The sequence below is a fragment of the Solea senegalensis genome, linkage group LG14, assembly GCF_019176455.1.
Source record: "Solea senegalensis isolate Sse05_10M linkage group LG14, IFAPA_SoseM_1, whole genome shotgun sequence".
Classification (NCBI taxonomy): domain Eukaryota; kingdom Metazoa; phylum Chordata; class Actinopteri; order Pleuronectiformes; family Soleidae; genus Solea; species Solea senegalensis.
In genome coordinates, this window is record NC_058034.1 from 2,331,088 (window position 1) to 2,455,845 (window position 124,758).

Here is a 124,758-nt window from a genome sequence, read left to right on the forward strand (position 1 = left end):
GGAGTGAGCCTCAGCTGTGCTCACAGATCATATTGCCTCGTCTATGTTACAGAAGACGGCCGAGTATGGATCCTTCCATATTTCTTTTTTTCTTTCTTCATGTTTTCACTGAACTTGCTTTCATTTTACTCCTTTAGCTTTAGGCTGAAGTCGACTGTCACATGAACACTGCACTTCTTCACCATGTCGTAATGGAAAGTTATGCAAAATCTAATTTGCGCCGAGTCCTTCCAGCCGGGTCTGCTGCAGAACGTCGGAGGGGAAAATTCACCTTAAAAAGATTAACTCAGGTTTACGTTTTTGCTGCTTTGTGTTTATAGTGGCGCAATGTTCTCGGTCTCCTGGGAGAACTAGTTAAAGAAAGTAGGAGGGGGACAGGTCGAGATGTTGAGATGTTTCCACACAGGTACTGCAGCGTTTGAAGATGACGTCGGCTCCGCACAGTCGTGCAACTTCTTCATCGACAGCAGTTGCAATAGACCGTAATGCAGCACAGCCACAGGACGTTGTGTCACAATATCATCTGAAGCTTTAGTCGTTTATCTGAACAGGTCTGCAAAGCACAAACCCGAGCGTCACTGCTCTCTGGGTTACATTCTGAGCGTAACTGTGTAAACCTGCAGTCAGGAACAGGCTGCTGCGGTTCCTTCTCCTTGTTGTACTTATAAAAATAGATGTATTTTTTCCTTCGGGGCTTCCAGCCTGGATTGATCTCGGCGTGACTCATCTTTGCATGTGCCTTTGGTATTGTTGTTCCGTTTCCTCGTCGTTTTAAGTACATTTTCATCTGTGGGTTTTTGTTTTTTGTCTCTTACTTCACATGTTTAGTGACCACTTCTTGTTCTCCTCATTGGCTGCATCACAAGTGTCAATATTATGCTGCCAAAGGTCGACCCTGATATCTGTGTTGCTTAGAGACTCGTTTATTTGACTAATGAGCGACTCATACATGGAATTCAACTGATAACTTCAGTGTTTAAAGCTGCTCCTGTTTGGTCACGATCATAAAGATGCAGGTAAGAGCTCAGGGACCATCTCTGCACACGGTTTACATTCTGGTGAATGAGGTCCCGCCCCCCTACAAGTGGTCTAAAACGTGCGGACCAAGTGTCACTGGTGGTCACATAACAAAAAAAGTGATGTTGGGAAGCACAATTTTTCAAAAATACATCCCATATTCTAATAATACAAAGCTAAATGCAAGTCAGTGAAGTATTCCTGTAACATTTAGGAAGTTTTAATGGCAGAAATGCAATATTCTACTCATGCACGCACAAATACACAAATGAACTTTGTGCATGTCTATGTCCCATCGCGATGAACTGCAACGATCGCTTTAACAACTTTTTTTTGTTGTTGTTATTACTGGGTTAAATTGGTCTTTGACGACTCTGCAATGAGACTTAACTCTCCGTCGTCTAGACCAGGTGTGTCTGCATTCCAACCCGTGGTCAGGTTTTATGTACCGGGTTCATTCCAAAAGTGTTTTCACGCTCAAACAGCGTGAATAAATCATACAAGTCGTGTGTCATTTACCTGATTTGGCAACAGATTTCTGCCATCGCTAAGGAAACACTCGGCGTTTAGAGTGAAAACCTCAACAAAGCAAAGTTCACTCACTCACTCACTCAACAACTCAGAGCTTTTGCTGAGGGTGAGTCCAGCGAGGACTGTGTGATTAACACGGTGGATAACATTTGCCTGAATGGCTTTGATTTAATGTTATGTGATAAAATGCGACTTCATTGTGGTTTAAAGCTGCAAGTGTCTGCAACTCAAAATGACCTGAGGGCCACTTGTCAGGTGAAGAAAACTGTGTTTAAAATTACATCACAACATTACGTTGAATCTGTGCTGATATTTTACATCATTTCAAAGAAAAAGTGTTTGTTGTGCTATGTAACGATTATTGTTCACAATCAACAAAAGAAAAAAGTATGATGCTAAAAGTGGCCGGGCTGCATGGGGTCTCAAACACGTGGCCCCTTGTTTAAAGTATTACAGGAGGAGCTTTTATTTGGCCTTCGGGTATTTTTACATTATTGAATTTGGCCCTTCGATAAAAAAAAAAAAAGAAGAAGATGAAGTCTCTAAGTCCGTTAACATGTATAAATTTTTAAATATTTACTTTCTCTACACACATATTTCGTTGTGTTTGTTTTTGTTTATTTTTTCATGGTATAATGAGTTCATTAATTCAGTGAAGCCGCAGCAGCTTCAGTCGTCTTAGAGACTCCCAGGTTTTGGTTGCTAAGTAACAACAGACTCGACTTTTTAAATTTTTTGATGTTCACTACGACTTATATATCTACTTTAGGCAAGGACCTTCCTCTATGGAGTCCGCCATGTTTCTACGGCAGCTCGAATGGACAAACCAGCCAGAGTGAACGTTTTGAGTTTTAAAGCGTCTCAACATGAAAACCTGAGGTTTTTGTGACGCCGTCCTCTGTTTTCACCACACATGTACAACTCATGGACATTCAAACGAGGGCAGAGACCCTCGACTCAGTGGTGGCGTGCGCACATGTGGAGCTGTGAAGTGTCTCTCCGTGGATGTGGAAAGTGACACAGGGACAAGCCGTTCCACTCATATCTGTGTATCTTGGAAAAAGCCACGGCGACAGGCACCAATAACCCCTCAACAAGTATCGCGGTGTCACATGACAGCAGATAAAGGCACAGTAAGTTATTGCCGTAACAGATAAGAGGAATTGCATTTGTTTCGCTTTACAGAGTTTAATATGACGTGTGCTCATGACTTCAGCCTGCGCTGATATTGTTCAGATATACTGAGGGCCTTTGTCCAAACCTTTCAAGCCCGTGTCAGAGGCTCAGAGTGGAAACAGCAGCGGCTCCTCGCATGAACCGAGAGGGAGAAACGCTGGTTTCCATCAGACCAGATCAGACCAGATCAGACCAGATTGACAGAGTCGACACAATCTCTGACCATCTCGCACATGACATCAGACAATAACGAGAAGCATGAGACGATGTGAGTGAAGTTAACGGAGTCCCCGCTCCGCGTATATACTTTTTGTTAAGTCTTGACATTTGATGTCATGTACATGTTTGGTTTTTAATTCCCCTGTGAGCCACAGAACGTCTAAACATCCTAAATGTGAGGCAGACGACGAGCTGTCACACATCATCTTTCCTTTATGAGGGTTTTCATATCCTATACATGGACCCACGGCTCCTTGAAATCCTTGGATTTTTCTTCCAGGCCCTCGGAGGTTTTTGAAAATTGACACGGGTCATTGGAAGTGGTTGAATTTGAAAGTGAAGTTGAGGTAAGAAAGTAAGAAGCAACAGAATAGTTGAGACATATTCTCTAATCCAATCCTCTCTTTACAGCCTGGTTTCATTACAAAATTTGTAATAGTTGCTCTCCCATCTGAAGCACATTCGGTCCTTGAATTTTAAGGCAATTGGTCCTGGAAAGTCTTTAAAATTGATGTCAAACAAGGTGTGTTTTATCTGAGAAGATTATAGATAAAAAAAACATGATATAATTGCTATTTAACTACAGGACGATGACTATGATTTATGGAAAATATTACGAATGATAAGATAGTACTTGATTGCTGTATAAATCTCTGTGTCTCGTAGTTTGCTTCAAAGTTTTTCCTCCTGGCGTAAAAGCGCGGCCTCCTCGAGATTTAAGCCTCGACTGTGTTACAGACAGACGGGCCCCACCGTGAGGATGTGAGGCTCCTACTGGGCTGTCAACATTTCCCTGCTCCGTAGCTCGGGGGCAAAAAACTCATACCAGCTTTAAAAAGTAGCGATGAGTCGAATCTTCCAAATCATCACTAAAAGGCAGACGAGAGCAGGAGAAGAAGAAGACTGGCGCTGATGTCATGTCGTCCGTGAAAAACCCAACGAGAAGCAGAAGATTTGTGTTTGTGTTTCACAGTAAAAGCAGCAGCAGCTTCTCAGTTTCCACAGTGTCTGAGCTGCTGCTGCTCACACACACACACACACAGATTTATTTTACCTAGATAATTAACCACAGGTATGTTTTCACTAATTATAGCTGAGCTCTCAGTCTGGTTTTTTTTATGGGGGATGATTTTGTACTAGTTTTGTATTTATTTAATTGAACTTAAACTACTACAGAAATATTTCAAAAGTTTTAAGATCCTTCATGTATTCATTTTGAACTGCAGGCGTGTTTAACACAGCATTTCTGTATTACAAGTGTGTTTGTGACATCTGTGGAACATTATTAACACCAGAAATGATGAGAGGAAGAAAAGGAAAGGATTTTTTTTGTTGTTGTTGTTTAAATAATAATAATAAAAAAAATAGCATTTGAAGTGTACATAATACATTTCAGGATTAAACCTGGACTTTTAGATTATATCAAGTCACTATCACTACTGAAATACACAAGTTCAGTTTTCCCCTCTGACATTTTAACTTTATTTAATGCACAACTTCAATCAGTATTTTGTATTTTAACTACATATTTAAACACAGTTTTTAATGTATTTTAACATCATCTGTATTTATATATCTCTTTTATATCCTCTTAGACACAACCTGTAAAAAAGTGCTGTTGCACCTCATTATTTTTATTTTATTTTATTAACATTTCAACATATAAACATTATTTATATTTAAATATAAATAATCACATATTTTATAGATCGATAAATAGATGCATTTCCTTTTATAAATATAAAAAACTATTTGTTTTATATGTTCTTTCTTTCTTTCTATATCTATATTTCTTGTCATTGTATTCAGGTTTCATTTCTGTATTAATGATTTGCTTCATTAACATTTATTGTTCATAAACATGTTTCTCTCCTTGTATATGAATAATATTCTCTTCTTGTTTTCTCTGTCAAAGTCATTTGTAAACGTCTGTTTTTAACGCTGTTGTATAAACATGTTTTTATTATGATTCATAGTTAATTATTGTTATGATAAACTGCCGTAAATCAAATGTGTCCACAGTGTGTGTGTGCGTGCGTGCGTGCGTGTGTGTGTGTTTATTTCACCACGAGCTCGCTGGTCTCGCGCTCGTAGGTGAAGAAAGTGTTGCGCAGGTTCGCGCGTGACTCAGCCAATCAGCGCGAGACTCTGTGTCCCCAATTCACAACTTTTCGAAAACATTCACGCATGTACGAAGTGTGGGCTGAGTGAGACCCACTTACATCACCACGCCGGCTGTGATAAAACAGCGCAGCAGCTCACCGTGGGGGGGGGAAACACACACACACACACACACACACACATTCTCACACACCCTCGAGAGGCTGCATTTTTCCTCATCCACGAGCCCTGCGAGGACACGAGGAGGACACGAGCTGTGGACATACATTGACGCCAGGAGCGATGAAGGAAGCAAGGAGCGTGCGCTGCAGCATTAAGGTAAGAAGAAAAGCATCATGTTTACTTTATTAACCTGCTGCACCTTCTTTAAAACTCTCTGTTTCACTACTTTCATCATTCTATTCTATTCTATATCTATTTATTATTATTATTATTATTATTATTATTATTAACACAAGCTATGAATAGGAATGTTTTCTAATAATCAATTATTTTCACATCTGTACATTTTTAATATTTTTATATAAACTCTTAAAGTGTGATTGTAGAGGTCGAGATGAGATTTAAACAAAAAAAAAAAGTTTCTCCACATAGAAAAGTATAAGAATATAGAAGCTGAAAAGCAGCAGCAACTATCTTTATCACATCTCTGCTTCACATGGAGTTTGAAATCTTTCAGTCCGTCAGTCAAATGTGTTTTTGCTTTGCTTTGGCGTCCGCTGTGAGTTTTTCAGTGTTGGTGCTGTGATATTGTAACTGTCAGTGAGTTAAAACATGGGCAAATCAAAGCTCAGTGCAACAATGGAAGAGGAGAGAGAGAGAGACAGTCTGTTCCAGTGCTGTGAGTAACAGTGAGACCAAGCTCATGCATGTTGCAAGTGTGAAATGACGCGTCCTTCTTTCTTAGAATGAACTGTGACTAATGTTGATTCTGTCAGTTTGGAGGAGACGGTGAAAGGACCTGACGTAACTTTGTCATTTCCAGAAGATTTACAGTGTTTACGCTCTGTGTTCTCACACATGGTGGTAGGTCCAGCTTCTTCATACCTTTATTTTCACACACACACACACACACACACACACACACACCAGCACCAGCATGGTGAAACCAAGATGTACAAATATAGAGCGCGAGGGTGGAGGACAGTCCATCTTATAGCGCTCGTGAACATTTCGTTTAAGAGCTCAGCAGGAACTTAAGCCCCCCCCCCTTCACAGTATGATGAAGGGAGTAGTTTGGAATAAGCAGCAGCAGCAGCAGGTAGTGTGTGTGTGTGTGTGTGTGTGTCAGTGTGGTATTTCTGCTCTAAGTCTTTACTACTGTACTCAGGAGCCATAGCAGAGGATTTACACCGCGTCAAACAGTAAAGCCAGCGCTCCTGCCCTCACGTCTCGCAACTGCAAATAAAGAGTTCGAAAACTGGCCGAGATCCCTTTCCCATAAAACCCAAATCACTGTGTGCTCAGCAGAGCCAGCTGCTCAACAAAGGTTTACTGGAAGAAACGCTGTGCATCCATCTTTTCTTGACAGTGGTACACACTGTACAAGGCCTAATTCTCACATGTGCTCAGATTCATCGGGACGCACTGTTTGTTTTTTCACAACTTTGAACTTATCTACCGTGGACTCCGCCTCGCCTGGCCTGCACCTGGTTTACGCCATTTAAATCTCTTTAGGGATATCTGTCAAAATCCGAGCCAAGTTTCTGCTCAAGGGCACGAACTATCCATTTCCCGCCCAGTGGACTGATGTTGTCGGGAAAGCCCGCATTTCCCCGACAAGCTCCCGCTTCTCCCCGAGCCTCGTTGCACCTGAGCGCACGGTTCGCGATTGTCCAGGGAAATAAATATTTTCACTTTATTGTTGACAGACTGTTGAGAAGATTGAAGATGGCCTTTTTCATATTTGTTGAATGTGAATATGGTTATTTTAGCACCAAACTTGCAAAGCTGGAAGGAAACTAAATTCCCAACACTTGCAGATCAGTGTTACACGCCCAGTGTGTCGTAACCAGGAGAGCCAATCTGTATGTTTGTATAGGTGTGTAATAGTTTTAAATAAAACTGGTTTCTGTAGTTCTAAAATAAAAATGTATTTTACTTGGACTTAAGGCAAAGGCCTTGCTTTAGAGAGGCCGCCATCTTGTGGCGCCATGTTTCTAGAGCATTTTTCATTTTGAAGCATATTCTTAACCTTTAAAACATGATGAAAACATGATACTTCTTTGTTTAATCTGAGTAAACGTAAATGATGTTTCACTCAATGTTGATGTCCATTCGAAGGCCCCTCCATGTAACTCAGAGTAAGAAATGCTCACACAAAGCTGCCATTAGAAGTGGTGGAGGTAACTTTAAAACTTTTAAAGTTAATTTTAATATTAAATATTAAATACGTTGGTTAAAAAAGTTAATATTATCTTTTCTCTCTGCTTCGTATTGACTTTGTATTACTAATTCTAATTATTTTATAGAAATGGGACAGCTTATGACCTGGTGGAAAGGGAACTTGGCTTGTGACCAAAGGGGTGACGGTTTGAATAATGAAAGGTCAAGGGTTGGGTTACCTCTGAGCAAGGCCCCCAATCCCCATTGCTCCCCATTAATGGGATTAATTGGAGACTCTAAATTGACCTCAGCGTCGAGGGCCCACATCCATTGTACTCCCACTGCCAGTCTCAAGCCAAAAGATAAAAGGGAGGGTTTTGTCACGGCGTTCAAATCTCTGCCAAATCAACCACTTGGATGACTGAGTCGGTGATCCACTGTGGCGACCCCGAGAGACGGACAACTATTTATTTTCCTCAGTAGAAGCACATTTAAAATCTTTTATGTTTCACTTTAACTTTGACAAAACCCACCAATTATCCAAATTAAGAAAAAGTAGCTCAAATGTAGATCGAGAATATACACAAAACATTTATTAAAAGTGTTGTGATTTTGCTTTTGTTTGAAGAACAAAAAAGTGGCAGCAATCTCAATGAAGACTTTAGCTAACCTGTAGGCTAGCATGCTATAGTATTAGCCTGTGTTGTGTTCATGTCGCTCCCGCGAAATATAGACACCTATGACAACGTTTTTTTTCAAATTGTTCATATTATTTATGGATTAAATGTACAATCATAGTGTTTCTTTGAGGTGCAGTAAGCTAAGCTAACCATGTCCTAGCTGTAGCCTTAAATTTAACAGTGAAAACCTACTTACTTCCTCAGGTTAGTGAACAATATTGAGCTAATTAAATAAGTCTAATTCATATTTAGCTTAACCAAAACAGTTGGGTGACACATGAGGCTGAAAGAAAGTAGGTGTAATTCTTATTATATTATATTATATTATAAAATATGATAAGTTAGCTTCATAACAGGTGATAACTTCAGCAGTGACAGACGACGTAGTGCCGTAGCTATGAGGTTTGTGTATGTTTATGTTTTGTTGTTAATGTCTCACCGCAGAGCCGACCCAAGGCACAAGAAAATGAAGCAGCTGCTTAGATCTATTTATAAATCTAAATCGTGTTTATCTTTTTCTAAGACATTGAACTGATTAAGGTTTAATTCAAGTTCAGTATCACCACACTTAGTGCGTCACTTTGAATACAAAAAGAAAACTTAATACTTTTGTTTGCCCTCTACTAGTTGGTGTAAATAGCAAAACTTTAATTAATGCAATTTATAGTGTTAGATTGTTAGCAATAATAGTCAAGCACCGGCTACTTTGAGGTGCTGTGGCCCCCCAAATCAAATCTCAGTGAATACGTGACAAAGCACATTAACAAAAAAATTCTATTCTATTGTCCAGCAAAACTGTTTGTTTGTGTCTCAATGCCTTTTTTAGCTTTTGTTTTTTTTAAACAGGTGTGTCAGACAATGTTTTTATCAAATATATATATATATATGTAAAAAAAAAAGGAAGAGGCCATTTCCTCATGGAAAATCATCCATGAAAATCTAGCGCCATTACTGAAGTAAAAGTATTTGACATTCATGCGTGAACTTCCCGTGATTCTTCCCCTCACAGCAGGACAGAAGGCTGGGACAATAATGTCCAGACAGAAGCAGCTGACAGTATTCAAAAAGGATACATTTGAAGAAAATCCATGGAGAATCCAACTCAGGGGAACCACTTCCCTGCTCTCTAACATCAAATACGCTTAAATCTCTTGTATTAACAGTGTGGATAAATAATAAATCCCTTTGTTTCAGTGTGAAACATACTGTTGGCACATTGCAGCACTCGGTCCCAATTATATCTGCTGCTCGACAGCTTGTAATACTGCATGAATAATGACCCGGTGTGAAAGACTCCCTTTCCCCCCCTGCGTCTGAGGTTAAAGGTGACTTTGTGCACTATAATGGATTATGTGTTGTAAAAAATGACTTTTCAGTGTTGAAGCCAAATTGTCAGAAAGCCAAAGATTTGTCTTCGAAACAAGGTCTTGTCAGAATTATGAACTCCGACTTTGTTAAAGCCTAAGTGGCTTTTAAGTTGACCTTAATGATCATATAATAACTTTATTGATATAAATCTCAAGTGAAATAAAGTCTTTGTTTGTCCAAGCAACAGGGTCCTCAATCGTGTAGATACTTTTAGCTTATTGGAATAAAAAAAGGAGGAGATAAAATATTAACAACAGTATAAAAGCATCTTTTGTGCGTGCTCAAAAACTGAAAAGCCAAGCTTTAATAAGAGCATTAGTTGTTCGGACTTGAACCCACAGTTTATTCTCCCTCAGCGAAGCTGGCAGGCCGTAAACAAACTGAAAGCTTAAATTTATAACTGTTTTCATAGCAATTTACTCCTAATCTCCACACATCTCTTGAGCGTCATTGGTGCGTTCATGGACCCCCAAGCGAATAAAGCAATGTACAAGGAGTCACATGGGTGTCCCCGAAAGCCTCCTGACACACAAGCGGGCGAGTGGCTCCGAGTTCATCCAGCGGCTGACTCTGATCTTTCCACATCCTGATGTGTGAAGAGAAATGAGTTGACGACACATTATCGGTGGTGAAGATATATCGTCCCATAAACATCAACGAGTCACACTTTCATCTTCAGGAGTTTTAAGCTTCTATAACATTTTATTGCTATACCCTCAGGGTACTGCCATCACTGTGAACCAGCCTGAGACACAGATGTTTGAAACAAAGAGGTCACCCACTATTTTGTACACCTGCACATGTTTGCCACTCTTTTCCCTGACGTTTAAAAGTCACTTAAACCATTCACTCCCTGCACAGAGTCTGAGGGACATTAACTAACCGGATGAGGGAGCAGCAGACCAGCGGCCCTCTGTGTTTCTGATGCTTAAATAGTCCATTTTCTCTATGGACTTTGGTGTGGGAGAGTGAGAATGGGCTGTCTGATGGTGAGGAGAGGAGGATGTTATTTCTTAGATAGCATCGACTTAAGCAGGAGTAGATTTTATTTGTTGTGTGAGCCTTTTGTTAAAAGGCCATGTTTTGTGTGAGAGTGAGCATTTGTGCCTCAGGGACTGACACATTTTCTTTAAAAAACCTGAACTATCTCTTTAATATGTCATCATTAAAATGTACGTTAACTATTAAAAGTGTCAAAAAACATACATCAACTTAAGATTGTACCTTCAATGGATGAGATAGATCTTTTTTTTTTTTTATCAAATGCAAATAAAAAAGTATTTTATTTCCCTCCATTATTGGATTGATTGTTTAGTTTGTAAAATAGTACACAGTGAGAAAAGCCTTGACAACACACACACACAGTGTTGTCTTTACTGCAGCCAGTGTCACGAGCAGCAAGGGTTTTCGGGAACGTTGCGTACGTCAGAGAATCTTTGTCCGTCACAATAAAATGATGCATTGGTCTGCAGCTGCTGAGTTGTAGATAGTATATTTACAAATCAGACAGATGTCTTTGTTGACTGCCGGGGACTCCCCGGTTATTTAAAGCGCGAGGTCTTGTGCTGTTGTCAAAGTCTCATGAATCAATGTGTAAATGTGTGTGAAATCACTCGGGGAGGGTTTGTCAGAATGTTAATGCTTGTGGTGATCGTTCAGAGCATCTACGGAGAATAACTCCTCCATGATTCATGACTGATAATGGACGAGTGTGGTCCACACTCTTGGGTGATGGTGTGTTTGTGGAGCAGCTGTTTGCTTTCTCCTTGTTGAGGCACATGTAGGTATATTCAGTCTATTTGGCTTTGCGCCGTGTTTGAAAACTAATGGCCACATATGGGATGTAGGTATGGCTTCTCTGAATTAAAACGTGTTCCTTGAAGCAATTTAGTACTCTCGGGAGGAATCTGTTTTATGGTTACCTCCAAGTGAGTCCAGCCAAATGTCTCTCGCAGCTGATTGTACAAAATACCCCGTTGACATTTATGACTATAAGCTATTGTAGGTCCCATTTCATCACAGTTAAAAAAATAAAAATGATGTGGAGCAGGCTGGATGGTCTTTGTGGTTCAGCACTTTTTTAATAGGGCTCTAAATCATTAGACTTATTTTCCGTGTGTGCAGCTACATGATGCCACTATCCCATTTCTCTGCTGTCCGTCTTTCTTAGCTGTTCGTCCTGTGCCACGGCCTCCTGCAGTTGTCTCAGCTGCTGTACAGCTCTTACTTCAAGAGCACCATCACCACCATCGAGAGGCGCTACGGCCTGAGCAGCTACTCCTCTGGAACCATTTCCTCTCTCCACGAGGTAGGAGCCAACAATAACATGACCTCAGATCACGATAGCTTTATTTCAAGGATACCAATGACAAAGGAGGAATTGCAGAATAAGCAACATGTCAGGACTATACTTCCTCAGAATTCAAGCAGGACACAAGTGTTTTTGGAACAATTTTATTACAGATATGGGGATCGGGAGCAATGAAGGAATGTTCTGTACATGCTCGTCATAAATCATGTTGGATTTTTTATGCTCAAGTGGGATTTAAATGCATCCCATGAATAACATGTTTTCCACTTTATTAGGTTTCAGGTATCCGTGGCCACAGGTCACTATAGACACAAATAAATCATTGTGTTTACATTTAGTTCCTTAGCAGTAGAGCCCAGGCAGGAATTGTCACAAAACAATTTATAATATCAAAATAATCAAGCTTTAATGATATATATACTAATGTTAATTCAATGTGCAACCACACTTTAATGTATAACACATCATTTAAATGTTTTACCTCACATTTGTTAAATGTTTAAATGTGTGTAAAATTCTACCTTAAAGGTATTTTTTGTACATTATTATTGTGGTAACCTTTATGGACATAGAGCCGAGCCACACTTGACAGTTCAGAAGATACCTGGACATGATCAAAATTGCACATTGCAACCAACTAAATTCCTTTCGCCTGACTCTCCCCATCCAAATATGAGAAAGTCCTGTGGAATTCAAGTAGCATACAATCCTGAAAGGCCCTCCTTATACCCAGTGTTTCTTTTATCCACTCTGTACAAACATGGCAGTACAAAATGATGCATTAATTCTGAAGTAATTAAAACAAAGCAGTTCTTAATTTCAGGTGATAATTGATTCATTGAAGATCCCAGTAGGTCCCCTTAAATATTACACACTCCACCTTTAAGCTACTATAGAGACAGATAATAATTTCAAGAAGTGGTAGAGATGAAAATAGAGCAAAAAAGACCAGTGAATATTGTCCTTACATTACTGCAAATGTATATACTGAGTGTGAATGGAATGGTTTGAAAAGTGTGATGATAACAAATCTCTGGATCCTGTTTGAAACCTGTGTTTGTCTCTTAGATCAGTAACAGCATCCTGATCGTGTTTGTGAGCTACTTTGGAAATCGGGTCCATCGTCCCCGCGTCATCGGAATTGGCGGAATATTGATGGCCATCAGTGCCATGATCCTGACCTTGCCTCACTTCGTATCCCAGCCCTACGAATACGACTCCGTTTTACACAGTAAGACACTCGGCCACAAGGCCTCTCTATTTCCACTGGCTCTGCTGTGACAGCTAATGTGACTCAGGCCAGAGCAGGGGACTCATAAACGTAGAAATATGTCAGGGCAGTTTATGAGACTTTACCTAAGGGTTTGTCTGCAGCGGTTTTGAGCAAAGACTCCACAGCAGTCAGCAGGGGTCAAACTAGTATCTGGTGTTTGGCTCGCTTGTGTATTAAGGAATCATGCTGGAGCTCTCCATCTGAACTTCTGCATAAATCTCAAGGAAATTCATAATCTCTGTGCACTCACTAAAAGCTAAGGAGATTAGAAATACCCCCTGGGCTTTTCATTTGAAATAACAAACTCCCTCTTCCTTTAAGTACTTTACTTTGCCCCAGTTCCTTGGCGTCACACTGTTTTTACAGTGAAAAACTTTCAGGAAATGAAACGAGTCGGCTATTGATTCACTGCCTCATCATCTACTCTGCCTTTGTTGTCTTTTTCTCCCTGTCTCTCCCCGTCCTTGACCACCGACTGTGATCCAGATCGCCAAGATATCTGCAACCTGCATCAGAACTCGAGCAACACTGAGTCATGTGGACGCGACGAGACCCGGCGTCTGACCGACTCCAACAACCTGTGGCTGCTCATGGCCACTGCTCAGCTGCTGTTTGGCGTGGGCTCGGTGCCTATTCAGCCCTTTGGGATTTCCTACATTGATGATTTTGCAGGACCTGGCAACTCCGCTGTTTACATAGGTGAATGTCTGTTCAGACGCTGAACTGTTGGTGTTCACACATATGTGCCGCGCTTTATCGTCTCTCTTCCTCCGAATGGGAACATGATTTACAAAATTGACGCCATGTTCTTTTGAGAAAGACACAACACTACCAATTGAGACTGTTTAACTAAATGTAGTCATAACAGTGGCGTTTTTTTTGTCCATCGTCCTCTGCTTCACTTCACCTTTAATTTTCTCTGCATGGTTATACGAGGTGATTCTGCAAGTGTACGTGTTTAAAAGCTCTTAAACCGTCAAGTGTAAATGTTCTTAACACTTCACCTCATTTGTAAAGTTGACAGGTTTTCATAAGCGGTGGTTAAACGTTTTCACACAAAAGTCAGTTATTTGACTAGAACTCTGTGTGCTAATAGATAACTTCACACCTAAGCACACTTTAAAAAGTGTTTCTAGTTCTGAGCCCTCTTTTTCTATATGCTGTTAAAGAAAGCAGCTTCCCACCACTCTAATAACAATGTGCAATAAAAGAAGACTAATAAATTAGTGCACACTTTTATTAGTTTTATTTGGAATGTTAACATAAAATCGCTTAACTTGATTATTTTTTTTCACAGTTGGGGAGCAGTAAGGGAAAAACAATAAAGTTGATTGGTTTTTTTTCTGTGTACATTCAGAACACTGTGTACTCTGTGCTTAGCTCATGTTCAAAGAAAGGAGAAGAAGAAGAAGAAGAAGGAGAAAGAAAGTCGAATTCCACGTAATCTTAAATAAACCCACTCAGATGGTGGAAGTGAAGTGTAAATAACTACTTTTTGTGGAATTGGTGCTCAATATCACATCGCTTGAGAAACTCAAGGCCTTCTTATCATTCACAGCCATCCTGTTTGCCATATCTGTCTTTGGACCTGCCATTGGCTTCCTGATGGGCTCGGTCATTCTGCGGATCTATGTGGATGTGGATAAATTTGGTTTTGGTAAAGGATGACTTGTTGATGAGAAATGACAAACTTCTACGCAGCATGGATGCTTCACTGTTGTGTTTAGTGATTCAGTGTTCACACGGCTTTTTTTTGGTCTGCAGGGGTCGAACAGGAGCTGAGGCCTGGTGATCCTCGCTGGGTCGGGGCCTGGTGGATGGGTCTGCTCATCACCGCCGGCTGTCTTGCCCTCACCTCCATCCCCTACTTCTTTTTCCCTCGCAGAATGCCAAGGGAAAACAATGTAAGTCAAGCGCACAGGGATCTTAAGTATAACCCATGTTTAATGACTTTGATTAGAGGAATTATCCTTTTCAACTGTGATAATACTCGTAGTAGTAGTTTTGCAAGTCCACTTTATAGATACAAAGATAGATAAGATGAGATTAGATGGATAAGATCTCTTTCCCTTGCCTCTTCGTCTTCCATTCCTCCTCTCTTAAAACACAGTTTACAGACTTTGATTAATCCTCCTATTCATTCATTCATTCATTTCACTCCTCAATTCACTCCTTTTATCCATATGAGGCATGTATGTTTGTATTACTAAACCGTAAACACAAAATTCTGAAAACCTTTGGTAAATAAAACATACCAGAAGATGTGAGTGATGTTCACAACATCTATTTATTTAAATATTGTGTCCATATTTTGAAAAACATTTTGCCACATTTTTAGATAGTATATTTTATTTGGTGTGTCCTCCAGGACACAGATGTGGCAAGAATCCTAACCAACCCTAACCCTAACCTTAACAGTAAAAACTGTGCCAGTACTCAAAATAGTAAAATGAAGAGAAACTATACTGTTCTAGAGTATATACACTCTAGCTCAAGACTATTGCTCTACAAGGAGTTCATCCACCATATGTTTGTTGAACCACATTCCAGCTTTGTCCTGTAGTTGACCTGCAAAAAATATGTATGTGATAAGAGACCATATAACTTCCTCCGTTTTAAGTCAAATAACATCATTATCAACAAGCGAGTGATTGTGAAAACAAAGTCGGCCTCACAGGCACAGACATGACCCAGTGAGCATAAAGGCACACTTTTCCAAAGACCTCAGTTGTTGGAAAATTGTAACCCTTTACTTAAGAGAATTTTCCAGTCAATGTCAGAAAAGAAGCAAAGCATTATCCTGACAAATCTGAAAGTACATGATGCAAGTGATGGTGGGTTTGTAGCTATATTCCAAAACAAACAGGAGACAATCTAAACCAGACTGAAACCATGAATAAACAATATATCAATTTTACTCCACTACGTTCACCACTGATTCCCAATTGGGGATAATTTAATGGAAGTTTGAAGTGAGTTCTTTTTGTTAGTTTGTTTGCTTTGTGGTTGAGACTGTCTGTCAGCTACATATTACATTGAGGCTAACAGTGTTAAAATAATTAGCTACAAGTCCATCATATTAAGCTGTATTTAGTTTAAAGTAATTAATAAATGGTTGAGATATAAATATGAGCATGACTTTCAGGTTGAGGAAGCCACAAAAAAACTCTTGCGAGAGTTCATGTAAACTCCATGCTACTTAGCTAGCATTGAAGCTAACATACGTAAAATAGCTTAAAGTAACCAACATGTTATATTAAACTAAGTAATTATAAATGGTTGAAATAGCAACTTTTGGGGAAGTTTCAAACTCTCAGGAGAATTCATGTAAACTCCATGCTACTTAGCTAGCATTGAAGCTAAAAAAGCTAAGCACTTATATCTAACTAAAAGTGATTGCTAAATAGTTGAATTAGCCACAGGTTGACAAGTCTTTTAAATTGTTGCTGAATTTACAATGCTAAGGTAGGCAAACATTGAAATATATATATAAAAATATATATATATATATATATATATTTATTATATGTAAAATACAAATATTGTAATTAATAGATTGTGTTTTTATTGTAACACATAGAGTGTATGACTACTTCACCAATTCAATTATTAACACACGTACAGCTGAAATAATGAGCTTTATGTAATAGCTTATGGCTTTCACAGCTAAACATAATTAAAAACAATTGGCTTTAAAATTTAATTGAATAATATGAATGCAAATGTGAACAAACATTTCACTAAATTATAAATGTAATAAACATTCCTTTTATTATATCCACCCTAAATCAACTTGACTTACTTAGAATAGAACCAGGGCTGTTGATAAAAAGCATCAATCATGTACATTCATATTTTTTGTTTTGGGAAAATATTAAATTTCCTTATATCATGTGGACATGCATTAATAACATGTGGGAATGAGGTACAAAACTCGTGACCGTGCATTAATAACGCGTGAGAACAAGGTACATAACTCATGACCACGCATCGATAATGCGTTATTATTTTTTCCCACAGATGTCACCTCCCAGGCTCCGCACAAATCTAAATTAGGAGCATGAATTTAAGTATTAAGAAGCCACCGACAAACTCTAGAGAGACTCAATGTACACATAAATGTGTCAGTGTGGTGTTTGTTATCTTTGGATGGTTTTGAAAGACATGAACAATGTAAAGTCCACACAGAACTGCCAGATAGGTGGAGACTTAAACAAGAATGAATGTGGAATGAGGTGGAAAAAGCCCCCATGTTAATTACATGCCTAACTAGAGAAAGCACTCAGAGAGCCTCCTCCAAGGCCGCTTAGTTTCTCACAGTATCAATATACTCACCTATTTTGGAAGGTTAACAATTGTGTTACAAAAATACAGATCATATCTGGATGAACACCAAAATCTAATAACTTCTTCCTTGAGTCGTAACCTACTTTCCCAGAAAATATCGTCTATATCCATTACTTTTGAGCTACGCCGCTCGCAGACAAATGGATAGACAAACAGCAGCCAAAAACATGACTTCCTTGGTGGACGTATTAACTTTAAACTTCTCACAGCAAAGTGGATGTAGATTTATACATGTCCCGCGCTGCTTGTAACAGTGTATGTGGGATTTCATTTTCCAGGTGATTGGAAGTGAAAGTGACATGAGCGTGGACTTCAAGAAGCCAGATACCTCTTTACTGGATTTCCTAAAAAGTAAGTTTTCAGATTAGATACATATGATAACATGGTTTTACATTGTTACTCTGATCTGTAACAAATAAATGGACAGAGAGTCTCTCCGCTGGCGCACACATCAGTAAGTCTGTATGTGATTATGTCCCATCAGTGTTTCCCAGGATGTTTGTCCATCTCCTGTTGAGCCCTCTCTTCCTGATGCTGATCCTGGCCCAGTGCTGCTTCTCCTCCGTGATTGCTGGTCTCTCGACGTTCCTGAGCAAGTATTTGGAGCGGCAGTACAGCGCTTCCCCTGCCTACAGCAGCTTGCTCTTTGGTAAGTGCTGAAAGAAAGCAAATATGAAGATGGGGCTTCAGGAGAAGATCCCACCACAAATCACATTAAACCTTGGCTCAATGTCAACTTGTTGCTAAATAATTCAAGTCAGAATGTACAGAATGGTATATATTAAACCGTTGTTAGAAACTCTCTTGAGGTGAAATGAAACAGTCTGTAAAAACAATTTAATGGGTGCTCTGGTATCAGCCCAGTTGCACGACGGCTTCTTTCCAAAGAGTAAATTAGGTTTGTGCTGTCATCTTTACTTACATTAAGAGTTTATTTGGGTTTAAGTTTGCCCTTTTGCAACAATCAATTTATTTTCAGGCTACTTTCTGTCATGGATCAACTTACCAATAAAATGAAATAGCACATTAGATTTATGAAAGCCCCCTTTGGACATCCTTAGTAGACAATAAAGGCTGTTTTTTTTTACTCGGAGATAACTCATCTGTTTATGGTTCCCAGGTGCTTTGATTCTGCCAGCAGTAGCAGTGGGGATGCTGGTTGGCGGGGTCATCATGAAGAAGGCGGGTCTTTCTTTAAAGACCATCCCACGTTTCTCTGTGGTCATGCTCACCATATCCACTCTCCTCTGTATCCCGCTCTTCTTCATGGGCTGTCCCACCCATTCGGTCTCGGAGGTCAATCACAACCAAATTGTACAGGATGGGTGAGTGTGAACAGCTTGGTGTTCGCTTAGTTTGAGTCTCACAAACTTGTGCATTTACAATATATTAACTAACTTACTATTATTTTCACAACAGATTAATCTGTCAGTTATTTTCTCTCCACAAATGTCTCGTTTTGTCCACAAAGCTATTCAGTTGAGAAATCAGGAAATCTCGTTTCCAATGAAGTCATGGAGAAGAAATAATAGTTCAAATATGTTTTAAATATTGGATTATTTATTCAGATTATTAAGAATTAACCCCATTTAAATAGAGCACAGGCATACATGTACACTGCTCTGCTCTTAATTGTTGCAGCACTAACTTTTGTTCATTAAAACAAATACTAATTTTTGCCATTTCTGAAACTCTATTTCTAGAGTCTCACAAACTTCATACATTTTGTGCATATACAATATATTAAGGCTGCAACTAACTATTATTTTTTATTTTTAATGTGTAAATTAATTTTATTTTCACAAATGTCTCGTTTTTATCCACAAACCAAAGATCTACAGTTTAGTGACATTGAGGAGCAAAGAAATCTGAAAATAGTCATTTTTAAGAAGCAGAAACCAATGAAGCCTTGGAGAATAAATAATAGTTCAATTCATTTTTAAATGCCGTTACAGATGATTATGAATGAACCCCATTAAAATACGGCACACACACACACACACACACGCACACACACACACACTGCTCTGCCACAACATTACAAACCAGATCCCAGGTTTGTAAAAATTAATGATCAATTAATTGTTGCGACCCTAAAACCAGGGCAACCTTTGTTTTCAAAAATCTTAATAATTGCCATTTCTGAATTAGGGTTAGAAATGCCTTGTTGAACATCATCTATTTCATGGGCCACAGCACGCCTGATACCGTAGTCTATAATCTCATTACTGTGTCAGTGTGTGATTGAATTTATATGTAAATTACCAGTTTAAAGGTAACCAAGAATCAGGCTAAACTAAGCCAGGTTTCTGTACATTTCCTCTTTTTTTTAAACCTGCAAAAACATCAAAAGGCCTTCATGCTTGTGTTGCTTGTGTTTGTAGAAAACCAATTATAAACCTGATTATGTTCACTGATGGTAATAAATAGGCACGGAATTCTGCCTGTTAACTGTAGCGATCTTTGACGTTGTATTGTATACATTGATTATATAGAGATTTCTTTACGTAGTAACATTTATGTTCCATGAGGCCTCACAAACACACTGATAAAATCCAGAGAAATACAAGTATGTCACTTGGATGTTGGTGCTCAACTATAAAAAGAACAAAAAGAAAAAAAATTTCTCCACCACCAAACTGTCTGGAATGAGTTTAAATGTATGTGTATATAAGACGAATTGCATTTACAATGGATTAAAAACCGCAGTATTTCATTACTTTGTGATTTTTATCAGAACATGTCAGACAAAAGGCTTTTGTTAGGCTCTTCAAACACAAATATCCTCGTCTTCTCTCTCTGCCCCCTGCAGGTCACTACCCAAGTGTTACTCCAACTGCTCCTGTCCTTCCAGCGCCTTCAACCCCGTGTGTGGTTCTGACAACATTGAGTACATTTCTCCTTGTCATGCGGGCTGTACCAACTTCACCAAAGACCCTGACAAAGGTCACCGGGTTCAGGTCAGTGTCAGCTTTAATCTGGGACAGCAAACAAGTGACAAGTGTCAGTGTGAGCTCCTGTTCTGAAGCCTTGACATGGGTTATTTGACCGTCACCATGTCGAGGTTTTATAACTAGAAATATGTTACCTCCACCAAGAATCTTTTGGATAATATCAGCTGTCAATCACATTGGTGTTTATCATAAATGTACACATAATTGTCATAACATAACAACATAATTAACGAAATTAACGCAATGTTCCAAGCGGAGTCGCCCCCTGCTGGTTATCCAATATATTTGTTACTTCCGGTCCAACTGCAGGACTTCTTCCACTTTTTGACATACAACCTAAGACTGCAAATAACAATTATTCTCATAACTGATCAATCTTTAGATTATATCGGCGTGTTCGCTGTAAATCAATTTGTTGCTTTGTGTATACAATGCAGAGACGGGTATGAAACGGTGGTCAGCAACTGGCCCACTTGCATTAATATCCGACCTGGGATATGAATTCAAATTTAGATTTTTTTTTAAATAAACATTTATTTAATTTATTTGCTTATATTTACAAAAAAGACTTCAGAATTCTGTGCCTTTTATTCTGAAAAAGGATGAATCAGGTCAAAATCGGTTAAGACATGAGTATCAGTGTGTGGTAAAATGTTTTTTAAAATCAACCATGCTACTTTGTTAGGCACCTCTTAAATTTGCCATTTTTGTACAAGATTGAATAGTTTAGATTAGCAGAAAAAAGGTTAGTAGAAAAAAGATAAAGTTAAAGTTTTGCCAGACAAAGTTCTGATATTTTTGTCCCGTATTCAATTGCATTGCAAATGTTACCCCTGGTATATAATATCGATCAGTTTCACAGACAACAATATTTGTTTTATTTGTCAAAGATATTAAAAAAAAACAGGGAAACATATTCACGATTAAGAAGTTGAAATCACAGAACTTGTTTTTACTGTTAAATTCCAACTAAAACCAATTTAATAGATTGTTGCCGCTCTACTGCAAACCACGTCCCCTCATAAAATATGTATAAAATAAGATATGACCGCATCTTTGTAAGCTGTACAAACTGCACTCTCAGTTGCCCTTTTTTTTAGCTTGGGTCATTTATGTAGCACTAGAATGAGATCATACGACAGGCCAAGCCATCTGTGAAATCTACATCTGATGCACAGTAATCATGTAAGATAGGAATGCTAGATATTGTGTGTTTATTCAAAAGAAAAGCTGAATCTATAAGATTCAAGATCCAAGATCCAAGATGAGAGCATTTGTTTTCACAGCAGCTGATTGAAAACCGCGTCTAATCGTCTGGTATAATCTTGTATAATTTTCTCAGCGTGTGATGGTGAAGTTTCATGCATTTGATTGCACACGATCAGAAAATTAGCCTGTAAGGTTGTAATTAACCTTTAATTGTGCAGTTCGGGCAAAGAGAGCAGAGCCAGGAATAAATACTGCAAAAAAAGTCTGTGTGGGGCTACAACGACTTATTTATTCACTGATTATTATTATTATTATTATTATTATTATTATTGTTGTTGTTATTTATTTTTATTTTTTTAACGAATGAAACAAGTTCTCTGATTTTTCAGGTTCTTAAATGTGAACTTTGTTTAATTTAACCAAACATAAATACAGGATTAAAACTGGATAATTTGGGTTTTTGGACGAAACAGTGGATCAAGTCTGGGAAACGCAAATCAACATTTTCTGACATTATGTGGACCACACAAATAATTGATTTGTCAAGAAAATGATCGACAGATTAATCACCTATATAACTAATTCATTTTTAATAATTAAAAATGTTTCACAGGACAAAACAAGGCCAGGCATCACCCATCCATACAAACACATTCAAAATTTGAATTATCAATGGCAAATGTAGTAAAAGAAGCAAATCTGAAGACATGAGGAAGTGAGGAAACGTTATCTTAGATGAGGAATCACCAGAGTCTAAAATACCAACAAATTACCTAAACTTTGTGGTAACAAATAAATAGTAGTAATATAGTGAACAAAGTTAAGTTCATAATGCTGATAAAAAGGTGGTATTTTTATTTAATGACTGCCTCACTTGAGAAGACCTGGTTTATGATTTTTTTTTTAAACTCTAATAAAAATGAGTGAAAAGGACAAAGTGTAGATTTTCATGTCCTCCATTAACAAAATAAAAACCATGCATCATGTATCATGAATTTTCTTAATTGATTATTTATCAATCTCAACTCAAGATTCACCAACATTAAACTTATGACACATAACCAACCAACTCAGTTTAATGATTATTATACTGTAGCTCCAACAAGGTTCACATTTTCACATCCTTCAAATTCAGCAGAGACACTTTATTGATCTCTAGTGGTGAAACAAAGAATTACAGCAGCTTCACAGTCCATTTGTGATGTTGCACTCGTAAATCAAGACTGAAAAATGCAACAAATAACGTTGCAGTCAGTTGTATGTTTGTGATTAACTGGCTTTTTCACCTTCAGTGGGAGCAGAATTGATGAATTCCAGGCATAAATGATAAAGGATTTACTCACGAGGGCCTCACCTGTGACTCTGTTATTTCTTTTTTAACAATAATCATTATAAATGTGTGTTTTATGTGTTTCTCACAGCTGTACACCAACTGTAGGTGTGTATCTGGAAGCCAAAACCACGCCCGCCCGTCTCCCTGCCCAAACAGCTGCCCTCACTTACTTCTCCCCGTCATCATTGTCATCGCTCTGGCATCACTGATCGCCTGCTTCACCCATAACCCCATGTACATGATGGTGCTCAGGTAAGATTTTAAATATATAAAAATGTGTATATATATATCTATATATATATAGATATATCTATATATATATAATATTTGATAGTAGCAAAAGTGCCTTTGGAGGTTATGTCACAATCTGCCTGGATCTCCAGACACGATGGAGATGGTATGTGAATGTAGATGGCTGTTATATATCTGCTGGCCTTAATCATATAAATAATCTAAAATGTTATATAAGTTATGATAGTTATTTTGGTTGTTTTAAACGTGAGGATTTTTTTAAATATGAGAACAAAAACACGTTGATACATTAAACCAACATGATAATACAAATACTGACCTTTTACCTTTTTTACCCTCTTCATGTCAGATCTGTTCCCGCTGAAGAGAAGTCGTTTGCTATAGGAATCCAGTTCTTACTCATGAGAATATTAGGTAAGTTGTGTTATTGATAGACGTTACTGTTATCATAGAGCTACAATGAAAATTTTATAATACATTTTGTATTCACTGAAGAATTCTTAAAGATCAGTTCATTGTTCTCTTGTTTTTGTTTCTTTTGGTATTTGTATTTATTTACACAGACATAGCAAGTAAACAACATTTCACAATAATCAGTTTAGCTGATTTCTTAAATCATTTGATATAAGTGCTCACAAAAAGGTTGTGAGTGAATTCTCCTGCTGAAAAATTCCAGTCAAGAATAATTAAATATATCTTTGAATTGCATTTGTTAATACAACGACATTTAAACAATATTTCATTAATCAGTGAATATTGGATAAAGCCTGACCACACTCTCTGTTTTCCCGCCTCTCAGCCTGGTTGCCTGCACCCGCTCTGTTCGGGATGGCCATTGATACGTCGTGTATCTGGTGGAAGCACGTGTGTGGAAAGAAGTATAGCTGTGGTTACTACGACAACGACATCTTGAGGAACCGGTAATGAAACGTGTCACTTATTTTTGGGCTTGGCAATAATTCAATACCAACATATCGGGATGGAACAATGAATTTAAATTTTATCGAAATTGCAATTTTCAATGTTTGTTAAAGCCAGAATGTGTATATGAATATCATTTTTATATTAATTATTGTCTCGACCTATACATAATACATCTTATTCTGCAGACTGAAGAGGACATCTTTGTTACTCACAAATATCACACAGTAATCATTTTAAATGTAAAAAGTACAGTTCCCTCTGATATCACGAATCATATCACAATCGCAATTCCTGTCAAAAATAATTAGATATTTATTCAAAATTGTTCAACAAATATGACATAATAACATAACAAGTCTTTCACATACACACTCTTCAAACATTATTTTAGAAAGAGCACATAATCACTATCAATAAAGTATCTTCTCTACATGAAGAAGCTTAAAACCACAATCTCAACCAGTAGCAAAATATCAGTCTTCATTTATTTGACATTTATTGCAATAATTATCACCATGGCCATGTCACCCAGCCCTACATATCATATTTAATCATGAGCAAAGTACCACATCACTGCTGACAGCCTCTCTTTGATTCCTGCAGGTACTTTGGCTTACAGGTGGGTTACAAGGTCATGGGCATCTTTCTGCTGATGATGCTGGGGTGGAAAGTGCAGCGGACCCAGGAGTACAGTCTGGAGAAGAGGCCTGAGGGACTGCTGTGATGCTGCTGAACACGTCTCTCTTGACGGAAGCCTTGCTGGTTTCTGAAAGCTTTGCTGTGGCGTTAAACATTTTCTGGAGAACAGAGTGCGAGAGAGTGAGAGAGAGTCCTGTAACAGTGGGAGGAAGCCACAAGCCAAGACAGGCCTACACTGACCTCAACTTCTGTCGGCCCACTTCTCTATGTGGTGCTTCACTGGTTGGAGAAAAACATACATTTTCCATATGAGAACATTTTGGTTGTTTTAAAGCTAATGAACCCCTCATTTGTAGTTAAGAGAGGAGAGCTGCAACGCCTCTCTTGAATGGTACCTCACTATGTTTAATGTGGATTTAAAGACCGGGACAACAGTCTCACCAATGACAAAACAACATATTATCTTGATGTATCGGTGTTCCTATGAGGTAGGAACCTCTTTAGGTCTATCTTACATACACTGTAACTAAATATCTGTATAGCGTAATATTTAAGTTTATTTTATATATATAAAAAAAGTTTGTCTCATACACGGAGACATCTGTGATAACCTCTACACTTGTTTCATATAAAATCACATTTAACACTTGATTTCAACCCAATGCAAATGAAATTTCAAATATAAAGTATATACACTGTTATTCGTAATTTTAATTAACCATATGTATAATATCTTCTGGTGCAGTTATATAGTTGTTATTAGACTGGAGTGCGTAGACGTGTAAACATTAATGGCTGATGAATGAATAAACAAAAAGTACAATTAATCAGGTTAGCGTGATTTCTTTTAATTATTAATATATGTATACATTTTGTATTATTTACTTATTTTACTGGATGTCTTTGAGGCCAAATAACCAACCTGGCAAAGTGAGCAACCCCAAATAACCTAACACCAGGCCAGTTCTAATTCATTAACTTTTAATTTGTCATGGAATTTGCTCCACTAATGAGTTACATTAGCTAAATCAGTTCATGTATTTTTATTCTGTCTTGTGACCCTGTCTTGTAAAGGGACCTTGTATCAGAACTGTTTTTGCCCAATGCCTCTGGCCTCTTCAGTCTGTGCCTGGTACCCTTAGACGGATTAAGATTTTCTACTGCTAATTTGCACCTCACATCAATGACATAGTTGGACATTGGTAGCATGTCCAACTTAAAGCTTAAAGCTGTAGTATGTAGTTTTGGATAAAAACAAATGTCTATTACAGTCATGACTGAAACAGGGAAGGCGGAAGCATAACAGCTTTAGGTTAAGGAAGCAAACCCGGTCCTCTGAAACATGACTGAGGTAGCGAGATACCTAAATCGCTATCTTTCAGGAGGTCTGGGTGAGTGGCGACAATAGCAGTGGACACTGGAGCTTTAATTTTAATTTGTGAGCAAAGTGAAATACTGCACTGGGGTAAAGTTGTAAAGATATTCACAGATTCCCTGAGCTACAACCTCATTTTCATTTTTAATAGAAGGTCTTTATGCACGGACCTGCAATGACACACAGAAACAAAAATATCGAATCATCTTCATCTTCATACTATATTTACACCAAATGAATTTTGTTCATCTGCATTCTTCATAAACAGAAATGATTTAACATTAATGGCATACTGCATCGTTCGTGAATGGGGGCTCTGTCTGGGGGAGCGTTTAATCGTATACAGTGGCAATGCAAACCGTTTATCCTGTCAAACTGCTGAAGGAGTAGGACTTTCCAGCAGTAGAATTCACTTCTAAATCTGTCTGTGAGCATTCTTGCTTAACTAGCACAATGTTGCTGTCGCGCCATGAGATTTGTTGTTTAATTTCTCAATCACTTTATTGGAACACATCCAGAAAATACAGGAAAAAAGCAGCTTTTATTATTATTATTATATATTTTAGTGAGCCAAACCAAGTGAGCCAAACCAGTACAATGACAGCATCATAACCTACAAACAAGAACTCCAAATGTTTCCCTTTATTTTACATTTAATTAAGTCTTTTTTTCTTTTTTTTTTTACAAAACATATTATGAGAGAAATAATTGCAATTCCAACATTTACTCGTGCATTACAACTTAAAGGCACAAACCATTTAGTCACAGGCATCTGGAACTGAAAAATAATGTATTTCATAAATTTATCCTGTGGGATCCTGATTAGACCCTCTGGTGGGCCAGTTCTGACCCGGGGGCGTATGTTTGACACCCCTGGGCTAAAGTGTTCAGTGTGACCTATGCTTACACATGAGCAATAGCGTGTCCCTGGCTCTCTTGAACCTGGAATGGAACCCTAATTAATGTTACTGCTAAAACCTGTGTTTGTGTAGAAATACCTGCTGTGCCAGGTTTATGTTGGAGAAAGACATGCTTATACATAATAGATTAGAATAGAAATACTTTATTCATCCCCCAAGGGGTAATTGTTTTAACATAGCAGCAATACAATACAAACAAAAAGTATTATAAACATAAAATGTAAAATGTAAACATTACACAGTTAAACTAATTGGTACTTGTATATATCAAACACTTTTGTGTTGAACAAAAAAAAAGAAGTTAACAGACCGATGAAGAACACTTGCCTGTCTGCCTCCTCCCTGTCTCCTCCAACACATATGACGTCATTTTGTATCGCGGCTGTCAGTACGGCGGGGAAACGAGGAGAGGCCGCGCATGCGCAGAAACCATCGGGTTAAAAAAGAAAAAAAGGAAAAGAGATTCACTCCAAGCGTCACGGACCGGTGCAGCAGCCGTGCGTTCACATCACACACACACACACACAGGCACCACACAGACAGACAGAGAGCGAGACACACACACACACACACACACACACAGAGAGAGGGGGAGAGACTGGTACTGAAAAAGTGGAGCAGCATAACCACCCTTTTCCATCCTGCAGCCGAAGCAGCATCATCGTCCACCACCGACCAACAGCCAACTCAAGGGGGAACATCAGAAACAAGTGTGAGCTTAGACCAGACTGTCCTCCGGTGTCCACAGTCCCCCCTTCCTCCTCCTCCTCCTCCTCCTCGTCCTGCTCCTCCTCAACAAAATGTCCGTGGGCAGTGACTTTGGGAATCCTTTAAGAAAATTCAAACTCGTCTTTCTGGGGGAACAGAGCGGTAAGAAGACACAGTTTATTTAAACTACTCTTGAAAACAACAACAACAACAAGAAAAAGTTGGTGTCTCGGGAAGTTGAACCCGTTGCACCTGCTGCTGCTGCCCAGTCAGCAAGTTCATCTGGTTGGAGACGTTAAGCTAGCTCGTGTCGGGGTTGTTGCTTCTTGTCTGAGTTACATGTTTTAAAGTGTCTTCTTCTTCTTGAGTGACATGGTTGATTTTATACTGAGGAAGAAGAGGAGCAGGAGGAGGTAGGAGGAGGAGTGGTGTAATTCAATCAAATGACCAGCTTAAATGGCTTAGCACAATAGACTTCAGCGCAGCCCCTATTAAGTTTAATAGTACAATGCTAATAATGCTAATCCCCCACTTATTTTATGTGAATTTTAATATGAAGGATTATCTTCATCAGTTTCTCGTGAATCATGTTGTGACGGTCATGAAGGGAGGCAGTGCAGCTCTGATTCAGCTCTGATGCTGGGTGATGATGATGATGATGATGATGAAGTTGGTAAATATTCCTGTGTACTGACTTGAGAGACACACCCAGGCTGTCAGTGTGTGTGTGTGTGTGTGTGTGTGCTGTCCTGGTATTGTTCCATTCTGCCAGTTTGTGTGTTAGCATTGGAGAAAGAAAACATGTGAAATGTGGTCATGTTTAATATTGCAGTGACAATATGACGTGTGATGAATAATCAAAAATACTTAAAGGTCCATTTATTGGCAATAACTGAATATATTACAAACTAGTATGTTTGTATTAGGGTTTTGGTATTGGTCCGATACTGGTCAAAAAACACCTAAATATAATATAAATGGTGTACTGTGTGATAGTGTAAGCTAAAAAACAAACCAACCAACAAACCCCCCCCTCCCCCCGGTATTGGACTAATATCAGAAGATTTTAATAATATTGGAGCCATTGTTTGTTTGTATAAGTCCATAACAATATAGTCTATAAAAAATAAAAGATTTTTGCTCTAGAATAAGATTTTTATAGGCAAGGGCCTTGATTTTCAGAGGCTGCTATGTTGCACCGCCATGTTTCTACAGTAGCCTGAGCAGATAAACCAGCCAGATCACGTGTTAGCAGAAGCTTAGCTCACAAACGAAGAAGTACACATATTTTGGTGGCTTTTTCTTGTACGGAGTCCACTCTTATTCCCAGACTCACTTTGGTAACAGAAACCTCTGTTTGTTAAAATCTGCAGTCTCGCCATTAGATGTCACTAATTATCACACACTGGACCTTGAAGTATATGGTGTAAACTTTCTGCTTCGCTTTCTACGATAGCTTACACAGCAGACTGAGTAGCCTATGCAAACAACATAGTTTTATTCAAGAATATTGACTATTTTAATTTTATCTGACCTAGTATAGCAGGTAATGTATATAGCAATATTGTGACAATTTATATGTAAATAGCCAGTGTCAGTCTATCAGCATACAGGCCTAACATTTCAACATTTCATTATTTGCGCTCAGTGTGTATTTGTTAATTTTAATTCAGAAATATTTATTCATGTTGATAAAAATTACACACTTTGTGCAAGTAATATGCAAGTAATGAAGTAAAATGGAGCGATAAATCTGCACTGATGTTTTTTTTTATCCCATATCCCAAAGGAAACTAGATCCTAGTTTCGTGTGTTGCAGTCGTGATTTAAGGTCTTGGTGAACCTCAGAGGATTTTCAGATTTCAAAGTGGGCCCCAGTGCTCTTAAGTTTGGGAATGGCTGGTCTAACCAATCCTATTAGCCCACTAAGAAGTTGATAGATGAGGCATTGCAGATTGAGGCGGGGATTTAAGAGAAGTGTGCTAGGCTGAAAACTAGGAGAAAATGATAAAATAATAAAGAAAAACATTTATGGTAATTTCTTGGCCAAACAAAGATAGAACAAGGGACATTTATTGCATATATTACACATGTAAATATCGGGATGACTCGCTGCACTGCTGTGATGATTTGCGTCATGAATTGCTACATGAATCATTGTTTGAAATCTCTGCATGACGCGACAAAATCACACATCAGTGCTTCGTCATCATTCTATTGTGGAAACGGAAATCTAAATACATACTCAGTTCCATGGGCCTCTCACGCACCCTCTCACACAGTCTCAAGAGTTTTTCCTTCTCTGAGGATTCAGTGTAGCAACAACATCAGAATATTCTGAGCTGGTTTAGACTTGATTTGAGTGTCTACATGTTTACAACAGGGCAGGTCTGTGTATGCCCTAATTCAGAAGTCTTGAGTAGCCAAAGGAGCCACATTAGTCATAATTCAGTACAGCAGCAGGTCCTACTGATCATCCAGTATAGTGCATTCATGTTTTACATAGTATATTTGTCTAAAAACAGCAGTGTAGCATACTGAATTATTTAAATAACTGTATAAATGGTGGTCTTTTAGCTCTGACTTGCACTAGCAACAGAGCTATGCAGTTTAAAATGGCATATGATGAAGGAAAGGGTTTAAAGGATGGAGAATTAATCAAGACTATATATCAAATATGCTTTCAAATAATTATTTGCAACCTATGTAATAGTTTTCTCCCTCGTGCCTTCACCTCTAAATGTAAATAATAAATGCACAGGATACTGTATACAGAGAAACCTCAGAACAACCATTGGCCTTGTTGGTAGGTTTTCCTCTTGGGTATTTTTATGATATTAAGTGCCAAGCAACAAGCCAAAGGAGATTTGGCAGCACAAACATCATGTCATCGGGTGTATACTGAGCGTAGACTGTATACAGCAGACCACAGAGCTGACTGAACATGGATTAATTACAGTTAGACCCGTGGAAATAAAGAGACATCATTTCTTATTCAGTGAAAGATTAAGTGTAGAAATTTCTTTTTTCTAGCTCTTAGAATTGCATGGTACTAATTAAATCTCAAGCAGAGTTTTGATTGTTGCTATAAATGTCTGTCTCTGTGTGTGCCATATTAATTTCAGCTCTTGAAAACCTTATTGATTCATATCTCTCATGCTTTGCTCTCATTTATTGTTACTTGAATACAGGATGAGCATCTGATATGTTGTCTGTGGTGTTGTTTAGGTTTTCTGCTGCCCCCATTCTTCTCCTCTCATTGAAAGTCTTTTCTTCTGCTCGGTTCATTGGTTTTAGACTTAGACTTAGACTTCCTTTTATTGTCATTGCACAGAAAACACAGCAGTGAAAACTGGCAACGAAATTTCGTTGCTTGGCAGCAGATAAGAAACCAACACATAGCACTGAATTTTGTCACTGAGTTTTGATGAGAAATGTTTTTTATCTTACTGTAAATGTCTATACATTTACTCTGTAACGTGGTTTTGTGAAATGAAAGTTTGTTAGCACTACAGGAAATGATAGCAATTTGTGTCACATGCAAATGGAAGCTGGTTGGATCTTACCTAAGTAGGCCTGAATTATTGATGAGGAACAATACATTACTTAATTTCTAGCTTGTCAACCATTCTAATTATCCATAAATTATTCCTTTTTGGGTTGTGTCGTGGCTCTGACAAATATGAGGGCACCAATCAGTGTGTTTATGTATCTGTCTGTGCTAATGTTAGAAGGAGACACAGCTGCAAAATTGCATGCATACATTTCTGCTGACATTTACTCTGTTTGGTAATAATAGCAGATGCATGCTGTAAATGTTTTATTAGCCAGATAAGCATTTAGCTTGTTAATCTTGGAAGTTTTAGAGGTCCAGTGTAAGGCTAGACGATACAGCTTACAGATAATATCTCAATATTTTCAGGCTATGGCCAGATATAAAGAATACTGTATATCGGGATATAAAGCTGCACATAGGTTGTTTCTCTGGACTTTTCTTTTGAGATGTTTTTGCTTCTCAAAATATCTACAGTTTATGATCTGTATTATAGATAAAATACAGTTATTACCTCAAATTTCAGGTAATACTTGGTGTATTTCTTTAGCATATTTTATTCTAAATTCTGCTATAAAACAAAGTGTTATTAGGTGATTTTTTTTTAAAATATAATTTTGTTGATTCCATATGTTCAATATGGATGAGAATCTCAGAGTACCTCACAATTTGACTCACCGTAGAGAACAAAGGGCATAAAGTCTATGTATTGAACATGGATGGGGTATGTCTTAACGTAGCTTGACTTCGCCACAGGGTCTGCACACGCAGCCATTAATATTTTTTTTATATTAATTATAATATAATAATATAATAATTAACAATAATTACTGTTAAAACAAGCTTTCTGATTATTCAGCTTAAATGTGAATATCTTCTGGTTTCTTTGCTCCATAACAAATCAATCATTAAAACTGAATAGTGTTGTTTGTGGACAAAACAAGACATCTGAGAACATCATCATTTCCAGGTTTGAGAAACACATCTTTTGACATTTTACAGACTAAACAAGTTCTCGATTAATCGAGAAAATCAGTTGTAGCCCTATGTAAGTATGCTCAATATCTGCCAATAAACCCTCTGAAGTGTTATACAGTAGACCTTTAAAAAGTAAAGGCACTGTGACCTCATTCTATTGTAAACTGGTTGAACTCTAGGGACTCCACAGGTCTGGAGTGAGGTGTAGCAGCCAGTCAGGAGGAGTACAGTCTGCGCCTGTTATTGGTACTTTTATTTGTCAACTCAAACACACAGTGGTAGTGCCAGACCTGTGTTGGATTGGGCCGTCGCCGGTGAAGCCGTGTCCCTCTGACATGTCTGTTATAATTGCAGCTGGAGCCCCGGCGGGGCTTGAATCCTGTCAGCTCTGCCACTATCATTTATTAATGTGGGCACAAGCGTGTCAGGAGCAGTGGCATCAATGCAGATGCTGTGGTGAAAAGACCACTTCTTCTTTTCCGGTTTGATATGGTGAAGGCCCATAACGACGGAAGTGTCTGTAAAAATGTGCTTTGAAGGGAAAAATGGCATGATGTTCTGTTCTTCATAAAAGAACCGGCAAACGTCAGAGCAGTGGGGGCTCCAGGATAAGTGGGTGGAAGCAGGCAGAATGTTAAATGAGCTGTCAGGAAGTCTCTCCTCCTGCATAGTTCTTTTGGTGTTTCTACACTGCCTGAACAAAAAGAGGCCTGGCTAAAGATTTCTAGACAAAGCTGAGGGATTTAAGCAGGCTGATCAGCTGTTTGCCCACTTTCCTAGTGAAAACAGCATGTTGCTCCACAGTGCTTTGCTTTTATGCATTAGGTCATAGATGTTTTGCCATTGGCAAGTTTTTAAACAAGCAATACTGAATGGTACTTTGTGAAAGTCAATTGTTTGGCGGTAATTCTTTGCTGCATGCTAAATTTCGCCTCAGACAAACAGATGGGAATACATTTGGTAGATGCATCTGCATGGCTGCCATTAGATTTAGCTTCCTGAATCAAAATGACATCTTCCATCTTTGACTGCAGAGAGACTGCCATAATGCAAAATACTGCTGAATCACTGGACTGGTGTGCTTCAAAGTGTGGTTCAGTTGGTTGTCTTATGCACCAATTACTGTTTCCAGGAAACTGTATTCTGGGTAAATGTAGTTCTGGGTTTTGACTTCATCCGAAACACTTTTATCTCCGTGGCTGTGAAACCACAGATGCAGGTGCATGTTTTTTTTAACACACATGCACACATACAGTGGATAATATGTTGTTTTCTGTGGAAATGCAGTGACAGGCATACACATACAGAACCTTCTGAATTGGTAACTGTAGAAGAAAAATGTGTTTTTCAGCTCTTTTTGTGTACTGTAAAGAAATGATCAGCCCATAAAAACGACAGACTTGGACTTGGCTCCTGGGACATAATGCGTGTATAATGTATGTGGACCTGTTTTCTCACAGAAACTGAGACACACATATTTTGTAGGCGTGAATCAGGAGGAGGTTGCAGATAAAATGAGATGAGAGGACACTGCTGCGATTATAATGTAGTTTAGTCTCAAACGTTCCAGCTCCCTGAAACTTTGTATAGTTACATGTGTAGTTTCTACATAATATGAACATACTATATTGTGCGTTCACCATTTCTTTAGGTATTGTGTGTACCTAATAAAGTGTCTAGTTTGGTGTTCTGCTTCTGTAGTCCTTCTGATTTTATGTTTTTTATGTTGTGCATTCAGATATGGTCCACTTGGTTGTAATGATTTGAATTACTGTTGCCTTTCTATCATCTCAAAATAGCCAAGCCATTTTCCTCTGACCACAGGCATTAACGAAATGTATTCACCCAGAAAGCTGCCACTCACTGAATATTTTCTCTTTTTCATTCTCTATAAACTCTTCACAACACTCTATAGTTGAAATGAAATGCATGAAAGGCCCAGGAGATACTCAGACCAGCCTGTCTGGCACCAACAACCATGTCACATTCAAAGTTATTTAAATCTCAATTTGTCTCCATTCCAATGCTGGGGTTGACCAAGTCTACATGGCTAAAAGAAATTCAGGCAGCAAGAAAGAGTTGCTTGTCTGATATGGCGGATTTGATATTTGCATTAATATACAGGTGTGCCTATGAAAATGGCTGTGAGTTTAGTTGTAACATAACACACACCCAGGAAGCAACACATTACAACAGAAACGTTGCAACTACAATGTCTTGAAAATTTGTCTTTCCTTGTTTTGCAAGAGCATGTCATGATCTGCCGAGAGCCTCTGGTGTGTCATGAATTAAAAGAACATTACCAGTATATGTATATTTGAGCCTCACATTCCACTGAGACTGGATGCTGAAGTATGGCATGGACAAATGGCTGCAGAGGAAGCAGTCACCAGACATTCAGCTTGCAGGTTTTGTTTTTAATGAGGGAGTGATGATAGGTTGTCGAAAAACTCCCTTGTTCTAGCAGGAAGATTGAAGTCTGCGGGGAGTTCAGCTTTCATTTCTGAGTTCACTGTAACATCTGATAATCTGGCTACGTTTAAAGATAACTGACCATCACTTTCATTTCACATCTCATTGCGTCTTCCTGGCAAGTGATCTTCTTCTGGGATGGATTGGGGGAAACAAGTCCCTGACAGCTTTGATCTGCTATTGATTGGCTCAGCTGCCTATTAGTGCAGGTTATCGATCAAAAGGATTCACTCCCAGTGACATGTAGTCCCTTAGTCCAGTTATTTCAGGCAGGAAAATGTGTCCCTTAGCATGTGAATATTTTCTCGAACTGCCCTTGGGGCCATTTTGTTGAACAAGTAATCAATTCATTGCTTGGTAATTTACTACAATTTTCTTTTTTGAAGGTAAACTGAATATTTTAAAAACCACACATTTACCATTTAATATTTGTGGCAGATTTTTCACAATTTTCTGACATTTTATTCAGCACAAAAACAAATCCATTAATTATGTAATATAATCCATTATGACAATATTTATCAGCTTTAGCCCCGTACTTTATTGCACTACCTTGAAGAGACTAAGAGAAACTCTGTAAATTAACAGTTTTAAGGGTTGTTATCAATCTTGTAGGAGCAGGTCCATGGTACAGAAATAACAACCAGAATGATGGTAGCTCTATACATACATACCTTGTGCGGCATAGCTGAGTGGGTTTGTTCCCAAAGGCCCACGGAAAGTGCAGCCTCAATTTCCACTCTTCCCATAATAAAACAGGATTGCAAATATGTCTGCTGCCCATGCAGTGAAAGAGAAAAAGTGTCTGATTCACTTCCACCTCTCTCTGTGTGCCAGTGAAAGGATTTTGGAAGCAATATCTGATTGACAAAGATAAACAAAGAGCAGGAAATGAAGTCTCAAAGGCTGGTGCTGTTTTATTACAACTGTGAATCCTTACCCAGTTATTTTAAAGAAGGACTTTAGGAAGGATACAGGAACTTTTTAAGTGCCTCACATAAATCAGCAGGAGAAACAACCTGGAGACAAGGGCTACAACTAACGATTATTTCCATTGATTATTACCCTCATTATTTGTTTGGTTATTCAGTTTCGATGATTTCTTTTTCATACGGAGCAAATAAATGAGATTTTATAAAGCTAAACATATTCATCGATTATCAAAATAGTTTAATTAGATTAATTCAGTAATCAATTAATAGTTGATTGATTAATGGTCTTCAGCCCTACTGAAGACCATTCCCTGTAAATTGTGTGTCTTAGAAATAGATTGGACTCTTGCTTATAGTGAGCTCTCCCAGCCGAGAGGGACAAAGGATCCCATTTAAACATAATCTCAGTTGCTCAACCAGAACAGCCCTGTGAATAAAATCCCCACTGTGGAGGAAGGCTGTCACTTACCCAGCATGGGATATGTGACACTTCATCGAGTTCAGCAGGTCTCCATGAGTGTTTACCATTTCTGCAGCTCCCCACATGAGCCTTTGTCACGGGGCTTCTTTAGCCTGAAATCAGCCTGTTATAGCCTGCATTCAACCTGCATTCAACCTGCCTTTAACTTGCAGGCCTGGCATGTTTTTTGAATAATGTTTGATAACGATTTTAATCAACAGTTAACTATGTTTCCATCGATCTATGCAAATTGTAAATGTGTGCAAAAGAAAAACTGAATGGATATGCGTAGAGGTGGATCATTTGATAGTTAAGATAAATGATTGTTGGGTGAATGGGGTGAAGTCTGCCATCTCTGATGGCCTTGTTTAAAATATTTTTATTAACACAAAGAATGAATGAAGACTTTATTGTCACTGATACAGAAGTACAGCGAAGAAATTGGCCAAAGTAGCTACATTAACGCACCTTTTATTTAATATGTCCACACAGTGTGATTCTATAGTACAGTTGTAGATGATAATTCAAACTCTAAACCTGTTGAAGTTCAAAATATCCATCCTACAATTGCCACAGACAATTTAAAGTAATTAACAACTTGTCCAGCAGAGGGTGCTGTGAGCACAGCTTGGCCCCGCATCCATGGCATAGGCAATGGGTTGATCAGTTGGCATGTGGAAGGTCTGATCAGTCTTCAGACCTTGTGCTGGATAATCAAAACTGCAGTATCCGACATTGCTCTGTGTGAATGGTATTCAACATTCAGTAGCATGTGGTTTCTTTCCTAGATTATCTTCAGGAGTTAGCTGTAGGCAACTGGACTTCCTTGAGTTAAGTTAAAGATGTTTGTCCTTCATGCTTCTTCCAGGTATTTTGTCTGTGAAAGCTGAATACCTGTTTAGAGAGTAGTTCAATTAAACAATGTGTGCTTCACCCCCGAGGTCGCCTAAGAAACCTGGTCTGCTATTGTGTGAGTGTTGGAGTTCACCATTGTTGTTCTGTATGTGGGTGTTAATCTTTTTTGGAAGAGAGCTCAGGACAACATTGTAGGTGGCTGATAGATGGTGTCTTAGGCCACCTCCACTGTTGAGTGATGGTTTCTCCAGGATAACATTAATGACTTCTTGTACTCCTCTTTCAAACCATCTGTCTTCCCTGGTCATAATACAACATTCTCACCATCAAAAGTGTGTCCTTTGTCCTTCACATGTAGGTGGACAGCTTCTCTTCTTTCGTGCTTTGCCATGTGTTTCTGCACATGTGGTTGTTTGGTTTCTCCAGTGTGTTCAGTACAGTTCTCATTACATTGCCCTGCGTAAACCACATTGCTCTGTATTTGCCTCTGAGTAGTTTCCTTTGGGTGAATGATTTTCTGTCTTAAATAGTTTTAGAGTTTGAGTGTGGTGTTTGTTGAAAATCCCCCTAGGTTTCTCAGAGACTCTAAAACAGACAGACCAATATCTGCTATTTGACTCCCACCACTCACTGAACCACAATCTTACACCATTGGGCCATTATCCACCCTTGTCCCCTGTGGTACATGTAGGCCTGATGCAGTCATCGACATGCAACCCAAAAATGTGTGAACATATGCTTAAAATGTTTCTGCTCCAGTTAAGAAAGTACTGGATGTTGGAATGGAATGTTGGACCCAGGTATGCATGCATGGAAGTCCAGACCATCATTTTGTAGATGGAGAGGTCTGAAGAAGAGCACCATGCAATTCAAGGACCACATTCATGCTTGCACTTTTGATGCCACTATATTCAAGGATTACTATTCTTAGCATTGCACATTTTATTCTTTTTAATCCGATGCTAAATATTTCTTTCTCTTCTTTTATAGTGATCATTCTGTCCTCATACTCTGATGGACAGGAAGGCAGCTCTCCAGTTATCATTTTAGATGTTGTGTGAAAGACTTTTAGAAGCTATGGGAAAAGTTTAGCTTTAGAGCAAAAGCTAGCCTTGATCCCAGACACAATGGTTACAATGCTTGTTTTGTTCCTACTGTGGAACTCAGATCTGAAAGTAAACAGGGTAGAATTTCACAATGTGAAATTAACCCACAGTAAGCATTTCCTCTCTGGGCTAGTCATGCCTGTTGTATCCAAAGTGCTCATAATCATATTTTGTTGAGACCATTGGTTCTATTCCAATGCATAAACATGTTGTAGCTTATCTTCAAAACTAAATTAGGCTACACTGCATTCCTTAAGTCTATCTGTTTGCATTCTATGTATTTATCAACAGGTCATACTTAAAAACACAGGCAGGTTTGTGCCAGTGTGTAAACAAACCTTTAAGAACATTTATCATTAGCATTTTTCAGTGTACATTAAACAATATGGTAAGCAGCTGCAATCCTGCAGTGTTTGATCTTGATCTTGTTGATCTTTTTGTTATCATGGACATCAGCTTTAATTAAGTACAGAGATAAAGAAAAACAAAAAACAAAATACTGTATGTCTCCATCAACTACATCAGGTGCGTTATTAAGGAGGATGACCATGTCATACATAATGCTGTAGCCCAGTGAGAGCTAAAATGATCGACATGGTCACAAACAACCATATACTGTAACTGGAAACTAGGTTTTACGCATTATCTATATATTCAAAACACCCATATTCATACAGTAGATGAATGGAAATATGGTTAATGAGAACTCAAAGGAATAACATCTCTGAAATCTTCCTGCCCCAAGCAGGATGGCAGCTGTGATATACAAACATTTTAGGAAGCAAAATTCACTTTCTTGAGAAGAATGAACAGCTTACCATGCCACACACAGCCTCATTATAACCACTCACTGACCGGTCAAAACTGGTTTAAACAAGCTTGATATGCAAATCCTGTTGTAGAGAAATACTGATCAGATGGCTCAGAGTTTTGTGGCAATTTGTCATGCATGTTCAAATTTTACTGGTTACCTAAATGTCTGCTTATTTAATTCAGTATCGATGGAAAGCCATGCAGACTAAGTTGAGGTTTAGTCTGACATGTATTCCTGAGCAATCGTCCATTAATCCCTCACTGTACACGTGACCAAAAATCATCATCCAATGAATCTCCTCATAACATACTCGTCAATACATGACACATAAAATTGCCATTTGCAATGTGCTCATCTCCACTGCATCATCATGTTCCAGCCAAATGATAAAAACTGAACCTAACATCCTTACCACTTCTGCTCTTTGCTCTCAACATGTTTCTGTGTTGTGTCAGTGTGTTCCTTTTTAACAGTAAAGGAAATTGCACCTATTGAAAGCCAGATAATGAAATTAACACATGATAAGAGAGCATGAATCACCACAATCCAGTCTACACAGTTTGAAAAATCTGTAGTCAGATATTTTCCTCCCTCATTCAGTGAAAATAACTTAGACCTATTTAGATATTGAGTTTGGAGTCTGTTGACAGATTACTCCCACACTCGGATAAAGCTCTGTGGTTCTTAAGTTTCAAATCCTTGACTGATTCTGAACATTCTCTTGTTGAACAGCCCAATGCTCCCACATTGCAACTGTTTAATTAGCAGAATGCGTTATTATCTCTTTCGGTAACCAACTGTTAATTCTGGGGTAAAATGAAGTGTTTGGGCTGAAAATATGAACAGTTCCACAAGTTTGTCATAAGAATTATTAAGTGCAATGAATTAAATGACACTGACCTTTGTAGGTGTAGAAGGACAACCTGGTCATAGCTGAGCTTAGCAGACAGACTAAAAAACTATAAAAAGGAATCCTTGTGTATATACCAGACTTGTGATAAGCAGACAGTGGGTGTTTAATTAATTTCTCAGATGGCATTGTATAGTGTTTGGCCCATAGTCCAACTAAACTACTAAATTTGAGATTATTTGCCCTGTCTTGGAACAGTATTGTAAGACTCTGCAAGCTTTGGTATCATTTCAGATCAATTTGCAGATCTTTTGGGAAATTAAGAAGTAGAATTGGAAATAATTTGATCTCATTTGCAGGATTAAATTATTTAGTCAAGGTGGTAAGCCAACCAGATCCTGCCCCATCTTGTCTTAACATTAGCTGAATTAATATTTAATATGTTCACTTGCGAATAGTGTTTTATATTGGCTTGATTGTTTTAAGTGCGTCAGAGGCTAGGGACGGTGAGAGAATATGGCAGCAGTCTTTTGGAGGCACTTCTAACACCTGTTTGTAATTTCAGTAATGAGATTAGGTCCTATGTATTTGGAATCAGATTCATAAAATTGCTTTGTCAACCCCACAACTGCACAACTGAAAACATAAGAAGACGAGTAGATCTGATAACATCTGAAGTGGTGCAACATATTGTATGTCTGGAAGAGAGAAGAAGAAGAAGAAGAAGAAGATTCTGTTTTCATTTCTCCAGTCTCCAGCTGCCCTTTGCCTTGTGAGAATGGAATCTAATTTAAACATTAAAACATCAAGTGGGTCTCTCTCTTGAGCCCTCTGGCCTTAAAACTGCAGACATATGACTTCTTCCTCTCTTCCCAAGACACCACAAAAGTTGCACTGTGCATTTGAAAACCAGTGTCACATTGATGGTTATCATTGTGCTCTTGCTGTGTACATTTTGTTTGTATCACTGTAGACTGTGTAAGGGTTGAAATGACTTTCTGAGTGCTTTATGTGTGCACAGGAAACTCAGCCTTTGTTGAGTTTGAAAGCATGTTCATCTATTATTCAGATGTATTGGTAAATGGATGTGTCCAATGTCTCTACAGGTGCTGTAAAATAGTCATATAAACAATCAACCTTGATAGTTTATAATTCGTAATGCCAGCAGATATTATATTGTCTGTTTCTGTTGAAAGTACATCCTGATAGTTCTATATGAATTAATAAGTCCAAATTAATACGAAGTACAAAGGCTACAACAGATCCAGTCTGTGGTTCACTAGGATTCATCAGTAGTGAACTGGTTTACCAGATTTCATGGATGTTGTTTTGACATGACACTAAAAACCTACATGTGATTGTGCTAGTGGAGAAGTCAGTGGAGCTTTAGGATTCATCATCTCGGAACCATCTGCATAAAATTATATTTGTAAGACTTGTTGAGATATTTCTCAGGATGAGTGAAACATTGACCTGTTTGTGGCAGGGGGGGTGGAAAAAGTTGAGGAAAATCACCAGTCATTGCTATCATTCGATGCCTCATTTTGATCCCGGTGCACTCTGATAAATGCATGTGTGTGATCAAACGATAATTCTAAAAAGCTGGATATCTGGTGCAGTGTACACGGTGTTTTTCAGAGTGTTTGGGGAGACTCTTTCTTTTGATTTTCAAATGACTGTGTATTTCATTGGACTAAAGGAAATATTTGAAGGCCATCTGGTGTTTGGCATTCTCCTGGTGTGTTCTGTATGTCAGCTGCTGTGACTGTGAATAAGCACGTACACAGATTCAAGAGTCAATATATCTCCCACTGGTCTCTATCTTCTCTCGATCTCTCTCTGCTCTCCTTACTCAGTAAGGACAATCATAAATACCCACTTATTCTTCTCTGTTCCTCTATCCGTTGATAAATATTAGATATCTGCCTCTTTCTGTCATGCCGAGCTCTCATTCCTGTGTCGTGCAAAAGTAAAGCATTACATGTGCTGTTATATTTTTATCCATCTCATCGTGAGTGGGAGCCGGGCCCATGCAGAAAGCACTGCCATGCTCTGATTGGCTGCCAAAACCTCCAGGCTATTCTATAATGCCTGCCACCAAATGACAGCAGTGGTTTTACCTGGATGCTTGGCACACAGCTTTAGGGCTATATGGATAAATGAGTTAGTTATTCTCCTTTTATAAAGCCTATCAATAAGGGATAGTATGTCTTGTCCAAAGTCTGGATGTTCTCATAGACTGCAATTCTTGATGCCCAATTCTAATATGTTGCCTACAGTGATGGTTACTAGTCTTTGAAACAGGGGAAGCCCATTTCAGGCCCAGTTATGAGTACAGTACATAAATTCTTACTTAGATTCTGCAAACAAACAACTAGAACAACAAAATCTTGTAAAAAATAATGTAAAACTGAAATGCTATTATTTACAGTGTATATGTACAAATGAAAATGGACTATATCGCAGAGCAAATAACACACGACAAACAGCTATTTGTCGACAGACTTCCCTCACAAAATCTACACAGGGCTGAGGCAGAAAAGGCTCCACTGTCGTGTAAGTTCCTGCAACACTGTCAATCAAAAACTGGTTCCGCCTTTCAGACAGTTCTTCCAATTATCATGCAGAGCCTCATGTTCTCTTGGAGAAACAAGCCACAGGGTGGGCGTGGCAACTGACCTGAAAATGGTTTGTTGGCCGAAATGGAAGTGAAAGTGGTGCTACTATGAAATGTACCCATCCTTTGCCCCAAAGGCTTAAAAGGCATGAAGCCTCAAAATGAGTCCACTGCTTTGAGCACGCGCTCTCCAACGCACAGGTTGAAAGAGAGTCATGTGATCATAGATAGTGTACACACATATTTACATAATTTGCCAGTGTCCTTTTTTTAAGGAAACACAAGTCACATTGACGGGGAAATATCTGATCTGTTCGCTTACATTGTAGATGCAAATGCACATATCTGATTCGTATCTGATTTATTTCCACACATGAATGAGACATGAAACTGATCTGACTTGTGAATTCATCTGCTTTTTCCCCCCTGCTTACAACTGTCCTGGGGCATATCGAATTTGTGCCACATGGGAGGGAAAAGATCAGAATTGGGTCATTTGTACCATGCAGTGTAAATGCAGCCTTAGATCCATATTTTCAGGCTTTTGAGTCCAAAACTGCAAATTTTTGCAAAGATGATTTTAGTTAGATGTAACCTTAATGTTTTTTTTAATTTTGACTTTTATTTAATTTACATCCTAAAGTATACACAGTATCACTCTTCTGCTAATGCTGAAAAAGACCACGGTCAAGCTTTGTCATTGAAAGTAATTATCTTTAAGGACTCCCTCTGTCCCATCTGTTTAGATTGATAGATACAGTTGTTCATAATGATGTCTAACGGTGTTATTGATTTCCTTATATATTATATATAGTATATTTATTACGCATTTGATTCCTTGTCACTAATGGTGTTGAGATGAGAAAATCCTTAATTCACTCATTTCACTGTTGCATGGTACTTCACAAATGGCAGTAGCAGGCAGAGCCTAATGTGAATCCAACTGTGGGGGACCTTTAATGTGCTGTAAAATTGTATTTTGAGCTCTTATAAGATGCTTTGATGAGGCATCTGTTCACTGCTCACAGCAGAGTCCTGGTGGTGCAAGTTGTGCAGCAGCAGGTGCTCCGTTATTTCCACTAATTGGCCCCCACGTTGTTAACGCACTCTGCAAAGTCTTTGAAGCATCATGTGAAGCAGGGACCTTATTAAAGCCAAGACTGTAATTGAAAACCCACTAAGCAGTAATCCTATGTTGCTATTCATTAAGGTGTCTATAAGTTGGCTACATAATTGAGCGATAACTTGGTGTGGAAGAGCATCATCAACACGTGTAGCTTGACTGGTTGTTAAATTCCTTTTGTGGAGACACTTGGATAGAGGGTCTAAGTTAATGTGTTGTAGTAAAGTGACTGCATTTTACTTATATGTTAACCTGGAATGTATTTAAAGGCTAGCTTCATTAATTTTACACACTTAATAGGATCAGTATAGTCATCACTGAAAACACCAGTTGGTATGTTTAACAGTTGCGCCTGCAGGAACCTTTCTGAAGTAACCCTGATGATGTCACCAGGATTCAGAGCTGCGACTAACTATTTTTTTCTGTTGATTATTCTTTCGATTTGATCGTGTAATCTCTTGGTCCATAAAACGTTGATCAGTGTTTGTCAAAAGTGGAAATGATGATGTTCTCGAATGTCTTGTTCTCGAATGTTTGTTATATGGTGTAAAAAAATGAAGAAAATATTCACATTTAAGAAGCTAAAACAATCAGAAATCTTGTTTTAATAATGAAAAAAGCTTCAAAGCTATTAATCGATTATCAAAATAGTTGACGATTAATTTAGTAATTGATTAATCGAGCAATTGTTTCAGCTCTACCAGAGTTACTACTGGGGATGTCCCGATCCGATATTGATATCGGATATGGGTCCAATCAGCCAATATCAGATTTGAAAATCCTCTAGACTCCAGACTTTACTCTTTACTATCATTTATTTCAATAGTTACTGAAGGGGGAAAATATTGTTCCCCAGACTAACAAGCTTTCTTGCATGATTAGTGTCCAAATGTAGTATGTTAGCTTGGCTGCAGTCACTAATAAGGACATTAAATCTATTGTGAAAAGCAGAGAAGATTTAAAGAGGTGGGAGGTGCAATGTGCAATACTGCTTATGAGCTACATACGACTCCACCATATTGAACTCTCTTGTTCTCCATCTCTTCAAAGGTCAGCACTGTCAAGTGGCTTGCTCACATTAGTCAGTCCAATCAGAGGGTGCTATCTATTTCTCTATTTCTATGCCAGCATGAGGACTTAATATGACTGCAAGATGATGTCAAGATCCTTTACAATGTTGCACAATGAATTTAAGATTTAAAACTATTTTGCAGCTATGTAATGTTGAGGAATAAAACAATAACAACAAATATCACAAAAACAAACACCCATAGTGTATGGGTCATAATCAAGATATTGTACTTGATTTGTTGTTCTTTCTGAAAATTATTTAATGAAACTCTGTCGATTTCTTCCGAATAATCTCCATATTTAGATTAGAGGACATATACTGTATGCTCTTATGCTATTAGTATTGTTTATCATTTGTTCTTAAATATTCTGTGTACAGCACTTTGTTAAACTGCTGTTTTTTTAAAAGTGCTATAGTAATAGAGATGGAATAAAGCTTGTTATCAAGGGCAAATCCAGTCTACAGTCTAATAAACATGTTATTACTTCTAACACTTAGTTCCTATTACTTGATTATTTTGTCTAATGTTAGTTGCTGGCCTGTAGCCAGACAGTTTAAAATTGTAATTCTTATTATAATTAAGTACAACCTTTCTTTATGAAATTAATTAGCCATAGTTTTCTGTGTAAACCCGCTGCCCTGTGAGAACACACTGATGTCACGACTTCAAAGAAACAAGGTTATTGCCGCCATATCTCCAGTGCTGCTATAGATTTCATTTTAATGTCCAACTAAAACCACTTATCATTTGAATTCCATCATAATCTCCGAAATAGCTTCACGGAAAAGAGGATGAAAAGCTTATGGTGAGGAAATGCAGAGCTAATGCTTAAATGTATAAAATATTCCTTGTTAATCACTATTTATTAGCCTTATAAAATAAAATCCATTAAAGTATTGCAGCCATGTAGCTAAGCTTCTTTCTTCTAACCCAGTAATTAAATTCACACAAATAGAACTAAATCATATCTGAAGATATTAACAGAAATTATATTGCACAAGCACAGTCAGGAATGGGCACTGTTGTTTCCCTTTAGTTCTTTTGTGTTGACATTTTAATCATATGCTTAAATGCCCTTCATTATTTTGTGTTTGGAGTTTGTTCTTACTCTCCCATGTAATACCTAATGTAAGAAAGAGGGAACAGGATGCAGGTGTCTGTCCCTAGGTTTTAAAGCTTTTAGCAGTGACAGGGGCACAGAGAGTGATTTGTCATGTTTCTGAATACTTGAGGACGATGAGTCCTCTGCAAAGATTCTTGGATCAGACTTGCTATCCTAATGTTCAGCCCACTAGAGCAAATATTTAGCAGCTAAAACCTATGAGTTGGCTGGTTATTATAGATGTATTAATCAAAATTTGGGATAATACTACACTGCCAGATGTTACAAGCTGTTGCTAGCTAGTTAATACTAACTCATTAAATAAAATGGTTTAAAAATGTTGAAGGCTGCCTGTTGTGTCCCCATTCCTCAGTAAGACTTGGTTGGGATTGGATGGGTGGTGGTGTCCATAGATGTTTTTTAGATGTATTATAATATTGTGACTGCCATGGTTGTTTGTTTGTGTTGTGGTAACATAGGATATATATAGGATTATGTAACTTGGAATCCTATGTAGGGGTTGGTGAGGTTGCTTTGACTTGAGGGGGCCTTCCAACTTTCAACATCTTGCACCCTGCTGTAACTCAGACATAATAATGTAGTTGGCCCATAACATGGCAACAGGACATGTCTAGTGTCAAGTGCCACCAACTTACTGTGGGTAACTAGTTAGCCTGTGGCTGTGGCTTGAAGTAGAAACCATTTTTTAATTTCCCAAATGAAAGGAAGAGAGTGAGAAGAAGAGGACACATGAAAGAGAAGAAGGCAGTAATGTGACACCATGAAAGACAACTGTGGTAAAACACTAAGAACAACAACTAATTTGCAGATAGAAAAAAGTGGGACAGTTTTGGATCCAAGTAAGCCAGGCGATATATTGATAAATCAACATGAAGACATTAGCATAATAAGTAGCTGCATTTCCAATCGTGCCTCGCAGGTATGCAATGAGGAGAGGAGTTTGTACTCCACTTCATGTAAACAATTACAGCTGTATGGCCACGGTTACTGCATTCAACATCATTACCTCATAATTCAGCATACTTTGTGTTGTTAAAAAACAACTGTGAAATTGCAGCAGCACATAATGATAATCTGCATGTCTTACTTGGATTTAGCTAATTTAGGCATTTTAGTTAAAAGTCAATGAAATCAAATGTGGTTGTCAGCGTTATGCAGATTCTTCCCAGTCAGTGTTGACTTGCTTATTGGACTAGCACGTTGGATCTGTTGCCTTAAAGTTGGAGGGATATAAGATTCCAGGCCTCAGCCAACCTTCTGCAATGCTGCCAGATGAATATAAGAGGGTGTGATCGATTTAAACTGGCCTCCCCATTTGTTTGCTTCAATCGACCTCATTAAGAATTCACAGAGGGAAGAAAAAAAAAAATCTGACAACCATATGCACCATCTATCAAAAAATCCACCATGTCTAACCAGTTCTTTCTTTTATAAGTGATTAATTCTGGAATGTGCCTGATGCTTCTTAAATTATGAATTTATTATCGAATGGATATAAATTTGGTGGCTGTTCTCCAGTCATTTGTCAGTCACATACCATAACACGCCTCCATAATCATCCTTGGCAGTTAAGTATAATTTCTCCTTGGAGAAAAGCAGGTCTACCCGACCAGGTCTAATGGTCGGGTAGATTTAGGTCAACAGGATCTAACGTTGTATGTATCACATTAATAATAGCAATGAATAGTCTGAGCAAAAATGTATGAAATACAATCATTTATGGTGTCAAGGGTTTAAGTGCACTTTTGGCCCCATGTTAGTAAATGAGCATTGTTTTTTAGTTTGTCTGAAAAAATACATTATGATTCTGATATTGATTATCCCCAACATTGCCCACATTATATAGGGTGAGGTTTTTTTTTATTCTCCTACCTTGCATAAGATGGTGTGCAGTTTTGAATGTGCATTTAATTGTAATGCATGGGCATTGATCATGATAGTCAATATTGTTGGAGCTTGACAATGTTAACAGATTGTTACAGGAACTGCATTTAAATGGGAATGGATTGTTGATTGATGTCACAGGTTTTGCTGTAATGCAACAACACTTTAGTATTTTGCTTCAAGGTACAATAACGCGTTATATTTATGCACATCTGCAGACCCATGGCATGGATTATCTGTTGAGGATAATATGCTGGTTTAAAGGAAAATATGAATCCCCTGAAAACTTAGTTTAATTCTTTAAAAATACTTCTACTACATTGTACTTTCACAACTATGACAGCTTTTACATGTTGCTGCACTGTGGTTGCTACAGTGACATAGACTACATACAATGTCAGTGTGTATTTCCTAATCCCTTTCCAGTTAAAGGGAGCCTGTGGCCAAGGGGAAAGGGAACTTGACTTGTAACCGGAGGGTCGCCGGTTCAAATCCCCACCCGGCCAAAAAGGGCTGGGGTACCCCTGAGCAAGGTACCCAACCCCCAATGCTCCAGTGGAGCGCCACAGAGTGGGCGCCACTCAGTGTGGCAGCCCACTGCTCCTAATTCTAGGATGGGTCAAAATGCAGAGGAATACTTTCCCTAAGGGGATTAATAAAAAAACTAACTAAACCAACGAGACAAAAATAACCAAAACTGTTGAAACTTTCTATGTAAACCACATGCAGGTAACAGACATGGTCATTGTAACCTGTTAACAGCCCCCAAAGGTTCAACTTTAAGTTTAACTTTAACTAACTTCAAGGTTCAACTTTAAGTTAGTTAGTTAGTTAGTTAGTTTTTATTAATTTTAGGGGTTAACTTTCCCCTCACCTTTTCCATTGTGTATGGATTTCTCCGAATTTATTAAATTGGGACGTCTAAGTGTATTGGGAACACATGATGCTATCTCCAGCAACAGCGCTGTAATTACATCTGAAGCTGATGCCACTGCTGACCCTTGGTCACTCCCCATACACAGTAATGAGCTCCATGGTGAGCAGCAACAGCCATTACAGAAACCATATCCTGCAATGCTCCAGTGTGGAGTTATTCAGTGTCTGAGTGAAAGAAGATCTATTGTCTCTTATTTATTGAATTCTGTCTCTTTCCTGTTCTTGCAGTTGGGAAGACGTCTCTGATCACACGGTTCATGTATGACAGCTTTGACAACACATATCAGGTAAGTGCTACCTCCGGCACAGATCATCACTTTTGTCTGTACTGCACTGTCAGTCCCACTGAGCTCTAAACCTGAAACATGCAGCTATACATACATTAAATACAATATAGGCACGTATAAAATCATTATGATTCAAACTGTAACCTATGAAAATTAACAAATGTAATGAAGTTGTTTTATGTCAAGACAGACTGAGGCAACAGCAATGTTACTCTAGTAAAGTCAGGTGGCTGCACACAGGATGGAGTATGAATGAAAACAGAAAGAAGTGCGTTACGGAAGACTTTGGAAGTGAGTTTAGTGTTAAAAACCCCCACAGTCATTTAGACGTTTGACAAAATACCTGCTTGTTGCCCCTGCCTGCCCCCGTGCTGCCTCTGTATGCACACAAATGCCCCCTGAGGCAGGTGGCTGTGATAGTATTACTGTCAAGCTTGTTTTCAAATAATGGATGGAGCATATGAATAATTTAACATTGTTTCGTTTCACAAAGAGCAAACAGAGGCAGAATAACAACATCAACAACAACAAAAATCACCAAAGGTTCGGACTGCAGCTTTAAGTAGACGCATGACGATGACCTATGACAATATGTGTGTGTGTACATTTCATATGGACGTTTAATTCCGTCATGGATATTAAAACGTTCACATTTGAACTGAATCACCCGAAGATCACTGTGGGGCCTCCAGTGATCACTGTTTCTGACCTTGTTCTGCAAAGCAGCTGAACCTCACTTGCCATCCTAAAAACAGAATTTTGCTTTTGCAGCACTCATTGCAAGCATCTGCAAGGGTTCCTTGATGAAACCTGTGGTATTATTACTTTATAAGCAAAAAGCCCTCTATTTTCAAGTCCTAACATGTATCAAATATCACATAGCAGTTCCTCATTTTGTGTAGTGTTTATGTGTCTTTTAGTTCATGCAGGATGAGTGGATTATCCTCAGAAACACTGTAATCAACAACCTTTTTTTGCAAAGCTTCAAGTAACGTCATTAGTCACCAAACACAATTCACCATGTAATGGTAAATAGTGCTGATATATTTAATACTAGAGGTCAACCAATTAAGTAAGTCGATTACACAGCTCCAATGAGACATTACAATCTATGGGCATCGACAGATCCTGGCTCCACTACTGGTTTAAAGACAGAAAAAAGAAACTGTGGACACTGCTACTTGATCAATGACAGTTTCAGCTACTAGATTATTAAACTGTCAGATTCTGTCAGCTGAGTATTCTTTCGTTAAAGGTCTGGCATGTAAGAATTAGTGACCTCTAATGGTAAAACTGCAGATTGCAACAAATGTAGGAATCCTCCTCTCACTCCTCTTTCCCACACAAAATATACTATTTATTTCAGTCCAGTTGTGTAGTTTGATGTCTGTCGTCATGAATACGGCCTGTAATACATGGATAGCAAATATGACCATGATTATTTTCAAAGACTGAAACCTCCTAACCTCCTTTACCCAGAGCGAAATGTGTCCTCCCGTTTTTTTAAATGCAGTTTTTCTCACTCCAAGGCGACTGCTATAACTTCCAACTTGAGTGCAGCTGGATACATTAAAGCTTTAGCGAACCCAACAGCCATCAAAGTGCAGTCAATCTGAGGAACACTGGGGGAACATGGGTTTCTAGACAAATGGCCGTCTGCACTCGGCCTGTAAAGACAGAGGGCTCTCCTCTCCTCTACTTTCAGCCATTTCCTTCCATCATAAGTGGTCAGGCAGCATGGGAGGCAGACAGCTAGCATCTGCTGATCAAATTGTTTCCCCATCTCCCCCACACTATTGTAACGATCCCTTCCTTAAATTGTCACAACAGCCATAGAGTAATATGGAAATCAAACGGTTATTTAATTTGTGTGTAAAACTAACCCTGACATCCACGGGACTTCTTGTGCGTCTTCCAGTTGTCTTTTTTCAGGTAGTGGATTATAATTTTTATAAATGCCATAACCTCTACTTTGTTGCCATAGATCAATGTCAAATCTCTGTATCTCCCAAGTGTTTGTTTTATCCCATGTGGGTTTGCATGCTGTCCCCGTCTTCCCTTTGTCTTTTCGTCCATTGATCAGTGACAGGTAGGGCTCTGAGTGATATTTTCTAGCTCAACTTCTGAGACCTTTGAGTATTAATTAAAATGCTGCATGCATTAGCTGGGTCTGAGTGTTTATACCGCAGTCAGAGGGGAGGCAAGATTTGCCCCTGCGACGGTGGAAAGACTCTGAATGCGAGTGTGCCGGGGAAGTGCGCCTTGATGTGAATATTTATGAAGTCATTCATTCTGAACATATCACGACATGTTTTTTTTTATTTTCATCCAAGCCAAGCCTTTAGATCTGAGCAGTTCCTGTCCTTTGAAAGAAGACTGGCACTGTATTTAGAGGATAAGGTTCATCAGAAGGATGAAACTGAGCGTGGCAATGGCTTTAGTCAGCGGGAGGATGTGAGAAAGGCAAGCCTGATACCCTGACTCTAAAGCAGCAGACTCCCATCAAGCAGCCACTGAGCCGAAATAGACGCAGGGAGACATCCTCACTGCCTGGCAGCACATGCTAAAGGGTTCAGAGGCCTCCAGAGGGAGACTGCCTCTGTCAGCTGTGGTGGAGCTGTCAGTCAAGACTGGCCACCAGGCTGTGACTGCTCGGCCCAACAAACTCTGATATTTAAGTGCTGGAACTGGAGAAGCTGAATTTATGAAACATACCATATCATATTTAGTAGGGGGGGGAGGATTTGATACAGTGAAATATCACAATATTTTTTACATCGCGATATTCTGTCACTTTAGAAACACGATTTTTTTTAGCATATAATTTTGTTTCAAATAAACATTTTTTTTTGTGGATTAACATAAAAAACTAGATGGTGCCAAGTGCTCACTCTCACTGGAGCTGTTGTGTGAGTATATCGCAATATTTACTTTTGCAAATAGTATTAGTATTTTGCCATATCGTTATAATATTGTATCGTGTAGTGTGTTAGCTAAATCCAGAGATAATTTAAAGCTGAGGTAACCCATTACAGGTGTACAATTATACGTATTACCATTGTGTTTTCACGTCACCGCATCATTTCACACAATAATTTATCTAATATGTATAACCATTATTGAGCAAACACGACAGAGTTATAACAGTCACTAGACATTTAAGGGTTTTTATTTTTGTCATTGTCAAGTTTTTATTTCATTTATACCCTTCATTCATTCATTTATTCATTCATTCATCTTCTACCTGCACATGAGGGTCGTTTGGGGCATGCTGGTGCCAATCCCAGCTGATAAAGGGCCAAAGGCAGTGTACACTCTGGACAGGTAACCAGAGTGTCCATCACAGGGCCACACAGACAAAAAACCATCCACTCAAGCACATACGGTCAATTCAGAGTGTCCAATTTGCTGAATCAGAGTGTGGGAGGAAACCGGAGAACCCGGAGGAAACCCATGCACATGGGGAGAACATGCAAACTCCATGCAGAAAGGCCCTTGTTCTGGCCAGGTGGGGTCGGCCTCGGGTCTTCTTGCTTCAGAGACGAGAGTACTAAACTAACCACTACACCATTTATCAACTTTATTTAAACACAAAATCATCTGATTCAAAGTATATCATTGCATCAGTGACAGTCAGCATCAATGGTTTAGTCTTAAATACATTCTGAATTGATATATAAAATGTATACATATATGTTCATACTGCTTAGTGACACGACAAACAGATTAATTATTAAAAGCACTTACACTGATCACAAATTTTAATAAATTTGGCTGTTTGAAGCAGGCAGCATGATTGTATGCTGTTGGGTTTCTCTGTGTGCCAGCAGAAAACTTGAGATTAATCAGATTTGGTGTGTGTCCATAAACTGCTGTGTGTTCTAACCACTGTGAGCAACTGCCAGTTTGCTCGCTGAGTCTCAAGGTCTACTGGTTTGCCAGTGGCTCTGCCAGATGGAGGACCTTGAAAGTCCTGGTGGGAGCAGTGCTGGATATATTCGTATTCTCTCCTTACATGAAGGTAGAAATACAACCGTGGACAACCAGTCAAAATCGTTCCATAGTTGGTGCAAACATTCATCACACTGCGAGGCAACGATAACACAATTGTGAAGTCAAACAATGACCGCATCGTCCCGCAAGAATTAAGGAAACAAACCACACGACTCTCTCAGTGTTTCTCAGTATAGCATTTTTTCTGTTTTCGTGTCTGTGGGAAAATTCCCACACTGCATAGATTGACACATGTTAAACATCAGGACTGTGCAGACGAGGCAGAAGATGTACAGACAGTGACTGTTTCAAAAGCAGCACTGTGGCTGAAAACAATAAAGAAGTGCCCACAAAAACTTCTGCTAAAAATAAACCTCAACATTCATTTTTTTATCTCATTCGCAATTTTAGCTTCTCATGAACGTGACCATCCAATATTGAAAATGTGTGCTCTGCCAACAGTGCTCCCTTAAACAACTGCCTGACAGTGTGCCAGCTTGTACCAGTCTGTCTTTGTCTGCACCTCACAGCTCCAAATTTTCTGGATTTAGTTTAGACAATGATCGCTACAGTAAAAGACAGATAAACAACACAGAACTGACTGAAAAAAATCTGACGTCTTACAAAGCAGACAGCGTTGTTGCTTTCGCTCTCGCTTAGAAGTCCACAGGCAGAAATCCAGGAAAATGACTACAAACTTAAACCCTATGGGCCCTATTTAAATGATTTAAAGTGCAGGCTCTGAAGTGCGTGCATGAACGCATTAGGGCGTGTCCAACTGCAATTTTTCTATTTACACAGCGTATAATCTCGGCGCAAGATGCAAAGGAGTTGTATTTAGCGTCTGAATTATTGGAAGGTATGTTTTGGGGCGTAACATCAATTAAGCCAATCAGAGTTTCACTTGTTATTCCCTTTTAAAAGTCGGGTGCACCTGTGCCTGGCTCCTTGCTATTTGAATGGCAAATGCAGGAAACGTGAAGTGAATGATTCTCTGCAGAGTGGGTGGATCTGCTTGTGTGTGAGCAGAATAAATGCAAAATAAAAAATCTGAGCTGAAAATAAGCAAAAGGTTTGTCTTTGTCAAACTTAAACATTGACACTAACATTTTCCCTATAATCACAACTGTAGCCAAATAAGTGTTTGTCAAGCATGACAAATATTTATATTTGGAAACTAGATTGTAATTAACATGATTTATGGATGCTGTATATTTAAAATAAAGAAATTTTCTCTTTTGCAATTATCTTCATGACTGAATTATTTTAGCTGCTCTGTGCTCTATATCTTTTTTAAAACCAATTTAAATATCTTTGTCTTTATCTTTTAAATGTCCTCATTTCATTCACGAAGGTAATATTGGGCAGATTATACCTCACCCTGTCCTTTTTTTTTACCTGTTTACTCTTAAATGGCCAGTACAGCCCCATGCGATGGTCTTTTAGCGCTTGCCTGATTGCAGCTCCTACCGTGTAACCTACATATTTTATCTGCTTCAAAATCATTCATAAGGGTAATATTTGGTAGCATATACTGTACCTCACCCAGTCCTTTTTATCTGTAACACCCTTAAAGGGCCAGTACAACCCATACATTGCTCTTTTGCACTTACAAAAAGTGAATGCAGCTCCGACCTTGTGACTTAAAAATGTTTTTGTGGCTGAAAATCACTTTATATTTGGCAGATTACACCTCTCCAGTCATTTTACGCTTAAACGGCCAATACAGCTCCTACCTTGTGACCTGAAGTTTTTTTTCTGGCTGTATTAAGGCATTTTCATCATCTTAATAAAATACAAATTACAAAATAATATTTTGTATTTGAATCAGAAATACGACCCATCCCTAGATGAAGTTAAGAATATACCTCACATCCCTCAGACGTGTTAAAAGCTTTTTTGCCCTTGTCACTGGCAGAATGAGAGTTCCTGGTCTGTCCTCTGACGACGTGTGCTGGTGAATTATTTAAAAGGAACATTAATAATTTCTGCCGATCTTATCTGTACATTTATGGTTTTCTGTGTGGGATTCTATATTTAAAACTGTAGAAGGGTAGAGAGAGAGGGAGAGTAGAGAAACTCCTGCAGTAGCTCTCTTCTATTTATTATGTCTATAATTCCAATTGCAACTTAGCAAGCTTTTATTATTAGCTGAAAAAGACTATTTATTTTTGAAACTGTGCTTAGTCTGCCTGTCTATTTGGAGGCTGTAAAATGTGAAAGCTACTTTTCCTACAATTCTTTTTATTTAAATTACTATAATCTTGTATGCAGCAGTTTATACTCTGAATTATTTTTTTAGCTGTACAGTTTTTGATCCAACATCCCGACTTCAGTCCATTGTGACAGCTGTTATCGAAATGAAACAAGTGCACGATGAAGTTGCTGATGCCCAGCTCTATCTAAGTTGGCAGTGGGCAGTGGGAACCAGCTGGACTGCCTCATGTCAGCAAAACACAACAGATACACTATCTTGCTTAAAGCTGCAGTAGGCACTCGAAAAATGATGATTGATGATTGAGTATCAGGTTCTCTGAGTCACTCTGATCTGAGCCCCTCCCACCAAATATGGGAAACGTTTGCAGTTTGAGAAGCATACTCTAAATCAGGGGTGTCAAACATAAGGCCCACAGGCCAGAACTGGCCTTACCAGGGATCCAATCCGGCCCGCAGGATTGGATTGCCTTTGTAGATCCACTGTGATCTCTAAGTTGTTATGCAAACGTGTAAAAACTTTTGCATAATATTGTTGAAATGGCGCTTATTTTTTTTGTAAAAAGATACTTAATTAAATGTAAATCAAAGGGAACAATTGCTGTTCATAGGTTATTATGCTATTTTTTTTTTTTTTACCCGTGCGGCCCACTTCAGATCAAATTGGGTTGTATGTGACCCCTGAACTAAAATGAAAATATTTACATCCTGTCACATCATGCCAATGATCACAGAATTTGACAGACATAAAAAACAATAATTTTGTCTGGATAAGCATGACATTAGTTTTCATATTGTCTCATATCTAGTTGCCACCAATGCTAGAATAGCAACAGAATGTGTCCATCATAGTAGAACAGCCAATGGGGAGCCATCTCTGTCTCCTTAAACTGTCATGTGATTGGTCAAAGTGTCCTGTAATAGGCCACATTTCTCCAAGATTGGAAACAGAGCCTGGAGGAGCTGCAGTAATCCAGTTTTCTCTCTCAGATCACTTGATGGAGTTTATTATAGAGTTATTGATCCATACCTCCAAAAGTATGTTGCCTACCTAGGTTTGAGAAAAAGGTTTAGTGCAAAAACATATTAAATGTGTCATGGTACAAGTAATTCTCTGACATGTCTCAGAATAAATGCCTGCAGGTCCTTCCTGCCTATCAGTACAAGCTCCAGCTGGCTGGTGCTCCCATTTGCAAGCCTGGGTCACATAGAGTGGAACCATACAGCTGGGTACTGCGGTATAATCCGAGTTTAGACCAACACAAGCAACCATCGAGTCCTTTACACCCTCATCCCCTCACTCTCATGCACACGCTGACACGCCAAACACCTGGACGCACCACATGAAAAAGTCACAAACCACATCAGCCTTGGCCAGCTGTCATTCAGTGTCAGTGAGTCATTAAAAAAAACTTTTCTGTTTCCTGCTATGCAGTTTTTTTTCTTTCTTCATAACAAAATTCAGTTAAAGCAACAAACCCATATCTGCAGTTTTACCACTTTTAAATTAGTTCGAGTCAGATCATCTGATGATATCGTGGCGAGCGGCATAGCTGAAAGTAAACAATACAGAAATGTTTAGATTCCTGCAGTAAGTGGATAATGTGGAATGGTATGAGCCATGATTGTTAAGCAGTCGATTGCAGGATAAAAACCACACAAAATACACAAACTATACATTGAAACAATATGGTTCCGATAAGTGTAATATTTGCTGACACTCTTGAAAATTCATCAAAAGCCTTGAATCAAAAGTTAAAAATAAACTTTAACATTGGATTGGACATTGGAAAGATTCTTGTCCAGATTAGACTTCTAAAATCTCAAAGCTGATCAGTTATCATTAAATTGTGTCATGTCATTCTGCGTTTGATGTGACACTTGCATTGTTTTTGCACGTAACCTGGTTGCGTGACAGACTTTAATTACATTTGGTGTGAACACACTGCCATTAACCATGGAAGTTGTCCTCTTCACAGTTTCACTGTGTCTTTATTTCCATCCTTTTATTCCCTGGTAAACACAGTTGTTTTCTGATAGCTTTTCATGGCATTTACAGTGATAATGATCCAGGAATGTCTTCTCTTCCCTGAACTAGGCCACAATTGGAATTGACTTCCTATCAAAAACCATGTACTTGGAAGATCGAACGGTAAGAACCTCAGTTAAATTAAGAATATATATACATATCTACAGTGGGGTTTTTTTCCAGTGTGTTATGTGTCAGTACTGCAGTAACTCAGTCTCTAACAGAGAAATGACATACTGCTGCACTGGTCATCCTCACAATAATGCACTCAAAACTAACCCAGCCGTGCTCATGACTGCATTTAGATGAGTACATTTCAAACCTGTCTGGACTGTTTCCTGCAGCTAGAAGAATTTGACAGTTCCAGGAGAATTCCACTCATGTACAGTAACACATGTTTGTTGTGTATATGTACTGTGTTGTGTGTGTCTGTGTTTGTGTGGAGAGGGCCTACTGTTCCCAGGCTCTCTGATTTTCTAAATAATCTCAGCCTCCTCAGCTTTCCCTCTCTGAACCCCAGGTGAGGTTGCAGCTGTGGGACACGGCTGGACAAGAGCGCTTCAGGAGCCTCATTCCCAGCTACATACGGGACTCCACTGTGGCTGTGGTGGTCTACGACATTACAAGTGAGTGCTCCTTGGAATTGAACTATTAATTATGTGCAATCTATGCAAGTATTCATTTTAGTTTGACTGCCCTCTGCGTTGTTTCCTCCCCCCCTCAACAGACGTTAACTCCTTCCAGCAGACGTCAAAATGGATCGACGACGTCAGGACAGAGAGGGGAAGTGATGTCATCATTATGCTTGTCGGCAATAAAACAGATCTGGCAGATAAGAGGTATGTGATTACTGCCGAAGTGAATTATTAAACTCAACATTTCCCCTTATGTCTCGACGCCATGGCAACAATGATGTGCAACGTGTCTGTGGCAACATTCAGCAAAATGAGCACAAAGTATGATGAGAACAAATTGACTGAAAAGCTGTCCCTGCAGAGTCCACGGTCTGATAAGACGTTGAAGTGGGTTACTCGTTATAGAAATAATTGTTGATCCAATTGATGTTATATATATATATATATGTGTGTATATATGTATATGTATATGACAGGTATGTAAAATGTGTGTATGTTGCATAATACATCACATTTAATGGATATACTCATTAGCATATTCTGCTTTAGTTCATCTTTTTAAGATGTGATGATGATGTGACATGAACAATGTCCCCCTCACATTGTTCATTGTTAGTTCTTGTTGATGAGGATCTGCACTAACATTTGTTTTTATAATCAATTAATATGTTGCTTATTACCTTGATAAATCAGTTTTTTGGTCCATAAAATGTCAGAGGGTGGTGCAAATGAAGATGGTTTTCTCCCACACCATGGAATGATAACGTCCTCCTCCAGTGTCTTCATGTGCCCGTGAACCTAAGATTTTCAGTTCTTCACATTTCTTTATCATAATGGTGCAATGAAACCTAAAAATAACATTTTAAGATGCAGCCACAAATGTGTGTTTACTGACAGCATGTTAGCTGTAGTGAGGAGGTGAGAAAATGCTGAGGAGACAGGATTTTTCCACAATAGTGGAATGATATGACGAAAATGAATGCAGAATTAGATCACTTTTGTCCTAGTGCCAGAATATATGAAGGTTGCCTACTGTACGCACCAATAGCTTTTCTTATTACTTTTTCATCTAAATGTCATTTTCCTTTTTGAAAACAAGTTAATCCACTTTACAAATATTAATAATTCTCCAGCATATTTGGATATACTGACTTTTCAGGAGTATGCATTTTAATTAAAGGCTCCAATGCGGAACCTATATCACCCCCTGTGGACTTGTGAGTAATTACCAAAATGCTGCCATCTCGATATTTTCTCTCTGCCCCTCCTCAGTCACACACACACTAACTGAGGGAGAGAAGCGGTGGTGTCCGCAGTTGTTTAGGGGAGCACTGTTGGTGGAGCACACATTTTCATGTCTGTGAGAAGCTGAAATCGTGATTGTGATAGAAATATGATTGTGAAGTCCTACTTTTATTTTTAGCAGTGGAATCCACTTTGGGAACTTTGCACAGACTAGAAAACAAAACACTGCTACACTGAGAGACATGGGGTCATGTCGAGTTGATAGGCTTTAAGCCCGTCCCACAGGGATTTTAAAAACATGGGAGACCACAGACACAACACACTTTGTAACAGAATTTCAATCATCCTTAAAAAACACAGATTAGACGATCCAGTCAAGACACAGGACCACATACTTGGCGGGATTTGAGCTCTCACAGAAACTTGAGCGATTTAACTTCAGAATGTAAACAGGCATGGAGGCAGACTGTCTCTGTTATGTAGTGATAAGCACCCTCGATTGTCAGAAGGGCCTGATTGAGACTTTAGTGTGGGCTTTAATCAACTGATTTGTATGATTTATCATTTTGTTATCAATTTCAATATAATCTTTTGTTTTTATTGCCATTCTATGGTCCTGAACTTAAGGTAAGGAAGAAAATCATATTTACTGCTTTAACATGACCTCAGCATCCTCTCCTAATTTCCTTCCTACTGGAGGTAAATCAGATTCACTGCTGCCTGAGTCAAGTTAGATAGGTTTTTGACTGCTTTTTAAATTACAGTGCTCCATTTTCCAACTGCAGTGTATCGACCAATCATTCAGATTCTTATAAATATTTGATATATTACACGTTCAGGTTAATTATGTTGACAGTGACACTCCTCCTGCAGATGCAGTCAGGTCTGGTAGTGAAAGGTTTGCACCCACAGAGATGATAAATGCTGTTATCACTGTTTGTTCTGTTGTGTGTTTCACTGATTAAAGAAGAGATTATGTGGAAAAACCTGGTACATGAATTGACACAAGTGTGAATAAAGTGGCTCACACTGCGCTTGGTTTAAGACCTGAAACACCATGGTTGACATTTTATGTTCAACCAAACAGAGGACATGCTTAAGGTAAAGAAGAAGTTCCTGTTTTAATTGGGTTTTTGCTGTGAAAAGATGCTCAGGTGCTCTTTACAACCTTCTCTGTGAGATCAGGGCTTTTTCTTTGTGTTTGTTAGTTTGCTCATTCATGTGTGGTGGAGCTCTTCACAGTTCTCAGTGCCTATGGGAAATAAAATATGCACAGTTAAGCTTCTAAAGAGTCCCCAAAGCCCCGCAGAAGGGGAATCTAGCGTGGCTCCTGCCTCACATGAAAGAAGGCATCAACAGCCTGGTGTGATGTTCACGACGCTCATGGATTTCTTTTTTGTGACGGCACTTGTTAAAGTTGTGGATCAGTTAAATCTGCTTCCCTGCAAATGCAATACTTGAGTGTGAGGTCAGGTTTAAAGTGAATGTAGTTTTTCTTTTCATGCTTGTGTACTGTATACATAAGGTGGAGAAACATCCATCCAATAATAACTAATCTGGTGAAGCTTCTGTATGTGTGAATGAAGTGTTTTGCCTGGAGTCCTAGTGACGGTGCAACAAGTTGTGATCACAACATTGTCTCATTTAAGCGACATGTTTCCGAGGGGTGGGAATCACAGGGTACCTCACAATACGCTTTTCTGGACACTCACAGACACTGGACGCTGTTATCAATTAAGTTTGTGTAGGCAGCATGTTTAGGTAATATAACATATATATATAATATAATATTTAGCAATAGTTTAGTTAAATGTTGTGAGACACAGTATAGCCTTCATGTGGAGGATAAAGTGGTAGACGATGGGCGGACGGACACAGTGTAGCTCTCCAATAAATTTGGTGAACAAGAAAAATGAGACGCAGTAAAAACTGCTTTGCAGTGACATTATTCTTTAAAAAAAAGAAAAGAAACACAACTGGCCTTGAATCTTTTCTCTGTCATAATGTTGGTCAGTATTCAAAATGGCATGTATTCCCCATTGACTCTAAGAAGTAATTATTCTGTTCTGGCCAATCAATGGACTACGTGTTTAACTCCATCCTTAAGAAAGGTGTGCTAATAGCTGCATAATTTATTAGACCAGCACCCAATGTAAGGTTTATGCCACAGCTTAACTGCATTAACTGGTAATTATCCAAATGTTTTTTATGTTATTGTAGTGGTTAATCCACCAAAATTATATATTTTTTAATGCTAAAATAAAATTATTATTGTTATCCATGAAAAAATGTCCAGTGTGTGTTACCTGTGACAATAAAACAGCTGAAAAAGTGTCAAACCTTCATCTTTAATGGTTTGAAACCCCACATTGTTTGTGTGTTTGTCCAGCAGGATGCACTTGGAGCAGATGTGATTAAGAAGGTGGATACAGGATTTTTATTTCACAATTTGTAACATTGAGAGATTTGCATATACATGTTCATCAATTAGCCTCAAGAAACAATACCAACATAATTAGAGATAATTAAAAAGTCAGGCATGTGCACACTGCTAATAGCTATGCACAGGAGATGAACATGAACACAAATGAAAATCTGTCCAGATCCCTCTCTGGGGGCTGTGAGAATGGAATCACAGTTTGTTTTTTTAACCACCTGGCAAATGTCAGTCTAACGCTCATTGTCTTTTCAGCTCTGCTTTGTGTCTGCTGTAATTACTGAGGGAAATTTCCAGCTCTGTCGCTTCTAAATGATCCTCTGTGTTCACCAGCTTGTTGATAATGTGTCTGTCAGCAGTTCTGTGCTGGGAAGTTCATACGCAATCGCTTCATCAAAACTTTTACGCCGCTTGCTTCTCATCAAAGCCGTGACGTTTCACATTTGTCTATAAAATCAATCAGTGCTTCTTTCATTAACAGGTAGAAATAGTAATTGGGACGGCCCATAGCCAAGTGGAAAGATAACTTGTCTTGTGACCAAAGGGGTGCCGGTCCAAGTCCCCACCGGGTCAAGGGCTGAGTTTCCCCCCGAGCCAGGTACCATTCTAAATTGACCCCAGTCACATCCAGTCTAGTCTAATCTAAGCCCAGATAAATGGGAGGGTTCTGTCAAGAAAGTCACCTGGCATAAAAAATCTCTGCCAATTCAAATGTGAGGATCATCTGCTATGGCGACCCCTAGAGGGGGAGCAGCTGAAAGACACACAAAGGAAGTAGAAATAATTATTAAGCTGATTTTTGGTGGTTGTGCTTATTTACTAATGAAGATGAAGAAATCACCAGTGCACTGTAATAAGACTTGTTCTCGGGACTTGAACTCGATCACTGATGACTCAGACGTGGACTCGGGCATTGAAAGCATTCAGACTTGAAGATGAGGACTTTGTAATAGGTCAAATGAATGTGGCCTATAGTCTGCTATTATATTTAAATATACATTATTAGCATATGTTATTGCTCTAACGTTTCCCGTGCTTGCAGGTCCATGTGTCCACAGCCTGCAGTGCCGAGGTGCCTAAAAAGAGGCTGTAAATCTTTGAGGACACAGATTTTACACCCTAAATAAACTCTTTGAAATAGTGACCCTTTTTTCTTTGTATGTAAGCTCTAAATGGAGCACTGGAGGCCATTTTGGAGCAGGATTCCGACTCCACTGTGATGACTCAGACTAAGATAATGGGGATGTAAGTTGGACTTGCTTCAGACTCTTCTTCGGTGACTCAGACTCAAACACTGGGGACTCATGTCTCAACTCACTGTGGAGATTTAGTGACCTGACCACGGCACTGCGCCACTGGCTTTAGAGCAGCAGTCACATATTTTGGGACTGAGCTGCTCTGCTACGTGCGTTACTGCCTCTTGGATGCTACGTATTGTGCATTTATTATGTCATTTTCTTGCCAACTGCCTGCCTGTCTGGTGATGATGAATAATCCACACTGTTGTTTAAAGTTGGGGCTTGGGCGCATGCATCCAGAAATAGCCACAGAGACACTGCTGGAACTCAGTCAGGTGGTGTTATTATGTAAATACGTCTTCAGTGCCTCAGTCGCACAGAAGGAAAGTCTTTTCCTGACTCACAAATACTGTTTGTCTTCCTTCTGTGCTTAAAATACAAAGGGAGTGTTATTTAAAGTGAGGAGGACCAGTTAAATAGAAGGTTGTTGTTTTGGAGGCTTGTACAAAAGCAGCACGGAAGTCGATGTCGGTGTGTTTAGTCAGGTGATATTTTTAGTTTAGTACACAGTTGTTGTTTTTTTCCTTTTGTGTTGAAAGAAACAAAGAGACTGTTTTGTGCAGAAGAGCAGTGGTAGCCTGATTTAGACCAGTTGTCTTAACGAACCTGCTGGCTGTCTTTGGGGATGTGTTTGTGTGTGTGTGTGTGTGTGTGGGGATGGGGAGGCAGCACTGCATGAAATTCTCTGTTCGTATTATTGGACACCTGATGTTGCCTCCTTTTCCCAACAAGAGCCAAACAGTCACTGCCAGTATAATTAAATGTGATGCAAATTAGCTGTTATTAATTTCTCCTAGGACAATGTAATTAATCATTCTCAGTCATTAGCTAATTAGGTCTGGTGTGTTCACACTAGCGTAGAATAACAGGAGCCTCAGCTACAGTCACTGGGCCTCGCGTGCTGATATGAGAAAATCGAGTGTCCCCATTTTTATAAACGGTGTATAATTATAACCTATCGTGCGTTCTGCAGCATTTTGGATGTAACCCCGCCTTTGTTTACAGGCAAATCACAATTGAGGAAGGCGAACAGAGGGCCAAAGAGCTGAGTGTCATGTTCATAGAGACGAGTGCCAAGACGGGATACAACGTCAAACAGGTGAGTTCAGAGACCGAGAAGACGAGATGATCTGTCCGTCTGTGATCTACACTGCTTATAAAGGAAAAAGTTCTTCATTTAACACAATTCACACCGTTTCAAAGAGTGTCAAATCTGTGAGCTTTCACAGCCTACTGTACGGCTCATATCCACATGTGTAGTTAGTGTGGCAGTATTAAAATAACAATAAATATAATTTAACAGTATACTGACAAAAAGTCCTGTACTAAAAATGTCATGTTAAGATTATGCAGACTGAAATAAAACTTTTTAAACTTTAAACTCCTAAAATATCTCTAAAACACACTAAAACCACTTCACCTCATATTTTGGTAAGAGATAAATCAATTTTTCACATCATGTGTTGGGAAGATATTTTTTTAGTGAACATTTTAATGTACAAAACAATCATTTTAAGAATTTTATGTATCACACGGTCCTGAGGTGACTGTAAAGAGGCAAGCCCTTCAAAATAAATCACAAGCACTGTGTGTTGTGTGTGTGTATACTGTGTGTAAAATATTCATGATTGACCTATTTATGGAAATTCATTTAAATTAACAATTAAATTAAATTAACAATTAAATTATTATTAGTGCTTTCATTGCAATTAAAAAGGGAAATTCATCACAATTAAATTATTATTAGTGCTTTCATTGCAATTAAAAAGGTACATCATCTAATCCCTATCCAGAGAGATATTGTGGGTTGTCAGACTCAGAGACAGTGATTGGTTTCGGTTTGTTTATAACAACAAAGGCCGTCTGTTTCGTTAGTAAATAATGACAATAATGCAGACTGTACTGTGTCTGTCAGTGGATGGTGTTGGCATCACGTCTCTCCAGACAGCAGCACAGAAAGAGGATGCTATTCTTCACTTCACTTTACACATCAACAACACAATGCTGACAAAAATGTCACAGTCCTGCCACTGACCACATACACTGTGTGTGTCTGTGTCCGAGGTATTGTGTTCCCAAATTCAATCTTTGTGGCATCAATGTTTAATCATCTATGAGAACTATTGAGTGAAATAAGTCGACTTTTTTGATCCTCAGGTACATGGTTATGTGTCATTTTCTATTCAGATTTCTTCAAATCATTTTAAATGATAGAAAGCAACTTAACAAAAAGAAAGAAGCAAAAAAAAGTTAGAAAATAAACACAAATGAATGAAGAGACCTAGTGGGAGGGGTTCAAATATTTGACTACATCAACTGTTTGTCTAACACTTCTGCCTGTTGGAGCTCTAATGATAACTTTCACAGTCAATAAATCAGTCAAATATTTTCTTGATTAATCAATCATTTAATTTGCTTCTCTTTAAAAAAAACAGAAAATATTGTAAAATGTCATTCACTGTTTTCTAAACCTCAAATGTTTAGTTTTGTCCACAAATGAAAAATATTCAGTACATCATCATCGTCAAGAAATATTATATTTAACAAGCTGAAATCACAGAATATGGTTTTCTTTGATATATAACACACTCTTGCTGATTAATCTAATACTCTACAATCTAGTGATTCATTTACTAATGGATTAAGAGTAGGCAGCTCCACCGCCTACTTGTCACACGACTTAGACAAAGTTTTCATGTTGTGTTTTCCTGATTTTTGTCCTCCTTCTGTGTCCTCTTCTGCAGCTGTTTCGTCGCGTGGCTGCTGCTCTTCCAGGGATGGAAAGTATGCAAGAAACAAGCAAAGAAGGGAGTATCCTTTCACTGGTTGACATGTAATGATATGCAAATTGTCTGAGCTCAGAGGAAACATTTCAATCCTGATGTGATAACATCACTCACTGCTAACTTCTCAATTAAGAGCTTCAGTGCTGAGCTCTGTGCAGTGACACATATTTAAATATGTGTCACCTCTCTGTCCAATTACTTTTTTTTTTTCAGTTTGACACACTGTTTTTCAGCACTTGTGCTTGACGGGTGCAGGTGGGAAGCCAGTCGCTCAATTAGGCAGACAATCTGGCTGCGCTTTTCTGTGTTGCATGGCTACATTTGCTCATTTAAACCATTGACAGGAGCCTGAGCATCCAGCCATTAGTCAGACTGTAGCACGACTCACCTAAGTGGCTGCTGTCGCAGCTCCACCTGTTGGATATTAGTAATCTCATGCAACAGAACCCTAATGTTTCATTTTCTTTAAGAAATAGAATTCAATACTGCAGGACAATATGATTGATATATATCAGAATGAAATATCACACCATAGTATCTGGACCATAGACCGTATTTAATAACAGATGTAAGCCTCTGGTCCTGCACTTGAATTTTCAGCAGAATTTTCTTGTTTTTATGCAGTAAAATGACCAACAACCTTTTGACACTAATAGACACCTGGAGGTACATTTTTGTAGAAATTGTATGCTGATGACATATTGTGAGCATGGGCTACATCAGCAAAAGCCTGCGGCACAGTTAGCAAATAACTGGAAGCTAACTAGCTAAGAAAGGAGGATGGAAGTAGCAGTTAGCCACCAGGGGGCGACTCCGCTGAATCACTTCATTGGAGCACATCCAAAAATGAATATGTAGTGACAAAATAACACATTTTTCACCAAAACACAGCTTGTAATGGTTAAAGCGTCAAGTATTTAGTGCGACCTGCCCTTACAGTTGAACAATACCATGACGCTGGCTAACCATGGCCTACATCAGCAAAAGCCTGCGGCACAGTTAGCAAATACCTGGAAGCTAACTCGCTAAGAAAGGAGGATGGAAGTTAGGGTTGCAAAACCATACTCGTCACATTTTGTCCCTTGTTTCATCGTGACAAACCTTGGCAACCCTAATGGAAGTTGCAGTTAGCCACTGGGGGCGACAACGCTGAATCACTTCATTGGAACACATCAAAAAACTGATATGTAGTTTCAAAATAACACATTTTTAGATGTGAGTAGTTGACCTTGTGATAAACTGGTGACCTTGACGCATCTGCAACCCTTTAAGAACAAGCTGTATACATGATGTACACCCTTGAACTTGAACATCATCCGCCTCTTTCATCACATACACACTGAGCTGAAATCAGTTGTCCTGTAAATGAGCAGCAAACTAAACAAATAAGACTCAACAATGAATATTATTCTTACACTTTGAAGACACAGTAGAGCAGCAGCATTTCATGTTGTCACTGTTTCTCCTCTGACAGCATCAGCAGCACCTTCACATGCTCTTCAGTACACAAAGCAGGCTTCCATCTCTATGGAAACTGTGGATGAATTATGAAACTGCCTTTGATTTAAACCATGTGTGTTTCATTTCAGTGTGAAGCCTCAACACAGCGCGTCCTGATTAACACTGCAGCGCACATACATACAGTACATACAGTACACACACGACACGCTGACCTTGGTGTTGACTGTTCACCGTACATCGCTGACTCATCATCTGCTTGCTTACAGCATCATAGCAGCTCGGTGCCATATTTCCTTGCTTTTATTCATCACTCACTTTGAGCCGATTACTTTTCATATCTGGTCATATTTTTAAATTGACCTCAATGAGGCGTTATGGCTGTGGGAGTGAGCCGTGCGAGGTGGAGGTGTGGTGATGGATGACAGGTGGTGACAGTTACTCAGCAGCTCTGTGATGAATCTGTCACAAGTGAATGGAGAAGCTCCCGTGTGTTGTCGTTGCACTGTGAACAGTATTGATCTCGCTGGGAGAAGAGCAGAAATAGGAACATGCAAACACATACATATTAGGGGCGGGAATTACCAGAGGCACCACGATACAATATTATCACGATATTTAAGTCACGATACAATATTATCACGATATTTAAGTCACGATACAATATTATCACAATATTTAAGTCACGATACTATATTATTACGATATTTAAGTCACGATACAATATTATCACGATATTTAAATCACAATATATTATCACTATATAAGAGTATTTGCGAAATCTGTGTTTTACACTATACTCACACCACAGCTCTAGCTCAAGCACTTGGCACCATCTAGTGGACTGAAATACAAATAGAATAGATTTTTTTATGCTAATCCACAAAAGGTTTAGAGTTTTTTTTGTAACATCAGTTAAAAAATGTATGCTAAAACAAAAAAAGAATATTGCCACCCGAAAAATCATGGCTGCTAATATGATAATAACATATTATGTTATAGGTTAGTACCTCTACTGTTATGTAGTAGAGGTAGTAAACATGCATTAATATTCACTTTCTTCTTCATGTGCAGTCACCAATCACACACTGTTACTTAATATTCATTTATATACAAAACCTTATGCTTCAGTTTGATGTTCTCCATGAAGTTGATCATGGTGTATTTCCATTATCACGATAATGGTAAGAAATAGAAAATGATTCATATTTCACTGAGTAGAGTTGAAAATGGCGCTGCAACTAAGGATGGTTTTCATAATCAATGAATCCAGTGTGTCCCAACCGTGGTCCTCAGAGACCCACTGTCCCGCATGTTTTCCACGGTTCCCTGCTCCAACACACCTGAGTCAAATCATCTGCAGAAGTCTGATAACGAGCCACTCATTAGAATCAGGTGTGCTGTTGCAGGACTAGGATTGAGAAACACTGGATTCATCTGTTGATTATTTTCTCAGTTAGTTGATTAGTTGTTCGGTCGACTGTCCGTTCACTCGTGAGTGACTAAAGAATAGAAATAAGAGCCTCCTACAGTACTACTGATAGAGTGTACAATATGTCACCAAAATGATGAAAAGTGGTTTCATACAGGTGCATTTACGTTCATATTGTGTACAAACGTTGACATTCACCTGCTTTGGTCCCCACTAAAGTGCATGTGTGGTGCGATTACTTTTTTTTTATTAATTCAAATTTGGCATTTTTATCACTTTACATAGACTTTAAAACATATTTATTTTATACAATTACCACAATAATGTAGATAATGTAGTAGTTAATCACTAAAGAGTGAAATATTTAATTTACTTCTATAAACTGCCAATAGTTAAAGCTAAATGTTTAAATAGGAATCTTCAATCGATTTATTTGCCATTTGCAGTAAAATACCACATTGGTGTTAGGATGCAAGAGCCTCACAAACAAGACACATGGACAATAAATGAGACAAGAATAAAATTAGCAAGAAAAATGACAGAAAAAAACCAACAGGATTTAAACCAAGACGCCACTTTGTGTGAGGCACCCACTGCACCACAGCCCATTTAAAGAAATAAAGTTCATTAAAGTAGACTCAATTCATTCAACATATAATAGTGAGTGAACATTTAGATAGTTGAATATTTAATAGTGTTTGAGTTGATGGCGACGGTTCCACTTGTGTTTCCTTTAGAGAAGGAGTTTGACGTTTAAAATTTAAGTAGATATTAAAACTCTAATCACAGTACGTCCTCTGTTACTCTTTAACGGCTACTTGGTGATGGACGCGTCTCATGTCGTTAAGGCCTGTGAGACGCAGTCTGCTGCTGCTGCTGCTCTTAGTGAGAGCAGTTTGCTGCCTCTTAGCAGAAACTGGATTATCCCAGAGTGAAGAGGTGCTCGACCCACATGATTTGCTGGGGTTGGTTCATGTTGAGAAGAGAGTTTTATTTTACATCATGCTGGTGTTATATTATTTAGAGCTTTGTTTGAATTATGAGGCAGGGCTGTGAATATATAGGCTGAGATTATGTTGTTTCCAGTGAGACTGACACTGTGGTCATGACGCTGCCGTGCCGTTAAAGCTGCGTTTGACAAGTCAGCGTTACTGCACATCTGTGTTTTTAGTGTAAGCCATAAAAGCTGTAGTAGCTGCACCAGCAAACAATGCTGTTTCCTCCTGACTGCCTCGTGTTTGTCAGCTGTTTGCCTCCTAAAAAACGTGTTCCTCTTTAAAATTGATGCTTAAACTGACACTTTGTTCATTTGGTAAGAGCTAATTTGAATTCTGAACTTAATTGCTGGTATTTCACTGAAATATGAATCATTTTAGTTCAGAATCCTTTTGCTTGATGGCACGAGCCTATAAATGTGTCAGGAGATGCTGTAGCCTGTACACACACACAATCTGTGATTGTGAGAACATTATATTATTAAAATTTATTTTTTTATTTTTTTATTTTATTATTTTACCCTTAACTAAAATGAAGTAGAAACTCATTTTCCCATAGATTTCCATTCAAAAAGAGTTATTTCGCAAACCAGAGGAGTCGCCCCCTGGTGGCTAACTGCTACCTCCTCTAGGCTTCCCTTGTCAAACTGGACTACAACGTCCATTTTTATAACTCATCATTAATCTATTGAGCCAAACGTTGTCCTCACAACCATAGAAAGACGCACAGGTCTCACACACACACACACACAGGTATGGTCGGACTGAAATATTCAAAGCTGCAGCTGCTCATTTGGTTTGCTAATGTCTTCTGCTGAGATAAATTCGCCAGATCCCAGATGGGAAAACCAATCTGAACGTAAACATCAAGTATATGTGACGCTCCGTCACATGAAACTGCGACAGGACGACATATGAGCATAAATAATATGAAACACGCACGTCAGCTGCTGCATGTAACAGCACCGCACCGGCCGACATCCCGTAGTAGGAGGACCTTATTGAAGCCACAGTAGGGACAGTTAGTTTGCAGACTAACTTGTATGTAGGCCACAGTTGTTGTTGTTGTTGTTGTTGTTGTTGTTGTACGCCGCCGCCTTGTTACACGGCAGCAGTGACTGCAGCCAGCGTCTCCTCTCACTTTACTGCATGAACAATAGAGGAGCAGATTCCCTGCTGAGCTGAATAATTTGTACATGTCAGAGGAGCAGTACATTTACTCCTCCCACCTCCACCACGTCTAAAAGCAGCTGCAATACACTACAGTACTTTCATTTATTAGCAATGGGTTTTTTTTTTTTTTATTGAGATTTTCTTTTAAATTTTACAGCAGCTAATGATTGATAATTTAAATCTTGTGTGTGTGTGTGTGTTTTAATCAGTGATGCCTGCTGTGGTAAATATACAGTATATGTAGACACAGACACAGCACCATCTACTGTCAGTAAAGTGGTATTACAAGCCCGACATCACAAACACAAAATAATGGAACAATATACTGTAAGTCACTCTAAGGAGCGTTTGCTGCTCATATGTTGTGCATAAAAATATGTTAGAATAATAATAATAAACAACAAGCAGTATATTTGCAAATGTTGACTAACTATGACCCAACAGTACGATTACATCAATAATTTGAACCCTTTCATATTGTTCCACTTTCTGTCATGGGAGGAGAACAGAAAACAACAATAACAACATACTGCATGGATATGTATTGTATATCCATTCCATAATAGAACATCAGCCGAAGTCCACTTCTCCTACATCAAACCAGCCAACACTGAGGTTGAAGTATTCTAGTTTGTAAGGTAGAAGAACCAAAACAGTTCACCTTAAAGTCCCCGTCTGTGTGTTCATGTGACAAAAATCTGCAAATTAGAAGAGCTACAAAAGTGAATTACTCCATCATTTCAGAATGCTAGTAGTCACTAGTGTCCTGAACCCAGATATGTAAGTCATTGCCAAAATAATGGAGCAATTCATTGATTCTAAGGACTCCAGTTTGACCTGGCAAGCCTGATTTTCCACTAACAGACAGTGGGGGGCAGTAGAGACAGCCCCCAATCTCCCAAAAACATTTAACCATCACAATGACTCAAACTGTGACATTAGGGTAGAAATCCTGCATAGTTCTGCTTTAAACACAGCACACAGTTGTCTGTCCCCTTAAAGTCCACGCCGCATTATTTTCTAGCACCTCTTCTAAGGAGCTACTGAGTCCTTCGCTCAGTTCAAAGGTTAATGAAGTGACCTACCACAGTAGCCATGGCAACCCTTATCAAAGGGATAAGAGAAGGCAACTTTGTCCATCCAGTTTCCTGAGTTAGCGGCTACTAAATAGCATGCAGCTTTAATCCTGTATTCGTTTCCTGATTTGTTGGATTAGTGCAGTTCATTTGACGACGGTTTAAAAGACACAGATGGTTAAACATTAAGTTTAAGGACAAGGTTAAGGCTTGATAAGTTCACACACAGTTTTGTTTAGCTGCAGAAGTTTAATATTGGTGTCATATAGATATATATATAGATATATATATATATGTATATGTGTATATATATATATATATATATATATACATATATATATATATATATATATATATACATATATATGTATATATATATATATATACATATACATATATACATATATAATAAATTCACTCCAGTGCATGAAACTGATCAATACCAAATATTTCCTCAACAATTTCCAGTGATCGACATCAAACTGGACAAACCGCAGGAGCCGCAGACGACTGAAGGAGGCTGTTCCTGTTAATGTCCTCGTTCCTGAACAACAGCATCATTGACACCACGCGCTTGTTCCGTTGCTTCCTGTTGGTTAACCTGCCGTTGACTCTGCACGTTTAGAATCCTGCCTCCTCACCCGACAACTGGTCACCACGGGGAATTAGCAATATGTGAATTTAGTTTAAAAAAAAAAAAAAATCCACCTTTGTTGATGAAACGTGAGACGTGTCATGTGGTAAAGATGATGTTGCATCTCATGTGTTTACAGTAGGAACGTGTGTTTCCCCCACTTTCTGTTTTTATATTTGTTTGCATATTCAGGGAAAATCTCTGGAAAAGTGTCATTTGTGTTGCTGTTTTTTTGTTAATGAGCCAGAAAGAACAGATTTTAGTTGTATTCTATATGGATGTCACTGCTGTCACAGGCAAAGATGGAGGCCCAACGTTAACCACACCAGTCTGTCACTCCGTCCCTTTGATTTCATGCCAACGCACAAACACCTGCAGTCTCATTCACTGAAACGTGTCCGCCAATCACAGCCTCGTTAACCCCAGCGTGAGCCGTAATTATTGATAGGACAAACTGAAGAGTAGCTAATGCATGCGTAGTTCTTCAGCATAGATACCAGTGACTGCAAGTGTACACACACACACACACACACACACACACGTAACATGTAAATGACACCACTGACTTCATGCACTCTTAAGCGTTTGTTTATGACAACGGATTGAGACTTATGAGACTTGTACAGTTGACTTGGGGCGTGTATGTATGTGTGTGTGTGTATAGGCAACATTAGAATGCAGATACTGTATATAGACGTCCACTGCCAGGTCGTGTCGTGTCATTCCTGCCCCACCGCGTGTCCGCGGGTCACCGTTCGTTCGCCGGATGTCGCACACAGACGCACGCTCACAGTAGTACGATATCTTTGGTTGTAGTGATTATGGTAAGCGTGCAGATGAGAGTCACAGAGGAACCACAGCCTGTGTATAAAAAATGGACTAAGCAGTCGCAGTTTGCCACCAGGGGGCGACTCTGCTGGTTGCAAAAACGAACCCTGTTAGAATGTCTGAGGGGAAATGAGCTTGGACTTCTCACTTGGTCAAACATTTTGTGAAGTTAAATGTTTTAATCGTTAGTTAAAGATCTCCCTCAATCGAACAGGATGTCGATTTTGTAAATCGTGTTCACATTTTGAGCAAAATGGACGATAAATCACGGCACATGTGAGTGGACGCCAGTGTGATTGACAGCTGGTGTCGTCCAGTAGGAGCCTGGTGTTGTGGTGCTGGTCAAACTGCAACGTTGATCATTTTTATACACAGATTATGTGAGGAGTGAGGAGCAGGAACACGATCTAAACGTCGTCAACACAAACCAGTCGCCTGATCAGATGTTGCCGCTGTACATTTTTGCAAACCACAGATGTTCCTTTAAACCTAAATCATGTCACTGATTTACATAATCTACATGTGTATGTCAACTTGTTTGTTAAGTGGACACTGAGAATCGAATCGAGTCAGTGTTCCTCACGTAGCCCAAATTCACAAAATCACAGTTTGTCTCGCTGGACTTTAGAGTCTGTACATGAGGCAACGTCTTCTGTGCCGAGACCCAAGGTTTGAGTAAGAAACACCTCCCAGAGAATATTATTACAAAATATTAATACATTATTTCCCCTTTGATAAGGGGAAATAATGTAAGAAATGTCAGAAAGAGTTAAAGAAGAGACATCACAGGTGTGTAATAGAGCAGAGAAACACAAATAAAAACTGCACTGTCCCCCAATTCAGACAATAATTACAGTATGCAAGTAGTTGTATCACAGTGATACACATACAATTATACTAGTGGTGTAGAACAGGTGTGAGTAGGCAGTAAGAGTCTGCAGATGATAACCAGGACTTAAAAAATTACGTCCCTAAGTCTGAAATGAGCGTGACAAAAAACACTGGGTAGATTTAAGAAAAGACAATGTTTTTCATTAGATTGTCAATATTCTCTCCATTAAAAAACACAGTGAAATTTCATTTTGCAACAAATCTCACATTTGCACAACCAAAAAACTTGATTGAAACATTGTGTTCTGAGCTGAATGTTTCCCACAGTTTGCATCAACGTAAAAGAAAAAGCAACAGAATTTTCTGGCAAAAACGTGTGTGCGTGGAACCACTGTCATTTCCGTCAGAAGACTCATTTGCACATGTAGATATTTGAGGTGAATATAAAGTTGTGAAGAAGCTTCATCATAAGTCCCTGTACAGTCACTTCATTTAGGAGCTGCCTGATTGTCATAGAATGTCACATGACATCGTCTTTTGCTGCTTGTGTTTAAACTGACTATTGATGATGTCATGTTTGTTTGTTTTCTTACCAACGCCTGATTGAGAAACACTACATTGATCTGACTCATGAAATGTTCCTGCACTTTTGTATGTTTTAGAGTTAGTGTGACGGTGTAAGTCTTAGAAACATGGTTAAAAATCATCATAATTATTATAATAATAATAATAATAATAATCCAGAACCTTTGAGGTACTGTGTCGTAGAGTAGAATAAAACAGTCATGAGTTGTTCACACATGTACAGAAACGCACTCTTTGATCCGTCCTCTCACTTAATGAGTCAAATAATAATAAAAGATTTGACTTGAACTCACTCCTTCATGGTTTCATGCGACTGAAACAGGAAGTTACTGCTGTCGTTACTGACCTCACAGAAAAAGACTCACTGGTTGTTATTTATTTTTAATTGTGGACAAAATGATTGATCAGTAGCTGTAGACGTCGCTCTCTAATGACATTCCCTTAAAGAAATGGACCAAGTTCAGGAGGAGGAGGAGGAGGAGGAGGAGGTCTGCATTTGAGAACGGAGGCCATGGCTTTTTCCTGATGGTGTGTGTGTGTGTGTGTGTGTTCTGTCACAGCTCTGTGCCGCAGAACTGACACTCCATTTACCCTGTACAGAGATCCAGCATGTCTCTCCTTAAACGATTAATAAAGATGTCTTATTACCAAACACCCGCGCAGAGCACGTCGTCCTTCTTTCACCTGTCGGATACACGTCTGAGGCAGAGATGACACGGGATTATTGAAACCATTAATTTGCTATTCTGGGATTAGGTCGGGTTAGTGACGGTGAAGCAACAGTTGTGTCAAATGAGTGTCGAGTGCGCGTGTCTCTACAGGCCGAGGCAGTTTCTGTTGATGACAGTTATGAACAGTAACGGCAGGTCATGTGAGTCAGAGTCTGACACTGAGAAAACACTCACAATACATTTGTGCGTCATGAAATTATATTATATTATATTATATTATATTATATTATATTATATTATATTATATTACTCTATTCTATTCTATTGTATTATATTGTATTATATTATATTATATTATTATAATATAATATAATATAATATAATATATTATATTAATAAATATATTAATTATTATATTAATGATATTATATTATCTGTAGCACCTAGGCAGTGCCGTTTAGAACCTTTATGGGGCCCTAAGCTGAATTTGATTTTGGGGGCACCTCCCACCACCTGACCTCGTAGTAGCCGGTGCTTGACTATACAACTATACAAATGTAACACCATATATTACATTAATTATATTTGTGTTATTTACACCAAACCATTGTCACTCACTCACTCACTCGAGAGCAGTAAAATCACATAGGTGGCCGAGTATTAATAGTTTATTAATGTAGTAGTACTGTTGTTGTTGTTGTAGTATTGTGTCGTGTGGTAGTCAAGGGATTAAATGTGGAGATTAGCATTGGCTATAAAAATATATAATAAAATGTGCACTTTTGTGTTGAAAGTGAAGCACTAAGTGTGTGGTGATACTGAACCTGAATCAAACAAGTAAACCAGTTGAATCCATCATCACCAATGTTAAAATACAAATAGTGCAAATAGGTGATTAAACAGGTACCACCAGAGGAAGCTCGCGTACCACACTTTGAGAACCATGCTTGTAGACAATATATCTTGTCCACCCTACAATATCATTTTGAATTCAGATGTTTGGTAAATTGGAAAAAAGGACCCAAAAATAATATCCTACGACCCATCTATGGGTCCCGACCCAGTCTTTGAGAGTCACTGCTGTAAGATCAGTGATGTCAGTCAGAATGCAGAGCTGTTTGTTATGTGTCAGCAGTGTCGTGTCATTGCACCACCGCTTGTGCAAATCATCTTGCTCCATTGTTTTGATCCAGAAATCCAGCCATGAAATATGTTTGTGGTTGTCAGTCATGAGTCACGCAGACCATAATAATCTGCAGAGGTGAATATAGCCATGTAGACTTCCTCTTTAATTTTCACGTACATGTTCGACATCATTTGTACTCGATTCTCCTGCTCCAAACATTCACAATGAATGAATGAATGAATGAATGGTCATATTTTATGTATTTCTATCTTGTGACGTTGCTGCTCTCTGCACTTCCTCTCACAGAAGACGTCCTGCAGTGGGAGTTCTTTTCCGGCTTCCGCCCTGAGTTCCGCCCGGCACCACGTCGTGAGCCAGTGAATAACGTTGCAAAATGTAACCTCTGCTGAATTCTACCTCTTAGTTTGAGTTTTACTCATGAGCTTTCAGGCAGTTTGAGTCACAGACTATTATTAAAGCCAGGGTTTGTGGTTTATTACATCCTTCTTATTTATTTACCTTTTAATCCACGTTGTGCCATGATCGTTACCAATAAATAAATAAATAAATAAATAAAGTCTGTAGCCCTGGCAAAATCCTGTCTTGATTGGATACAGGTCAAAACAATATCATACATTTGATGTGCAAAGAGCATCTTTATTTCAGTAAACATAAAGCGATTTCATTTAACACAAATGTTGTAATAACTAAAGAGGGAACAGGCTGAAGCGCGTGGCTTATTTTCACCTGTCCGTTACAATACAAGGAAAAACCAAGCATATCATATAAAGTGTTACACTTTCAGTTTGTGTTTTGACTGTAATTATTTTACATTTTAAACTTGTTTTTTGAACCCTAAAAGAGTTTTAAACCATTTCAATTCATCAGTGAGTTCATTCCTTAACTTTACAGTTTACTATGACAGTTTCAAACATAAATAATCCTTGTAAATCCTAATTTCCTTCTCTTATTTTAAAGAAAGTCTGAATGCAAACAGGCCGAGTCTCTGTTATCCTTGAACCTGCCCAGTCACCAAACTGCCACAGTGCAGCAACAGGAGCAGAGTTGTTTTTAAGGTTTAACAGGTTCTGTCCTGCGGCGTCGACACTTTCCGCCCAACCAGCCCGACGAGTAACGTCTTCCCTGTTCCTTCCACAGACAATGAGCCTCAGCTGTGTGAGATCTCATAAACCGTCTTTAACACACGCAGACCATTAAAGCACGTTTCCATGAAAGTGATGATCCACCAACCTCATATCTTCTAATGTGGAATATTTGCCAGATGCTCGCAGAATAGAGATTATAATCCACTTTCATGGTTCAATAGGTCTTTTGTGGCTTTTTCTTTGTGACCATAAAAGTAACAGTCATATCGAGCTGTTGACTAATCCTCCCACTGGCGTCACTTATATTTACTCTCTGAGATTTTGAATGTGTCATAAATCAGTGTTTCCCAAAGTTTGTCTATAGAGATCTTCTTTATAAAGAGTCCAAACTATCATGACCTAATTCTTTGGGTGTAGAGATAGTTTTTTACCATTATTATTATTTTGAATGGAGAAACCAAGCAATAAAAGGTTGATAATTTAATCCCAAATTCATATTCTGCATGTGTATTTAAAACATCTTAAATTAAAGGCCTGAAAATTACACTAAGTACATTAAACACAAAAGCGTGTTTCAGTCTGATCCTATTAAAGCTGCAGTGTGGAACAACTCGAGGTCCATGTCGTTCTGCAGAAGACCCGAGGGCTACCGTAATGACAAGTAAATGGACGCAAGGCTCTGTTTTTCTGCTCCGTCCATCCGTCTCCTACCACTTTACCGTCCACACGAGGGTCGCACAGGGGTGCTGCGCCAAAATCTACTGACGTGGGGCGAAAGGTGGGAAGGATAGTTCATAGCTTCACCTAAAGTTGTCGTTTCACTTTACTAGCGTAGCTGCTGTGCTTCCATCACTCTGTGTCTCCACAGACACAAAAAAAAAGTTGGTTTAAATCTAACAAACAGATGTTTATATTAAAAAAACTTTGCTTGACACTGAATATACGGTTTATATAATAATTCATATTCAGAAGTTAAAACACGGACTGTGTTGTTAGCCAGTCGTAGTATGTTGTTATTCTAGAGTATTCTGATTCATAGATTTTTTTCTTTGAGATATGACAGTGCTGGTAAAATCTGCTTAATCTGCTTAATCTGCTTAATCTAAAACAGCAGATATTTGATTCTCGGCTTCATCCTTTTCCAGAGAAACGATTCAGAGTTAAGTGGAAAAGTCTTTTATCTTGATTCTTTAGAATCTCACTGAACCAGGAATAACAATGTTCTTTAAAAATAGTTTTATTCAATACTTTATCTACATGCAGTCATATAAATTTAAAAAACAACAACAATAAATTACAATAAGAGTAAAAAGGGAACGTCCTCAGGAGACCATCTGTTACGAGGGGGTCTGAGGGTTTTAGCCCCACTGGGACAGCTGAAGCAAATCCCAAAGCACCAGCTGGGAAAATTAATCCCGGAATAAATAATGTGGGGACGGGGACGGGGGGACCCTTTGGCTGAGGACAAAACAATGTCTTGACAGGGACACAAATGGCTCCTCGCTCACAATGGCCTCAGCTCTCCCTCCTCTGACGGAGCTGTGGCAGAGTCTTCTTTTTAAAAGTCAACAGAAAGCCTGCGCCACGATTTCATTTCCCTTCAAGACGAGAAACAGAAGAAAAACAACAGAAATAAATCAGCCCAAGTTTCACAAAGAAGTTTCTCAGCTGTTGTAGAACTTGACTTACACGTTGCTGCCAGGTACGATCCTCTCGCTGTGCTGCTTCATCAGACTGAACCTCCTGAGGAATGCGGGTAATTTCAGTTTGGTTCTGCCGGAGCTCGAGGAAGAGCTGGAAAAGTAAAGTAAAGTAAAGTAAAGTTAAAGTTTGTGTGAGAGAGAGAGAGAGTGAGAGGCTGCAGAGGCGCTAATGAGACACTGTGTGGTTTTGAGTTTCTCTGGAATCAGGATGAAATTCTTGAAGATAATGATCAGCACATTGTCACAGGATCATAAACATGTTGGAACACTGTTGTACAGTGAAGCCTCTCTGACATCAATAAGAAAACAACCTATTTCATGTGGAACATGTGTGAATCTGAACAAAAGCTGTCATTTAAATTCTCCTTAAAGTGTTAGTTATGAGGCACTTGTGACACTCACTGAAAACAGCTGCTGAGTTCAGCCACTTAATAGAAAGACTCACCCAATTAAATACCTGCTTAAATCTACAGTTTCTTTACAACTCTCGTGGATCAACAACTCTGTGTGCCATGATATAAAATCACACAGTACAAATACTTTGTTACAGTACTTAAGTACAAAATGCACATATTCAATTCTGTACTTCACTTTGTTAATTATATTTCGAGCAACTTTTACTTTCACTCCACTACATTTCCTCTAACTATCTTTGTTACTCGTTACTACCAAATAAAATCAGGAGAAGAAGAGTTGGTATTATGGTCTGTATTTATATAGAGCTTTTCTAGTCTTGATGAACTGGAATTTTGCCATTCACACGCTTCAACATGGGGTTAAGTGTCTGGCTCAAGGACACATAGACTAGCAGAGTTGGGAATCAAACCCACAACTCCTCACTTTTACTAAAACTTTTTATATACATTTTATATCAGATACTCAATTTATTTGATACTTAAGTACAGTAAATGTCATATACGTATAAAAATAATAGCCAAAGTAATTTTCTGATAACATACATTTTATACAAGTCTGCCTGCAACCAGGCTCCTACTGGATGATACCAGCTGTACTTAATTGTCTATTTTCCCCTAAATGGCAATAAAATGAACAAACTCAGCATCACGTTGAATTAAAGAAGAGCTGACACTAGTGATTGAGACATTAACTTATTAACTCTTCACTAACTGTTCACTAATGTTTTAAATAAAGTGACAAATAGGCACATTTTCCCATAGACTTCCATTCACTGGTGTTCTTTCTACAACCGGCAAAGTCGCCTCCTAGTGGCTATTCAGAATATTCATACTTCCTAATCAGCTTCAACCAGCAAACCAGACCAGAGTGGCACATCCTTTAAAAAGAAACATCACACAGAATGTCACGAGTACTTTTTTGGAACCAGCAGCGCTGCCCCCTGGTGGTTATTCAATATACTCTTAAATCTGGTTTGGCTTCAGGCAGCAAACAGGAAATGATGTATGGGTTTACAAACTTCCGTCTTACAGTCAAAACAACACAAAAGTGGCGATTATATTCTTCAAATATCGTTTTAAAACGTGTTTTCACATTGTCACACCCACCATTCTGCTTGTGAAGACACTTCTTGCGTGGCGTCTGTCCTCTCCCCCTCAGCCTCCTGTTTCAGCCCATCCTCTTCCTCCTCTGCGTCCCCGTCCTCGGGTATCTGGTCCCACAACATGCTGTTGACCCACAGCGCCTCCTGCAGGCTGAGGCCACGGCCTACGCAGGTGACCCGGCGGCACAGAGGGCAGCCCACGGTGAGCAGGCCGCTCGTGGCCCGCGACATGGTCTCCAGACACGGCTCACAGAAGGTGTGTCTGCAGTGCAGCACGCGGGGGATCCTGTCCATCCTGGAGTACGGCAGGAGACAGACGCTGCACTCGCCGTCCTCACACAGAACCATGGTCAGGCTGAGGAGGTGAGGCTCACACACACTTTCTCTTCGCACAACCAGACGTTGATGGTAAAGCCCTGTGGAATCAGACGTTCACTTTGACTGTATGTAAAACACATAGAAAGACGTTTGGACATTCGTCCCGACAAGTCGGACGAGTGAAGGGACGGTTCTTCTTTAAAGCTGCAGTACATTCACACATACAGATGGAAGAAAAGAACAATATACAAGACTTTTACTGTCTCACTGTTAATGTTGTATTTGTAAAGAAGATCAAAATTTAAGTGACAAAAAAGCTGCAGCACGTCACTTTAAATGTTTTTTTTTTTTTAAATCAGGCTCTGATAAGGAATACTATCAGGCATGACTGAGGGAGCGTTTGTGTGTATGCAGCAGCAGCAGCAGCAGCACAGGGGCGGGCGGGGACAAGAAGCATCTGAGCAACAGTAGTAGAAGTGTTGACCTGTTTACAGTGTCCTCACTGTGAACTCATTTGACAATGTCAGAATCTAACACACATTTGTTTACATTTAAAAGTGACATACTACACTTTTAACCAGCCTTAAACAGGCACATTAGCAGTGCTGTAATCAAGACTTATGGTTCATTCAACATATGTAAGTTTTCTATTATTCTCTCTTCTCTAAATTGTTGTGCTTGTATAGCCACTGTGCCAATAGAAATCTTAATCTTATATATAATATATATGTATTATTTATAAACAGAAAAAATCTAACGGAGCACAAACCAGTATTTTAATCAAGAACGCATCACAGGTGACTTGTATGAATAAGAGTGTACTTACAGTTGTCTGTGGATGAAGCCTTGTTGCTCCTTCAGTGCAGTGATACAGTGACTGCAGCAGCAGAGGGAGAGCCCGGCTCGTCTGCCTCCTGTTGGGAGTGTCTGAGGTGGTTTTGTGGGCGGAGCGGAAACGTCTCTCTGTCTCTTCTCGTGTCCCAACCCCTCATAATAACACAACAGCTGTGGAGGCAGAGCGGCGGGACGCTCTTTGTTCACTGCGTGATGTGTGGCAGGTGGACAGATGGGTGTGGAGGAGGTTAGAGGAGGAGGGTGGTGGTGGTAATGGTGTTGGGCAAACAGTGATAACCAATCTAGTTTTCTGCCTCACAGGCCATGATGATTTTTATAGTACACTCAGCTGCCACTTTATTAGGTACACCTGTACAACTGCTTGTCAACACAAATATCTAATCATCCAATCACATGACAGCAATTCAGCTGTCAGTAGGAGGCGTTACACTGAACTTCATATACCAGAAAAAATATCTGTTTATATAATATTATTTGTTTATCATTGTAGGCTTCCATTTCAAAATGTACCATGCACAATCTAACTGGTTTTTCTGTTCAGCCTGCTGTAGGAACATCCATCCATCTTCTACTGTGCAAAATGGTGACCACTGTACTGTAAGGCCCTTACCTAAAGTACATCTAAAAGGCTTATTCAAAAAATGCAAAAAACAAAAGAGTTTTATTTGAAAGCTATTATACACGTATTTGGGCATATTTATGGGTAGTATATTCAGTTTTATATTAAATTAAACCCTCTGTAATGTATCTTTTATTTAACTTATACACTGGTATAATGCACCAGTAAAAAATATCTCCCTAGTAACTAATATAACAACTTGTTAAAACCAAGAAAACCAACCTATACACGCGAAGTGGCCGGTGGTTATACACTTATCTGTGTGACGCTGAGAAAAAGAAATCTACAAAAGAATTGGGCTCGTCCGGGATTTGAACCCGGGACCTCTCGCACCCAAAGCGAGAATCATACCCCTAGACCAACGAGCCACACTGTCAAAGACGAAAAGATGTGTATACATACGTAAGCATGGTTCGTATGTATATTTTCTAATTTTGATACAATATCTTCGTCATGAGCCTCCTGCGTTAACTCTGTCCCACTTGTGACACCAGTGAAACATTACAGTTAGTTCACGTTTATCAGCAGCGTGACATACCAGCGTATGCAGTGCCGACTTTTGGCAGGTTTTGAGAAGACATGAAGAGAGGAATCGCTAAAAGAGCTGCTTCTCACACAGCTAGCCATAGATTTACACGACAGTATCGCAGCTCAGGTTGAACGGTTTGGAAATTAAATAATGCTGGACAAAAGATGGAGGAGGAAGAGCACAAAGAGGAAGAACAAAGTGAAGGTTCATGGTGAATGGTGTAACAGAAGAGGACAGCACACAAGGTATAGGACAAGACGGAGGCAGGCGGTCCGCTGTGGCGACGCCTAAAGGGAGAAGCAGAAACAAGATCGAGTCGTAGATTAACGTATAGTTCTCGTGCTGGGTGTAAAAGACAGAATCATACTTCAGAAATTTAAAAGAATTGGGCTCGTCCGGGATTTGAACCCGGGACCTCTCGCACCCGAAGCGAGAATCATACCCCTAGACCAACGAGCCACGTGTCCTAGATAGTCGTCATTACACTACTTAAAGTTTCTGATATGTCATGTATGATGTGTTTGGATATAGTATATGCACTATGTAATATGCCTTAAATTCAGCATGTTCTGTAGACAATGGTTGTGGAAACAAATTTGAAAGTGAAAGTGAAAAGGATAATACAAATTCTAGTTCAGTTTGGTGACATCTACGGTCTGAGGAGACAGTCAGAGGTCGGAGGAGGAGTTACCGCCTTTCATTAGGAAATCCAGGATGTAAACAGAAGCAGTTGAAGCGCCGCCTTTAGTTAAGTTAACCTACAACCACTCTTTGCATTGTGCCGGGATTTAACTGTAATACAAACTAAGATGATGTAACGTAGGTTTTTTTTAATTTCAACTCACAGTTGAGTTGCTGCTGCTCAGTCTAGTTATGGTTAGCTTGTAGCTTTCATGCTACCACGGAGTTTACTAAGCCAATTTAGCCGTTAGTTAGCTTGAAGCTAGTTCACAGGGACAGAACACTGAGGGACAACACTTGGTTCATACCTAAATACAGATGGAGGCTCATCTGGGATCTTTGCAGAATCCTGATCTAAGGTAACGATCAATATAATAAACTAAATGACACAGTCTGGGGTTATTTAAACACATGAACCTCACATTCTGTTATAAATTGTTGTGATGTTTTATATGCGTGTCCCAGCTCTGTCCTATCATCATGTGAGCCCGAGCTGCAGGAGCTGATGAGACAGATTGACATCATGATCAACCAGCAGAGGAGGATCTGGGAGACTGAGAGCCAAGAGCTGAGGCTCAGGCTGAAGAGTGGAGAAGATGAACTGCTCACTTCTAAGACTCTCATTGAACGCCGGGACCTGGAGGTGAATCAGAAGATTCTTACAATTCAGTGACTTTGTTGGGTGTTCAGCAGGGCTGCAATGAGATCAGTCAAACATTAATCAAATGCAAAATGTATCACCAAAATCAAGTTCTCTGATTTCAGCTTTTTAAATATGTTTTGGCTTCTTTGCTCCAACATTACTACGTCCTTTAGGTTCTGTGCGTTATGGTCAGAAATGTTACCACAATGAAAAAGTTTCAAATTCGGCGATAACGATAATTATTATCCCGATAAATAACACGGTTAAGTTTTGCTCCTGAGTGGAAGTTGGGAGAAAAAAAACAACAACACATAAATTGATCTTAAAAATGAATCAGTGAGACTTCTTTGTCCCTACATTTATTATGGCTGGACACAAGTGACGTGTAGCTATATGATTAATCACTCAGATTCTGAACTGAGACTGAGGTTAACACTTTCTTTAGCTGTTTTTCAAATTATGTTAATGATTTATCCACATTTTTACAAATGCCCCTATATATTTTCACCCTTATCCTGCTGTGTGCACTTCCTTTATTTAGACTCAAATAGACCAGAATAGAGTTGAATTCACCATTAAATGTATACATATATACATATATATAGTATTGGCAGTGAATAAAATTAAAAAAGAGGGTCAAGTCTCTCAGTGTTACGTCATCAATGTATTTACACCAACATGGTCAGCAGTGTCCAGCCTACATTGTTTTAGTTTATCATATTTATTGCATTAGGAACCAAATAACCCTTTTAGTGTTCTCTTACCCTCTCTAATTGATTTTAAATGTCATTTCTTACTGCTACCGTTCTCTCTCTGATCACAGATCGGATTTCTCCGCAAGCAGCTTGAAGACGTCCAGACTGATCGACAAGAGTTAATTGCCAAGTACGAAAAACAACTGCAGAAAGTTTGTGAAGAGGTGAAGACTTGTTTTACCATCATAATAAAACTAAAGAAAGCACAAATCCCCTTATCTTGGAAGGTTAACAACTGTTTTAAAGTCCTGAATCCTGATTCATGTCCGGATCACCACCAGAATCCAACACTTTCTTTATTACCTACATCACCAGGAAACCCCATTTAAATCTGTCCAGTACTTTTTGATTTATGCTGCTCACAAACATGTTTGAACATATCACCTTCTTGACGGAGGTCAAATTTCTATGTGTATATCCAAATGTCCTCTGAGTGGAAATTGTTATGCTTCTGTGTGTTGATAAAAGCATTGTGAACATATTTACCTGCAGCTGGATAAATTAAAGAGAAGCTACCACAAGCTCCAGCGCAAACAGCTCAAGGAGACCAGCAGAGGATCCAAAGAGACAAGTGTTTCAGAGATGACGCAACTCCAAGACAAAATTGAGGTACAATCCATTTCCATTTTCCAATCCTTTTCCTGATATCAGTTATCAACAGATTGGCTTTTACTGCCATCTGCTGGTTGAGCAGCATTATCCATGCGTCTCTCAACAGGGATATCATCAGCAACATGTCCAGTATCAGAAACAGCTGACGGCACTGGAGGCCCAGAAAAGGAGCATGACGGATGAGCTCACACACGTGAAAGTAAAAAATAACCTAACATTTCATATCAGTTTAATGCTGAAGCACCTTTTCCACACATATGTTCTGTCCTTTTGAATTCCAGGACCAGCTGGTGTCGTTGCAAATGCAGAAGGAGCACAGGGAGTGCTGCTCGGAGGTGCAGAGTCTGCGATCTCGGCTGGAGAAGACCCAGGCCAGCCTGCACGCTCAGGAGCTTGAGCTGGAGCGACTGCGACCTCTTCACGTGTGGCTGGGACAATCTGAGCGAGAGCAGCAGGTTAACACAATCATAACAACAGAAACAATCAGGGGTGAAAGCATTTGTAATGGGCCGCTTCATTTTTTTACCTAATGTTAAAAAAAGTCCATTTAAGTCAATTTTGTCTCATAGTTTGAGTTGTTTATTGTTCATTGCTTTACAATCATAGTTTCCTAAACAGCCTTTTTTAATGAATATTTGTCATCAAATCTTCACATTTTAAAACATCACCAGTGTGATTTGTATAGCATCAAATCACAATATACGTTATCTCAAGGCACTTTACAGAGTGAGGCCAAGAAAATTACAATATATTGTTTTTTTTTTACATTATTAATTTATTGCATTGATAAAGTTTCCATTAATTTTAGTTTTCTTTAAAATACATTGCAACATTTAAAATGTTTCTTTTTATTTTGTAAATATTGTTTAAGTCATTGTTTCTATATATCGCCGTCATCATCATCATCATCCTCTATACCTATCATATATATCAGTAAATAGAGTGTCGGGGGTTTGCCTTACTCTTACTGTTACTCTAACTAACTAACAAGTTCATTTATCCAGTTTATCTCTGAGTGGTTTCTCTGCAGTTTCTCTAATCATAAATGTCAACCGCTCCATATTAATTGTTAGTTCTGTCGTGACTAACCATGAGTTACATTTTGGTGGATTTGTCCGTTCCCTTTGTTGACCACACAATATTATAGATGAGTTTAGAGACTAGTATCTGGCAGTTACATGGATGAGGACTTTCCAAAATATGCTCATCGGAAGTAGTAATATTTTTTTTAATGTCATTCTCTCACATTAAGGGTGAATTCAATTAGATTTTAATCAGCTGATGGTTCACAAATGTTCTTCAGGTGTCGTCCAAGGACCGGGAGGAACTGCACGGCCCACGCAACTCTCAGGGTTTTGAACTCCAGAAGTTTCGCAACGAAGCTGCCAGACTCACACAAACACTGCAAACTAAAGACCGAGTCATTCGGTGAGTAATCCTCTTTTATAAATGTGTGTTCCACTCATGATGTAATACAGCCAAGCATACACAGGGGGGCGCCGTATACTGCCACTGTAGAGGGGCAGCAGTTAGGAACAGGTGAAAGGAAGGTGTGTTGTGAGAGTTTCATGTTTGTTGTTGTGTTTACAGATGTCTGGAGGACTGTCTCACAGCCCGGGGCTGTGCTGGTGTGGAAACACTCAGAAAAGACCTGGAGATGACCACAGCTAAGCTTCATCGTGCCCAAGCATGTGAGCTTCATCTCAAGGCAGAGCTGGCCTGTCTCAAAGAGAGGTGAATGCTCGAGTCTTTATGGAATAATAATGACAATTTATGATTATTTTTGTTGTTGTTGTCTTGGGCCATGCACCCCCCAGCCACTTAGGCTATTAGATCCATACAGCACCTCATGAAGTTGAAGCTTTAGATCTTCTGCTTCAAGGTTTGATCTTCATACCTTGATGGAAAACGATTCTCCTGACGTCTCTGGCACCAAGATCTCACTGGATATTTTCTCATGTTTGGAACATTCATCCATTCACAGATTGTCTACCACTATATCCTCCACATGAGGGTCACAGGGCACAGGGCGAAAGACGGGGTACAACCTGGACAGGTCGCTAGTCCATCACAGTTTGTCTCAACATATAGAGACAAACAACCTTTCAGTGTCCTCACTGCGGGAGAAAAATTGAAGTTCACGGAGAAAACCCACGAGAGAACCTGAGGGAACATGCAAATGCAGAAAAGCCTTGGTTCCAACCGGGCTGGAAGCTGGTTCTTTTTGCTGCAAGGCAACAGTGGTAACCACTACTCCGCCACGTGGTTGTGCTTAAAAAACTCAGTAGATCAGACATAAATCACCTGGGTTTGAACATTGGCAGTTATTTTGACCATGTCTACATTCGATGTTTGCGTGAAGTGAGCAGTTAAACATGTTTATCTAATAAAGTGGCCGGTGAGTGTATGGTTCTGTTTTATGTTTCCAAAATCCACCGTGTCACCCTCTAATGTGTCTGTGATTTTCCCAGACAGGAGAATCTGAACCGACAAAAAGCCGATCACTTAACGACAGAACGGGAGCTGAGAAGCATGAAAGCTGATTATAACACTTCTGTAGCTGAAATGAAAAAGGTCAGCTAAGTTTTTTTTCCCCTTCTATCATTTACTTAATTTGCATCAGAAGAGTTTTAAACTGGACACTAACGTCTTCATTCTACAGCTCAGAGAAGAACTTGAAAGAGCCCAGCAGACTCACAGCTGTGAGGTGGAGGGAATGAGGAAGGAAGTGTCAAAGCTGACCAGCGAGCTGCACCAGCGCGACCTCACCATCGCTTCACTGCGGGTTTCATCATCCAACATCACGCAGCAGCTCCGTGGTGAGGCGGAGCGAGCGGGGCACAAGGCGGCTGAGCTTAAAGTGAGCAAAGAACCAAGTTTCAATATAAGCGTTTAGTCAACATGTAAAAACAATTTTAACTGACTTTTTTATGTATAAACACAGACATAAATCACACGATAAGAACTTTGAAGTGAAGCATGAGCCCTTTATGGGCCCCTCACAAAGGAATTCATGTTTACAGGATGTATACATTTAGCAGGATGATGCAAAACGTACTGAAGACAAATATGGAGGAGAGATGAGGCCTAGGAACTATGTTTTATGACAAATCAATCATTAAAGTTTTCATGATACAGAATAGGTAGTTGATACATGTGTATGAATAAATTTTTTAATTATTCAATGTGATAAATTTATAGGCTGAAAGGTTGTCTTATATAATAAAGGCATATTTGTTTCACTGCCACAAAAGAACTAAACGAATCAAGTATCTGTATCAGAATTTCACCATAAATGAATCATTTTTCCGACTTCTTACTTCTTTTCTTTTATAATTCTATATGAAGCAGCTGCTTTTCAGTGTGCCGTAGTTTATTTATGGGTAAGTGAAACCTGCTGAGGCCCATCATCTGAGCAGGGTGTCACATATTTCTTGTCTCTGACTTTCCCAGGTGACTCAGGCCCAGCTGGAGTCTGTACAAACTGAGAACCATCATCTGAAGGGTCTGCTGCATACACTGGAGTCTCAGTCATCCAAGGTCTGTCTGCTTTGTCATTGTTGTTATTGTAGTCACTGCAGGGTTTTTTTTTACAGACACATGATTCTTCTCTTAACTTTGCTTCAGCGTTTGTGTTGTTGTGACTCGTCTCTCACTCCCTTTTCTCCTCAGAGGGGGGACTCCACGCTTGCAGCGCAAAGAGAGAGTCACGCGTCACCAAGCAGCCTGGAGCAAGAGAATGCACAGTTAAGGCAGGCGCTCATTGGCATACGTGCCCAGGCTGGCGTGTCCGGCCAGGACAAATCTGCTCAGCTCAGGCGCTCCATAACTGACCACACGCAGCCAGCTCAGGACAGGTGGGTGTCGTTTACACAGACGCACAAGCTCAACAAAGCAAGAACCTGAACTCTCGCGCACCTACCTGTTTCAGGCATGAAGATACCAGCCGTCACAAACGTGTGGTGGAGACGAAGCTGCAGGGTAACGGCACTCGTCATGAAGGAGAGATTTGCCAACTCTTAAAAGAGCTGCACACTCTGTCCCAGTCCCCCACAGACCAACCCTACATCCAGACCCCAGACTGTAGGCCTCCTTCAGCAGCATCATCATCATCATCATCATCATCGTCATCGTCCTTCAGTAACAGAAGACTCACCAGGAGAAACTCTGAATCTGGACAAAGCTCCGCCTCAGAAGACTCGCTGGTTTTGGTGGCCAGAGAAAAAGCTCCACCGCTGGTGAGACTTATCACAAACTCATCCACGTCCACAGTTGTGATGTTAAAAATCTGTCACTGCCCTCTCTCTCTCTCTCTTTTTGCACAAAGAATCTTACAGTTGTATGTATTTCCTGCTTCCCAGGAGCTGTTATCAGGGTCACCTGCAGATGGCGTCGTCACTCAGTTCATGGAGAAGGAAAAGTTACTGACCCAGGAGCTGTTCCAGAGACTGGACACCCACATCCAGGGCATGAAGGAGAACAACATCAGGACAATAGACAAGTACATACCCGGCAGCTCAGAACCTGAACCCCACCACACGTCTGCGCAGAATGGTCAGTGACTAAGTGACATGGAAGAAATCTGAGATAAGTATCTAAATAAGATAAGTGAAGTCCTGAATGGCATACAGCAGACATGTTGTGTGTTCTGTGACTGTTTACATATTTTAATACCAGCATGGCAACTCAAAGCTTTGAATTTACCCAATTTTTCACAAGAACCATCAAAAAAAAAAGGTGAGATCTGAAACGCACTGTGCTATGAGGTCACAGCAGCGTACATGAACGCATTGTCAAAATGTTTATGTTACTTACATACCCTTCATTTTGAAAATGTGTAGCTGATCAGCTCAGATTCTCCTCTTGATTATTTATTTACCTACCATAGTCTGAATGGAAGTGGTTCAGCTTTTAATGTGTTGAGACTTCAGTTACATTTTTGGTTCAACAAGACATTGTCAAAGTACAAACTAAACAAAACTCAACCATGAATCACATGCTTTGTCTCTTAAACACATCACAGAGACTGGTAAAAAAAACAATTTATTAGCTTGGAACAGTTCTGAAGAGCAATCCTTAAAGCTAATTGTTGAATAAATGCCCAGTTTATAAAACAAAACAACAGTTTTGGGATGGAGGCTCTCTGTCCTGAGCTACTCCCATCAAGGACAGACTTTTTCTGCCTATATTTAAGGTTGCTTTGCAGCATAGGCAATTGCTGCCAATGCCGGAAGAGTCTCATTTCTATTCAAAGGACGTGCGAGAAGTGTTAATTCTCCGATCACTGGTCAGATTCTTGTTTTGAGGATTCATTTTGGTGCTGTTTGAGTTTATTTTATGTAAGTGTGAGCTGGAATTATTGATCAAAAATGTCAAAATTGTTATCTACCCCAGCTTTAATATCAATAAAATTTAATGTTTTTAAAAAGAGTATATAGTTTTAATTCTAAAACGTCTTGAAGCTGGAACGATCTATAATGACTGAACCTGTAGTTTGTTACTTTTAAATATAAGCAAATGTCTGTTACATTCAAACCGCTATGGAATGATCAACTGTGTTTCTATAGCAGTTCCTTTGGTTTCATGTCTGTGAGGACACGCTGCACACTGAATCATTAATTTTATTTGTCACGATTGAGCAGGCAGGGCAAAGAAAGCACACAGCGCTAATAAAGTAAGACGGCTTCTTCCAGCAGCACTAAAAGTTTCAGAAGTAGTTTTCCACTACTAAAAATAAACTTGCACGTTTAGTAGGACAACCGTATTTTAGGCACAATCTCAATTTTGCCTTTTCTCCAACATGATTATGCAACATGGAAAAGGCGTGCTCTGCCAACAGCACGCCAGTGTTTCTTGAACAGCTGCTTGACTGCGTGTCTGCGTCACAGCTGCTGCTGTTTCCTTCACTACGCAGCTCCAATTTTCCTGGATGCAGTCTGGACTGGTACTACTACATTAAAAGCAAAATATACGACTCAAAACCTACTGAAGGAACATAGAAACACCGTCAGAAGACACCACCGCTGTTTTCCTCTCATTTTGTATGTGTGTGATTATAAAATGATCATTGTGTGATCAGATTTGGTCAGTGTGGGTCAAAATGGTTGACCAGTGGTGAACTGATGGCGTGTTTACTGCTTCTCACGTGCAGTACTTTATCTGTAAAGACACCAGATGACTGACCTCCTCCTGTGCCAAAGATGTTTTATGTGGAGCTGCATTCCATTCCAGTTTGTACGACTGCGGAGTGATGAATAAGTGAAAAAAAAAAAAAAGTGAATATGCTTTTACTCCCTGAGGTTAACGTGTACATTTTTGTGACTAATCCAAGCTACCACTCATCTGTCTCTGAAAGCGTGTTTCATTGTCAGCTCGTGATCAACGTTTGTCTAGACTGTGTGTGTGTGTGTGTGTGTGTGTGTTTTTTTTTAATTGATTAAAATGGACTCAAGAATTTGTGGACGATTCTCAATGTCTGTGCTTCTCCATATTTATGATACACAGACTCGTGGCTGCTGAATTCCATATGAGTCACTCATTGCTCTTCTGACATGAACATCATTGCGTTGCACTTTGTTTTCTCATGGGAGGCAGCAAATTCCAATCGTTCAAATCAAGTTGCCTGAAATACGCAATTTAAAGCAGAACTATGCAGGATTTTTATCCTAATTTAACAGCTTCGGAGTCATTGTGATGGTCAAATGTCTTGTTGCGGGGAGATTGGGGGCTGTTTCCACTCCTAATACCATCCCCGAGTCCTCACAATAAGGAGGTCTCGCGAAGTTTCAAGTCTCACAAGAAACACAATTTCTACACTACACGACAAAGAGGGAGAGAAAACAGTTGATGGAGGAAGCAGGAAGAGGAAATGATGAGTGAGGGGCTACACATGAGTAAACATCAGATGGATTTTTCCGGATGGCGAGAATTGGAAAACACAGGGGCATGCAAAATGGATGCAAGTTGACAACAAGTGCACATGGACAGGAGGGGGATGGATAGATGTTTACAGTGGTTTCATAAAAATATGTACTCCGAGACTGTAGGGGGAGCTCCGTAGAGTTAAAGGCGAAAAAGTCACGACAAGCCATTTGACGACACAGTAGTGGAACACGGATAACTTTTTATCAAAGCTCTCTGTGACATCAAAATGCCTTCTCAAAGACATTTCAACAAACAGGCTAATTGAATTTTCATGTAATTAACAGTGCACAACACAGAGTGATTAAGATCTTACCCACCTGACTCTAGTCTGGGCTGAGTCTGCACCCGGACGTACACTTCCCCCGATCCACTCGTCCGAAACCCCTCACAATTGTTCAGCGCCCTCATCGTCCCTGCTTCCAGGGCTGATGGACTCGACGGCGTCACCTCCACTTTACTAGTAACATTAAAGTCATTTGTTTCACCTTGGCTGATGCTCCTCCCTTGTCCAGGAGAAAATAATCTACACCTGTAATTAAATCTTCAGCTGCTTCTTTGCGTTCAGCCGTCTATATTTTTCCTTCTGCTCTGGTCAAACATTTTTCAGAGGGGTTGTGAGGCTTTTTATCTTTGGTTACTTGGTTTACTTTCGGACTCTTAGCTGCAGTTCTCTGTGTCGACTGACTCTGCCGGCAACCTGGGTGTCGAAGTGCGACGAGCCGCATTATTGGTTGTGTGGCGGTGGGTGGAGCAACAGACCAAAAACACCAAACCAAAACATAAACAGATGACACACCATGGCTGGTTTGTGAGTTAAGAAATGTCCCGTTTGCAGCCCCTTTAACGTGCACTTTGCATTTACACCCAGAGAAAAGAATGTTGCTGCTGTGAGCCAAAGGAGTGTCTGTCCTCCCTGCATGTCTGTCATGACTGGGAAAATACCACATATGTACATGTCTGTCCAGACGTCTCAGACAGCAGGGAGGGAGGGCGACTTATACTGTAGACGTCCTTATTTTCTTGTTTACTCATTCTCCTCACCACCACCTCCACCGGCCCTCCAGCTCGTCTAATGCAGGAATGTGTGCGCCGTGCCAATGCTGTCATGAACCCTCCCCTGCAGCCTGCTTTGTCCTCATCATTAGACGCTGTGTGGAATGTTAATATCAAACATGTGGGGCACTGAACCCCAGAAACACTGACAGGCCTCCAGGGGAATAATTATATTTTCACTGCTTTTCTAATGAAGGACACGCTGATAGAATGAAAGTAAAGTGGAAAAACAGATCAGGGGAAGTATGTGTTTTTCATTTTTGCTCTTATACGATTACAATAACAGAATTGATGTTGAGCTGTCTCCCAGCCCAGTGACTGCTCACTTTGGTATGTGGTAGCCTATGTTACTCGCACCATAAGCCCCAACAAACAGCGCTGAGGAATTTGGCCAGGCAGGCATTCCTCTGGCTCTCTCTCTCTCTCCAGTGTGAGGTGAAAAGGTTTTTTTTTAATGTGGCGATTGCTTGAAGGGGCCTAGTGAGAGGGTGGAGGAGGAGTGGGGCTGATTCAAGTCCAAGGAAAGATCAGACCTCCTCATTTACATAACGGTTCACAGGAAAATTAACCTTGAGGAGACCAGTTGATTGAGTAATTGCTAAATTGATTAGTGTAATAAATTTAATCCCCAGCATTAGGCCTTTAAATCCTTTAGGACATGCAGCGGTTTCATGGAAACAGAGGATACTTTTCCTTAAAAGGCAACCCCTTTTAGTTTGGATCACCACTTCTGGGTTGTTATGATGATGTGTTTGTTTCAGAAATTTAGATTTAGTTTAGATTGTCCTTCACTGGAGATAAGGGGCCAAGCCCAAAGCCTGATTGAGACACCTGAATTCAATACTTAACTCAATGGTTCTCAATTATTTTCTGTCATGCCCCCCCAGAGGACAGAATTGTTTTCACGCCCCTCTCCCCAAATTGAAATACTATTGAGAACCTGATCATATTTATTTATCTGTATAAACCACTGTATGAGTTGCCCTGCCCTGTCTCTCCCCCCCGACACCTCACTGTGAAGTTAAAGTTGAAGCAAACCAAAGACATTGTCTCCGCCCATTTACACCTGATGTGAATGTAACATGAACATAGCAGATTGTATGGAATGAGGATTTCATTTGAGTCTTGGTTTCCTTCCCTTGCTCAGGGTTCCCACAGGTCCTTGAAATCCTTGAAAGTTTTGGAGAAAAGAAAATGTTGCCCTTGAACGTTTTTAAAAAATCGCCCCTTATTAGACATTGGGTCATTGAAAGTGCTTGGATTTTGTGCACGAAAGAAGTTAAGTTGATATTTAGCTAAATATCTCCCTTGTTTGTTATGGCGCCACCGACTGTTTCACGCTCTGCATTGCTTGATGTGCTTAGACAAGGCCTGCGCAGAACACACATGGAGTCATAATTACTAGCAGTGTTGGGGACACTGTCCACTGTCTGTCTCTCTCTCTCTCTCTGCGGTTGACGTGACTTTGAGCGAGTAGCGTTAAGTAAGAGAGAGAAAATGACGTGATGTCTGGGAAATGAAAATTCCAAGATCTCTGTCTCACCAAAGAAAATTATATATTGATTTGCCCCAGATCTCAAGGACAATCACTAGTCCAGATGCAGAGCGCGCTGCAAATCAATAAAAGTGGACGCCAGTGGACGAAGTGGCACTTACAGTTTGTCTTTGAATTTGAGGGAATTAGCTCCTGGAAAGTTCTTGAATTTGATGTCAACCAAGGTGTGGGGGGGGCCTGCATGTTTTACCACAAACAAGCAGCAGAGGGCGCAGTTACCTGCTCTGCCCTCAGACTGAGGTCGTATGAAATGTTATCAGATGAGAGACTTCTCTGTGAGACAGCAGTTTACATCTGAGACTGTCTCTCTGTTCCTGTCATGAAACAGGAATGCGTCGACGCTTCAGTGCTCATCGTTCTGTCAAAAACAAAACGTTTTCAATAAATCCCTGACGCCACACGTCCATTAGACTCTGACCCCAATTCGACAAAATATGCAAGTACATTCTCGCAAACATACAGAATTCTCTGCCTGAAAAATGGTTGAGATTATCAGCCTCATTATGTGGGGGAGAGGTTTCTGAGGTATTTCTTCACCCTTATCTGTACGATCACGGCTTGTCATGGGAATAGAGAATGAAGACAGATAGTTGTGCACAGGGTTGACTTATCTCTGGTGAATTGCTCGAAGGCACTGCAGCTTTGTGCAGCTTTTTACACCGGGCAGGGTCAACCACCACATGGAGGGTGATGATCTATTTCTGTCATCATAACGGACTAACATGATCAAAAGTGGTAATGATACGTTCACCAGCCACTTTATTAGGTACACATGACACCTTATTAAGTGGCAGCAGAGGCACCTGGTGTTGTCTTCTGCTGCTGTAGCACATCTGCTTCAAGGTTTGACTCCTGCATGCGGTGGTTGGAGGTCATTTGCGTTTCTATTGCCTTTCTTTCATTTTTGAACTAATCCTCTGCTTTTACATTTGCTGTTCTCTTATTTTGGACCATTCTTTGTAAACCCTAGAGATGCATGTGCATGAACATCCTGGTAGATCATCTGTTTCTGAACAGCCATGCCATGATCAAAAACACTTCACAACTCCTTTTATTCCTCGTCCTGATGCTCAGGTTGAACTTCAGCAGGTCACCTTGACCATGTCTACATGCCTAAATGCGCTGAGTTGCTGTCATGTGATTGGCTGAGTAGATATTTGCACCAACAGGCGACTGAACAGGTGAACTGCTCCCGCCACTGACAGGTTGTTGCACCTCGTCGGACACGACAAACGTGACTTTTCTGAATTGCTGAACTTCCTCGTCAAAGATAAGACATCATTTTCCCAGAGTTGTTGCAGCCTGCATGCATGTTCCTCTTTGTTGCACATTCCACAGTGGGGCCTGGAAGAACATGCCTGTCGTGCTTCGCGTGTGTCCATGTCCCACTGCTGGCTCTGGCTGTGTCCCTCATGTGATGGGAGCGTTTCATTGTTCTGATGTTGAGGGAGTGGGTGCAGGTTGTGGTTCGTGCAGCTGGACTCCGGACGTTTGCTGCAGAGACAGAGGGCTGAGAGGGGAAGACTCATTCTCACTAAAGCACAAAGAGTTTACATGACACTGAGTGTACGTTTGTTTGTTTTTCAAGCAGAAGCTTATTATGAAAATGAAAAAGAACAACATCCTCCCTGTTATGTGAAGGCCACCATAGTTCCCTGACGTACGTGGTAAAGATAAGAATGAGACAAGGAGTCTTTCGGCAAAAAGTGATTCTTTCATGTAGTTTGGTTTAGTAAAAACAACATGTTTGTGAGTCCTGCATAATATGAATTATAGGGGATGGCATCAGTGTTGAGTGTTGAGAACAGCGTGTCTGAGTGTTCACTTTGAAGCCTGGTTCTGTTACGTAAAAACTATGTGAAGCATTCCTTATCCTTTCACGGCTAATGAGGGCACTGGTTTGAGTCGCTGCGTATAATTACTTCACAGATTTCCTCCTGCAAATGCATCATCGCAGGCTTGTCACATATTTATTTAATGCAGTGACGGAGTCCAGCCTTTCACTTCAGGACTGAGGCGTGAGCTGTGACGTAATCGTAAATGTACATCACGACTGTAGATGTAGATTATTCTTGTTTTTCGTCTTCTCATATGATGGAGCTGAAATGACGTTACAACACAAACCCGTGTGGGAACTTAAAACTCGTCGCGTTTTTTTCACGACAGCTGTCACGTCAGATAAAATGATTATTCCAGATTAAACGTCGTGTGCTCTTCAGTCTGCAAAAGTTGTTGTGACATACTGGGGGAAAAAAAAAAACATGGATGCGGGGAAAAATGAGGAAAACTGATTAGTATCTACAACACAAGCATTCTGGGATATGGTGATGAATTGACCAGAGGAAGCGTCAGTTTACATTCTTTCCCTTGTAGTGACTTTTACAGCTGAACATGTTTTGATTTGTGCGTTTTAAAAGAAGTGTTTCAGTAAGTGACGCTTGTGCTTTTTTTCCAAAATCTTTCCACTACACTGCAGGAATATGACTTGGCCCCATCATACCTCCATCGAATAGAACCACAAAAAAATGACATGTAACAATAACCAGAATAAACGCCTGCAGTTTATTCTCATGCAAAGCTTGACGTCTTGTTGAGACAAACAGCCACAAACCAAGCAGGAAAAGAGGGAACTGCTGGATGTCCTCCATCGCTGTTCATTGTGTCGCGTTCGATGTCGTCGCTTGTTGCCGTTGTACCGGGGGCGTCGCCACGCCATGCTAGCCCACACCCCGCTAGCCCACATGTATATATATATATATATATGTATATATACATGTGTATATATATATATATGTATATATATGTGTATATATGTATATATGTATATGTGTATATATATATATATATATATGTATATGTATATATGTATATGTATATATATATATATATATATATATATATATATATATATATATATATTTATTTATTTATAAGTAGTATAATAAAGGGTATGAATGCAGCCTTTAGGGTCTCTCTGTTACCCTTATTCACCGTCCTGGTGTAAGATGTAATCAGGTGTCATTTGTAACATTGCTCATCATAAGTTTGTCACAGTGTCTATTAGAAACCAGTTTGTGGGGTTAGAAATAAGCTGAAATGTCATCAACATTTTGCCAATGTTACAAAAACAAAAAGAGATTTCAGTATTTCTTTTTGCCTCATGTCCAGATCACACAGCCGTTATTTTCCCACGACAAAATAACTTGATAAGTAGTTTGATCAGAGGGAAAGAAAAGGGTTTCCACAACACGCCCTCAGTTGACTCGTGTTTTCGTACTATGATGCCAACAGATCAGATACTGTGGAGTAAAAATGTGTGAACTCTTGGTCGTCAAGAGGGGAAAGGACTTCACGCTTCATTACTCACAAGCAGCTGTTGTCACTTGACGGGGAGGTGGCGGTGCTGGATGGCAGATAACAACACTGTTATCAAGATTCTACTCTCACTGCGAAAGGATTTGTCCATTCCAAAAACACCCACCTCCTCCTTCCAGCTGCCACTGAAGTATGCAGGAAGCTCAAATCATCACACTATACCAAACCCTGCACCGTTCACTTATCCTCTCAAATATAATTTTAAAACTCCACATTCAATGATATTCACCAAAGTTCTGCGTTTGCATCGAAGCGCAGCCGCTTAGGAATCCATGTTTTCTGTCTTATCTAAGATCTCCAGCAGTGACTGACATACCTTTCACAGTCAGACAAAATTAACATTATTGGCCCTTGATAGCTTCCCTTCCTTTCATGCGCGAGTCAACTTCAGTGCTTCCGTGTGTTTAAGTCTTTAATTGCTCACGCCGTAAAATTGTCAGTGTTGTAGGAGATCACAGGGAAACCTGTCATCACCTGTGGTGATCACTCTGCGGCCATAAATCAGCTGCTTCTCACAGTTGTACCTCTGAGACAGCTTTGAAATACACCAGTACAGACCACAACATGACACGTTTAAAATGCTATTATGGCTTTTTGTCCACATCTTTACAGTCTGTGCGTCGTTGAGCATGTGTGTGACATTCAGAGGATTGTATTATAGTCAGTCTAGTTATTTTGACCAATATCAGAATGATACAGATATGGAGTATTTTGTTTTTTACAGTTTCTTCCACACAATTTAATTTACTGATGGCTATTGGAATATCAGGAAGATTCCCAGCCAGCATGTCAATGTGGGCCCCATATGGCGTATTTCCACCGGCTCGCCTCGCCTCGGCACGACGCGGCACGATTAGGTTGCATCTCCACTACAAAAAAAGTACCTACTTGGAGTGGGCGGAGTCATCAATGCACGGCTGAGTGAAACTGCGGTGACTTTGTTATATACGCCACACACACACACACGAGGACGTCTCTTCCTGCAACGGCATGAAACCGTGGTGTGGTCGAGGCGAGTAGAGCCGGTGGAAATGCACCGATAGAGTTATATTCCCACTGACGATATGTGTCCCAAGTTGGTTTGTCCATGGTTTCCATGTTGGCCCCACCCACATCCTTCCCATGTTACTGAAACCATATGAGACCTGTGTAATTTCCCCTCTTAGTCCTCATGTAGGCTGGAAAGGGTACTTAAAGGGCATGAGCTACAAGTAGAACCACCATGGAAGCTGTGGACAAACCTGCTTAAGTTTCATAATGTCATTCTGAATATAACCCTTAAGGGGCCAACATGGATATGCAGGGCTGGGTTTTAACAAATTTCATCAGAAGCAAATTACGGACCTTATCTTTAAGTGTTTCCTGTCAACAGAAATGGAACTAAATGTGCTGCTTGTGTATTTAGGTTTATTTGGACTCTGTTTCTCACTGCCGCTCCTCTGTCTCTGCAGTCGTGGCCCGTGGATGTCGTCAGGCACGTAACGGCCACTTGACAATGCACTATCAGTGTTGTGCAGGTCTCCTCCCACGCTTTTAACACGCTCACCCCTTCGCTGCGCATGTTGCTCCACTGAGGGTTAGTGTGTATGCAAATGCTTCCTGTTCTCTATCAGCTGAGGCCAGGGTGGGATTTCCTCATGTCTGACCTCTCTTTTACTCCCCCGTCTGCCTTTAACTACCAGTCTACCATCTGGAGAAGGTGGTTATCACAACAAACCTGTGGCCTCTGTGTGTTCGCTCAGTGAGATCTGCAATCACCAAAGCTTTTCACTGAGATTGTGTCATTAATTCACACATAATTAACAATGCAGGACATGCAAATATTGAAAAGTGTCCACCCTTAAGCACTTGACTGAATGATTACAGCTGCTTTAGTCGGTATTGTCATTGTTATTCATAAACCAGTTGTTTGTTCCGCCCCTTGCAAACAGTAGAGGTTGTTACTGGTAAAAAAAGAACCAGCATGGTGGATGCTAACGCTGTTGTGTTTCAGGTCACGGCTCTGATTCTGGAATGCTGCCGTGTGTTATGTAGAAAACAAACACTGGAGTAGTTTAATTCCAGCTTTCTGTGGTTCACCGTAAATAAGCAAAGCATTGTAATGATGGAGCCGGTCCGTGCTTTTGGTGGCGCTCGGTGTCGTTTCTACACTGAGATATTTAATGTTGATGAACGTGGACAAAAGAACAATAACAATATGTACTGGTTTGTCGCCAGTTACAATAAATGGCGTCCCGCAGTCTGTTGTGGTCAATCATGTATAACGTTTAGAATAAACGCACTTGTGTTCACTTTGCTGGTCTGTCCGGAAGCACTTTCTCCAGACACTGCAGGGAAAACGTCCGAAATCAGCCTCCAGAATCCAAAGAAACATCCGCAATTTCAGAAAGGAATGTCACATTCCTTTGCAGTTGACTGAGCCCAGTCTTCCAGAGTGCCTCCTATCAGGAAGTGCTGCACAATGGGAGCAAATTGCCAGAAACACAAAGTCAGACATTTGGGACAGAGGTGGGGAAACTGTGTCAGCCACAGCCCTTAAACAATAACCTACATCACACACAAGCAGAAACTCAATCGTCAAATCATAACCTTTACAGGTTGCAGGTGAAATATTGTATTTCTGAATATATTATGGATTTAGTCACATGAAAACAAACAATTTTACTTTCAACCAATATTGATTGACAGTTCTATAATTCAAAATAATTCTGCTAAATTATGTGTACAGTTGAGTTGTTGTTAATTATGCTAATTACATTGTTAAAATTGATTTTTATTATTCTTGTTCTAAACTGCCAAAGGACTGCATATGCGAATAAGCTCTAAGATATAAGTACACTGCATCAAATAATAACATTTATGTTTACTTGTAAACGATATATTTTCATTAAGTTACATTAAACAGATAAATATACAATTTTGTATTTATTTACAAGTTAAAAAAAATCATTAGAAGTTAAAAAATAGTCTTTAATATGAAAATATTGTTCATATCATTAGTGTTGTAAAATAAAAAAGTAATACCCAGTGAAATAGCTAAATGAAAAAGCCACTCGTTTCGGTCTCAAACGTTGACTATACATTAAAAAAAAATGGACATAGTTTTTCAAAAGAAAGAAAAGGAAGTCTGCAGGGAAGTCTACGGCAAAATTAGAATCCTGAGGATTCAGTTAATCACTAGTTTCAGGTCTAATTTAGCAAATTATTTTCCCATTTAGAGGAAAATAGATGATAAAGCGCGTCAGAGGTGATTGGGCACCAGTGCGACAACTCGTACGATCCAATAGGAGCCTGGTTTGTACATTTTTACTTGCAAAAAGGCTTCACAACAGGAACCAGAAGACTACATCCATGTCTTATACTCTTATACTATAAGACGTACACTTTTATTGTATATCTGCAAGAACACAATGAGTCTGGACAGATTCAGCTAACCCAAATGCATGTGATTCTTTCTCTTATTTGATTTTCTGTCCTTGTGAGCCACATTTGCCTAAAAAAGGAAATCCCAGCATTTAACCCCCATGCCTTCCAGCAAGCATCAGCGCTGTGAGGTATTTGGCCTCCACCACCTGCTCTCTGTCTGACTCTGGGCCGCTTCTTGGCTCCAAGCGCCGAGGAAATCCATCTCCATTGGCTGATGAGCAGATTGGGGACTCCTCTTCACTCAGCGTGGCCCTAATAGACATATTTATCTGGCCTCGAGGCGGTGCTTTCACCCGACCATCTGCCTCCGCCATACACGATAACACCAGGGGGGGGGAGTTATTAGCACAAGTGCATACAAGCATCTGTGTAACCTGAGAGTCATTGTTTAGACTTGCTGCAACTGGCACTTTGGATACACACACACACAGAGGATGGTGTGGATTAAAATGGAAGGTTTCTGGGACTGCCTGTGAAACGGTCGGAGCATTTGCTCACAGCTGTAAGTGAGCTGCAGCTGATGTGACAGTACATGTTTCCTCCACCTGCTCTCCACATAATGGCTTTGAGAATCTGCAGCAGAGAAAAGGGAAGATTACACTTGAATAGATCCTCTCAGTGAGGAACAGGTGGTAGAATCATTTTGCACAGAATGGAAGCACTTATTTGAGGTCACTCTCTCTCTCTCTGACTCTCACTGTTTTGCATACACTGCATTCTTGCTGCAGGAGTCCATATGGTGGTGGGCTGACAGGTGCATGTGCCTCTATAAGCTGGAGGGCGGGAGTTAGTTTGCTCTGTGCTTTGTTTCCCATAAAACATCTGCCCCTTCACCTGGAGACAGAATGTTCCTGTAAACACTGTCTTTTGGTTTGAAACTCAGAACAGTGACAATCACAATGTGTACACTGGGAAATACAATACCCCCATTAAGCGCTGCGAAATAATTTCTAATCTTTAAGACCACGTTCCATGATATTTTTTGGAAATTAACCATAAATTATTAAAGGTTTTTTTAATAATTTGTCTTAAAAAGTAGTCAACATTTATTCAACATGTAGTTACGCAACGGTTTGTACTATCGGAAAAATTCCAACAGTTTCTGAAAGCTGAGAAGTTGTAGTCATTTCACTCGTGCTGTTGCAGGAAGCCGGAGAATCAGTGGGTGTAACATGTGTTCGGCCTGTTTTGCACATTGAGAGACAATTTTATATTGTTCAAATTTCAAATAGAACATTCAAAATCTGTTCAGTGTTTTTCTAAATATACATTTTTTATATGTAAAAAATTTAAAATTTATGTGTATGTAAAAAAATGTAAATTTTATATGTAAAATTTGCATTTTAGTTTTTCTTCATTTTAAACATGCAGTAGATTGTAAATAACTGCCAGATATTGAAAGTTATTCTGGAAAAATGGGCAAAATCACTTAGTTACAGGACATTTTCTGGCCCTTTTATGGTTAAAATAAGTTAGGTGCTGTAATATCAGTTCATTTATTGTTAATAAAACTGGCAAACTTGGATTGTAACAGATAGCTAAGCAGAATCTATATAAACAGAATTGAATTGCCATCTTAACTTTGTGATCGTTAGTTAAAGTATTCTGAAGGTGTGTGTCTGTTTGACAAGATACAGCAAGTTTAAACAGCACATTAAGTACAAAAAACTTGTGTGTTGAAACAATGAGTTCACTTGTGTTTTTAAGGCAGCAGGTCAACTTTAGTCTCCAACTTCAATCTCCATGACATTTATTACAAGGATTTCAATTGTTGGCTTTGAAGGATTTGAACACGGACAAGCCTAAAATAAGCACTTCTGAGTCTTAACTTGTTAATGCCACTTCTTGTTGCCTAAACCTTTACACAGATAAGTTATTTTTTCAACAAACATCAGGCAGCATTCACACACAGCAACTCAAGCATTCCCAAGAATGTTGGTGTTGAATGTTGACACAAGCTCTGTGTTGTGAGCCAAACACAAGTTGCTTGTTTCCCTGAAATGACCAAATTAAGCTTCACGCCTTGCAACGGTTTCTGCAACAGTGACAACAAGGAATTCTTCATCAGTTTGTTTTTTTGCTGTTTACGCCACTCAAATGTCATGCTGGCCTCTTTAGTTTCATCAATAACACATTACATTGGGTATTCTTAGAATAGAAGAGAATAAAATTATGATTTAGAAGGCTTTTAAATGTTAGTGGGTTTTAATAGGTCACCGTAGGAAAATCACACATATAAATAATCATATTATAAACGGCTGAGTTCCAATTAGCTTCTCCATGGTCTGGGTGGATGCTGGTTCACGGTCACTGTCATTTCAGAGTGGCAATTCCAGGGTTTAAGAAACTGTGTGATCACACTCAACTTCAGAATGAAACCAAACATGGTGGTGGACTTTCTGCATCATAATCTAGTAGCTCTGTGGGCTGTTATATGCACTGAAAAATCATGTTTCAGTTCCAAGAAAAACTCTGCTCCATCAGTTCCTGGTCAGTTTGCTTTTATTGGTTATTGTCCGACTCCAATCAGGTGTTTGACGTCGGCTTACGTCTGTAAACCAATCACACTTCAGGATCATTTGGTCAGATAATCTGTTAAAACCAGCCTAAAATTAGATTGCCCTTGCAATTGCTGGCAGGGTAGATTGGATCCTCTAGTGTGGGGTCAACGTGTTAAAATATTTTGTACTGTCTTTAAAACATCTCTAACATTTGAATTGTCAAATTAATTATGACTCCAAAACCATCATAAAAAAAGCATATGGAAATGTTGATCTGGATCATATATTGAGAGTATTTTTAGTTCACACTTCCTCTACAGATTGAGTCTTTTGTCTATTGTGTTGACACAGCAGCACCTCAAAAGCTGCCATTGTCCTCACAGCAGCCGAGCAGACAATGCTCACCTGTCTTTGAAGGTGTCCATGAAGACACTCTGACAACAGTAAACCATTCAGAGTCTCACGTACAGACAATGTTGATTCATCCTTGTTCCCGTGAAGTTTAAATTCACTGTGCGTTTTTCAGTTCTCCATCTGTGGATCACTTTTACTCCATCAAACCCAGCCTGACTCTCTGAATTCCCCCCCCCCCACCGTCCCATCACACATGTGGTCGTGTTTGTCAGAGTAACTGTCGGCTCGGCATCTTGATCAATACTTGACGGACTAGAATGGATGTGTTTGTGCATATGTGACAGCAGGATGTTGGTGTAACTGCAGAGATGACTATGAACACGGCAGCTGCTCTCTGACCCCTGGCTAAAGCAGATGGTCAGCAGCCTCTGGTCAGCAGCACGCATTCCACACAGAACTATAAAAGTGTTGTAGTCAGTACGAAATACTGATGTAAAATAATGTCGTTGAAGGCTTTTATTACGTGTCCTTGGATGTGGAAATGATCCAATGTTGTCTACAATCTTAAGAATATGTTTGTCATATTCATTTGTTCGTAGTTGTATCTTTACCTCTCTGTTTTACCTTATATTTTATTGTTAATTGTTTTTGTACATACTTTACTTCTATTGTATGTATCTTATACTTTAAGTGGAGCATCTGCTGATGGTGATTGTTCCAAACGACATCTCACGGTAATTGTCTAATCGAATCGAATCAAATCTAATCTAGAAAGCCTTTTCTGACTGGAAACTCACTCTCCAGCATTCAAGTCCATAGAGAGAATCCAATGACATGTGTCACTATACATTCATCCAGACAAAGGATTTCAAACACTTGAGTCACAAAATAGCACGTTTGAACGCAGTGATGGAGATGATAAAAATACCTGCCATTGTAACATATTGCTACTAGGGATGAGTTGATTTTTTTGTGCTTCTGTTTGAAATAGATCTACATTTGAACAAGATATATTGATTTATAAAAAATCCAAATCCATCTTTTAAAATGTCCTTTACTCTGGGTAACCCTATAAGTCTTGCACCCATGATAGTGTACGTGAAAACATACAGGGTTGAGATTTGTGATTGTACCCTGTTCTAGGACACTAGTATAGTGTAGTGTCTTCTTTGGCTCAGTGATGAGAGGTAGACAGAAAAACAGCAGTGGTTGACAATTGTAATGTAAATCTAATTTAACAGTGCTGTTGTTTTGATTCAAGGAACCAGCCTTAGTTACAGTAATGTGATTTATTATATTCTTGAATGAAAACTAATCCTAGTAAAGCCCCTTTTCCACTGGTCAGAAAAGTCCATGAATGCCTGCTAACATGTGACTTTTAACAGGTAATAGAAACAATAGGGATGAGCCGATGTGATACTTGGATATCCATGAGGTATAAAGATAAAATCTGATACAATCCAAAAATTGCTGGAACATGTAAATAAAAGTCAGCAATAGAAAAATATGTCTTTGAAAAAGGTTGAATTGACTCAGCACAAATGTGTTGTTGACTGCTGCATAGGTTAAAATGACTGATATTGGTAGATCGTCAAGTTTGTCAGTATCAGATAACACGAAAGTGGTATTCTGCCATCCTTAGATACAACTGGCATTAAGTCCAGGATGAAGTGACTTTTTCTTCCCTGTGGCTCTGATTGCCAGTAATGTAAATGTAAATCCTCGGTGAACACAGTCATTTTACCACCTACTTTACTTTGACAATCTATCGTCAACGAGCCTGCTCTTCAACATTTTCTACAGTGATGTTATGTTGCACATCGTTCAATGATCTAAAATGGATAATTTGCTTTATTTGGGTTTGAAAGAGCTGCTAATTAAAATGTATACTGTAGTTTAAGTCAGGGTTTCAACATTCCAATTCCAACATACTGTACCTGATACAGTATGTTGGAGCAGGGCAGTGGGTCCCTAGGACCTGGATTGAGAAGTATTTTGTGGGTGTTTATTGTTTTTAGCAGGCTATAGGACCAGTTAGCTTAGCATGGCGGTGGGAGTTAGCTTCCAAAAGGACCCATTGATCCTCATTTCATCCTTGTATCTCTTAAAAAGTTAAATGAAATTATGAAATTATGTGAAATAATACAACAATATAGACCGCAATAAAACAGAAGTGAATTCAGAGGCTTGAATCAAGCTAATAGAACTGAATAGTGCTAAGGCGGGGCTCAGTGAAAACAGTGAAGCGATAAGCCCATGGGGCACACATGAAAATATTTGCCATGGTCTTGTCTGTAAACAACATCACCCACAGGCTTAGTCCTGTTTGGATTTCCTCGCTGGTTCAGTGTGACTTGTTTACTTTCATGCTGAAATTAGGAATTTCTTGTGTCACACGGTGCGACAAACTGTTTCTTGGTTATGTGCAACAAGTCAGACTTGTGTAAATGTTGTGTCACAGTGTTCAGATATGGCCATTTGATGATGTACATCCAATACAACACATGTATTCTTCTGTCTCGGAGATCCCGGCATTTTCCGAGTCTCTCAAACTGAGAAGCCTGAAAACGCCATGAATTTGTTTTCATTTAAAACCTCTGGGGCTGTTTTTAGTGTAGACACAGAGAAACTGAGATCTTGGAAATGATCTTGATTGGTTATTAACAGCCAACACTGAACTAAATAATACACTTTTGAGTTGATATGGACGTTAACACAATACACTCTTAAGGGCAGTAGGTACTTAAGGGCAGTACCTACTGCCCTTAAGTACCTACAACAAACATAGCAAGCATTGAAGAGGTTTATTTATTGTGCTTGAACTGAAATATGCTGAAACACAATTGGTGTGGAGTGGCATTTTAAATCTTTCCGTATGTCTGCCACAACTTTTGACAACTTGCCCCTTTTGACAATAGCCCCTCATCCCTTGCAGTCACTCTCTGTATTCTGGCTGCAGGGATAAACCATGAAGCTCTGGCTGCATGTTTTACAGTTGCTTCTTTGTCATTTTCCTGACTGATTAGACTATTGACTCTATACTGCCCCCATGATTTCTGGTGGTATTGCTCCATTTCATCCGTGATCCTAAGCTCTCCTGCTAGGTGCATAATGACAGTCAAAATAAATGCAAATCATGGACAAAAGCCTCATTCTGTCTCCGTCTTTTGCGTAGAGATATTATAGTATATTATTTCTATTTGTTATTTTTTCTGATATGTGTTTTCAGCTCCTCTTGTTTCTTGACCTATAAATTATTCACAGCAAGTGTAAAGAAAAGTTGTGCTTATGCATTTGGCCAATCTTCAGAGTTATTCATTAGAAAGCAGCCATTAAAGAGATGATTTCATTGGCTGTTAGGTGCCCTCCTGTCATCCCCCCTAAAACAGCAGACTGGAGGCTTGGTCAGACCCCATGAACATGGTAATGTGAGGAATGCGGCCATTTCCTCCTTTGCAGGAAAACAAAAGGAGCTGCCGAGGCGCCTGACTTGTCCCACCTCACATAACAAGGCTGGTGCTCCCAGATCACAGTCTGCATTGTGTGAACCCAGTCAGCCTAGGCCACACCATTACCCAGATCCAAGAGCTGAATGCCACTCCTGGTGTGCTTCAAATTGTGAGGAGAAGTCTTACACAGTGACATTTATTTATTTTAAATATAGTGCTGCATGTGCTTTTTTAAAGAATATTTCAAGTTTTAATCCAATTAAAAAACAAAACAAAATAAAACATCATGAAACAATCCGTTATGCTGTTCTAGCACTCCTTGGCTCTACTCAGTTTGGTATCAGGCACATTGTTTTCTATTACTTCATAGTACTTCCTCAATGTGGGCAGACTCCTCTGTTAAATATTGAGATTTTAGAAATGACCTTCTTTAACGGATCTACACGCTCACGCTCATGACCGTCACATGTCGACTTCACATTTTAGTATCGGCCTCAGCTTGCTTGGAACCTCACCAGAGCAGGTTCTAAAATAAAAGCACCAGGTACCATATATGATATATGTGATGGAATAGCAAAAGAAACCAGAGTAGAGTCGAATTGAGACGAGTAGTGCAAGAACTGTAATGGAAAAGCGACATATGGAACTACTCATAGCAGAGAACTGTAGCACAAAGTAAAGTATATCATGGAGAACATATTCCTATTATTCTCTCTCCATAAAAGAGAAGAGATGATCATGCCAATCAATAGCTCTACCCAGGAGTTTGTTTTTATCTGTTTGGCCGCATCTGTGTTTAACAGCCCAACCTTATAAACCAGTCATAGTATACGATTTGGAAAAAAAAGTACTTTGAATTAATTTGACTCATGACTGAATGCCAATTAAATGCATTCCCTCTGTTCAAAAACTCATTGAAATCCAGGATTAAAGTGTTTGTTTTTTATCATTGGTAATGGGCAACAACTTATTTAAAGTTTAATCTCAGTTGCCCCCATCTAAGCAAGAAAATGAATCTAACCTAAGAATGAAAGGAAAATGTTAAATATCCTTGTGTGTACAAAAAAAATAGTGTTTCAGTCTGTGGAATGGAATTGAAATTTAGAAAAGATGATGGTCAAGATTGTAAATGTTTGGATGGGTGTTGTTTTGTAGAATAAATGTTTGCATATGGGTATATTAAATGCTGGATTATGCTTTGTGTGTATGTATATGAGTGTATAAATCTATATGTATGATATATTCTTTTTGATTTTTGTCTTATTTATTCCAGTTTCATTGTATTTTCCCTAACAACGCTGTTCAAGAAAACACAGTCAGCTTTAAGAACAAAATAGAATCTCCTTGTAAAATGCTCCGTGGTGCAGGATTACTACAGGCCACTATGAACCCGCCTCTGCTTCCATCTGTGAACTCTTATCTGTTGTTAGAGCAATCCACATTCTTCAGTTACTGTTGGACTTCAACTGCCATGCAAATCAGCAGGTGTACGTTTGCCTGTGTGCGAGTGTTGGAGATAAAGTGAAGGGCAGTTTGTCTACATGCACTGACGGCACCACGTTAACAAGAAGGGACTTGTTTGCACCCCACCGCCACTGCACTAGACATTAGGTTGATCCTTCATATGCAAAATAAAAACATTAAGACCCCACCCCCACTGCCAGCTGATCATCTACATACATGTGTGTATATTATGTGTGTGACAAAGGCTTATAGCCAGTGCTAGTGGTGGAGGGGAGAACAGCAGATGGCAGGGCTTCCCCCGTCATGTCTGCTTTTTGGGGGAGAACAATGCATCTCTCAGAGCTCTTAGTAAAGGAGGGGAAGGGGATTTCAGTCCACGGACAGCTGGCAGGCATCGTGCCTCACACCCACCCCTCTCTGTGTCCACACACACACACACACACACACACACGCACACACACTCTGCAATTAACTGGCACGGGCCATGGCTTAAATATTTACCAGGCACATGCAAACAAAAGACTGTCCAAGAAATAATGATTAATCCATGTCTCAATGATATGGCAGTACTTTTTAAACCGACAGGGATCTGTCACCGGGGTTGTGTTGAGTCTCTCTCATGTTAAAAGTTTGTAAAATCCATATTATTCTACAGTTAGAATATAATTATGATGATCATTCATTGAGTTGATCACCATGAAAACTGGCAACAACCAGTTGTTCAAGGGTTGTATTCGGGGGAAATCAATGATTTCTGTTTATATCTGGGGTTTTTTTTTTCTAAATGTTGAATATCTTAGGATTTCTGGTTGTAAAAAAAGGAAATATCAGATCAGAGAAAATCATTCTGACATTTTAAGACAAGTTGTTGATCTCTGTGAAACATGATCAGCGCAAACATTCCCTATTTTACCATGAAAGTGAAAGTGGTGTGTTGAGTGTTTCTTTCTGTATCTTCCACTCAATTTATTTTCACATAGATAGATGTATAGATAGATATATAGATATAGATAGATAGATAGATAGATAGATAGAATAAGATAAATCTTTCCCATGCCTCTTTGTCTTCTCTTCCTCCTAATTTAAAACCCATTTTACAGGGTTGCCTTCATTTGATAAACCCTCCCTTTGCTTTAATTAATGTATCTATTTTGATTGATACTGATCAGATAACTGGTAAAACAAAGTCCACAAGTGATGCAAACACAGTTTTTTCTCACTGAATTCACTTTAGTTAAAATAACTTAAGTTTGAGTGAACATTTATACATTAATGAATTAATGGATTCATTAAGTGCACTACCTTACTACACTTATTATACTGTATTTAGTACAGAATGTATATTTACAGTCCATAACATTGTGAGGCAGATCTATCTATCTGTTTTAATTACACTCTCTCTCCCTCTATCTATCTAACCATTTCTCTTTACAGTGCATCAAACTGAAGAAAAAAACTAAACCAACCTTTGTATCATATTTTCTATGTATACATGTTACTGCAGCGTTTCAACAAAGACTTTTATGACTGTGGTTGAAGTGTTTCCTTGTCGTTTATGATGTTTTTGTGTCACAATGACATTCCTGTGTTTTCTCCAATTAAATTAAAAAAAACTGTAAAGGACAAATCCTACAAAAACCTCTGCACCACAACAAAAACAACGGGCTGCTTTGCATGACACAGGCGGCCAGCTGAGACTCTGCTCCTGCTGCTGCTGCTCCTCTGTATTGAATTCATTTTTTTTTCTTTTTTTTGCGCCAGCCCTGAGCCCCCCCTCCCTCCACACTCCCCCCCTCTTCCTCCTCCCCTGTGCTCTGCTTTTGATCCCACAGGGACTTGGAGCTTTTACATTCCAGTCATTCCAGCCGCAGCGAACAATCAGCCCTCAGTTATTTATTAGCGCAGCAGCAGCTCAGTCTCTGCTCAGTCTCTGCTGCTGCTGCTCGAAGGCGCACACACGCACACACACGCTCACACTCACGTAGATGGAGAAAAGACGCGTGGGAAACTTGCGCACATTGTCGATTTGAGCGCAAAAACTCTTGGACATTTATCGACACAAGTAACGCGGCGACCGGCTCGTGTGTGATGAGACTGCTTTTGGGTAAGTTTTTGTTTATTTATTTATGTTTGTTTTTTTTAACGCTTATTTTGAGTGTGCTCGTTCCGGGGCTGGATTGTGTCCGCGCTTGTTGTTGGATGAGTCCTCTAGTTCTGGTGCGTCTTGTCTTTACGTTTTTGAGAAGAATCACCTTTACGGCACTGTAACTGTGACACTTGTAAAATGTACATATATATATATATATTTATATATATATATATATATTTATATATATATATATATATATATATATATATATATATATATATATATATTTTACATTAACATGTAAAAAGTTCAAATTCAATGATGTCTCTACCATCAGTTTAACACCATTAACATGTAAAAAGTTCAAATTCATCCTTTATGTCCCACACATATTTCCCACTGTTATTACTTCATAATATACTATGTTGCTGTACTGTTACTACACCGTAACACAAAGCGCTCCCACTCTTCAGGTATCTGGAATTGAACAAACTCACTTCTGAAACACACTTTGTTATTTATGGACATGAGTCCCACACCCGTCGTGGCATTTCATCATACCATACAGATTGAGTCATTACTTACTGTTTTTTTCTTTCCATATTTTGTCATGTTTCCTACAAGACCTCGTGTTGTCTTGGGCAAACATATCAGTCTGACGTTATTCATGTCAAAACATAGGAAGTCTATTTGTTTTTAGGTGTTTTGCCTTGTGTAAGTAATGAAACTGGATTCCATATCTGTCCCGTAAAATAGAAATGATAAAAATGTTGGCTCCGGCTCAGAAATGCAACCAGTACACATTAATGAGGTTTGAGAGTCCTGATAAACTAAGCTGATGAGACAAATTTAACACCTGCCTGTCTGATCAAGATTATTGTTTCTCTTTCAGATTTGTGAAGGACCTAAAGTGTCACCTCCAGCTTTTTTTTTTTTGGGTAACTTATCGGGTTATTTCCCCACTGACTGAAATGAGAACTGCCGAAGAGTCGTCCGGAACGGTCCTGCACCGTCTCATCCAGGAGCAGCTCCGCTACGGTAACCTGACGGACACTCGCACACTGCTGGCCATCCAGCAGCAGGCCCTGCGTGGAGGCAGCAGTGGCGGGGGCACCGGCAGTCCCCGCTCCTCTCTGGAGAGTCTCAATCAAGATGAGACTCAGTACATGCAGATGTCAACGCGGCAGGAACCACAAGGCCAGGAGCACCAGGGCGACTGTCTGCACTCTGAGAGCCCCATGTGCCATCTGTACCAGCTCCATGGTGAGGAGCTGCCCACCTACGAGGAGGCCAAGGCCAAATCCCTGTACCTAATCTCCCAGAAGGACCAGGCAGAGCAGCGAAGCACCAGTGTGGATGTAATGGCGAGTCACAGTGAAGGACAGTGGGATCTGAAGAGGGAACATGCTCGTTCCCTCAGCGAGAGGCTCATGCAGCTTTCTCTGGAGAGGAATGGACAGAGAGACACTCTGGCTCTGCACTTTTCACACAGCTATCCTCAGCTGTACAACCATAACACATCCAACACTCTGGCACTGGACGGACAAGGAGCCCAGCAGTGTGTTGACCCACGTGGGCCACCGCCAGACTATCCTTTCTGTGCCAGGCTTCCTGGATATGGGCATGGACAATACTACAGAGACTCTCCTCCTCCTCCTCCTCCTCTCTACTCACAGCATCACAGGTGAGCTGGTGAAGACGCCATGAGAATGTTCACATTCATTCACTATTTCCAGTTCATTCAGTGGTGTTGTAATGAGTTACTCATGTGTCTACCCTCGGCAGGTATGTGTCGGCTCAGTCCCAGGTGGCTCACAACAGCATCTCTGCCGCCTCCAGCAATAACTCAGCTCCGTCCGACGTGTTGATGCGGGAGAATGAACAGCTCAGGAAGGAGCTGGAGGTCTTCACAGAGAAGGCTGCCAGGCTGCAGAAGGTGAGAGACGACACTGTGGTGGTGAATGGAGCTGTTGGCTCACAGAGGATGTGGAAATAGTAAAACATCCTTTTTTTCCTGCCAGTACATGTCACAGTAGTAAGAAGTCCCAGTAAGTGGTTCACTCCGTGGAGAAGTGATGCACCGTTTTCTTTCTGTTAGGGAATTTTCTGCTGCTAGTGAGAAGTTGAAACAGAGGAGGGTGGCCCGCATTACAGCCTATTCCCTTTGTCTTTCAAAATGTGGCGTTAAAGCAGATAAATGCGTTCACACCTGGAGCTCGCAAGTGTTCTCTCAGGAATGTTTATCCCCACATTTCAGTTGCGCATAACGTTAAAGAGCTATTTCCCTGTAGGCTGTTAAAACACAAATACCCACTATCCAAATGTGGATGAATAAACTGACATTCTCCTCATTTTTGTTCCTGCTGCTCAGCTGGAGTTGGAGATTCAGAGGATATCTGAAGCCTATGAGACTCTAATGAAAGGTTCTGCCAAGAGGGAAGCTCTGGAGAAAACAATGAGGAACAAACTCGAGGCTGAGATCAAGAGGATGCACGACTTTAACAGAGACCTGAGAGGTTTGTGACTGTGTTCCTGCTCAAGTCAAACACTGCGTCTAAATGTTGTTACGTGTGTGCGTAACTGACATGTTCCGTTGTGTTCTGTTTCTCCTCTTTACAGAACAACTGGACACTGCTACCAAACAGCGAGCAGCCAGGGAAGCTGAGTGCATGGACCAGAAGCAGCATGTCTTCATTAAGCTCCTGGAGCAGAGTAAGTTTTCTTGTAGTGGAATAAATCGGATTTGTAGAATCAAACTGTAGAGCGTGACTTAAGTAAGTAGTAACAAATGTCTGTTACATTCAGGTCACTCATTCTCGACTGAAAACACATTCTTCTGCACCAAAAAACAGATAGTTTGACGGGATACATGGTTCTTTTTTCCTGCCCTCCGCAGCGCTGTATACACGTCAACGCTCCCTCCGTCAGGTCTGATAGTCTTGCGTGACAGAACCTGTTTACAGGTGACGGATGCAGCATACATTACACAGTATGATGTCACATCGTGTCGGTTCAGAGCAAACACAAAAACAACATCAACAGCAAAAACACAGAATCACCTAAAGTTACGCGCCGCAGCTTTAATCCCTTACGAAAACCACGTGTCACTCAGTAATGTGATGACTCTATCATGAATGTGAAGAGTCCATGACAGCCATTTTTCATAGTTGTGGAGAATATGGCCTGGATTCCAGGGATTTCTTATTTAGTATTTCAGGCTCTTCCACTATTAGGAATGCCCCCCTCGCCTCCCCTTCTCCTTTCTCCTTCTCCCCCTGCTTAGTGTTGCATTGCCATTGACCTCCCTCCTCGAGGGGGACGGGGACTAATAAGTCTCGGACCTCAGGGCATCTAGGCCCAGCTCAACATGACCTCTGGCTAACTCACTCTCCTTGTTTGGGCATTTCTTCACTTTGTGCTTTCATCATAATCGGCCTTGTTTCTGTTCTGTGCTGGAGATGAGCTGCAGAGAAAAGCTCAATGTTGCTGTGGTTGCATAATCAGACATACCATCTGGTCATACATTACCCTGCAGGAAAGCTACACTTCTACCCCGCCCCCCCCCTGTATTTTTATTAAACGGCCATGTGACTGTCTTCATTTCACATCTGAAATATCATGTGTCTGTGTTTCTTGAAGACAGTTATTTATATTAACAACAGTGAGATGTGTAGTTCATCTTTTCTTTTTTTCCTTGGAAAGACCACTTGAATTATATTTTGAGCTGTTTGTTTACTTCTATGTCCTTAGAAGCATTCCAGAGCTTTTCCCAGTACAAAGCTATGCCTGTGTGCGTAAGTGGATAAGAGGAAGTCTACGTTCCCTGTAGAGGCATGCAGTCATGTTGTGTAATCAATCCCATTTTAAAGTGGTACAACCCATTACCCAGATTTACTTTTTCACTGTTTTGTATATTTGAGTTTGCACTTGTTTTTCGTGGGTTCCGAAAACATTTTGTGCACAGTTGTATTTCACTTTATTTCAGTTGAGCCACATGCCTTTATAGATGCATGCAAGTGTCTCTTGTTAGGTCACATTCCATTCAAGTGTTATTCCCCAAGTGAATGCTTACATAGCTGCTCCGTTGACCCCATCTAGTGCCACTGAATTATCTTGAAATGCAGCAAAGCCCTCTTTAGCATTCTTTGTCCCAGGACCCTAATCTCCCAGAAATTGCAGTGTCATGCCTCGGATATTTTAACCCGCCACTAACCTGTATTCCACCTTTTCTTGATCTTTTAGAAGAAGAGCAGCAACGAGAGCGCGAGCGTTTGGAGAGGCAGGTTCAGCATCTGCGCCTCTCTGCGGACGAGTGCCAGCGCAGGCGGGATGTGCTGGAGCAGGGTCTGGCCTCGGCACAGACCCGCAACCGGCAGCTGGAGGAAGAGCTGCAGAGGAAGAGAGCCTACGTCGAGAAGGTTGAGCGGCTGCAGAGCTCGCTGGCTCAGCTGCAGGCAGCGTGTGAGAAGAGGGAAATGCTGGAACTGCGGCTTCGCACGCGGCTCGAGCAGGAACTTAAGAGCCTCAGGGCGCAACACAAGGTGAGGAAAATGCACACACACAAGTCTTTTCTCGTGCTTGTTTGTTGACTTGATGAGAATTTGATCATGAGATCAATTCATTTACACTAAATGTGTTTTGTTGTCTTCGAAATCTGATGATTATGTGTTTTTTTTATCTGTCTCAGAACCAGCAAGTTGACCCGACTTCTTCAGAACTGAGCTCCTCCACGCTGCAGCAGCAGCTGAGGGAGAAGGAGGAGCGTGTCCTGGCCTTGGAGGCAGATATCACAAAGTGGGAGCAGAAGTATCTGGAGGAGAGCACCATGAGGCAGTTTGCAATGGATGCAGCTGCCACCGCTGCAGCACAGAGGTACAACGCAATATCTGCAAACAATCGAGGAGAAGATGAAAAGTGCTTTGTTTGCAAATGTAGTGGATTTTAACTCTGCTCTGTCTGACTTTCAGAGACACAACCATCATCAATCACTCACCTCGACATTCACCCAACAGCAGTTTTAATGACAACCAGCCTTTATCGAGTCACAGACATCAGGAGATGGAGAACAGGTACACACACACACACACACATCCTTATTAGTTTTTGTTCTGCAGCTTCGAGGCTCATGCACTCATCGTGTATTCTGTGTGTTTTAAGGATTCGGGCACTTCACGCTCAGCTCCTGGAGAAGGATGCTGTCATTAAAGTCCTGCAGCAGCGCTCTAGACTGGAACAGGGCAGGCTGGAGAAGCAGGGGCTCCGCTTGGCGAGGTCTGTCCCCTCCATCAACACTGCGACCGGCAGCACAGAGCCGAAAGGTGAGTTTTTTTCACCCTCCACACTTCATGCATGACATGTGCTACCAAGAGACGACTGCCAGACGGGTCTGTGATGCCAGACAGAATGTACGCTTCCTAAAAAAAAAGAAGGCGGGAGTAGAATATGCCCCTCAAATAGGCAACATGTTTTTAAACCGGAATGCATATCATCTCTCACTCCAGAATAGCCCGATCCAGAATAGTCATGGGAAGAAGTCGGCAGGGCAGAAGTTCAGGAGTGTGTAAATGTGGACATAAGTGGCTAAATAAACAGCCTGCTCTCTTTGTCTGCGTTTATAGGAAAGAGCCTCTCAGACGACCTGACAGGTGCTGCTGTGCTGCCGTCCCAGGCCTGCGTGAAGCCCAGGGGCTCAAGCAGGGACTGCAGCACCCAGAGCGACGAGACCTCACAGGCCGCAGAGCCCAGTGAACTGAAGACGCCTGAGTCGGTCTCAGCAGCGACGAAAGGTACAGTTGGTTTATTGTTGTCTGAAGCACAAAAGGAACACCATGCAACTTTTTAAACAGCATTAAAATCATTGTGATGGGTCAAATGACAAAAAGGGGACAAAAAGCTTAATTATGCCACTGTCACTGCTTACATACGTTCATGCATCCTTACTGTTGGAGTGTATACATTCACTAGAGAGCAGGAGTTTCAGACTAAAACAAACATTTTTAAAATGGATAAAGATTCATCCCGCCACAAAAGGTTCCTCTACTGTTGATCGTGATTTCTTGTGTCCATACGCTTTCAGAAGATGTGGATTTCAGTAAACATCTCTACTGTTTATCATAAATAATCCCTCAGAAATCATCAAAAATCCACTTTCATGAAGTCATGTTTACCCCAATGACGGCACGTCCAGTAAAAGTTGCATGGTGTTGCTTTAACACTCACTCACTCACTCACTACTGTTCTGCCAATGTCAAGTGGATCCTTTAGATCTTTATTCTGTTTGACCCCTATTTAAAATGTAACTTAACCCCAGATAAAGACAGACAGAGACACACTAATGTCTTTATGCTTTGCAAATAGCCAGCACCACAGTTGTATTTGCTTTAGCATACCAAAGTCGCTTTTCTAATCTGCTAATTTTATCTTGACTGTAGACACCTCGGAGGAGCCGACGGCTTCGCCCAAGACATTCAAGAACATCAACAGTTCGGACACAGAGATGGTTGAAATCCTCATTTGAGAGCTCAGCGAAGCTTAAATAGCCGACCGGTGACAGCCAGCGATGACGGACACATTTGGCCAAGGTGTTAACGGCTTTCCTCCTTGTCTGACCAGCAGAAGGAAAAGTCTGGATGGACGTTCAGAGTCCAGAATGTGACAGTTTGAAGACGAGAGCTGAGCTTGTCTTCTGCTGCTTCTGCACAGTTGTCTCGGTACCAGGACAGAATTCTGGGCTGCTGATTGTGCTTGTATACGTACATAGGTTGTGCATGTTATTGTTAATGTTATTTTTTTATTTAGTTTTGTATTGTATTTATATTTGTGAATGCTGCTCCTGGTGTGATATTTTTTTGTGAGAGGTGAGAAGAACAAGGATCACTTAATGTCCTGCTCTGCTCCATTTTTTAATATATATATACATATATATATATATATATATATATATATATATATAAATGACTCACTTTCCGCATCACGTGCACAGGCCTTTTCAGTAGCATGTCCATTTACCGTGGGAATATTTATAAAGTGACTCGGTGTAAGCGATCCTCGATGTTTTCGCATCACGCGTGAGGATTAAGATAACTACTCAGACCTGAATTGACAGTTGCTCCACTCTTTAAAATGAATTCAAGGCCCGGCTCAGCAGAGGATTTGGAAACTTCCTCTGAATGCCGGGCATGTTCGTTTCTCTCTCAAAAAAAGCCTGTGAGGATTGACGGTGTTTCAGTGGCGTCTAATTTTCCAGATCCCGGGTTAATGTCTGGGGCCTCAGATGGCGACTGCCCAACATTTCGCTCCTCGTCGCTGACATGCGGGAGCTAATCTTCTCACATTCCATGCTGAGGGGAATGCTCCTGTTAAAGAAAAAGGCTATCTAAAGTCTGACCCCTCACCCTTGTTAAAATGGCACGCATTCTCCACATGATTCCTTTTCTGGGGCTGGTTATTTCTTCTGAGCCGTGCTAGCTGGTTCTACCATAAGCTTGGAAACGGTCAACTATAATTGGCCTGCATTTGCTCCTCTATTTGTTGTCCCCAACACCGTGTTATATTCAGCCGTGTTTCCTTCATTGCTCAAGTATCTCACATTTCTGAGTGGACTATAACTGTTGTGTGGAATCTTCTATTTATTTCTGCCTGCATTCTGCAGGATCACTGAACACTGCTGAATGTAGACTCCTGTTTTCCAGGAACGTTTTTAGTTAACTGGAATTTGCCACAATTCAGAATTATTTATACTCCTCGGAGGGGAATACCGCTGACATATTGAGCAGTTTTTTAAATGTCAGTGCGTTACTGCAGGAGTCACAAACTCCATCCTTATTGTTTGACGTCCTACAGTTTGCACATAAAACCTCACATTGACGTGGTATCCCCCTTTCAAGCTTATTCCTCATATTTACTGTCCCCGTGCAGTTGCTGGTCAGTGCAATGTGACAGGTTGAGTGAATGCCCTTCAAAAGAAAATTGGAATGTGTTTACATGAATGGCTATTTGAAGTGGGAGAAGTTAATATATTTTGTAGTTGTTTTGTGTGTGTGTTTTTCCCCATTTATATTCATGTATTTGTGTCGTTGTTGTTGTTGTTGTTGTTGTTTTCTGGTGCCAAAGATGTACCCAACTGTTAAGTTATAACCAGTGACAAAAGGTTCTGTTGCTTCAGCTGGTTGACCCATTATAATGTTGCTGTGAACTTTTGTAAATTATCATTTGTACGTATGCCTTAACATTTCACAATAATAGATTAAAATTCTTAATATATGTCTGATAAATGGCTTCTTGTTTTAATTTTGAATTTTTCTCAGTGATTTTAAACTGTAAATGCACCGGACTGATGTTGTTTGACGTCCTACAACAGATGCTCACCCTCACTGAACAAAAGACTCAAATCTACACCTGCTTATCTCAATAATATGTTTGTCACATTACAGTACTTAACAAAAAACACTCTCCTGCACCAAAGTCCATAGAGAAAATCAATGAATTAAGCTTGTGAAGGGAAAAGGAGAAGCTTTGATGGTAAGATTGTGAACAAGGGATTATAACACATACTCATGTGGAACCGCATCGATCTCCTCCATGGCTTTGGGTGTGGGAGAGTGAGCAGTTCACAAAACAACATCAACTTCAGTTTTCTGATGGAAAAGCAGGCGGTCAACTGAAAATATATTCTGCTTCTTTTTCACATCACGATTTACATGATGGACACTCTAGATTGACTGAAGTTGTGTGAGTGTGAGAGTGAATGATTGTTTGTCTCTATGTGTGGCCCTGTGATGGACTGGCAATCTGTCCAGGATGTACCTCGCCTATCGCCCGATAGATCAAGATTAGCACAGCCCTCGCCCCGTGTGACCCTCATGTGGAGGATAAAGCGGTAGAAGATGGATGGATTTACATTATACCCAGAGGTTATGACATGGCTAATAAATCATATCAAACACGTGTTACCTTTACCAGCTTCAAGTGTCACTCTCCGTGTAAGTTAATGTTTAGATCCATGGTTCTCAAACTGTGGTACGCGAGCTTCCTCTGCTGGTACGTCCGGAATTCTGACTGGAGTGTGAAGAAAATGAAACAAATAATACAAAAATAATAATTAGTCACCTTATCTCTCTCTTGAAGGTCGATGATGAGAGAGAAAATTATCTTAATGTGAATAAATCTGCCTCCTGTGAAAAGTCTGTAGCTGACTTTGCTTGGACTATTATTATTATTATTATTATTTATTAGTATTTTTTTTACTTTTACTTTTTTTACACTTTCTATTGATATAAAGCAACGCTATAAAAGTTTTCTCCTGGATATGCTGTTGTCAGTGGGGCCACACTGTGGCGTAGTGGTTAGCGATGTTGCCCTTGTACAAGGGCATTCTGCATGGAGTTTGCATGTTCTCCCCCCCGTGTGTATGTGTGTGGGTTTTCTCCTGGTTCTCTGACTTCTTTCCACATGTCAGAAACATGCAGAGGTTAATTGGACACTCGAAATTGTAAATGTGCGAGTGAATGGTTGTTTGTCTCGATATGTTGGCCCTGTGATGGAGGGTGTACTCTGCTTTTCACCCTATTTTTCCTGGGATTGGCACCAGCAGCCCCGTGACCCTCTAGACACTGAATGGATGGATGCTGTTGTTTTTGATGACCTCAGTTTAGTATTACTATTGAACTTGCTGCACAGTTTGAGTGGGAACAAAAGTGGCTCTGTTCTTGAAATCAAATCAGTGGCACTTCAAAAATGATTTTGAGGCTGTTAAGTTTAAAGAGTTGCATGGTGGTTTTTTTTTTTGTTTGTTTTTTAGAACTGTTTAACTTTTGGAGCTAATCAGTCAAAGTTGAAGGTGAACAAACACTCTGCGTGGGCCGTGCTGGGCTAACAGTTGTGACATCACAAAGTTGCAAAATTCCTAAACGCATGTTTAAAGGCACAGTTTCTGAGTATAATCTCTAATGATTGCACTCTTTGATATACAGTATATGCATGGAAATCTCACTCACTACGATATGGGACATTTTTTGCCTTCCTTGTTCCCCCTGGTAAACCGGGGATAGAATTCCACAGATGCCACACATTTTCCTCCTGCTGCCTTTACTTGTTGTAGCCAAGTGCCACTTTTCTCAGCTCAGAAAAGCAGCATTAGTAGTGACACATTTTTCAACTCGCACACTCCAATTTACGCGTATTTCGGTCCCGTTTGTGCTCGCACAGGTCACATTCCAGACATTTAAACTGTTACCTCCACTGGCAGAACGTCCAAGACGAGAGCTCAACCCACTAAACTGTGAGTGATGCTGTGGGTTTCTGTGGGTGAGAGGTTATGATTACGTGACTCCAGGCAGTGCCAAGTTTGAACAGCTTCACAGAAGGGAGATTCATTCCCAGGGAAGTGCGTGTGTCCTAACCTCAGCATCATGCCGTGGGGTGAAGAAGAAAAATTCACACCAAAGTACATGTATACATTCCTCACACATCTGGACTCAGGCAGGAATGACTGGGATTGTTGTCTGGGTTATTGCACTATGATTTCACCACTTTGACTCCCAGTAACTGTGAATGGATCGCACTTAAGCGAAGCGTCCTTCACAGAGGATGAGGAACAGATGTAAATGAGGAAAGCATGTTCTTTGATTTGGGGTTGTTGTTTGTTTTGTTTCAGTCCTGTTTGACAGTCAATAAAATGCAGAGTCTTGGATTAATGAACATTTTTCACATTCTGTCCTCACATTTGCGCCAGTTTGCTCTGGGTTATTGCATTTGTAATGTCATGCACTGTTTGTATCCTAATGTGAGTGAATTAATGTGTCTGGCAGCAGTGGAGGGGACAACTGGCAACAGATCGTCCGTCTTCTTTTGAGCATTTTTTGCCATAAATGCCTGCATGAAAAACTGGGAAAAAATAACTGTAGAGCTTTGTGTTTTGCCTTCATTTCCATGGAGATTCCAAAACTTCCTGCCTACAGCAGTCATGGAATGTGCCCCCACCCCCCCTTAACATTTCCACATAAATCAGGGCACCATTCCTCTAATTTAAGGGCTGTTACTGAGATGAAGCAAGCCTCTCACATGGCACACATTTGCAACAGAAAAATGATTACAGTAAGTCTGTGCCACTTGTAGAATTATATGGCTGTTAAGTCACAGGTTTGAAGTAGTTTTGCTTCATGTGTTGACTGTGGCCGAGCAGAGGCAAGACCACTGCTCCCCACTCTTACCTGTCAGCCCTCATCCACTCCACAGTCCACAGACACAATGTGATGGAAAAAAGGGTGTATTTAAAGGAGGGAAATATTTCCAAATATTTGTTGTTATCGTCATCGTCTTCCGAGGGTCTTAAATCACGGGGGGAAAATAATCACATGATATGTTATGACCTCTTTCGCTCTGATATGTTATGGACTTGGTTCAACAACTGATTTCAGATCAGACGAGGAGGACAACAAATGATTTAAAACGGGAACTGTTCCTCCAAACCTCAATGAATTAAGAATATTAAGAATATTTAGAAGGGAGAGTCCACTGTTTGCACATCAGAACAATATGAGCTAAGTGTTTTTTCCAGTGCATAAAACAAACAAGCTTGGATAGATAGATAGATAGATAGATAGATAGATAGATAGATAGATAGATAGATAGATAGATAGATAGATCTGCTCTAGATCAAAGAATGAAACAGAGTCCTTTGTGAAAACATGCATGAGCCACCACATTCACATTGGCTGACTGCAGTCTAAAACTGCCAGTGGTTTTCAGTGAATCAACTGAGCTACACAATTCAGGAAAGACTGATTCACATTGGGAGAAGGAATGAGTCGATGAGTCAAAATGCTCTGTGCCTGAAGCCTGAAGCAACACTGGGATGTGTTGTGGAGCAGGAACTCCAGGCTAAATGAACACAGAGACACCTGAGTCAGCGGTATAAATTTGACACTGTAAAGCCAGGTGTAAACTTCTTACCTGTAAAAACTCTGCAGAACCATATGAGTAATTAACATGGTAGACAAATGAGTAAATGACAAATTAGCAGCTGAAATGACAGAGGGGGCTCAAGATGAGTCAAAGATCAGATAATTGCTGTAGCTAGAGGCGGCAAATTACACGTGGTAATATGTCTGAGTTTGTTCGAATCTACGCAATTTATACTCACATTCTCAGTGAACATTCACTTTTCGGACTTATACGATTTACATTCATCAGTCATTTTTATCAGTGTGAAGCCGGTGCAGGTCGATGACGACAACACTTAGTACATGTTGCATACAGACAAAAAGCCACGTGGATTCTGATATGTTGTTCTCCCTCATATCACATGACTTTGTATCCGATATCCTGTTATTTATTATATTATACTATCAATGAGACCTAAAAAATCCAACCTGAGTCGTTTTATTTTACTTATTTTATGCATATATGTTGTTAGTTTTTTTGTAATATTCTCATTTCCTGCATATATGCATATGTTTACACTTATTTTATGCATATATGTTATTTTAGTTTCTTGTAATATTTATATTTTTCTTATGTATATTTATACTTTTCTACTTTATGCTGGTGTTTTTGAGTGGACAGCAAAGTAAGAATTTCATTGTACAGGGAAACGTGTTTCTTTACTGTGCATATGACAATAAACACTTTGAATCTTGAATCTTGAATCTTGAATCTTGAATCTTGAATCTTTAGCCTGCTAATGTGAACGCAGTCAAACAAGTCTGCAGGTAAAACCCATCACCAGCTTTACTTTATTAAGTACACATGTTAAACTGATTGATAAGTATACAAATGCATATATATATATATATATATATATATATATATATATATATATATATATATATACATATATACATACACACACTCTTTTCACTTTATTAGTTGTTCTTTGTACCTAATAAAGTGGCAGGTAAGGGTTTTTCCAGCAGTTGGATACTGCCCTCTAGTGTTGTGTTGTGTTGTAGTGCTACAGTAATCCATGTAAAAATAGGTTGGGCTCCACCTTTAGCTCCAGTTTGAACCAATCACTTTGTAAAGCGGGAGACTGTGGT

At 39.7% G+C, this 124,758-nt stretch overlaps 5 protein-coding genes and 2 non-coding genes across 8 annotated transcripts; 4 read left to right on the forward strand and 3 right to left on the reverse strand.

Annotated features, from left to right (window-relative positions):
* Window positions 1-5,096: 5,096 nt before the first annotated feature.
* Window positions 5,097-25,506, forward strand: slco2a1 (solute carrier organic anion transporter family, member 2A1). Its single transcript, XM_044044654.1, has 14 exons — window positions 5,097-5,382; window positions 11,608-11,745; window positions 12,817-12,979; window positions 13,508-13,720; window positions 14,580-14,678; window positions 14,786-14,925; window positions 17,647-17,719; window positions 17,853-18,017; window positions 18,489-18,693; window positions 20,181-20,328; window positions 22,953-23,116; window positions 23,466-23,530; window positions 23,916-24,036; window positions 24,644-25,506. The coding sequence occupies exons 1-14, from the start codon at window positions 5,347-5,349 to the stop codon at window positions 24,762-24,764; spliced, it is 1,851 nt and encodes a 616-aa protein (XP_043900589.1). The 5' UTR covers window positions 5,097-5,346; the 3' UTR covers window positions 24,765-25,506.
* Window positions 25,507-27,353: 1,847 nt separating this feature from the next.
* On the forward strand, window positions 27,354-75,048 carry rab6ba (RAB6B, member RAS oncogene family a). Of its 2 annotated transcripts, none has more exons than XM_044044157.1 (8): window positions 27,354-27,844; window positions 48,687-48,745; window positions 57,051-57,104; window positions 57,481-57,607; window positions 57,709-57,820; window positions 63,602-63,695; window positions 65,341-65,407; window positions 71,985-75,048. In XM_044044157.1, exons 1-8 carry the CDS (start codon window positions 27,775-27,777, stop codon window positions 72,047-72,049), a joined length of 648 nt encoding a protein of 215 aa, XP_043900092.1. In that variant the 5' UTR covers window positions 27,354-27,774; the 3' UTR covers window positions 72,050-75,048. The 2 variants fall into 2 exon arrangements, with proteins under 2 accessions (XP_043900092.1, XP_043900093.1); XM_044044158.1 differs by having other exon boundaries at window positions 27,360-27,844; window positions 57,502-57,607.
* Window positions 75,049-78,733: 3,685 nt separating this feature from the next.
* im:7152348 (uncharacterized protein LOC559250 homolog) lies at window positions 78,734-81,786 on the reverse strand. Its single transcript, XM_044043414.1, has 4 exons — window positions 81,664-81,786; window positions 80,524-80,935; window positions 78,987-79,091; window positions 78,734-78,895 (listed from the first exon to the last, which is right to left on the reverse strand). The coding sequence occupies exons 2-4, from the start codon at window positions 80,865-80,867 to the stop codon at window positions 78,856-78,858; spliced, it is 489 nt and encodes a 162-aa protein (XP_043899349.1). The 5' UTR covers window positions 80,868-80,935; window positions 81,664-81,786; the 3' UTR covers window positions 78,734-78,855.
* An 821-nt stretch (window positions 81,787-82,607) lies between these two features.
* trnap-ugg lies at window positions 82,608-82,679 on the reverse strand. The gene has a single exon. It is a non-coding gene; the product is annotated as a tRNA-Pro (tRNA).
* Window positions 82,680-83,227: 548 nt separating this feature from the next.
* trnap-cgg lies at window positions 83,228-83,299 on the reverse strand. The gene has a single exon. It is a non-coding gene; the product is annotated as a tRNA-Pro (tRNA).
* Window positions 83,300-83,342: 43 nt separating this feature from the next.
* On the forward strand, window positions 83,343-91,991 carry cep63 (centrosomal protein 63). The gene is made up of 14 exons (XM_044044955.1): window positions 83,343-83,880; window positions 83,987-84,164; window positions 84,988-85,083; window positions 85,412-85,528; window positions 85,638-85,730; window positions 85,813-85,986; window positions 86,835-86,959; window positions 87,122-87,265; window positions 88,003-88,105; window positions 88,194-88,391; window positions 88,985-89,071; window positions 89,204-89,388; window positions 89,463-89,769; window positions 89,893-91,991. The coding sequence occupies exons 1-14, from the start codon at window positions 83,840-83,842 to the stop codon at window positions 90,091-90,093; spliced, it is 2,049 nt and encodes a 682-aa protein (XP_043900890.1). The 5' UTR covers window positions 83,343-83,839; the 3' UTR covers window positions 90,094-91,991.
* Window positions 91,992-111,467: 19,476 nt separating this feature from the next.
* On the forward strand, window positions 111,468-119,994 carry amotl2a (angiomotin like 2a). Its single transcript, XM_044044717.1, has 11 exons — window positions 111,468-111,736; window positions 112,614-113,405; window positions 113,507-113,657; window positions 114,093-114,237; window positions 114,341-114,433; window positions 115,964-116,262; window positions 116,409-116,593; window positions 116,689-116,790; window positions 116,879-117,039; window positions 117,340-117,507; window positions 118,153-119,994. The coding sequence occupies exons 2-11, from the start codon at window positions 112,693-112,695 to the stop codon at window positions 118,236-118,238; spliced, it is 2,103 nt and encodes a 700-aa protein (XP_043900652.1). The 5' UTR covers window positions 111,468-111,736; window positions 112,614-112,692; the 3' UTR covers window positions 118,239-119,994.
* Window positions 119,995-124,758: the final 4,764 nt, after the last annotated feature.

Coding starts and splice junctions, on each gene's coding strand:
- slco2a1 (XM_044044654.1), top strand. CDS start 5,347: ATGAAGGAAGCAAGGAGCGTGCGCTGCAGCATTAAG. Junction 12,980..13,507: donor ATACGACTCCGTTTTACACA/GTAAGACACTCG, acceptor ACTGTGATCCAG/ATCGCCAAGATATCTGCAAC. Junction 23,531..23,915: donor CTTACTCATGAGAATATTAG/GTAAGTTGTGTT, acceptor CCCGCCTCTCAG/CCTGGTTGCCTGCACCCGCT.
- amotl2a (XM_044044717.1), top strand. CDS start 112,693: ATGAGAACTGCCGAAGAGTCGTCCGGAACGGTCCTGCACCGTCTCATC. Junction 113,406..113,506: donor CTCTACTCACAGCATCACAG/GTGAGCTGGTGA, acceptor TACCCTCGGCAG/GTATGTGTCGGCTCAGTCCC. Junction 113,658..114,092: donor AGGCTGCCAGGCTGCAGAAG/GTGAGAGACGAC, acceptor CCTGCTGCTCAG/CTGGAGTTGGAGATTCAGAG.
- cep63 (XM_044044955.1), top strand. CDS start 83,840: ATGGAGGCTCATCTGGGATCTTTGCAGAATCCTGATCTAAG. Junction 84,165..84,987: donor TTGAACGCCGGGACCTGGAG/GTGAATCAGAAG, acceptor CTCTGATCACAG/ATCGGATTTCTCCGCAAGCA. Junction 89,072..89,203: donor TGGAGTCTCAGTCATCCAAG/GTCTGTCTGCTT, acceptor TTTTCTCCTCAG/AGGGGGGACTCCACGCTTGC.
- rab6ba (XM_044044157.1), top strand. CDS start 27,775: ATGTCCGTGGGCAGTGACTTTGGGAATCCTTTAAGAAAATTCAAACTC. Junction 57,608..57,708: donor GGTGGTCTACGACATTACAA/GTGAGTGCTCCT, acceptor CCCCCTCAACAG/ACGTTAACTCCTTCCAGCAG. Junction 57,821..63,601: donor ACAGATCTGGCAGATAAGAG/GTATGTGATTAC, acceptor CTTTGTTTACAG/GCAAATCACAATTGAGGAAG.
- im:7152348 (XM_044043414.1), bottom strand. CDS start 80,867: ATGGTTCTGTGTGAGGACGGCGAGTGCAGCGTCTGTCTCCTGCCGTAC. Junction 79,092..80,523: donor GTGTCTTCACAAGCAGAATG/GTGGGTGTGACA, acceptor TTACTTTTCCAG/CTCTTCCTCGAGCTCCGGCA. Junction 78,896..78,986: donor ATCGTACCTGGCAGCAACGT/GTAAGTCAAGTT, acceptor CTCGTCTTGAAG/GGAAATGAAATCGTGGCGCA.